Here is a 121,742-nt window from a genome sequence, read left to right on the forward strand (position 1 = left end):
CCAGACCCCCAAAACTTCTCTCTTTTCCTTTCTCTTCTGTCCTCCAGCCTCCCTTGATACATCTTCCTGCTCCCAAAAGTCTCTTTGCTGTGAGAAAAAATAAGAGGGAAATTCTGTTTCTGCTACTGGATGAAGTGAGGACAACAGCTCTTGTGATCCCAGGCCCATTCCAGCTCCAAGCAGCTGGAACACACTTGGGCTGGACAGCTTTCAGAGGATAGAGTTGAAAAGCCTTCAGCATTTGCAAATTTATACTAGTTCAAATGTTGCAACTCACAAATGTGGGCGATTTTTCAAAGGGAAAGAAAAAGGTATGCTTCCAAACACAGGGTGAGTTCTCTGCTCTTGAAAAAGTCCAAGTTCCTGCTCCAAAGCAGGAAGATGCCTGCTGACACTGCTGAAAGAAATTGCTTGTAAAACTGTTTGAACTTAGCAGAGCAATCTGTTCTCTTCTAATTTTAGTCCTGAAAATGGCCAGATGACTTTTACTGAAAATTCCTCCCCCCCGGGGTCTCCACCCCCCTCCACCACCAAAAAAATACCAAGCCTAAACACGTAATCAGCCTACAAACATTCAGCAAGTACACTTAAGTTATATGTAAACAGCAGCAGGGTAACAACGTAGCATCCATGCCAGTCATAAAGCTGCAACAGGCCCTGGATTTTGCACTATCCATTACCCTTTTCCTAGAATTACTCTTCCATTAGATTTCTATATGAATCTCCTTTTATTTTGGTACTGAACATCTCAATATTAGTCAGTGGAGTTAAGGTGCTGTATTTAATGTATATTTTCCAATGACATTTGGAACTTAGTTAAAAAACCAGCTTGTATTTCTTTAAATGCAAGCCCTAGTTTACTTGATATATCTGTGCACATGTTCTGCATTCTAGTATACTGGCTATAAAGTCCAATTTGAACTAACTGTCACTCATGATTACGCAGTCCCCTTTGCCCCTTGCTTTTCACAAGCATTAATATCTCTAGAACTGGACAGAGAAAGGAAGCCCTGAAATACCTTTGTTGGTTTCCCGTACATCTCAAAAAAATCTTGCAAAAACAGTTATGAATATTTATTACAATCATATATTTAAATGGCTCTCATAACTTTTTTATCCATAAATGAATACTGCATAGCAGTACAATACAGAATGAATAAGAAATTGCTGAGTATACTGGAAATTCTGTATGACTTCCTTTGCTGTTCTAAAGCTCCCCTTTTGCTTTGCTGTGGAAGCGAGTTATTGAGATCTGCAAGCAGATGGTTCACTTCACACCACAGAGGAATACATCAGTCCTGACTAGCAAAGCAGAAGATGGACTGTACTGTAAAAGGAAGGCTGGAATTGAGCTAAGCCATGTTAAATTAATGGGTAAAGCTTTCAGAAATACCATTTTATACATGAAGCTCTGCTACTTTCACAAGTTGCCCAAAGCAAAACTCCTTAGTTGAATTATTCACTGAGGGCAGAGCGTATTCTTTTCTCCCCTGAGAACTGATTTTCCAGCTCCATCAAGGATGTATATTCTTTGGTCACGGCACTCTCCTCCATGCTGGAGGAGGCTGGATTGATGCTCTGCAGCTGCTGCGTTCCCTGGTAAACTTGCCAGGACAATCCTGACAGTGTGAGGCCAACTGATTTTCCAGCTGCTATTCTCTTGGCTGATCTGCATTTGCTAGGAGACACCAGATTTGCACAACTTGTCATCAGCTTTTCCCAGACCGCTGCCAGATACAGCATCATTCATGCTTGTTAATCTTAGTGAACCAAACAAATTCAGACAGGAGGGAGGTGCCAACCTCTCCCCAGAGCATCAGTTAGTGCTGAAAGCAAGTAAGGCGGACACCCAGTGACACAGGCTGAGAAAGATTCAAGGCACCTAGCACGTGCTGGATGTAAGCTGTAACCTCAATGAACAATATCCATGGCCACACTTTTCCTTTTTAATGTTTAACATAATGACACCTCTAGTTTTCAGGAAGCCTCTAGGAACTCTGCTGGTTAAGCCGACTTCTTGCAAGTGTCATGGAGCAAAACTAGCTAAAAAGTCTCTGCTTCTCACAGCAGCAGGATATCACCAGTATCACTTTCCCCCTGTCAGGGCTCAGTTCCTCAAGCGCACCTTGCACAGAGCTCTGTAGGGCACAGAACCTCCCTGCGTGGGGCCAAGACTGCCAGCAGGATTTGGCAGTGGAAGGTGCCCACCTTCTTCCCCAGGAGCGGCAGGGTTTCCCAGCTGCAGGATTTGGCACTCCTGACTCCCTGCTCTCGCAGAGTCCCTGCTTGGGGTCACCAGAACCCCTTTCTCATAACACAGGACTTTGCACCTCCAGGAAGGTGCTGCTCAGCAGCAGTTTTGCCAGCAGGCAGTAGTTCCAGCACTTAAACAGATCTCCAGTGCTCCAGAGCCCTGGTCCTACTCTGCTCAACCACTGAAGCTGAGTTTGCATTGCCCAATTATAAAACATAAGTAGAACCCCTAAAACCAATAAAAGGTGAAAGGGGAAAAGGGACATCCTGGAAAAGCTGGATACTCCCATTTGAATTCCAACTCTGTCACCCCAGTCATTAATTTGTCACCTGTAGTCTTGGCAATGCATTACCACTGAGCCAGAGATTGTGAATATAATCAGGTATCAGCACTGTGAATCTTTTTTCATACTACAGGCTTTATAAAGCTCCGTAGCAATCCTGAAAATGATATGAAAAGCGAGAAGGCTCTTTAAGCTAGAAAAGATCTGCTTGGTAATGACTGCAACATCAGTGCATGTGCAGAGGAGCTGCCAGGACTGAGACGTGTCCCATTTAAAGCCTTCGTAGCTTGAACATCAGAACCCAGTTCCAAGGGAAGGGAAGGGAAGATGGGTCCCTCTTCTCAGGAGGGAAGATCCATAAATGGTCACAGGCAGGTGGGGTAGAAGAGCTTGGTGAAGCTAAAGCTGTGCTGAAGAATTGAAGAAAAGGTGGGAAGGGCATCCTGCAGACTGACAAGACAGGTAGGGAGAAGACTAGATGTTGGACAAAAAGAGAAAATACAGTCACAAAGAATATTCCTTAGTGTGGGGGGACTAGACTGTCAAGCCCTTATGTTACCTGAGATGTGGGAGCAGCTCTAATTGCTAAACGTCACAGAGAAATGCGCTTCATAGATTTATTTTTCTCTTTCTTTTATGTATTTCTATTCCAATTTCTGTAATCAAATGACATGATAGTTTTCTTTTCTACAATAAACTTGCTGTTTTGTTCTTAAGTTATCTGTTATCAGGACTAAGTCCCTCCTGACAGATATTAGACAGTGACCAACCAGTAAGCCACAGCTTCAGGAACCCCACATGACATGAAGGGAGTTATAAGAATAAAAGTAAACCTTCATTCTGTTTCTTCGGGGAAGAGGCAGACATAGAAAGATTGCATGTGTATCTACAAATGAGTGCAGCTCTCAGAAACCTTGGTGTCTTCTAATTATCATTGCTACTATTTTTAGTGGGACTTCTAGACAAATATCACGTGGATAGCCCTTTATTTCTACATAACCTTTCTAGAAAACCCTTTACTTATGTCATTTTTCATGTCATCCCTATTTTGTCTCCAGCTATGCTGGCAAGATGCAAGTTTGCCTGATTTTCAGAAAGTTGATGAAGAAATATTTCCATCCTGATTGTGACATCGAACAGATTTAATAATCAAACAATAATTTCAAAGAAAGTAAGTAGCTTCAGTCAACTAGACAGGTTCATCACTGTAACAGACAGGTTTTTTACCTCAGTTTGTAATTTTAGTGTATAGAATTTTCTATTAGATATTTTAAAACAACTGGACCTTATGCCTTCAATAGTTTCACGGAGTAACTCAGGAAGATGCCGTGCAGAAGGTGTCCATTGAGAAATAATAATTATTTCCTGAGGTCTCTCTGTTAACCTCTAGGCTTCATCCAGGGATTTGGAAGCACATGGAAAAGCCCTGAGCAACAATTGTTCAGACTTGGCAAGCTTTCCTCAACAGCAGCCTGTGAAAGAACCTATTAGGGAATTTAATGATGGACTACAAGAGTTCATCAGCCACAAATTGTATCAGTCCAAAAGCTGGCAGAGGCTCCAGTTAATGTATTAAAATACTTTTGCCCTCATGAATGGATCGTGGGGCCAGGGCATAGAAGAATAATGAGCAATATAATATCTACTCTTACTGAGCAACCTTTGCACAGCTATTGAGTTTCAAGTGTCAGCTGTCAATGGTGTTTGTATTTTTCCTAAATTGACTGACTTGACCTCAAAAACTCCTACTAATTGGGCTAAATAAGGGAAGGAAGGCTGATGTGGGAAAGGTGTTTTGGAAGCAGGTTACAGCTTCTTGTCAGGCTGAAAGGAAAATGCTGTTTCCGCAACCTCTCAGCAACGCTAATGTGATGATCGCCCTTCCCCAGCGTTGGGCTGTTCAGTCCCCTGCCCCACTGCAGCATGCTGCGCTCTCGGTTGTGCCAAACGAGAAGTTCAGCTGTAGGCAAAATAGAACCCTTCTTCTCATTCTTGACCTGGGTGGTTTCAGTGACCCAGCCACAGCTCAGCCCCCACAACGACCATGGTTGGCAGAGCCGAGAGGAACCAACGCAGGGACGGCAAGGGCTGGGGTGGGCAGGCAGGAAGCTGAGGGGGTGGCACTCTTCAACGAGGTTTTGTATTAGCAGGTAACGTGGGTCAATAGGAGCAGGTCTCTAGAATGAAACAGCTGGTGCTGAGGACTTGATGCCTATGCTATACCCATCCTACATGGGATGTATACCCAGCTCTAGTCGATCCTTGTAAACCGAATGCCCATCTATGCCTGTGGTGCATTCATTGCGCTCCTGAAGCACCTCCACCCCTTCAGTTTTCCCAACGAGATCCAGTCCCTGCAACCCAAGAGCGCTCTGTGATCTCTGAACCGATGTGCAGAGGGAGTGTCTGGGCCTGGGCGTTTGCTTCAAAAGCTCACCCTGAGCAGAACTAATGCAGGAATGCGGGTGCACCCTGCGGTGCTGCCATAGCCCCATTCAGCCTCAGCCACTGCCAGGAGGGTGGACAGAATCACAGACGGAGGGTCTCGGCACAGTCGCAACACTGCTGTATCCATGCTAGGGGCCTCCTGGGCTTGGGTCCAGGGCCACCAGCAGCCTCTGAAGCCTCTCAGGTGCACTAGCTGCAGAACCAGGCAGGTGTTGATCAATTTAAACTTTTCACTGCTGTTTTCCTCCTCTTGATTTTATCACGGGCTCCTCAAACCTTGCTTACCTTCCTTGGTCAAAAGTAGTCCTTCTTGATCTCCACAGCTCACAAACCAGGTCTCCAAGTGACACGGTGCAGCCATGGCAGCATCTGGCAGCAGGGGGGCTCAGGAAGGGTTCACAAACAAAGCAATCCAATGCACTTTTTTGTCTTGCCCAACCATCCTACAATGGGATCCCCACCTCTCCCATCCAGGTGCTGGGCAGGGTCCACAAACACTGCGGGTGGAAGAAAGGAGGATGCATCAGTGTTGGGTATGTCCTCCATCTTAAGGGCATGTCCTCCATCTTAAGGGCTTAACAGCAGGTGGGGGAAATATATTCTTGCACTGTAGTCTTTGTTTGTCCTATTACTTTTAGGTAATTTAGGCATCCGCATAACCTATTCAGTTCGCTCACTTCCAAGACTGGAGAAAGAGAAAGGCCCTGGTACAGATTCGGGGACAGGATTCCACAGCTGCTGGTTCCATAAAGAGCCTGAGGACAGGTGTATGGCATAATTAATTAGCCTTCCTTTTTTTTGCATAGGACTCATAAATGACAAACAGATAAACTAAAATGCCTTTTGTTTTTGTAAAAATGCACTGAAGAGCAGAGTGATTCTGCTTTCAGTGTCACATTTTGGACACTGCGCAATTCCTATGCTACAGCTATGCGGGAGCTTCTATAGCATTACCAAGCTAATTTACTGAGATTACCATTTTTACAATGGATAACCGGAGAATTAATGAAGATGATGCATTTAATTTATGTGCTTGACAGGAATATACTATTTAAGTCTTTTTAAAATCAGAAAAGGAGCCTGAGACTTCCTTTACCTCAGTTTTAGTTCATGGCTTATTGTAAGAAATAAATTCTACTGTTCAATTATTTACAATGCTAATGGTGTTGCTTTCCTTTAATTGCTGAATATAGATAATATTTTATTTATAGATAAACATATATTAAGTTTATTCAGGAGTTAGGGGAGAGTAGTAATTAAATACACACAAAATATCTGAATAACTGCAAATTAAAGAAATGAATAATAACTGAAGAGATAAAGTTATGTTTATATTAGTAGAAAAATTATTTCCTATTTGTGACTAAATTCTGCCAATAATATATTACTGCTGTCCTCATATTCTGCACTACGAAATTAACTTGTCACTTCTGCAGTAATTCTTTATGAAAGATGTATTAAGGTCATGTCAGAATTTCTAAGTAATCAAAAGTATTTCACAAAGGCAATGATTAAGTGTTAGAAACTAAAAAAGAATCCGACTACAAGATTACTTTATAAGTGATGCTTTTGGCCACTGAATCTGAGCCCGTTAAATATTAACAGACAAGCGCTAGGAAAGGATTAGCTTGGACTGTGAGCAGGTACAGCGAGAGGCAAGCCCTTCATGCTGGATCTGAGTAGAACTGACAGTGCAATATTTTTCGATGCCTCTGAGGTGAAAGCAGGAAAGTAGATGCCTATTTGATATTCTAAATGGACAGATTTTTTTGTCAGAACATAAAGGATGTAGAAATAAGAGGAATTTTTCCAGTTCTTAGCACTGTTCCCACATTTGGCAGTTATAAAACATTGTAGATAAACATTACTGAACACATTTTTTTTTTAAATAAACTTTTTTTATTTTACTTGGCAAAAAAATCTGAAAACGAGTTTATGATGGCTATTTACTGAGGAAATCTAACTAGTGGGAACCAGAAGTAGGCTCTAGCATGTGGGAGGATGACGATGGCCTCGTGACTTTTCAGTTAATCTTTGTCTGCTGTTTTGATCTTTCCAGGAGTGTCATTTCAGACAGTTACTGAGATGCTGCAGCAGTGTCTTGTTAGTATCATCCATGCTGTTAGAGGTGCAAAATAATCCTGACCAGCTTCTACAAACTAAACTGTAACCAGGGCTGGATCTGGTAGAAGCTCAGTGAGTATACTCAGACGGGTTATTTTGCCACAGGAATCCCCCTTAGGAGCTGTGGTTGGTGCCTGAGTACAAGAGGCTGATGGTTCTCCAGGCTGCTATGTCCTGGTGGCACTCAGATTTAAGTATTTATCTCCATTTTTGGACTGCTAAAAGCTTCGTAGGTGACTAAATATGGGTCACACAATTTTTCATAAATCATAGAATCACAGAATGGTTTAGGTTGGAGGGGACATCTGAAGATCATCTAGTCCAACCCCGCTGCCATGGGCAGGGACCTCCTCAACTAGATCAGGTTGCTCAAAGCCCCGACCAACCTGCCCTTGAACACTTCCAATGATGGGGCATCCACAACTTCTCTGGACAGCCTGTTCCAGTGTCTCACCACCCTCATCATAAAATGACTCTTCCTAATATCAATACGTAAGTTTGAACTCATAGCCAGTGAGAAGGGTTATCGAGATTCAGAGAGAAGCAGAAACTTAAACTTAAGCAGAAACATCTGAGAGGCTTAACCTGTTAGATAGACCACCTGGGACCGAGACCTGCATTGACCGCTCTGGGTGACTAGCCAAAGGAGGACTGAGGATGTCACAGCATGAGATGAGCTCCGAGCCTGGCCTGGGGACAATCACTTTGCTGAAGGCAAGTCTGTCTTTGGAAAGACTTTTCAGCCACCCTGTTGGAGATATATCCATGTACCTGTGTCAGCTGAGAGAACAGACTGCTGCTCACAGAAAACTATGAGTTGATTGGGAAGGGCTTGGCAATCACTATAACACAGAAAAATCAATACATAAAAAGGAATATCAAGCTAGGGCTGGAAAGTGGTCTTGCCTCCGTATGCAGCAATTGTAAGACTGCTGCTGGAATAGTGTGCCGCCAGGGAGGATGTCAGAGAGGGGGAATTCAAAGGAAGGACACAGAAAATGATCCAGAATGGAGAGGAGCTTCTTAGGATGCAGAAGGATTGAGTTATTCACCTTGTTCAAGAAAGGGTGAGAGGTCCTACAATCATTTTAGATGAGTATTTACACATGAAAAAAAGCTGGCTTGGGGGTTACTTTTACAGGCATGAACTCGTGGGAAAGAGGGAGAAGGAGGACCTTAGGAGGGTTGCAATCTACTATCAGCACTGGCTGGGGCTGTGCATTTGCTTTGTTAGTGATACAGAAGCAACACCCACACATTCCCCCTTCCTCCCCCAGAAAGCTGCACAGCTCCTCTAGCCCTGGCTCTTCCATCCTGCAGACAGCAGCTTACCAGGATTCAGCAGCTAGAAGCTGAACTCTGCCAGATAAACTCAGCCTTGAAATAGGACACAATTTCCTTGAAGTAAGGAAATTAACAGCTGGAATGATTTACCAGGGGAATTGCACAGGCTCTTAAAATGAAATTAAGGGTCTTTCTAAACTGGCTGTCATCCAGTTGCAGAGAACAGCTCTATGTCCTGTTTATATAGAAGACCAGACGGCATGAACACAGGGGTTCCTTCCACCTCTACAATCTATGAAAGATACACCTGACATTTATAGATACTTTGATTCCTGATCGTGCTGACTTTGCAGCAGTGTATGTTCCTGACCTGACCCGAGGCAGATGCAGTGCTGCTCTATTTGCTACTTGTCAAATTTGGCAGATACAGGGAGGAGGGAAATGAATCACTTGCAAAAAGAAAAAATGCATTTTCCTCACTTTTTTTTTTCCTAATGTCAATCAGTGTAGCAGCTGATTAAAAAAAAAAAATGGGGGCAGAGAGAAAAGAACCAACATCTGGTACAAAACTTCAAGCCTGTTTGGTCAAATTTTCAAAATAAATGTGTGGATGTAGAAAAATTCTACCTTTGCAGGCAGAAGTACCCATAAAGAAACAGGTCACTCACATCCCAATAACCAGCTCTGGCAGTTTGCATTTTGTTTGCTCCATCCCTTTCAGCGTGGCTCATCTGAGTGAAGCCCGCAGCGCTGATGGCTGTGCCTCGGCTGACACAGATGAGGATGCGCCTAGGAGGAATGGGAACACCATCATGCCCTCGGCTTTCTTCTCTGATCCTGATGCCTGCTGGCTATGAAATGGTTGTGTATCACTTCTGCTTTACACACGCGCTGGCCAAGCCTTAATGTGCATTCAGAGCAAGCTGTCTTTCTTGGGCATGCCAGCTGCAATGCAGAGTGAAAGGAAAGGCAAACAGGCACTTAAATGGGCTTTGAAGCCCTCATTGCAATGCAGTGAGAATAAAAGCCTCTTTACTGCCAAAAAAAAAAATCAATTGGCAGCGGTACAGAGTCTCTCTTTTCACTGTATCCCCTGCTTACACTCACACCTTTACTCTGTTATGTTCTTCCACAAATCGACACCAGTTAAGACACGGCAGCACACGTCGTCTGGAGCTATTACAGGGCTGGCCTGGGAGAGCTCCCCGCCTCTCTCTTCTCATAACTCGACTTGATCTCTTGCCTTCCAGCACGCAGGCAGATATGGCACAGGGATGGCAACACCTCCCGCATCCCTCTGCTCGGCCGGGGTGCAAGGCTGGGTGGCAACCGGGCCAGCAGCACCACAGGGACCCGGCTGTGGGTTCCCCTTCCCGCAGGCGGGTTTTGGTCCCAGCACTACTGTGGGCTGGCTTGGCAGGTTTGGCCAGGTATTTCCCATCACTGAGCCTTTGCTTTCCTCCCCTCCCTCATTTTGGAAGCTCCTCAGGTCTGGGGCTCTTTTGCTGGGCGATGCGCAGTATTACATCAGATAACAAATAAATAACCTGTAACAGTCCACGTTGCTCCATTTCTCCCCCGGCTGCATACGTAGCACCTCTGTTACTCGATGCTCACCCATCCTAGTCAATCCAAGCAGGTTCCTGAGCACAGCACTGTCTACCCTAGAGCACTGTCTACCCTAAACTGCTCCCTGACCCCCATTTTGGCTGAGCTAGTGCTCCCGCAGAACAGCTTCCAGGCACGCTCTGGCAGTGAAGGCAGCAGGGTGGCCATCGCTAGCAGGCAGTGTGCCTACAGCTGCCTCCATCTCCAAGCCAGATGGTGAACTGGCACGGCATGGGCTGTCCCACAGCGGTCGGTCCTAGTGCCCACGGAAACTTCTGGGCATGCTTCATTTATGAGTACAGACGTGGACATGGTCAGCACGCCCATGAGTCCATATAGCGCTGGCACAGCCAGTGTCTGTACGCAGACGGGGCATAGCTGTACCCAGAGAGCGGGTCCAACAGATGCAAACACTGTTTTTTAAAACCAAGCTGGACTGAACTTGTAGCCCAAAAGGAGTGGGAGGTAAAGTGGCTTCATATCCATTTTATTGCTTTCATTCCTCAGCTGTTCCGGAGACCAGAGTTGTCTCTGACATAATTAGGGTTCTATTGCTCTGCCTATAATGTGCCCTGTACCAGAGCTCGTGGAAGAAACCTTGATGGCAGTTATCCTCTATTCCTAAAAGATTTCTGCAATCATACCCTTGGCTCTTCCTTCATTTACTGAAGAGTCTGGAATCAGAAAGTGGATCTTTATGTTGCACAAAACATACCAGAGCATTGGTAACAGGATGTCAAAAGCCATAGATTGTATCTTAACTTCATGGGTAATTCTTGAATAATCAACTGGACAAAAACCTACATTTAAATCTATAAACTTTGTACTCCAGGCAGATTTTGCATTTTGGTATTCTTATTACTCAGCTTTGTACCTGAGGATGAGAAGCGAGGAAATGTGGAAAATATGAGGTAGTCCTAACAGCTATTTATATCACCCTAAATTATGGAAAACATAAGCTTTCCCTTGAATAATGCTTGCACCACCTTTTTCCAAGCAGCTGCACAAAATCATTACACTTTGCAAAATTAATATGTTTGCTTGACTTTGGAAAAATAAATTGCACATATCAGCATTTTGTTTTGATAACTTAAAAATGATTATTATCTCCAAATGCCAATTTCTAGGTTATGATTAATAGCAGACAATTTTACTTTGAAACTGCCCAGTTTTTATTGTAAAAGCCCGTAGGTCTTAGTGGATGACTTGGGTTTATAATGAAATCTGAAAATGCTGGTTTAGTTATTTTGCATGCCCAAGCTGGAGGGATAATTGAACTAGTTTCTCAGAAAAGCAAGTTCAGGCTTGTGAGATGAAACGTCCGACCACAAGATGGCATCTCGTTCTCACAGTAACATCCAGTAATGGGCAGGAATATTTCTGAAAAGAAAATGAAGCGGTGATGGGCATTTCAGTAAACCAAAACCGTTTCAGACAGGGCACTCGCTCATAGTGCTGCCCAGCGTGGCACAGGACTGGAGTAGCAAAACATGGAGCAACGAACAACTCTTCCTCTCACCCCACCCGAACTGCGGTTTTCTCCGTTCATGGGTCCTAGTGAAATTTTGACCTAATGTTTTTAATTGCTGTAATTAAAAAATATTCTGAATCCACCATGAATATAATGCAGGCACTTTGAGGCTTTGAAAGGAAAGGTTGATCATTCACACAGATTTGAGAACCTTTTGACTGTGAATTACTCCAAAAGACAATCTGTGGCTGATTTTCTTGACAGCAAAATACTTTGTCATTCTCAAGGATGAGACAACCGTTTTCTATCATTCTTAATTTCCAGTACATGCCTAATATCTACGGTATGTTTCCAGTTATCAAAGAGTGATGAGACACAAAAGAAGGCTATGGACTCAGCTGAGAATTCCTTTAGTAATATTACCACGGGGAAAATGTGACTGGCTCTGGAACTGATATAGTACGAAAGCTAAATTTAAAAACACACGAATTTTAGCTGACACTGCTGTTTAAAAAAGAAGGCTTTCGAAATTAAATGTCTTTTATTTCTTATGTGCCCTACTAAGTAATACCTTTCCAGTCTCCAAGCACTGTATTAATTAAGGGCACAATACATGAGCGTGGATCCTCTCCAGCCTCAGACGTTTCCTTTCCCAAGTAACGCTATGTCCCTCTGCACCAGTGGCAGTGCCCCAGGGACCCCGGTGCCGTGGGGGACGTGCCCCCAGAGCGGAGGGAGAGAAGAGGCAGTAGGGCTCGACTGCCCTCTGCTTCGTGGCATCATCATCATCAGCGCGTTCACCACCCTCTGGTTTCAGCTAGGGTTTAAACAGGAGCTGTGCGATGAGGGACGCGGTAGGGAAGAACCGGTTGCCTGCTGGCTAGAAGCTGCCTGAAGTCTCCCTCTTGGCCTGAGTCATGCCTCTCCGCGCTGGAGGCAGCTGGGGTTACAGGCAGCCCTGAGAGCAGGGGAGAGGGGGCAAGCAGGCAGAAAGCAGATGTGCTGCCAGGCGGGTAGAGTGGCCTGTGAAATCCCCTGAAACATCAGCCTATTTGGACAAGAGTGTGTCTTGTAAATCACAGTCCTTCCAAAGGCTGTTCCTCTAAGGGCACGTGCGTACATCAGTCCTTGTTCAGGCGCGCTGCCCTGCTCGCTGCCGCTGTTCTGCTTGCTCTGAAGTGAAATATCTTGTAAATGTTCTGTAAATCACAACCTAAGACAGCAAAAATGCTGTATCCGGCTGAAACTGCAGGGAGAGTTTCAGGAGTCAGGCTACTATCATCTGTATTGGATTGACAGCACCTCTTCACAAAATCTGAGGTGGGATCTGTAATGCCCATGAGAGGTCATGAACCCACCACAATGGCTCATCAGGAAGACAGCACTATGTTCCCCAGTAAAATACTGAGGCTTCAGCTCATCTGCTGAACCGTAAATACCGACTGCTGCAGCACCTTTGTCTTACTGAAGGCTTTCACTAATGCATTGGACAAGTATCCTGCTGCAATTAGCATCTGAAATCTAAGAAACAAAAGCAAAGCTCTCTTCAGCTGTGGCTTGGAGAAATGCCGTATCAAAGTTTTCCCAAGCTCTGCCCCTTTTGTAGCTGCATAAGAGATTCCTTGTTCCAAAACATTAAGTGAATGATTGTGTGCTACTCCCATGTTTATTAGAGGGAGGCAACACTTTCCAAAGCCTTGTCTGTTCTTGAACCGAAAGAACTGTGCAATAAAAAAAAAATATGAGAAGTATTCAGAAAATATCAAGGAAAATATAATTGAAATTGTCCTTTTCTTTCACACATTGAATTCTGTGTCATTTTTATCCAGCCTGTTTAAAAATGGCTCTGTTCTGTTTGCAGTGGGAAAACAATAGCGTAGACAATTTATTCAGAACAATCACTTATTTGAGATCTGTTATAGTCAGAGAGCTTCAGCAAAGCCTGTGTCATCATGGAAGCTCATGAATGCTATTACCTATCTGCACACACCTAATGTGATATTCCTGACACTCCGTTGTCATCTGAATAGCTGCAAAAAAATATACTTCAGGACACGCTTCAGAGCTGAGAGCATCTTGCAAAAGCTTCGACAATTTAAAACACAGAATCGAGGGAGGGGGGGTGATAAAATGTATTAAGAAATTTGTACTCAGAATTATTAATATTTTGTTTCTACTGCTGTGGCTTAATTTCAGCTTTTCTCCTCTGCACTGTTTTCACCCAGGAGAGCTATTGCTCCATCCTGTGCTGCACCAAACCCCTGACACTTGGAGAAAAGCCCACCTTGAATGCCACTGTGCTGGCAGAGCTCCCCAGAACTGAATACTACTCAGGCAGACATGACTGCTTTGCCTACATACCATGAGTCTGAGCTTCCCAAGTCAGAGAGGGAACAAGACTGACCCAGATTTGAGATCTTTCCACATAGTCTTGGGACCAGCTCCTTCATTTACTAACACCTGAGAGCTGGGACTTCACAGTAAAACTGTTTAGCCCTGAAGACTAGCTTCTACTCAGCTTCAGCCCAGCTTCTACCTCTGTGACCAAATCTGGGAGCACACTTGAGTTCTGGTACCTGAACTAGAGCAAGAACCAACTATGAAGTGGCCTCTCTCTTTCACTTTGGTTCCCACAGGCAGAATGATCAGATGAGAGCTGCAATGTATCTGCAGGTAAGTACAGGTGCAGCTTCAGCTTAAATAGCTTAAACTGCAGGTTTTTCCAGAGTTTCAATAATATGAGTCCATGTCCTAAAAGACCTGTGACATACGTAGCATTGAATACATGCAGGCTTCTCAGATTCCAAAATGAGTGGATCTTCACTAAGGTTATGCAAACAGTACAGAGATAGATTAAATAATAAATGCAACGTGTACTTCCCTCACTTAGTATTCCTTCAAGTTGGAACGGGATCATCTAAGATATTCACACCAGTCCCATAGCTCCCTTTCTGACCGATACGCTTCTTTTGCCATTGAAGGTCAGCGTACCTGACGTGGCAAGTCCTGTGGTTAAAAGATGTTCCCATTCATCACACCTCCTACCACAAGAGTCCTCCTGACTCTCTTTCTCCCTTTATCCCAAAACTCCTCACATGGCTCCATACGGTACAGTCTGCTCTAGAGCTGTGGCCAGCACACAGTGAATACTATGCTCAGTGAGACCTCCCAGGGTCCAATGTAGTCATTACATCCAAGCCTTACCATGAATCAGAGTTAATTCAGATTTGCCGGTCATCATAGGGAAAGGAAGGGAAAGGAAGCCATACAATGCACAGTAAGTATAACCTTGGTAATGCTGCCTTTATAGCTCCAGGCTTTATAGTGGTATCACAGAACTACTGTCACAGATTACAGTGAAAATCTTGGAAGCCACAGGTCAGAAGACCGTCTTTCCTACCTACCTACGGCTGCAACCTCCAACAGCCTGCCAACAAATACTTACTTATTTAATGGAGCTTCTTTTTTTCATCTAACAAGCCATCCTCCAGACACATTTTCCTTTGCAGATGTTTCATCTAGACACTTATTTCTACAGAGAGCTGGTATTTTTCCTTCCTTATGCATCTATTCATTTGTGGTATAAGGCTTGCAAAGGTTTTAATATTTGTTCTGTTTTTACATGGTCCATAAGCACGTTATTGTGACACAAAATAAATGTTTCAGTTCAGAATGTATATAGCCTAGGGACAGATCACAGACACAGATGCGCCTCAGAAATACGCCAGAGACTAGTAACATTCTCTGTTCGGTTAGCAAGAAAATTTTCTGCTTGCAGTAGATCCTTTCCACCTTGGCTGCAAAATTTATTTGAAGAATGGGATTTAGGAGAGGGTATAAATGCTACAGTTCAGGAACAAAGAACAAATTTAACTCTTGAACATTCCTCTGGTTCCATGACGAGTGGATCTAATCAATTAGTAAAATCAGTAACATATCTTCAAAACAATGTTAAGGCATTCTTATCAAATGAGTATTGGTGGCATCATGGTACACAGAATACACACGGTACATCTGCAAGATCAACTGGCCTATAATCTTCTCTTTTCCCTATGAAACAGGGAGAGGTAGCATCACAGTGCCAATAAAAGAAATAATACTCCAATGTTGCCATTTCTATGTCATGTCCACCCCATACCATTACGGAGATACAATGATGTCAAAACACCACTTGAGGTGGAAACGAAGAGAACCTCCCTCTGTTTCACTTCCAGCTGCCCCTATTACAACTTGACTTCTGTGTTCAGACTGCAGTTTTCAGCCCACGGTGCAGGCACTGCTCCAAAGTGGTGGTGAAGATGTCCTGTGTGATGCTCAAGGGATGGGAGCGGTGACAGCAAACTCTATGCGAACTTCTACACTCACCCACGCAAAACCTGCCTGGGTCCAGCTGGACACCACTGAATACAGATGGAGGGATCGGACCATGAAGCCCAGTGCTCGCATGTCTGAAAGCAAGGTATGAAGACATTTAAATGAACCCCTGATTTAGCCTGTAAGCATCCAGACTGTATTCGCACAGTGCCCAGCACACTGGGTTTTGGAAGCTCTAGGGATCAGAAAATAATAATATTTGTTTTCTAGATAGGATTTAAATAAGCACTATAGAACTATTTTAGCAAATAAATAAATATGCATTAATGTGCCAGGGTAGCTTCCTCGACTCTAAATTAAAATAACCTAATAAAAATACCCAAATATTTCAGTCAACTCACATTTTTATCTATGTGACTTAGAAGAGGATTATCATGTGGCCATATTATTTACGTATTTTTCAGGCATGATTAAGAAAACATAGTGATTGGAAAAGTATCCCAATTGGGACAGATAACATTTATGTGATACGTGGGCTGATTGGAGATTTTAAAGTGCTGTTTGTTATGCTACAGCCAGTTATGAAACAAATGATCTGGCTCCAACATAAACTGTTAAACTGAAAACATGCCAGAGGGAGACAGCTGTCAGTACATTAAAAAGTCATTTTCTCAGAAAACAAAGACTTAAACCAATCATTTTATAAACATATTTCTTTGCCCAACCAGATTTACGTAACTCTAATGGTTCGTCTGCTGCATGGAGAAATAAAGTAAGTTTTTGCTCATGATTTTTCAGGAATTTCTACTTGGGAAGAACAGATGGTGCTAAAAAACTGAACAAGGATAACAGCATTATCAGGCTTTGAACTACAAAATCCATTCTTACTACACACATTTAAAATGGAAGCAAGGCATACCACAAACCTTTGACCGTGGCCAATCCACAGTTTGCATTTAAATGACACTGTTCCTAGTGTCCAGGATCACATTTTGGAATTATTTTATCCACATTTGTGACAAAGGCTTGGGATTATAAATTAAAGACATGACAAACTTGCCAGTGGTGTAAACTTGTATCTCTCTGTTAAATCAGTGAATGTAGGGATTTATAAAGCACAAGGATCCAAAGTCACGCTTTCCAAACAATCTATGCCATGTTTCATGCTGACCCAGGTGCCTGCCTGGACAGGTCTTAGGGAGGCTGGCCCTCCAGACAAAGCTCAGAGCACTGCGTTTTCCCCAAAATCATTTTGTACTTTTGTACATCATCCAAGCAATTATTCCTGAACCCCTCACTGCCTTAACTCCTCTTCTGAAAGACCACCTCTGTGACACTCAGCCACCTACAGAAACCAGAGATCCCGAATTACTCTGTCCTTCTGCACCTGCATATTCAATAGCCCCGAAAGTAAAGGCAGCACTCAAGTGTAAAAGCCTGAAATCCCAGCCCTCTCACTTCAGAAAATAAATTAAAATTCAGCACCAAGGTAATCCATTACCTGGACTGCTGTGGGTTAGAGTCCCAAGAATCACGAGTACTGAGGGGACAAGAAATGTCAAGTTCACTAATTCAAGCCGGGGAATTTATGAGAAGGGAATGGGGTGGCTTTACAACCCTGTTAATGTCTGTGCTGGCATGGATAATTTTGAGCTGACAAGCTACTGCTGGATGAAATATATTCATTTACTTTGCCTTCCACTCTTGTTCAGTGAGCCAAGTCTTGACAGAGCTATTGTTTCTGGTTTTATTTGAAACTTATTTTACCCGTTACTTTTCTTAAAGGCACAGTTCCTGCTGTTGTTTTGTAGAAATTCTTTCTTTTCTTCTTCTTCTTGCTTGCTATACTTCCCTTTTTCCTTTTCCTTCTCCCCCTTCTTCTTCCCCTCCTTCCCTTCCTTTCTTCTGTCCTTCCCTCCCCTCTTCCCCCCTTCCTGCACCTAAAACCTTAGCCCACTGTAGAGAGAAAAATGAAAAATGACCTGTATGGATGTTAAAGACCCAGAAGCCAAACAGCAAGGAAAAGGAACCCTCCAATGTATTTATTTCTAAATTGTATAATTTGGGGCCAGGTTTCTGTGGGCTTTGAAAACATGGAACTGATAATAAGGTCACCTACTAGGATTTAAAACCAGAGCTGTCTCTACAGCGCAGTATTGAGAGTGGCGGGTGGCAGCCGTGCACAGACACAATCTGTTAAAGCAATAATAATGATTACTACGCTCCTCTCCAGAAGCAGCACCACTAATGAAAATGCGTAACCTAAATATGTCATTACCAGCAACTTCTAAGACAAGTCTAACGGCACCGGTTGCATACGCAGCCGGCAAGGCCCACAGCTTCTGCTCCCTGAGAGACGGTGAGGCACTGGCTCCACTCTGCAGCACAGGGGGAAAAGAGCAACCACATAAATCTGCCTGCCTGGTGTCTGGTGAATCTGCCTTTTTCTCAGAGACAGACCCTGCATGTCTGGCCCTGTCTGGCTCCAGAGGCGTCTGCCCTGCACGGGTGGGAGGGCAGCTGTGCCTGCGCCCAGGAACCAGGAGCGCCCCGGGCCCCAAAGCTCGCCCCGAGCCCCAGCCAGGCACGGCCCCTTGGCACGGCGACATCCTTCCCTGGCGTCCTTTCCCTGGCCAGGTGCTGCTCACCCCAGCTGAGCAGGATGATTCAGCGCTTGGTGGAAGGTAAGCGTAGGTGCTGCCAAAGTCTCCTCCAGTGTGGTGATGTCTAAACTGGAGAGTTACTCAAGGCTGTCAGCCAGTTTTTAGCCTGCACCCATCCATCATCCACTCCTCAGTCTGGTGATTTCAGTCTGGCGCTGCTTTAAGGCCCAAAACTGACTTAGTGCCCGTCTGTTTCTAGGACTGGGTGGATCTGCAGCGAGAGGGCAGGCAAGCCCGAGTGCCGGTGGCCCTGCATCCCTGTCCCCTAGCCCTGTGACCCCTGGCCGTGCCAGGGCTCCCGTGGGTGGCCCAAGGGCAGGTCCCGGCACACAGAGAGCCACCAGCTCCATGCTCCGCTACACACAAGTGGGTACAGAAACAATGAGGCAACGGGAGCACCACTCACGCTGTGGAGTGGAAATGCTCCCACGTTGGGCTAATGTGTAAGGTCAGAGCTGCTCACCTCTGAGGGAGGACCTCAGCGAAACGTATAGCGGGCATGTACCCTGTAAGCATTGGATGTAAACATGCACATCCTGGTCTTAAATAAAACTTGCTGTGCAACACGTCAAGTTACACAGAAAGAATCTTTTAAAAGCACACCACTCCTAATTAAGGAGATACCCTCATAAAAGTTGTTTTGAGCTTTTACTACATCTAAATGAAAGATAGGAAAGGAAAAACAATTATTTTTCTCAGCTTCTTAATATTCTTAATGTAGTCAATTAAATCAGCATAAACTACACCCACCTCCAGTTCAGACTCAGACTGGTTTTTATGATGTTGCATCGCCACTGTACACAGAACTTTCCCAGCAAGGAACAACTGAGTGTATCAGTACCTCTTTCAATTTGCAAGTGTACAGTCAGTAATCCTTTCTCAGACACAAACACGCACACACACACGGACACATACACACTTTGGGCTCTTGCTGAATGGAGGTTTCTGCCACCAGGCAGGCTGTGAGGCCAAGTCAGACAGTGAAACAATGGAGGTGGTACCCTCTTCTCTGGGCCACCTACAGCGACATTCTCCTCAACAAGTCACTACCCTGTTCCTTGCCACTTGCTCGAACAGGAGCAGGAAAGTCAGCGTCACAGTAAATATTTACAAAGCAAGCATTCCTGTTTCCATTTTTAAATCACTGTTTGCTCATTATATTGCCCACCCCTTTTATGGTGATATTATAGATGTTTTCTTCTATCTCCACTTTGGTATCACAAATAGTTCCATCCAGCCGCCTATGAAGACATAATCTTTCTTCTTGAATTTGTCAGTGAATTAGGTATCCAAGAGAGAGGAGCCCAGATGAACTAAACTGTTTCAGTGGGAGGTATACAAAAACTGTATATCCTGTGTCACAACTCTAGATGCAATATTCTTAGGTGTGAGGCCTTCTTTTTCGGAAATGCAGCTGAGACCCCTCATTTGTATTTATTTTCTTTAGACAGTATTTTTTAACCAATATGCATCCATTTGACTAGCCACCTTCATCTGTCAGTCATCGCCTCACCTTAGCCAGCTTGTGTGTTGCAGGAAAATAAAAGGGTAATGTGGGAAAAAAGCAGACTAGTTTAGTTTGTCTGCTAAATATGCTCTCTTAAAGTGAGCAGTGAGATAAATTATGCCTATCTAGTAGCTAAGGTAGTGCCTGCATCTGTAGCCTCTACAAGCTTTAATAACGAGGGTACACTCTGTACTCAGGAGACGAAGAAATCTGAAAATGATCTTTTGTGCACAGAACTATCACTCAAAGCAGGCATCCATGATGGAGAAACCACTGATCTCTAGTTTTGGACAACCATGGTGCTTCCTTGATTTTGCAGTTGCATCTATTTCCTTTTTTAGCTACTTAGCTGTGTGATGAATTGTAATGGGAGTTGTTCTGGGTAATGCAAGTAAGAGTGGGCTAAAGAAGGCAAGCTGCTACATAAATTGTGCTGTTTGTTACAGCTTTTAAGTTGTTTAAACAGCCATACTGATGAAATGTTGGTAACCATCTGCTACCAACATTTGTAAATAAATATAAACCAACCTAAATATTCCCTGGCTTGTTGTTCTGTTTCAGGCATGGGTCTCTTGTTTTTGTTGTTTGGGTTGGTTTTTTTTTTAACTCTATATGTAGTTTATGCACAGAATTTCTTCAGACTGTTTAGCTGCCTGGGGGTGACTTCACTATGCTATTCTTTGGTACCCCTCGATGCAAATTACTCATGACTAAACTGAGAGGAAGGACACCTAATTCTGATTATTCAGTGGCAACACAAGCTGTAAAACTGTAATCTGTTCATGGCAGACTGGGAAGAGAGATTAATTATAAGCTTTCTTTACATGAGTTCCTTTTGCAAATCTGAGCAAGTGGGACAAACCTGTTCTACTTACAGAAGGAAGAGATTTCATAGCATTTAGGAGCCCTACCCAAAACTCAGCTGTGTTTGGCTCTATAGAAATAAGAGCCGGAATTTTGAAAGTTTGAATCTTTAGTTTTGGCCTTACATCAGGGTCGAGTGTATTATACACAGCAGCTCTGGAACACTACTCACTTCAGTGCATCCTCTCCCATGCATGCTTCCTCTCTAACTTGTGATCATACAATCTCTCTTTTGTTTCCACAACAGTTGCTTACTGGGAAAAATAATATTATGAAAATTGTACCAGAAATCAGCTATTGGGTACTTCTTCAAGCATCTACCACAATACATGTTACTTGTTGACTCTTGCTATCATTTTGCACCATAGTGCCCCAGGGAAATAAAAGCTGCTTACTCTCAGATCTGGTTTCCTTTCTGACAGTTTTGTCTCTGCAACAAACAGTGCCTCTAAGTTAGGAGTGCTCAGAGGGAAACTCACATTTTGGAGAAAGTGTTTTAAAAGATTATGATGAAATGAAAGGACTTCTTAAGAGCCAGATTTTCCTATTACAGTGCTACTTTCTGACAACTGGTAGTTAAGTTTTACAACACATCAAGTGCTGTGCACATTTTAGATGCCTTTTTTCTTTTGTTGATGCTCTGCATTGAGTTATTATCTCTTATTGAACATGACTTCTGAATAGTTTGGTGAGATGTAATATAGTAGAAACGTCTCTTGACTAATTTTTTTTAAAAAGTTTAAGTATTCCTTTCCCACTAGAGAGCTAGATCAAATATGAACAGAGCTGTATTATTTTGCACAAACCAATAATCTCTTTTGCTTCCAGATGACTGCAATGCTTATGAAAGCTGCCAGGATGCGTTAAAATCATTCATGAATTTGTAATAAGGGTCTTAGGTTCCACATGGCAAGTCTTTTGCATTGCCAAAGGATTCATCCTTGTTAATAGCACACTCTGCAGTTTTGAAACACTGGCCTTTCAGACTTGAGCAAATAATTGAATCTCCTTTTGGCTTTGTTCCACTAATGACCCATTGGAATAGGGCAGACCCCTAAAGTCAGAGAGTAAATGGGGTCTTCTTACTGGGACAGGCTTCTAACTGTTTGATATGCTGCTGTACAGCTGGAAATAAAAAGTGAGGCCTGCACTTGAGGAACAAAGTGTTCAGGGAAAAAGGAGCTACTCAGTTCTCTTGCAGCTATTTGTAACAAATATTAAGATGGGTATTAATGGAGTGTGAGTAGAAGTGTGTGTGTGTGTGAAAGTACCAGAAGAAGCGGTAGAACATGTATTAAAAAGAAAGGCATGTGAATGAAAAGAAGGAACAAACCGACCTAAAGGTAAGGTGCCAAACAAGATGAAGAACAAGTCTGGAGCCATAAAATACCCAAAGGCAACAATACATTCATGAATTTGTGAAGGGTGAAACAAAATAGTGAGTCAAAGTATCCCAAACACCATCCCCTCCTAGAAAGTACAAAAAGCAAGTAAAAAATCAGTTCATTTGCCAATCAAGAAACACAGAGGCACAATGACGACTTAACACACAGAGCATAAGGATGCTGTCTGATCACACACGTGATCTTGGCCAGACCATTTGAACACACAAATTTTGGTGCTTCTGAGTATGTGGGTGTGAAAGTGTAAAGGGAGACAGACAGCTGTTCAGATTTTGTTTATAAAATCACATTCCCCTTCCATAAGATCTCATGGTGAGCTTTATCACATTCATTTCTTATGCTCTTTAGTTCTTCAAAATCCTTCAAAACCCAGAGATCCCCGGTACACACTCTTTCAACTGATGCACACATCCCCCTGGCAAAGATGTTTGCTGCAACTGCTGTGTAGCAGCTTTAAGGTAGGACAAGGGTGGCACTGCAAAGATAGGCTTTACAAAGTAATGGCCCAGAGGGGGCCAGACAGCTTGAATGAGACACCACATGGATAAAATTTTCTCACATGCGCACACAGCCAGCACAAAAATCTATGCATCATTTAAATTCATCTTGAGACTTTAAAATTAGGGAGTAAGTGGTTTACAGGCCTTTGGCTGCCCCAGTTTCACCCTCTTTAAACACTTCAGCCAAAAAGAAAATGGCAATAAGTGAAGGCCTTACAGACTGTGTTGTCCCTTTATGGTAGTGGCAAGAAATAGGCAGATCACGTAATATATTTTCTTTAAAAGGACTGAGGAAGTTGTATTGAGTTTTCCAGCAGGATTTGAAATGAAAGCTTAGTATAATACTGTAGAATCAGTGTGGAAGCTTGGGAGATTTAGGAGTCTGATTATAACATGGAACATTTTAGTTTTAGGTCACCATTTCACATTCAGACCAGTTTCCAAGTTTCCATGAAAAGTTTCTATCTGCTGAAAATTAGGACACGTGCTATGCAAGTCTGTATCTTCTGTCCTGGTTACACAAAGCAATGTGCCGATCTGGGAAAGTCAGAAGTTGGAAACTGGATTATCTCCTTGGTGCAAAAGGCAGTACCTTCTGAGCTCTGTTAGATCAGGCTTCATAGACAGTCAGATCAAGAGGCCTTACAGGATCATCAGTTGGGCATGTCTCGTAGCAAGGACAGAAGAGGACACATATGAGAACTCCAGTGGATTTAGGGTGATCAAACTGTGTTCCAGAAAACCTACGCACTGTCTTACTCTGACTGTGTCTGACCTCACAGGCATCCTACCCAGAGTTGTGCTCTGGTATATTAAAAAAAATTCCTTATCCTGGGCAAAACTGAGCATCTCCGCACAAGCTTATCCAAGTACTTCTTCATCTGAGGGGATGGATCCAGTAAGTGCATCCTGCTTAACCTGCAGCATCAGCCACTTCACAAACCAGTGGCAGCTACTGCTTTCTTAGGAGTGCCAGAGGATGAGCAAGATATACGCGAGATGCTTTATTCAACAACTCCTTAAAGTAAAGTACTGATGCAGTCTCAGAAATCCCAGCCTCCTCTCTTTCCTTTCCACTCTCCCCCTCTCTCCCTTCCTCCCAGCAACTACCCTGGGAGGCTGAAAAGCCGGGTTTCCTAACACACTTGCTTCAGAAACCATTCAATTCTTTGCTGTGCTGTGGCACAGTTGTAGCAGTGGAGCCGGAAGGAGCATTGAGAGTTGTGACAATTTCTTCATAAATGTCTGCAGAGCAGTTCATTTTTTCAGTTCTGGGGCCTCTAAGCACTACTCCAACATAAACATTGAAAAACAAAAGATAAGAACATCACCTAAGTAAAAAAAGAGAGAAATCTGCTGCTCACCAGCCCAACATACACAACACTACCAGCTAGCTTGTGTGTGTCTTATTCAAACAGCTGCTGTGCCTTGCACAGGCTCAGGCTAACAAACATGGTAAGTAAGAGCAAGCCACCGCTGACTGGCAACTACCAGATTCCCTTACCTCATTTCTGCATATTCAGATACTTTCAAAAGCAGGTTTTTATTTTCCAAAGCTAATGACATGTGTAAGCCATAGCTTAGGTTACGTAATTTTCATAACCAGGATGGAAGACCACACTTCAGCTTCAAACTATTCCTTCCGCTCTGAAAATTCAACTTCAAGGACGAACACTCACGATGCTCACTTTGTAGCTGTGCCTATCACACATGTGGCCTGACATCCATGTTCCTGAGGGAGAGCCATACATGACTGTTAGAAACCAATTGTATTTAAAAGAATTTCAATGTCCAGAAGTCTCTCTCAGGCAAACCTGTAACACTTACACAGAAGAGACAGGCAGGTAAGGATTCCAGGCATGATCTGATGATTTACTAGCATCTAGCAATCAGGCTACTAGATTGCACTAAATAGTATTTAATCAAGAGAGAGAGCTCCACATAAAGAAAGGAGCATAGCAATGAAAACTCTCATTTACGGTCTCATGTATACTTACTTTGGCTCCACTGAGATTAAGTGTTCTGCATGAATCATAGCGGTACACTGATAGTTTGGCCAACGCTCAGACAGTACATCAGGGAAGAGAATTGCATATAATAATGCAACATCCTGTTTGGAGGCTTAAGAGGCAAAAATCTAGCAGTAATCACTTCCAAGGCTAGTAACTCAGTTCTTATTGCCTTCATAATGACTCCACAGTTATTCAGTCAATGAAAATGGAGTCTGATATTGAGCATGAAGAAGATAAATTAACAATAAAATGGGTCTCACTCATACATCCACCGCTTACTTTAGTGGAGACCTGCAAATTTACGGTACGCACTTTTAAAGTATGTTGCCCTCCTCTTTAAGGCGCTGAGACGGTTGAAGGGAGGCTGGAGCAAAGCCTTTCTTTACTAAATACTGGGTTGCTTTCCTGAAGGAAAAAAAAAGCGCTGTTTAAATTTAATAAACAAATTTTCCATGGGAATTAATAAATAGTTCATGTTACAAAGGCCTTTTGGTTTACCCATCATTTTGGCTAACAATGAAAACAAAACAAAATTCTTTTAGGGGCTTCAGATTTGACACTAACACCATGCATGAAGTGCCAAATGCCAGGATGTCAGCCTTATTAATTTTGGTATAAAACCCAATATTCCAGACAAACCTACTATATACTAATTAATTAAAAAACCTAAACCAACCAACCAAATAACCCCAAGCAACCAACCAACCAACCTCAAGAATTGACATAAACCACACCAGGCAAACCCAAGCAAATTTAATCTTATTTGATGTAAGCTTCCTTCCTCCCATCCTGCCTCTCTCCCCAGCTCCAAGCAGTTCTCTTCTGTGTCTCAAGTCATGCTGGAAATAACCTAGAGAGCAAACTCTTGGCTGGAGACCCCAAATGTCTTATAGTCAATGGATATATCCCCTGAAGACTTGCCTTACATCTAAAATGGAATACCAAGGATTTTACAACTATAGCAGTTGAAAAATCCATCCATAATAAACCAGGGGGTTATAATTCACGGCTTAGAAGCCACAATACTGAGCTCATTCTTTAAAATCCATCTTGTTAAAGCTGGTTATAAGACAATAAACAAAGCCTAATGAACAGAAGACTCACTGTGTCATGTCTAAAATTAGACCACATGACATTTGCATTGTCATGGGTTTGTGGAATACTCAAAGGCTATTGTATTATTGTTTTAAGCATCATATGTATCTTTATCAATTCGATAATTACAGCTAGTTCAGTATATTGCTAGTTCAATGGGTATGCGACAGGATAATTTCTTACAGGAATAAACGATGGAGTCAGTATAAAGAAGTGTAATTAGTACAAATTGCAACACTGAAAAAAAATGCAAACAGCAAGTCTTCTGATGTTCCTGAAAGAAACAGCACAAACAGAAAGGACTGCATTACCTGTTTGTCACTGCCCTCCTCACAGAGGTACTGAATCCTGAAACCAATGCACTCAGTTGGTTATTGTATCCCCACTTGTACAGCCAAAAGTAGCCCCGTGGGCAATGCCCTGTGTGAGACGCAGCAAAGTGCCAACACAGGAAAAGTGATGGGAACACGGAGCTGGGAATGGGAAGAGGGGTGTGTGAAGTCAGGATTTAGATCATCTGAAACTGCCATGGAATCACACCTTAAACTGCTTAAAATAAGCAGGGTCATTTTGAGAGAAATGAGTTAAGGAATGATCATATGACTGGCAATCCAGGCAGGCTTGAGAAAATTGCATCCTCCAGCCAGAACAGCGGTGAGGAGGCAGGACAGGCTAAGGAAGACAGAAAGCTTCAGCTAAGCTACACCTGGCCTGAGCTAGACACAGTTCCCACCATGCCTGACATACCACTGTCTTACATGCCTTACCGTACCACCTGAAACCGCATATAGCAGATTGATTCTGACCAGAAGATTTAAGAAACTCCAGGTTAAAGTCTGAAGAAATCCAACCAAGTAACAGAGGGGAGGGAGAAAAACAGTAGAACAATTGCTCTTGTATCACTGGATGAAACCATAAACTGAAACCAAGCAGGAAATCTGACAAAAAAATAAAACAAAGATACAGGATCAAAAAAAAGAATTGGTGGAGCTTTGAGACTTTGTCTTTATGCCACCAAAATACACACATTTCTTGAACCATCGGGGTAGTTCATCTGATTTCAATCAACTAAGGGTTTGTAGAATGTATGGTTTGATCCACATGCAGAAATATTTCACTGAGCTGGGAAGTGAAAAATCACAACATAGGTCTGGTGCGACTCCTTCAGAAATTCATTTCTGAGCTCCCATTACCGTAACGATGCTAATATACTGGAAAAAGCTCAGATGAAGAGAAATAAAAGTTGGTTGCTGGCTTGAATAATGATTTAGAGAAGCACCTGAAGTGTGCATGCACTCGTAATGGATAACTCATGGGATATATGCTGCTAAATTCAAGAACAGTGAAGCGCAGATTAGGAAAGAGATCATTTATGAAAGCTGTCTGAACAGCAGGCTATGTTAGACCATGGAACAGCCCCACAAGAAACAAGCGGAGCTGCAATGTGTGGAGCTGCAACTACTGAGGACAAAATAATACACTGGTATAAGGGAAGACTCTATGAGATAACAGATCCATACACATCTGTTTCTGCACTTGATGAAACCGCAAATGAGAACAGGACGGCTGCTAAACAAACATTAACGATGACAGGAACAAGCCCCTACAACAGCAGTTCTCACTTCCTACGTGACCTCTAATATTGTGATTGCCTTATCCGTTCAGTTTGGTTTCATGCACACCTCCTTGTCCTCATGTCACTTTTCTCTTACAATTATAACCTCTATTATAAAATGGGAAATATATTTGCAGTTTTCCTCAAGTGCAATTGATTATAGCATTCCTTGAAATGCCAGAAAATTGGCTTTCCTTTCAGACCATCCACATTTTTACACAAAAGCATTTCCAGCACTGGTTTCTGCTGCCACAGCTGTTTTGTAGCCAGAAGAATAGGCTTTTTTTTTAAGTGTCAATAATAAAAAGTAATAAAAGCGTGACACATCCCAAAGCACTTGGAGCTACTCCTAACAGAGAGCTACGGAGGGGAGCACAATCTTTTCCCCTAGTCCTGTCAATCACTGTGTTACACCATTAAAGGATCAGCTGGTTAAAGTAATCTTTTCTCATTATTGCCACCTTTAACGCTGGTGGGGGGATGAGCACCAATGACGTAGAGGGCTTTAGGTCCTTAAAATATTTTTTTTATAAGGTGCTCCAACTTTGGCCTGAAGAGACACGTCTCTAAACTTCTTTCAACTAAGATTTCACCATGTATTTTCAGCCTACCTCCATTAGAACTAAAAAAACCCAACCAACCCACAAAAAACCACCACCGACCAATCAAACAAAACCCCAAATCAAGCTGTTTTGACACGGAAAACCTCTTTAGCTGCACACGAATTAAAAAAAATGCGTTTGCGAAACACGACACAGCTAAACACATGACGGCGGCTCATCTGCGAATCTAATCACCGCTCGCAATCAAGGTGACTTTGGGGAAAAACTTTCCAGGGAAGCGCGGTGCCGCCCGCCCCAGCCCGGCCCCCCGCACGGCGCGGCCAACACCGAGCGCCCCCCGGCTCCGGGCGGGGCCGCTTCTCCTCACGGGGAGAGACTCCTCAGGGAGAGAGCCTCCCGCCCAACGGCTCCCCGCCCCGGCGCCACGCGGGACCCGCCACGCGGGACCCGCCCCGCGCGCACCTCTGCCACTGCCTCCCACCCCCCCCCCCCACGCGGGGCGCGCACGTGCTAAAAGGAAACACGGCGCGGCGCACGCGCGGTCCGGCCGCCCCCCCCGCTTACCCCCTTCCCCGCGCCTCGGGGATGGGGAGGTCGAAGGAGGAGTCTCAGCCTCCTGGAGCCTGATTGACTGATGTCATTTCCCCAACTCCGTGCCTCGCCGACCCATTGGCTGTTTGCGGACCGCTATCTGCATTGCGCTTCCTGGTTGGCTGTTGCCGCGCCGGGTGTCGCCCTATCCTAATTCGGGCCACGCGGATTAGATTCTTTAACCCCGCCTCCCGCACAGCCCCACCCACCTCCGCCGCCAGCTCCTCCCCCGCCGCCTTTTCCTCCCTGTCATTGGTCAATACCGTGCCTCGCTCCTCCCGCCCGCCGCGGCGCTGAGCTCCCCGATTGGGCGGCGACGAGCTCCCTCAGGCCCCCCCCTTCCTCGCTGCGCTGCGCATGCGCTCATCTCGCGCCCCCACCGCCACCCCCCCCGCCGTGAGCCGGCGAGCTAATAAAGTTTTGTTCGGAGAGGAAGGGGGGGGGAAACGGCGGCGCCTCCGGGCCCCGCCCCCTTTCTCCCCGCCCCCCGCCCGGGAGCGGCGTCCGCGAGCCCGGCCCCGCCCCGACCTGCCCGAGCCGGGGGGGGGGGGGGTGGCTGTTGAAGGCGCGCGCGCGCTGGCGCCGGGCTCGAGCCGGCGGCATCTCCCCTCCCCTCAGTCCCGCTCGGCAGCCGCCGCGGCAGCAGCAGCAGCAGCAGTAGCTGGGGTAGCGGTGCCGTGTCCTCCTCCTCCTCCTCCCTCCCCGGGGCACGGTGAGCACAGCCGCGTGGAGTCGGGCTCGCCTGCCTCACCGCGCCGGGACGTGGAGCCTGCGCTGGGGTGCGGCGGGACGCGGGGGTGTTCTCCCTGCCCCGGATTGCGGGACTCCCTGCTCTCCAGGCCGCCCCGGGGAGCGGCCGTTAGCGGCCGTTAGCGGCCGAGGGAGGGGACGGCCGGCGGCTCTCTCTTGTTCCCCCCCCCCCCCCCAACATACAGACACGCTGTGGCGAGCGGGGCGCAGCCCCGGCGGGCAGCGCTTCCCCCCGCTCCGCACCCCGGGCTGGGACGGGCGGTGGTTGCCCCTCGCCCGGCGGAGGGGAGCGGGCGCTGCCTTCTTCACGGGTCGGGGCGGGTCCGCACCTCTGCGGCCGCCCCTCTTCCGCGCGGCCGGCAGCGCGTCTCGGGTCGCCCGCGACCGCTCTGGCGTGGGGAGGAGCCGCGGCGGCCGCTCGGGGACGGCGGGGAGCCGGGAGGGTCGCCTGAAGGCAGCGGGAGCGCAAGGGGGTGTTGTGGCGGCGGTGCCGGCCGGAGGGGAGGGCGGGTGCGGTCTCGGAGGGCTGCCCCCACGGAGGGAGCGCCCCGGCACCGCCGGGCTTCGGAGCCGCTGCTGCCGCCGCCGCCTCTTGTCTGTGCTGGCGCTGGTCGGACTTGTCACCCGGGACTAGGCTGGGCTTTCTTATCGCATTTCACGTCTGTTATATTGCCTGGGAAACTTCCTCAGCCCAATACAACTTTGAGCAAAAAGGAAAAAAAGAAAAGCCAGTTCCTTTAATGTTACAGCTGCTGGAAAACACAGCCGACAAGTTCCTCTTAAAATATAATTGCAACATCACTCCTTTAGAGGAAGCGAGACCTGGAACATGGGACCGCAGGGAAAGCGCTTAATCTCTACTCCTTTTGTGTAATGTGAGAAAAGACTAGGCTTTTCTATGCCGTAGGACTCTCCATTGGGAGATTTAATGCCTTTTAAAGTATTCTGAGGCTTTTCAGAAAGATCTTAAGTGCAAATTGCTCCTGCTGTAAGGCTCTAATCCAGTGAATTGAAAAGGAGTTTGGGTATTTGAGGAGGCGGCTGTGCTGTTTTTTTTATGTCGTTTTCGGTAGTAAATGCAACCATACCAGAAAAACATGGTTTCTCTGAAATTTGGGTGTATTCACTCGCTACCTGGTGGTTCTGACACCCGATTCTGAGACTTGTGTATCCTTTCTACTATCTTTGCTTTGACTGACCTTGTTCAGCGGAATCCTTTGTATTATTGGTACTTACACATCTTGTGTAACATCTGCCACTGCTATAGAAATACATAATGTAGTTAGGGTTTTGGATGGCTGTCTTGCTTCCTGTTTGGTTTTCCTCACAGAAATCTTTTTAGAACTAAGATACTGAGATTAATCCTTTTTTCCCCCTCCTTCTAATTCAACAGATGCAGTTTATGTTGCTTTTCAGTCGCCAGGGGAAACTGAGACTCCAGAAGTGGTATGTCCCATTATCTGACAAAGAAAAGAAGAAAATCACAAGGGAACTTGTTCAAACAGTATTAGCCCGCAAACCGAAAATGTGCAGCTTCCTGGAATGGAGAGACCTGAAGATTGTCTACAAAAGGTTGTTCTGTCTCACTAACCTCGTAATTGCCATAGATCACAAACAGCATAATAAGTATCAAGAAAATAATGAAGGTTGAATTTTTTCTTTTTTTGTTGTTGTTTTTTTTCCTTCCCTCTGCTGGTTATGGAAAAGACTGACTTTTCCCTTGAATCTAATTTGATAACCAAGTAGGAATCATTCATGTGTGGAAAATCACTCATGCGTTTAGAAGTGTGCTGAAGAAAAGAAATGAGGTTTTCTTCCACTTTCATAAGGAGTGGTGGTTCTTAGTTCTCTGTTTAGATTCACATAGTACATCAATGCATACAAATATGACGCATGTAAGATCTAATAGGTGATAAAGAAAAACTAAATTTTATAAACATTTATCTTGGGCAGTGACTTCATAAATCACCTGAAAATGTAACCTGTTTTTAAAGGCTCATAGAAATAAGGGAATCATTCTTTCACAGTACCTAGTTTGGTTTTTTGTTGGTTTTTTTAAATTATTTTTTACTATGAATACAAAAAGGCGATTTCTCCTAATTGAAGAAATCATGGCTAGCTTTCTTTTGGTGGAAAGTACTGTATAATTTTCTTTGCAGTAGTTTTATTTCTCAGTTGTTCCCTAACTTTTCTAGGAGTATTTGGCAAGCATTTTTTAGCTTCATGCTGATCTTTAGAATGTATTACAACATAGAGGTGTGAAAATAATTTTCTCCACAAATAATGGTAATCCTCATCCTGATTTGGTAGGCTGCGTCTCTTCCAGCTAAAGCTGGTGCTACGAAACCTTGAGTTATCTCCCTTCTCTAGTTAGGTTTAAACTTATAAACTTAAGAAGGTTTATGCATTCTTACTTTATTTTTGAGATGGTAAATAATTTTTATTATTTACCCGTGCCCTGTGATAAATATTGTTGTATCCTCTCTGTAGGGAGGACAGAGAGAACTGGAGCTGAAATGAAGAGTTTGTAACTCTTTTCCAGTGTACCAAACGGGTAGAATAAAAAAAGTTTAGATGTTTTAAGTCCTGGTTTCATATATACATTGGTGCATGTACCATCAGGCACATGAATGTTACCAGTCTACCTAATGCATGTAGTCCTTTAACATAAGGGGGAGGAAAGAAGAACAATGTGTAAGGCTGTCCTTAAAGGAAGCATACACATTTTTTTCTTCTGCCTCTCTATTTCCTCACAAAAATTCTTGTACATACCTGTAGGCAAGCTTGCTCAAATGCTTTGTGCGCTCTCTTAAGCAATAATGCCTGCAAGTGCTCTTTCAGCTGGGCTTTTATGGAACCAGATCAGAAAAATTAGGCATGAGTAGGCCAGTCTGTTCCCTTCCTTGCCCAGTCTTGAACAGCAGTAGCTATTCTGGTGGTTAGTTGATTCCACACAGCTGCTTTCCCTTCCTGTTTATTGCTGGTAACAACTACTTGTTGTGTCCTTTTGTGTGTCTAGGGAACTGGTGGAAATGTGGGTATGACTGTTTGAGTTGCTGAAAGTTGTGTTCATGCATCTCAGTAGTGTGCTGTGGGTCCTGTGGTCAAGGAGAATGAAGAAATTTGCTGGGAGATGTATCTAGACCATTTTGGGCTGGATGTAGGCTGCAGTCCATCTGCTAGACTGCTGGTGTGCACAGCTGACTGCAGTAGTTTATTTCACTGTCTGCAAACCAATCTGGCACAGTTGGCCTATGAAATCTTGCTTAAGATTAGCTTGTATCAAGCTAATAAACATCTCAAATCTTGCTTTACTTTTGCTTTTTTTGGCAAGTTTCATTATGCTAAAACATCACTAGAAGGACTGGGTATAAGAGGTGATAGTTTAAATTCCTGTATCTGATAACATTAACAGCTTTTAGGCTTGTGGGACAGTCTTCTTCCAATCATCACACTGTAATTAAAGTTGATGAGTACCAACTAGTATGACTTATTTGGAAAGGGAGATCTGTTATAGCTCGGAAGTAGATAATGCCAATAAGACAACCGTAATAGTCAAAGTCTAATACTTTCTGAAAGGTGGGTGGCTAAAAGAGAAACACACGTGCAGGAACTTTGTGTGGTTTGAGAAATTGCAAAAGGTCCTTCCAATTGCTCACAGACAAAAGGCTCTTGAGCATCTTTAAGATCTGTTCTTCTCTGATCTCTTACTGGGAAGGATCTGAACCTCCTGGTGCAAATGTTTTTCAGTGTAAGCTATAAAAGTATGTGCATAGTACTATTGTACATGTTGCATGTGCATATTGCTATTATGAGTCTTAAATTGCTGAAATTGATGTGCTGTTCTTGTTTTTAGATTGTATTTACTGTCAACATGTAGGAGAGAATTGACCTAGATATTGTGACTGAAAGAATGGTTGGCAGTATTAGAAGTATACTCAAGGGTCTCACTGATGTACCTTTTTGCAAGAACAGAATGAACTCAAATGCAAAATTGTCAAGCCAGTAGTTTTTGCTGCCTTCTGATTCTTAAATATTTATCAAGAAAGCTGGACTTTTTTGATTAGCCTCCTTAGATCTGTAGCATTTCATCCTTATAGGATGCTTTCCAAATGGAACTTCAAGAAAACAGAACTACGTATTTTAAAATCCATCTGAATGTGTGTGACTAACTTATCTTCCTTGGTTTCATACATGTAACGTTTATAATGGTTGTGAAATAGGGTTGGTTGTTGCCTTCTTAACTTTTTTCTTTAGCACTACAAAACACAGACGGAAAGGTGCCCTGCTTTTGACATGGTTCGTGAAATGGGATGTATGTGTTCTGTAGCTGGTTTGGAAGAGAGTTTTTCAGGCTGGTAGACACCAGAGAATTGAAAAAGGGTGTGAGCTTCTAACTTCAAGAGACAAATAGAAATTTGAAGTGACTTGCTGGGGGGAAAAATCAAATACGGGAAGCCAACAACAATTGCACTTTATGAAAATAGAGAGGGAGATCTGCAGACGGCTGATTAGAAACTTAGCAAACACAATGATCACTCTTCACGTTTTGTCATTTTAAAAACTAGCTGTAGTGGTATTGGAGCTTATAGGGTTGAAGTTCATGCAGCTTTCCCCTTGTGACAAAGAAATGTGTTAAATGCTAAAATTTCTAATTTTACTAAAAAAAGGAACTTAGAATGTGATTTTTTTTTTTCTTTGAAGATATCAGCTGTTCACTATTTCAGCTTCTGGCAGTATGAGTTATTTTCATCATGTAGTATATTGCAGTATATTGCAGAAATTGCAGAATAACTGACTTTATGTAAATTTTACTTTGTTAGCATTTGGTTAACTGAGATTATGGGACTTGGCTGTTGTTGATTGGTAATTTGATTAAGGATTGTGGCTTTGCTTTTATGTGTCAGTTTGGAACTGTATTTGCAGTATAAAGTTATAAAACTGTCATAGCTTGTGCTGCCCTTAATGTTGTGGCAGTTGTCTTTTAAGGTAAAATAACCATAATCATAGGTTACATTACAACTTATTTTTCTGTAAATCTTTAAAACTTTCTTTTTACTTTCCCCCCACTGAAAGAAACAACAAAAGAGCCCATTCTGCAAGGAGCGTGCCTCTTGGCTCAAAGTATTGTGAACCTAAGGTTCAGTCATGTGGCTAGTGGTATGTGTCCAGCAGTTGACAGGATGCCTATCTTTCTTTACGTACATCTCAGCTGCCAGTTATATCTGTTAAAAACGTTACTATGGTGTTGATTAGGTGGCTCTGTAAAACTGACTGAAAGCAGTGATTATAGTGAATTAGGTACTTGGGTTTGATTATTTTAACTTGATCATGTCCTTTTTGTACAGGATTCTAGTTCATGTGGCACTAGGAACACCTCAGCATCAAGAAGCAGCAGCTTTTTCTTAGCGGATTACCAGTACCAAGCTTTTGCTCATTTCTAAAACTACTGGGGGGTATAGCCTTGCTGAAATGAGAAACTGTAAAAGAAATGCTTAACTTTAGTAGTGTTATTGTTGATTTCTGTTGACTGAATAGTGACTGATCTGCCTGTCCTAGAGTCTCAGAACTTCTTGTTTTATTAAAGAAATGTGTACCTTTTTTTTGGAGGAGAAAAAAATCTTTTGCCAAGCACAACTTTTTAGTGGTCCCAGTTTTCACTGGGTCAACTATCACCAAACCACAGATTCTTGGGCTCCCCTAAGCACCTTTCTGCCTCTTAAAGGCAGCTTGGTTGTAATTTGTAGTTCAGCTCTGCTCCTGCCAAACTCTGTAAGCTTTAAATTTCTGCAATTAGGATCTATATGCAAAGCGACTTAGATGCTGACAGACTTATGGCTTGCTTGCAGCTTTACCTGGTGACAAACTTCCAGGGATGACTTAAAGCAGGTCGTCTCATCTAGTAGGAGAGCACCACTGAACTGGTAGGATTTGCAAGTTATGCTCTGCCCACAGTGACCTGATCTCCCAGCAGAGTTACTGTGTGAGCAGAGTAGTAGCGGAGAACTCTGTTGAAGCATTGCCTTCCAATTGTGAGGCTTCCTACTACTGAACTATAGCAACTATTGAGGGGGAGGTTCATGAATTTTTCTTATCACAAAAAACCCCCTGAGGTAATCTATCTGAAGGCAGGAATTTGTGTAAGTATTTATACCTCCTGTGTTTCCTTTTCATTCTTTTATTCCATATTAAATTTTAAAGTGATTTTTTCCAAACTGTTTTTGGTCCCCTTTCTGACAAGTGGAGGATGTTTATCATAAAATATTTCCCTAAATGAGTGTAAGCAAGTGACCTGGGTCTGAAGATTCTGTTAATAATACCGACAGAGAAAAAAACCTGCCACAATGGCAATAGGAATAAAAAGGGCAGAATTTTTTTAACAGACTGCACTACATTTGCTTTTGTGTGATGTGGCATACTTTACTATCAGGATTTGCCTTTTCATTGAGTGCATGTGAAAGACAGGTTTCTGTCAGGCTCATTAGGAAGAAACAGCGCTTTTTCAGAGCAGAAGTCTTTTTCAGCCCAAGTACAGTGATCTACTTGTCTTTGTATGGACACTCTCCATGTCATCTTCTACACTTAGCAAAACCTCTAGTTTATCTGCTGTAGACTATATGGGGACACTTTTTTTAAGCCCTGGCCTGCAGAGAAAAAAAATTACAATAAACTATTGCCTTTGAGAATTTGGGTCTGAAGAAAGGTATACCTTTGTAGTATGCTCATGCCCTTTGCAATGATGGCCGACTTGTTTATACTCTTCCACTATTTGACATTGTAGGCTTATTGAATCTGCATGTTTTCTTTTGTTGAGGACTTGATCCATTAGTCACAGTTGCTACTTAAAAAATAATTTGAAAAATATTCTCTGCATATAATGATAGATACCCAGGCCTCCATTTTGTGTTGCCCAGTGAGTAGTTTTTGTTTCTCGGTATTCTTTCTCCAAAACTGCAGTTGGCAGAGCTTGAATGTGTAGTCTGCTCACTAGCTGCCAAATAAAGTCTTTCAGAAGTATGTTACGTTTTCTTTTAAATGAGAGCACTGAGAGCAGACCACTTTTCTGGGAAAGTATTTTATGTTAGGTAGTCTCTCTCTTCCCCCCCCACCCCCCCGCCCTTTTTTGCGGTTATTTGCATAAAATAATTCTGTGCATCAAAAGAGACTCTTAAGTAATAGGGAAGCCCAAAAGGACTGTCCCATGTGGATAAATTTCAAATATATGAGTCAGATTTGATTTGATAAGGTCTGCTGATATGTGATTCAACTTTTGTTTAAGCACTGTAAGGGAACAGTTTAACTACATCATAATCAGTGCTGGTCATCTGAATATGAAGAAAGCTTTGTTTAGATGGATTTGGCCTGAGTGCTGGTAATTAGTGTAAATGTCAACTAGTGTGCCAAAGCTCTTTTTTTTTTTCTACAATGAAATATGATAACATTGAGTTTGATTTACAGATTCCTCAGTAGGTTTGAAAACATGTTTTTTCTTTATAGGATCACTTTCCCGTACTTTTAAAAATAGCTTTGTCTAAAAGATGCCTTACATAGATTGATTGAAAATCAAAAGAACTGTGCTCAGATATGACTTCTGATGAGCTGACAAGTCACCATGGTGAAGAGATGAAAGAGCAAGGGAATTAAAGTGTTAAGTGCTTCAATGGAGGTGTCTTCCTCTCTTCCCCCCAATTGTGTTTTGTGGTAGGATGGAAAGAAGTTGTAGGTGGTACTTTTTTTATAATAGTTTACAGCTTTTGAATAAATTATTCTGATTAGTTGTTCATGATAAAGCCATAGCAATTTGACTCAGAGCAGAGTAGGGAGACTTTTAGGTCATAAATGATGCTAGGTGAGTGGCTGGGAGACAAATTTGAACATACTACAAAATGCAATATTTTTTTGCTGGACTTCTAGCCAAAACCCCTGACAGTTTCTTTGGGGGCTTACAACGTCCTAGCTGATAAAATATGCGTAACGTTTAAAAGGTGTATGTGCTTCTTTGTATGGGAAACAAAATGCATATTAAACTTGGCATTCGCATCTGAATGACTCCTTTTTCAATAGGGCTGGCTACTCAGAGTGCTTAATGTGGCCAGTTGTCGTCTCTAAACAGGCAAACAAAAGCTGTTTCTGGTTCATGTAAATTATCAGTTACAACAGGTGTTACTTGAAATCTCATTTGTGCCGTGTGTGTCTGTACGGCATATGGTTTTGGCACTTAAGAAAAGGCTAAATGGGTTTTTCAGCTTTCATTCCTGTTTTGTTTTTGCAGCAGCTTTTTTAAACATGACTTGAACAAGCGTATGGTAGAGCACAGTAGAATTGGATGGTCTTTTTGTTAAAGTGGAATTAAAGATTATATCTCAAGTAAAGAATTCCCTGTCTTCCATGGTGGAAGTGGATTGCTAGAAAGTAGCTGATCGCCTCTCGTTAGTCTGGTACCAGGACAGTTAGTAGTGATTGAGTTGTTGACTTACTAGCAAGTGGGTTATATAACATTAGTCTTAGTTTTGGAGTTTTTTTGGCATTTCTTAAATTCTCTATGAAGACCAAATCCTAATTGCTAGTTCAATTTATCTTTCCCAAGGCATTTTCTATAGTTTTTAATATCTCTGTGTGTAGCTTGTGTGATAAAAATTTAAGATTGAATCTATTGATTAGTATACCAGTGTTTGGATGTTACAGATAGTAGAGAAAATATCTTGCCTCAGAAGTCTGCCAGGAGGCCAAAACAAATACATTTCCTATTCCAGCCACCTCTTAGGCTAATTTAATTCCGTCAGCTAAAGGATGGTAAAGACTGAAGTCTTGCTTGACTCAAGGAGGCAGATGCCTTTCGTACATGCATTGTGTGCTGGTCTTTCAGCCATTCTTTGGTAGAACTTGCATGGCTGTTGGTTTAGAGTAACAGTATGCTAAACTTGAATATGAAGGACTACTGAGAACATAATACATCTCAAGTGCATTCATTTTGCCTGTGTTCTTATGCTAACATCAGGTTTATTTTGTTGTTACAGATACGCAAGCCTCTATTTCTGCTGTGCTATTGAAGATCAGGACAATGAACTAATAACTCTGGAAATAATTCATCGCTATGTAGAACTTCTTGACAAGTATTTTGGCAGTGTGAGTTAGTAATTTCTTTTTAATTTTTATGGATTCACAGTCTCTTTATGTTATGTCATTTTGTTTTATGCCCACAGCACTTCTAAAAAACGTAATCAACTAGCTGTTGAAAAGGTGCATCTGACACATTTAATGTTGCTTGCTTGGCCAAACTAAACTGATGGTTGCCTACAGAACTGTTAAAATACAAAATTAAATTAATAACAGTTCTTCTCCCAAATTAATAATCTGGAGTTAACTGCCTGTATTTATTTCATTTTGTAGTAGTCTCACTTGAGGTCAGATAAAATCTTATCCTTAGTGTTCTGTCTAGGCGCCCAGCTTTCCTTCTCCTTGGCACTGCTCTAGTGTGTGAGCGCTTCCTGCATCTGCTTCCAAAGGAGGCAGTTGATTGTGAACTAGCAGGAGCAGTAAGGAAAGAAAAGACAGACATCTGCTTACCCAGATAGCAAACACAAACAACTGTAGTAATGTACATTAGCACTTTTAGAAAAACTGCTGCTCATCCTTCTGCCTTCCTAGTCCTTCTGACTAGGAGATGGATGGGATGAATGAGAAATTGGAGATTGTGTTTTCACATTTTTCTGTAAGATTGCATGATCTGCCTTTGGATACTGCAGGAAAGAAGACAACTTTTATAGTGATGTTCTCTTGCCTCATGAAAAGCCATGTCATAATGATGGTTGTGAATTGAACCCTTTTTAACAATGAAAATGTCTTTCAAAGAGGTTGCTATAACTTTTTAACTCAAGCAAAAAAAGATTTTTTAAATTTTTTTTTCTCAAAGGACTGATTTTTTTGTTGTTGTTGCTCCATTTCTTGAAAGGTTATAGCCTGAGGCTAACATCTGGATTTGATGAAGTTTGGTGAAGCTGTGAACCAGTTAAGTTTTGTTGGAGAATATACCTAAATAGATGGTTGTTTTTTGGGTTTTTTTGTGGGGTTTTTTTGTTTGTTTGTTTTTTTGCAATAATGCTTGATGTTCTTTTTAGGTATGTGAACTTGATATCATCTTCAATTTTGAAAAAGCGTATTTCATTCTGGATGAGTTCCTTTTAGGAGGGGAAGTTCAGGAGACTTCCAAGAAAAATGTTCTCAAAGCCATTGAACAGGCAGATCTTTTACAGGAGGTAAGCAAATTCAACTTCTCTGGCCAAAGTATCAGCATAGTAGGCTGTGACTCAAAAAAGCTCCTGTTTCTCTAAGCTTGTAGGAGGTGCTTTTTAGCATGCTTAGCATGTAGTTTCTAGTTAGTTGTCCTAATTGTGCAATATGATGATATCTGTTCTCTTCATTTTGGTTGGCGTGTGTGTTGTAATGTGATTTTGCGTTTTGCTAGAAATGCAAGTGGCTGTTTTATGTGTATGCCTAGATAATTATAGTTCATGCTGCTTTAACTTAGTTTTGTTCATGTGTCTTTCATTTCTTCTTTTTATTAATCAACCATTAGTTTTTTGTCATACCTGATGCATGTTCACTTCTTTACTGTTTCATTGCTGAAATCCAGAAGCTAGACTCTCTTCTTTGAGACTCATTCAGGTATAGTTCTTATTATAAAGACCTGCCTTTCTGCTATAGGTTGCTTGCTCTGGAACATTTCTGTCTTTTAAGTTGACAAAGCAGTAATAGTAGTGCTGTAAAAACACACAGAATGAAGTATAAGAAGATTTGTTTTTTCACTTTGAATGCTTTTGTTGTTCATTACTAACTTTGAAGACAGACAGTTTGCATCTCTACCATTTTTCTTTGGAAAACATTTGATGGGAAGGGGTTCAATGGTATAGAAAAACTTAGTATAATGTCCCCATGTTTCTCCATCCTGTGCTGGGTTTTTTTGTGGGTTTTGTTTTGTTTTTTACACTGAATTGCTGTAGTCTTGAGGTCAGTGTTAAGGTTCTTGAATGTCTAAATGGAAGTCACAAAATTCTGGTATGCTGGGGAATCATCAGTTTAATGGGGATGATGAACCTTCATTTTTTAAAAGTATGGAGGTTCACTGCTAAGATTCTATAGAAATGTAAGAGCCTCTATTTTTTCCCCTCGTGAACCTTCAATTTGTTATTTTGTCCTGTGAGTTAATTGCTTAATTCTCGTATAAGCATTCTGTGTCCCACTTGGTAGTCTTTTTTGTTGAAGGTGGTATTAATAGGATGGGGAAACACATAATGTTTTTACTCTTGTGGTTGTGTTTGTAATCCTTTCAGAATACAGGCAAATCCACAGCACATTAAAGTTCTTGTCTGTCAACAGCTAGTTGGTGTCATGAAGAAGGTCAGCCATTACATGCAGATTTGCTACCCTGTTTTTCTAGGAAGGAAATATATGCACTTACTGCTTGTGTTCTGATGCAGTTTTTGTTGAGCCCTTCTTTACTCTTAGAAGAAATTATCTTAACCAGAAGTCCTATTGCAGTTTACAAAGAGGGGGGAAAAGTAAGCTGTTTATTCTCTTAAAATTTTTTGCTTTTCTTTATATGAAAACAGACATAACAGATTATCTATTCTAGTCTGTCTCCTGCTAATTATACATAAAATAGAATTACTGTATTTTTTTCTCACTGTAACTGGTTTTGAATTTTATTTTCACCATTTTCTTAGGGCTCTTCTAAAGTGTTTTACCTCGAGGAATGAATTACTGATTTTTCTATCCAAACAATTAGCATTCTCTTTTTACACTTAATACAATTTCAAGTTAAAAATTTTACACAAAAGGATGTATCACTTTTTCAGTGGGAGACTTTTCCATTGCCCTCTATTCCATTCCAGATAGCTTTACTCTGATTACCCTTCCTTTCCCCATCTTTGAGATTTTCTGTTCTGTCAAGGTTTATTAAATCTTTGCTGATTAAATTGGAATGTAACAGTATCACAGCACCACTATAGTCTTATGTTTGATTTTTGTTTTTCATTCTTAGTTATATTATATTGACTGTTGATCAAGTATAAAACTACTCCTTATATCTGATTTCTAGTTTATAAAACCCGTAAAAGTCTGAGTTTGTATTTAAATTGAGCTTCCAATAAAGTTGGACTCTTTCTGCAGAGGTTTGTTTTTGTATCAGCTGCTGCTGTGTGCATGACGAGTTTGATGAAGAGGGTTGTTAAAATAATAGTTTGTCACAACTGGAGACTTTTTGGTACTCTCAGTTAATTTCTGCTTCCCAGAATACTTCAAAGCTACTGGAATGAAATGTGGTTTGATTCCGAATGCAAACAATTTCTAGCAGGGTTGTTGTGTGTTTGGTTTTGACCATGTCAGATTCTAATTATGTGCAACAAAAGGACTTTTATTTGGCCCTGAATACTGATATTGCCTAATTTAAAAATTATTAATCAGTGTTGAATACACAACATTATTAATTAGTAACACTACATATATTAATGTATGAAGCACCTTAAAGATTAAAAGCTGTACAGAATACTTACACAAAGGAAAATTATTACAAATACATTAAGTGGCTATTTGCATCATGTTAAAAGAAAATATGCAGAGGCATAAATTGCTGAGTAGTGAATTAGTTATTAATAGCCTTGCCTACTCGTATTTGCTGTGGCAGTTTTCCAGGATGTACTTCTGTTTCTGAGCACCTTCTTCAGTTTGCCATTAAGTTCTTGGTGCTTTGCAGTACCCTTACTAACTGCTAAGAGTTTATGTGACTGAAACATACTAACTTTGTAAGCCTTTTTAACCTTCACTTTCTTGTTAGCTCTTCAATAATGTGCTCAGTGCAAATATTTGTTCCTTACCCACCCTACACCACCACCACCACCCCCCACCCACCCCCCGCTCTTATTACCATCCGGTAACTTGCCAATAGTCAGTCATCAGTACTGGCTGTGTTATCCATATGAATGGTAGTAAAAACTAATTATTCCAGTGCTTCCATGCTTCCTTGTAAATCAATTGCTAGAAATACTTCTGTTCAAAAGAATGCTGTCAAGTGTCTTGTTTGATAGTTTTATATCTTGTTTGCTATAGAAATTTTAAATACTTAACTAGTGATTACAAAGGCATGCATTTCTGAAAAGGTGTTTTTTTGCTTGTTTGAACAACTCAGTTATACTGAGAGAAGAAAATTGGCAGATGCAGTATGTTGTTGCATGAGTTAGATGTGTGCAGTGTGGAACAGCTAAAAGATAATCCTGTGCATGATTTCATGATACTTAAATTTTTTTAATGCATGAAACTAGCAACAAAATATGTTCTATGCAAAAGAGAGGATCTGATTTTTGTCACCTAAAAATCTAATTGCTGTGGTTTTTATTTGATGGTCCAAGTAATTCAGTATGGTGCTTGGAAGCTCATGGTCATTTACTGTGCTAAAGCACTAAAACCACCAAGGATTTAATAACTCTAATATCTAAAACAGGCAGTTATTTATATATTTAAAAGCAAATCCATACAGACTCGCTCATCTTCATTTGAAGTAGAAGAAAGTTCCTAAACATTGGCTTTGAGTGAAAATTCTTTTTGTTATTCATCGTACATAATTTTTCAAAAAGTATTTTGGAAATTATCCCCATTTTGTCCACCACTACTCTTTTGTAGGGTCTGTATGTATTCTTTTAGCAGTTGATTGCAGAACATCTAAAATACTTAAAAAAAAAAAATTATATATTTTTTAAGAGGTATCTCAATAAAAAGGCCAGTGGATCTATCGACAAATAACACTTGTTTGTTTCCATCACTATTTTAGTAATGATCAAAAAATCTAAAAGCTATGTGAATGTTTTTTCTTAGGCTCTTGCAGGTTGGCCTCAGGTAATATTGACTAGTCCTTCCACATGAAGAATAATAGATACACTATCAATTAACCTTATTTCCTTTGCTATTTCAAGCCCTCACCTCATCCTATATCCAGAAGGGTACTTAAATTGTTAATGTCAGCTGACTTGCACTAGATGCATAGGGTTGCTATGTAGATTTAAGCTTTTAGTTTTAGAATGAGCATCTTTGGAAATGAAAACTTGGTGCATTTCCTGCATATGCCATGAAAATTTTCTTCTTGTAGTGTGCTAATTGGAAACTGTAGGTCTGAAGGTATGCATAATAGTGGAAAGATGGTATTAGGTTGTCCTTGAAATATGACAAAATAAAGGAATGTTAGCATTAGCAATGACAAAAGAAAATCCCTGATACTTAAGCCTGGAGTGAGTGGGAGTATAAGGGTTTTTATCTGGTTTAGGAAACAGCCTGTGTAAGCACCTGTTTCTTACTAGTCTCCTGAGAAACTTACCATAATTAATGCAATTAATTCAGTCTTCACTTAATGTTAGATCTTAAATATAGACTACTGAAATAGACTGCCTTCCTAAGTTGGCAGTGACATTATTTGCCTCGGCTATACCTGTATTCCTCTCAGTGTGAAACAGGAATGAATAATGAAATCTTTATTATAATGGAGATCTGACTGCCTTGGTTGCTGTCTGTTCTTCATGTATAACTTCTGGCTCGGTTTCAGGTAGCCAGCCTGGTTGGTCAGTTTAAGACTGCCATTCATAAGACATCTATGTGCTTGATTTTAGGCACAGATAATGATGAGGTGCTGGAGTGTGTCCAAAGAAGGGCAATGAAGTTGGTGAAGGGTCTAGAGAGCAAGTCTTGTGAGGAGCGGCTGAGGGAACTGGGGTGGTTTAGCCTGGAGAAAAGGAGGCTGAGGGGAGACCTTATCGCTCTCTACAACTCCCTAAAAGGAGGCTGTAGCGAGGTGGGTGTTGGTCTCTTCTCCCAAGTAACAAGTGATAGGATGAGAGGAAACAGCCTCAAGTCGTGCCAGGAGAGGTTTGGGTTGGATATTAGAAAAAATTTCTTCACTGAAAGGGTTGTCAAGCATTGGAACAAGCTGCCCAGTCACCATCCCTGGAGGTATTTAAAAGATGTGTAGATGTGGTGCTTAAGGACTTGGTTTAGTGGTGGACTTGGCGGTGTTGGGTTAGTGGTTGGACTTGATCTTAAAGGTCTTTTCCAACCTAAACGATTCTATGATTCTGTGATCTGTAATTACATTTTAGAAGATAAGTATGGGGAGCTATGAGAGTTACCATGAATGAGAAAGGGATATGTTGTTAGTTCATTATTTAAGGATTAGGAAATGGCTATGATCTTTGTGGATTTGGAATCCCTCCCAACTTGTAGAAGATACAGTAAGTTGTGGTAGTGTTTTGGTAGCTGACAATTTTTGTAAAATGCTTTTCAGACTTCAGTCCCTGATGGATGTTGGATATGTAGCAGGAAAGAGGTTATAATGCAGTTAGATTGTTTGATCTCTTGGCTTAAGTATGAAGTGTCCCTGTCCATTTATATTGAAGGTATTGACTCTGATACATTGGTCAAAAATAAAGTGAGGTTGTTTATGGTGTTGGTTCTAGACATTATTTAAGAACCTGGAATGAAACTATTTCTGGTTTTATGTGATAGGTCAGGTCTATACATAAGCAGAATAAGTCCAATTTGGGAATGTGCATTCAACGTAATTACTTTCTTTTTGAGGTATTGCATGTTTTCTGAATTGTGCTGTTCAAACTGTAGGTCCTTTTTAAGTAGTAGGTGAGGAAATGCATGCGTGTGGAAATGGCTTTTTGTTAGATACTTCGAGAGAGAGGTAGGTTTTTTTCCCCCCAGTCTTGGGAACAAAAAGTTGAATTGCTTGTTCTTAAAGACTGACATAGTTTGTCACAAAACATATTACTCAAAACCAAGATAAAGCACATTGGGCCTAAGTGAAGAGGTCAATTGCTTTTGTGTTCATTTTCCCACATCAATTGAACAGATAGTTACTGTTTTTTGAATGAACTAGGCCTTGTATACATGCTTGACTACAGTGGTGCTCTGTAACATTGTACATATAATATGCTTCACTTTGGAATAATTGATTTGCATCTTTTCTTAGGAAAAATTTGTTTATTTGTTGTTCAGTTATGATATGGGTTATTCTTGTCATAAAAACAACACTGCTTCTTAAATTCAGTGTTCGCAGGATGGAGAGCAAGAAGATACTAAAGTTATGAAGTGTTTGATTGTGTGGAACTGTGCAAGTGTGGTATTTTCAAATGTGTCAGTTTAAGGTCCAAGCCTTGTCATGCTATCATCTATTCTTTGTGTACATTTTGTGTTAATTACTTCGCTCTTTGTAGCATTCTGTTCAAGTAAAAAGTGACTTAAAATCTTTACAGAACTGCATTTCTGACTATATATATATTTTTTTTTGCTATCTTGCTTGTCACTGACTGTATTATAGACTATTGAGTTTATAAAATCACTGATAAAACCTGCCAACAGTTTTTTAATAAGTCATCATAGCTTCATAAATACCTAATACAATTTTTATAATATATTATAAATTCCACATTTGTTATAAAGAAATAATATTATATTATAAATATAATTTATATTATATTTATAAATATATTATAAATTCCACATATATTATAAATTCCACAGCTGGAATTTAGATGGAATGAACTGTAAGAATACATGTACTCAGGGATCATAGGAGCATTGCTTCTCTTTGGAACAAACCTCTAAAGACAACTAGTTGTAAATTTAATAGTATCAGGACAGGTCTGTAAACCTTGATAGCAAAGGTGTTTCCATGTTTTTAACAGATATTTTTGAGCTGTCCTCCTTGTACTGTGGAGTAGGCTTCCCTGCAAATATTTACCAAATCATACTCTTTAAGGCAATAGGAATTGGTCCAGAAAACTAATAGCAGAACCTGCATCTCTGTTTTTCTCCCAAGTAGGAATGGGGGGAGGGGAAGTTAACCTTTTGAGATTTAAATGTCTTCCTGAAAATGTGTCATTGAGTATCCAGGAAGTTAATGTATCATACTTCACCCCCTTCCCATTCTCAGACTGCCTTTTTTTTTTTTCTGGTAACTTAAATATTTTACTAGTCTGTACGTGAGTCTTTTGATTCTTTTTGAAAAAATGCAGTTCAGTATCTTAATGTTCTTTGTGAATTTTCTTGCTTTTCTGCATGTGTCATGATGCTTAGAACTTGCCATAGATTTGCAGGCTGTGATTTCTAAATGCTTTAGAAATCCGGTTGTCTCTCAAGAAACATGTTTTCAAATCTTAATGTATCTTTGGCTTTATGAATTGAAAATGATAGAAAGAAGTCTGCTTTTCACCTGAGCAGCTTTTGTTCAGACCTTTAAAATATCATTTTAGTAAATCTGTCTCCATAATATTCTCCTTTTTTCCTGACTGTTTTTTTTTAGTGTGTATGAGTAATCTTATTCTATTAAAGAAATCAAAATGCTGATTAGAAGTTCTTAAGACTCAACAAGTTGTGAGGAAGGAGTCTTCCATATAAGTATTGAGTATGCATTCAGTCAGCTTTGCAAATTGAAACATTAGGGAGTTCCAATTGTAAGTAAGACAAATTAGTATAAGTGAAGTCCTTGCTGTTTGATAACTATTCAGTACTCTCCCTGATGTGAATTCCAATACTGGTCAACAACATCCACTTTGCAAAACTACCTATGAAGTTGATCATTCATTGGTACAAGCAATTCTTGTAGAACTGTTGAGGGTATATTAACAGTACACCAAACTCCTCATAGATTATAATTCTTTTAAGGATATATTTATTATCTGTACACTGAACTGATAAATTTTTCTCCAGAGATATTCTTCTGTTGCTGTCTTCTGGATGCGTCAGGATGATATGATGAACATTTTAGCACTGCTGCATATGCCATAGCTGTTTTCAGGGGCTTAGTCGCGTGCTTTTGGTCAATAAGCATAGTGAATTCAATGAACAATTGCAGAAGACTGCTTGACAGTAAGGAGTATCTTATCTTCAAAATTAGATGCTCTTTCTGAATAAGCACATTAATCTGCATTTTAATAGAACATGTTCCCTGAATCTGGCAGAATGCTGAAAAGAGCAATGTTAACGTTTGAACCTTGAGATTGTGAGGAGAAAATTCCATTTTTACTCTGGTGTCTGAGATGATGTGTCATGTTGCAGTGCTACTACCCTTTCCTAAAATTCTCGTTACCTGTGAAGATGGTTTTAGAGCGCCACAGAACAGTAGGTGAAAAGAATATGAATGCCCCCAGGAGGCATCCTGTTGTGTTCGGTTTTTAGATTCTCATTTCTTTGTGGTCTTATCTGTGTGGTGTACAGATGTCAGGCACATTGCTGGTATGTGTTTTGGAGCTTTTATTTGTTATTTTTAAGGGAGAAGCTATGTTTTTTGTTGCCAGGCTGTAACAGTAGCAACAGTAGTAGTTCTGGTGATGGATATCAAGATGCATTAAAAGTGTATAAATTTTAAATCTTGCGCTGAAAAATTGATTTTAAAATGGCAAAAAAAGTCTGAGAAGACCTATTGTTCACAGTTCTTTGAGAAATCTAAATATGTTTGATTAACAGATGGATTAAAGTGAAAATGTTCAAATTTTTTCACCAAGCATTACTACATGAAAATGACTGGCTTATCACATACAGCTAAGTAACGATGACTTAATAGTAAATATGATTACATAGCTCTTGGATTAAATTGTTTAAATTATTTCAGGGATGGTAGATAGATAAGTGGAATGAAACTTATTTCCCTTCATGGAAAAAATCTTACTTTGATATCAATGTTAGTAATAATACTGTGTGAAACTTAGTCACTGAATTGAATATATGTAAATTTGGTAGCATCCTATTCTATTACACTCTCAATCTGTTATAATAATGAACAACTGATCTTAAGTTCTCTTAAAAAAAAAAAATCTTTGAATTAATATTTCATCAAGCACAGGTGAAGCTTTCTAAACAACTCTCTAGAACTTATTCTTTTAAGGTACTAATATCCTTTATCTTGTTAAGAAATGAAAAATAGACTTAAGAGGTTTTTTAATGCATCTACTTGCAGTCTTTGAACAGATGTTTTTTACTGATGCATTTCTGTTGTTTGCTTTCTTAACAGTGGACTTTTAGTAGGACCTAACGAAATCGTATTAACTTAAAGAATAACAATATCTGAAACGCATTTGAGTGAAATAACTGAATTTACTTTTATATATAGTTTAGAATATTTTCTAATTTTTGTTTTAAATGGAAATAAGCTGTAAATAATTGGGTGGGTGTTGGTTTTTTTGGTTTGTGTGTGTTGTTGTTTTTGTTGTTTTTTTTTTTAATTAAGTAGTTGGTATTACATTTTCACTGCTCCTTGATTTTGTGTTTGTAGAGCCAGAATGAAGACTGGGGAGGTTTGTCTGAGGATATCTTATGATTAAGAGCAATCTAAGGCATTAGCCCTTTTGACCCCCATCTAAATGATTGGTAACTACCAAGTTTACCATTTTGGTGGCATGGATTAAATGGGTGCTATGCAAAGACTGCTGCACGTGTAATTAAGTCCTTGCAAGGGTAAACAGAAAATGGGTGACGGGCTTAACTTTCTGCAACACTTGCATGATGGTCTTTGAAGAGTGCTTTGAGTGTTCCCTTTTATTTTCCTTTTTTGTACTAACCGCATCAACTTGAAGTGTCTGACTTCTACTAGCTTTCTTTGGTGTTGATAATTAAGTGGGATAATGCAAGTTAGAGAAATGGATACCAAAACTAATAACTAAACAGATGTTTGGCTTTGTTTACTTACAATCAACCCATGTAAATGTGTATTTACTGGAAAATGAGCTGTTTACATCTGCTGTGCAAAGAAAATGGGCCCTAAAAAGACTGGGTGCTGCTGAAATTGACTGTCTATCAAGTGCCGGATGCTGCATGACAGAACAAAGCTTATTTGCATATATAGTGCATTGCAACATATTTTTATCCAAAGCGTAAGTGGAATACATTGTGGCAGTCCTACTAATAAAGGTAAGGTTTTATTTTACGTAAGGCAAGTTGGAAACACACATGAAAATGATTTGCTGGAGAAAACTTAATTAGTCCGCTGCTTATTTGATATCATGATAAACAAGTAGTTCAGTATACAAATTGGCTTTCGTAATGTGGAACTGCAGTAATAGATCTAATTTCATATGCAGCTTTATAAATATCATGATTTGGTTTCCAGAAAAAAGAAAATATTATAATAGACAAAAATATTTTGTAACGTTCAAAATCAAATTCACTGGTGGTGTATGGGTATTTTTACCATTTAAAAGTTACCTGGTTTATGATACAGCTGTTGATCTGTGTTAGGGAGTAGCTAATAACCTGCTTGCATATTAGACCTGTAGAATTAGGGCAGTCAAGTAATTTGTTCAAAATGGATTATATCCAAATTCATATAAGAAATTCTAAAACAACGATAAGAAAACCTAAATGCTCGGGCTTGATTTTTTCCACGTTTTTTTCCCCATGCTTATTGCTTTTTCTCTCCTCTTTGTGATAACAAGTTCATGTATGAAGAGTGTGATTCTCATGGTGAGGTTAGTATTAATACTGCAACTGTAAACGTTTCCTTGTGATTAAAACTTATAAAAACTTATGAAAACTTATAAACTTAAAACTTATTAAAACAATATAAAAAGTATTTATATTGTTTGGGACCTATGCTAAGCATAGAGCTTTTACTTAGGAGTCTTAATCTTTTTTTGTTGTCTTAGATGGCTACAAAGACCAATTCTGGAACATGCAAGCTCAGGCTTAGAGAATTCTGTGTGACTCCAGTTTACTTGTCCACAGTATGTCCCTGACAAATTCTATGTATGGACACAGTTTTAGTTGAAGAAATGTGCTTTGTCCCCATTAATTTAAACACAGTGGCATTATCAGATGCCCATGGGATGCTTCTTCCTGGCCTGTACTGTTCCCTGGAAGGAGTGAAGGAATAGTCGCTGTGTACAGAGCTTAATTTACATGGTTGTCATGACTCCACAGAATATGGAGAAATGGGGATGGCATCTGCTGGGATGAGTGGAGAGGGACAGATAGATGGTTGCACATAATAACAGATGGGGATAGTTTGCCTGCAGGAAGGAACTGCAGCTTGTATGTAGGAATGAAGATCATCTGTGGTAAAGAAAGATCTCCTGAGGTAAAGAAGGTTGTCTTTGGGCAAGGGGAGGAGTTTGACTCGTACAGCTTGTGTGTGTGGATTAACCTGATATTTAACTAATAGATTATACAGCTTCAAATCACTTAATCTGTGTTACTCTTTCAAGCATAAACAAGCACTAAATGAGTAGAATTTGGGTTTTTGAGGGCTGTTTCAGAGAGATTTGTTTGTAAACTAGGGTGACGAGTTCTACATGTGCTATATGGCAAGTGTAATAAGCCACATACTCAGAAGTAGTCTATTCCCTACAGAATTTGGTTAAATTTAAGGTAAGCCTTGTATAATGTGGAAGAACCTAAGTGGTATACAACTAGACAGGGTGAAATCTTTTTATTTTACATTCAAGTTCTACTGAATAGAACTTATGCTTTCTATCGAGCAATTTACAGGTGGTAAAGTCATGGTCTTGAGTCAGGGTGCAGTTTCCTCATCACCTAAACCCATGCTGACAGTGACTCTCTTGCTGAGAAGGCCAGATCTATCCCTGCTGCCACCTTTGTGGTGGTACTTGTGTTGATCCACTTGCCCTGTGATTATGTGGTTCCTAGCTTGTTAGCTAAAATCTGAGAATATGCAGGGGAGCATGAAGGAAGTGCCAGGAGGAGGAAAGCAGTGGCATTGAAAAGGGGAGGAAAAGGCAGCTGCTTTTGGTGGCAGCCAGGACTTTTGCTAAAGCTAATAGTGTAACTTAAATTATGTCTTATTTTTAACAATTCCTAGTGTATCTAAGTGTTTTAAAAAGCCAGTGTTCCCCATGTATCTTGTCTTGACTCATGTCTGTGGTGAATCCCCAAGTCAGCTAACATAGTTAGGTAAGTTCTAATTTACGTGTCTCAGGCCAACAGCTGAGGTGCAGCATAAGTCATAGGAGTGTGGCAAGGAGCTTCAGCAGCAGTACTGACTTACAGAGTTTTCAGTTGTCCTTTCCCTCCCTCTTTCCTCTGTGCCAGAGAAACTATATGACTGTTCTAGACCTGTATTTCAGATCCATTTAAACTGATCCAATTTAAATTGCTTATTTCTAAAAACATACAGTCAGCAGCTTTTCTGTGTTTACAACTTGGCCCTGCAAACATTTATCCAAACAACTATAAGAAGGCAAAGTGCTGCAGGAACAGGAAGGAAGGGGAATACTTAAATGCCATTGCCATGGAAGCTGAATGATACTGGACGTGACATGGCTTGTTACAGCAGTATATTCTGGTCATCTCTTCAAAGATAACAGCCCTATGGTTTAAGAAATGGTTCCTTAAGCAAAGGGGAATAAGTGATGCAAGCCTGTAGCTGCAGTGCTGGGAGAGAATGGAAGAAAACATTAATGAATCCTTATGTGCGTAGTTTGGCAAACTGCCAAACATACAGACACTGTAGGATTATCTGATAGAGAACTCGGTTATTTGTAATAACTTTGGCTCTAGCTTCACAATACAAAGCATTCAGCAGTAGTATTTGCTTAAAGCATTTGTGTTTTTGTGGTGGGGAAGTGGAGCCTCCAGTGGATGCTTAGAACCATCCTTACCCTTAAAGATTAGACTGTCAATTCATAGCTCACTGTGTAGCAACTGATTGGCAGGTATAAAGCACTGCCTCCTGGAGCGATTATCACCTCTGATCTAGCAGATCAGAATAGCAACTAAGAAGCAGGAAGCACTCGCTATTATCCCGTTACAGTACATGAAGTTTCTACTGGTATTTTTACTTCTGCTTTTGAGAGGGAGGCAGGCAGGCCACTGCTGATCTTATGTCATATCCTTCTGCTTTGGTCTGTTGAGGTGATGTTTTAGAGCTGAAGTGTGTGCATATGCTAGGATGTTTTGCTGAATAACACTTGCATGATGACTGTTGCTGTTTCAGACTCTAGTTGAGTATTGTGTTGACTAATTTTCACCAATCTTGAAGATTTCTTTTGTTGTCCTCTCTGTATAGGAAGCTGCAGAACTTGACTTGGAGTTGGCATGGATGTAGGATTGTTCTTTGTTTTTGAAGGACATCATAGTTAATATTTGTCCTTGAATATGTTCAAGAACTCATGGGTGTTCTAGGTTCTCTGAGAAAACACTTTGCTCTCCTTTGAAAGTAAAGTAGAATTTTCCCAATAACCATCTAATTGGAGTTTCTGAATAGTTAGCTAACCAAAGATTGGGAAACAGATACTCTTCTATTTTGAAATCCCTGAAAAGGCAAGTGAACAGCAATTTCCTAAAGCAGCCTTTAATTAGAAATATTTCCTAATAAAGATTCAGAAGTAGAGTGTAAAAGTAATTGCTTCTGAAGCATTGCTAAAGTGCTTGTTAAATGTTAATATCTTCCTACTGTAAGAACTTCATGTTTCTAAACAGAAACCCTCACCCCTCCTCTCTGTTTTCCCTATAGCCTGCTTCTGTGGAATTGTTCCCAAACTGCTGTGCACTCCATGGTCCCGCATCTTGTGTGTTGTTCTAGCTTGGGGTTTCTTTAGATGCTGGGAGCAAAAAAGCCAAGCCTTTATCAAAAGGTAGCAGTTGTAATTTTTGCCTGCAGTTAACATGGCTTGCCTTCATAGGCTTTGTGCTGGTTTTGATGGGAAAGAAGTTAAAAGAAAAACTGAAGCAAACTTTCCCTGAAAAAGAAGGTGTGCCAAGTGTTCATGAAGTCTACATCACTGCTGTGTGATGTTGTCAGTAAAATGGCAGTGCTGCAAAACAACTGAACTTGAGTCAGTTTGGTATAGGCATAAATAATTTCTTGTCTCTCTCTTGCCTGAGGAAATAGACTGTTTTCTTGTCCACTACAGACATAAAATAGCTTAAATTGCAGGAAGAAAATAATTTCAAAGTAGATGTTAGGCAAATTTTCCAGTGGTGATAATGAAGCATTTAAGTAGATTGCCTGGAGGGCATTAAAAAGTTTCCATCACTGGATGCCTTTAACAGATTAAATATCTCTCAGGAATACTACAGGTATGCTGTTTGGGGGACTGGATTAAATGAAGTCCCTTCTAATTTTTGTGTGATTATGATTTTTAATTAGGTTGGGTCATGACAAAATTGGCTGAGAAAAATGTCAGTTGGGTTGGGCTAGCTAAATAGTTTTGTTGACTCAAATCAACTCTACTATTTTTCTAATTTAAGAATCTCTAATGATTCAGGCCAAAAATTTCAGAGAGTATTATTAGCTTTTTAAAATGAGTTGTAAACACAGATGTCAGTTTGAAAAAGATGGATTCTAGTAACTTTAAAACAGTGTGGAATTGCAATGTGCAGCTTGTATTGTAGAGCTACTACTGCTTTGGCAAAACTAGGATCTAAGACCCATGTGTTAAAGTCAGATAAACGATTTGCATCCAAGTTTTTAAATAAGCAATGATTTTTCAGAGGTAGTATTTCATATTAGTTTGCTATTGTATTGTGCTGTAAAGATACCATTGCCTCTTCCCTACCTGCTAGATCAACTCTATAAACTCATTAGATCCAGATATCTAGCTATCTTAAGGACATGCTTCACAGGCTCAGGTGTTGTCTGAGGTCTGCAGAGTCCCACAGAAGGAAGACAAGGTAGTCTAGATACTGATTGTAGAAGTTGACATCTGTCCTTTCCCCCAGTTTGTCTTTTCTGGTATTCAGACCAGCAGGCTAACTGCTCTGGAGACAATGTAGCAGGGAACACAGAAAAAATTAAGAAATCATAGTTGGAGCTTGTGAGATACTGTAGTTCTGTGATGGCAAATAATTTGTCAAAACTTTATTTTCCTTTCTGTTGTTCGTCAGGCTGCCCACAGTGCCAGACCCTCTGTGTGATGGTCTCGGATGTCCTCAGTGGGGTACAGAGGTCTCACTGAGACTGCAGTGTTTTCCATCTCACAATATTGCTGTGTTATCGCTTCATATCTCAGTTACTGTTGTCTTCCATTTAATCTTTTAGGTTCACCTCTACAGTGTCAGTTTATTGCTAGTCTAGCTGCAGGTGGTGTTTACATGTTCTGTAGGCTAAAAAGCTGCCAGGAGCGAAATAACCACTTTCTTCCGATTGTTATCTGACAATCTATCTTCCTTTATCAGTAGATAATAAGATTCTGTCAAGATGAGACACTAATCCCATAACAGTAATTTGAGTCAATCATCCAATTTTGTGTACCAGGATTTTCGCATCAAAGACAGTTAATTCGTCAAGTTATAAACCATTGAAAATATGAACAGGGCGGGGAATACCCCAGGGGTGTGTGGTAGAGTAGAAGTTTGGAAAGTACTGAAAGGTGACAAGTGGATAAATGTGAAATGAACACTTCCGTGTCCTTATTTGTTGATACCAGTTGTGTAAAAGGTAACATGGTCAGCGCTTCCAGGCCAGAGTGTGCTGAAGAATGTGTGCAGCTTGGGATAATCTTTGAATACAACAACAATGAATGGTAATCAACCTCATAAGAGTGCTAGAAAATGGGCTGCTCTCATTCTTCTTTCTGTCTAGAGAGCTATTGTAAAATTAAGGAGAAATCTGTTATGAGATTTGACAGGCATTTCAGTGAAGACACCAACTTTGATGGGTCCAGGTTTCCAAGGGTGGAACACTGGAAGACATGAGGTGTTTTTTTTTTTTTCAAGGACGAGGAGAATCACAGTCACATGTGTGCATATGTGTTCCAGGTAAAAACTGAAAATATGAAACCAGAAAAATTGGGCATTTGAGTTTGTTACAATATGCCTGTTTTTCAGTTGTCTTCGTGAGCCTATATCATGCCAGCAGTGTTAAGTAAAGTGATAGTTTTCAGTAAGTACCTCTCTGGGAATTTTTTATCTGTGGAGGCTCCAGCAGTTCTAGAGTTAATATTTTCTTTTTAGTCAAAGCTTCTACTCCTTGGGGCTAGTACTGTATACCATCATCATGCAGTTCCTCTTCCAGTTAGGAATATGCCTCAGCATTTTGTTTTCAGTGTAGGCTGATGCTTGACTTAAGCAGTAAGAGAGGTTTTAAGAGTTAAAAATTCACATTTGTAATGCTCTATTATATACCAAATTCTTTTGAGCTCTACCAAAAATCACAGCAGACTTCATACAACTTAGTTGCAACTGTCACCGAGGTACAAGTGCTACTGTTTTGAGAACTACTGCATTTGTACTTGGCTTGTTCAGAATAGTTTTAACTGCTATGGAATAATGTTCAGATTACTGATACTGAAAAGCAATATAAATCCTGTAAAGTTTCTAGGATATTTTTGTTGTGCTTTTTTTGTAATTGGAGATTAGAACTTAAAAATATACAGGCTTGAACATGTGAATAAACTGAGACGGCACAGAGGAAATTGTTAGGTTTAGAAGTCATGGGAACTTTCTCAGTTCTGTTGTAAGACTTCTATAATTTTGTAAGACTTCTATAATTTTAGTATAATTTATACTAAAATAGATTGAAGATTTTAATTGGTACATCATGAAAGATGGTAACTGATAGGCAGAGTTGTGTTTTGTGCTTCCCCCCATCCCGAAGGTGTGTAATGGGCATATGTGGGGCAGATACTCCTAAATCACTATTACTCCATTAAAAATGTCCTCATCTGTCTTCAGGGCATTGCTTTTAATACAAGAAATTGAGTATTGCTTGCTAAGTCATCTTTCAACAAATTGTACACTGATGTTCATGCTAGTAATATGAGAGTATTAAGTTCAGTGGCATAATTGAAAAGCAAAAAAACCTTTGCCTTCTGTGAGAGGTGTCTCAGATACCTATCATTTTTTAAACAGGCATTCTTTGATAGAAAGATCATTTTTGTCACGAGTAATGCCACTGCTGTACTACCCTGGCAAGGTGCTGCTCACAGCTGTGTTCGAGGCCTGTTACCAGTGTGTGTTTATCAGAGCAGATATGGTAGGTGATGTCAAAAGTTCACTTAGCCCAGTGCCCTGTCTCTGACAGTAGCCAATAGTCGATGTCTACCAAAGAGGCTAGAATGGAGCAAATATATAGGGTGGTCTATCTCTGGAAGTGTGTCTCAGCTTCAAACAATTTTGGCTGAGAAGAAACTCTGAGTTTACATAATACAGTAATTATGATGTGAAGTTGTCCTGTATGTTGTTGGACCCAGCATGCAATGGGGGGTGGGGTGGGTAAAACAATGGTTCTCCCTGCCCTCTCCCTCCTGGGAGGTCTAGAGTAGTCAAAAATACAATATTGTATTTCTGTATCAAATGTCCTTTTCATGTCAGAGATACAATAGTGAGATAATCTTTTTGTTTTCTTGCATATCTGTCCACCTTTCTATATGTATAAGAATATGTACATTTCTTTTGTAGCCACGTCATGAATACTTTAATGTCCCAGTGTACTAAATGGCTTCATTCATCATGCATGCAGAATTTCAGAGGAGATAGACCTGTGACTTACTCATGACAGAACATTACCATCAGCTTGGTGAATCCAGTCATCTTGAATCTAATAGAATACCACAACCATTCTCTGCTGTTGTACTTTCCTCTTCCCCCTCTGTTTTACAGTGTTGTCGCTTCACATGTCTCATTTCAACAAAACTTGTGCTTGTTGGCATATGGTTTAACTTTTTTATTGTGTGTAAGCTTGAAGTCTTATGCTTAAAAATTCTGTAGAATTTTCTGAGCTAAACATCTATATACTGCAACACCTATACTGTAACATTACTTGACCTGTGTTTATCTTCCAAATAAGTTGTGGTGGTATTTAAACATACACTTAAAACCTGTAGATGAAGTTAGTATTTACAGAGAAACTAGTGAAGGAGTAGTATTATGTGAAATGTGTATACACACAAGTGTTAAATGATGATACACACAATTCTGTACAGACCTTGCATCTTAATTAAAGATGCACATACCAGTATCCTTTTCTGAGACTGGCACAATAATGTGACTTACCTTATAAAGAGGAGGAAGGCAGAATTGATTAGGGCAAAGAAAATGTCTTATGTAAATCTGAAGTTACAGCACTTGTATTTAAATGTTCAAAACACTCTTGTGAGTAGTTGAACAATTGCTGCTACTGAAGGAGAGAACAAGTTCATTGTTTTACAGATGGTTAGGGTTGGAAAGAGGTTTTTTTAAAGTCTATTAACAGCATACTTGAAATACTTCTCCTTCAACTGGCATTTCCAGTGTTAAGTGCAGACTACGTTGTATACCAGAGAACTGCCACGAGGATGAATATGATAAGTACCTTTCAATTAAAAAGAGTGGGCAGAGTGAGAGGCCATGTATTGCATCCTCTGTTTGCCTAGTAGAAGAGGATAATTTGTAACCTAAAACCAATGCTCTTTTTGAAAATTGTTTAAATGTAATTAGCAAGGAGGTGGTTACTGAGCTTAACACAAACAGCTAGTTCCACGTGTTATATGTGGTAATGCACTACCTTTCAAATGTTAAACTGACCTAAAAATGGGAGATTTGGGGGATTAGACAAAAGATTTGGATTGGACTTGCAGCATTCTGAAATCTTAGAAAACAAGATCATAGGAGTGGTTTTCCATTTCCAAGTTTGCCTTTTTTCTGTAAGACATTAACAATGTGTTTGAATGTCTGGTTAACACTGCTTTAGCCTGCATTATTTCATGCCTGTTGGCTTAAAATGCTGTGCATTGAGCTGTAATGAGATGCTGTTTTTCTTGTTATCTGTATACAGCTGCTTGCTTCTAAATTACTAGGTAATGAATTAGCTTACCTGGCATGTCTGAAATAAAGTATTGCATGCACTTTTGTCTCATGTGAATGACTTTTTTTCCTCATCTGTGTTCTGATATATTTCAAATTTGCATTGTTTGCCTTGGGTGATTCTGAGCTGCAGGTAGTGTATAATACTGCAGAATGTTTTCCATAACAATTGGATAAAATGTTTGACACTTGCTAAAACAAATAATGTGAACAAAACATAATATAATTCATTCTGTTTGTTTCTTAAAAGTCATAATTGATTAAATTATTCCTCTAGCAAAACACATTAGCCTTTAGGTATTCCTTTTGAGGTTATATTGTTGATGTGCACACAAGAAGGCATGTCTGCCTCAAGGTTACTGCTGTAGTATTAAAAAATTAAAATCTTACTGAGTTTTACTGGTAAGGTATCTGAGGACAAGTAGCCAATGTCCTTGAAATGCATTGCTTTAAATTCATTATTAGCCAATGACCTTGATTTACTTCCAGAATTTTAATCTTTATTTAAGTATATGCCTGTTGAAAATTACCTACAACTTTGAATTGGCAGTGGAGACAATAATACTGAACTGCTCTAAGGATAGTAGCAGCAGTGTGCTGTATTTCTTCATAGCTATTGAATAACTTTTTTTTCAGGTAATTTAGTAAATAACCTGTTTCACCACTGAGTAACTGTAAGTGTCCGCTGCTGTCTAATCAATTTAAAACTGTGAAAAGTAGTTTTATTACAAATATTTTCAAGACCCTGAAATGCTTGAGAAGTTATGTTGTGTTAGAATACTCTGTTTGAGTTCTCTTGCTATAGTTAAGAATGTAGGATTTTTTTGAGTAAAATGCTTTAAGTTGGTGGATAGGGGAGACACATGTCCTCTAAAATGAATGCAACAAAGTAATCTGGGAATATAATACGACAGGCTGTATTAAAAATGCTACATAGCCTTTTCTTCAATCAGTGTCTCCTTTTGGGGGGATTTGTGTTAAAATACACATGTAAATCTTTAATCCTGCCATCCTGTCTGGCTTTATCAAGGTCACTGCAGTTCTAAGAATATTTAAATATTGCATCAGTGAGAAAAAAACCACTATATCTTTAATACACCAAGTATCTTGTTTCCAGTTTTAACTTGCCTTTTTCTTACCATCTCGGAGTGCTCAGAGGGGGTCTGTTCCAAGCACTGACTGACTCTTGAATGAAGTTGCCTTTAAAATACCATAGCTTGTTCCTTCAATACTAAATCACCTTATACATGAACTGAATGAGGATTGTAAACTTGATCATTTTGTGCTACATAGTCAAGGCTGATAGGCACAATGTTCTGGTGTTATTTGCAAGATTTAAGGTGTTTAATTATGTATTTTACTGACAATTTTTTAATAAATATTTAGAAAGCAGTTAAAATAATTTTTTTGCTGCCTTAACTATTATCTGCCTTTTTTTCTGCTTCATGCTGTGTCTTGTTTTAGGATGCTAAAGTAAGTTTACTCATACTCTGGATACTAAAACTGTTTGTATTTCCATAAGGATGCAGTATCCCTTTTAATTTACTATGATATTGTTAATAATTATGGAAAAGGACAGGCTAATGTTTCTAATTAAATTACTGTTTCTTTTCAGATGCTATAGGAATAATGAATACAGAACTGATGATAACCCTTTGGAATTTTGTATTAAACGACTTGCTCTGAATCTAAGCAAAGCTTTTTAAGATTAGAATTAACCTAAAACTTGATGCCTGGTGTGGAATAATTCAATTCCAATCCTGGCAATTCCTCCACTTCTGTAGGGGTCAATTTATTGACACCAGGTATACCAAGGTGCCTTGACCTGCTTTTATGAACTAAGCATGGGACCGGTGTAAAAAATCTAGACTCTTTATAAAAAGAGCGTAAGGGATACTGTATCTTAGTTGCATCAGTCATTTCAGTCATCCATTTATTCATTCTTCCCTAACAGATTTTTGAGACCCATGAAACAATTCACCACAAAAATCACTGACTCCATTGCAAGATGCTTCCCCATCCCTCCCCAATTCATCTCTCTGTTACTGGGTTGTGATTTTGTTCCCTGCTGGTACATCTGAATTGCTTTATTTTTATTATGCTTAAGGGCAATAAAATCTACCAGCTATTCCTGTGAACCATGACAATCTAATTAAGAGCTCTTTGAAAAGTGCAGCTAATACCATGTTTGCAAACTGCAGTACTTTTATATTTTCATGTCTTTCAGCTTTTCTTTTTTAATTAAGCATCTTTCATACTAACTCCTGTATGGTGCTGTTCAATAGAAGCACAGGGTCCATTTACCACTGTCTCAAATTTTCCCTCCATAGGAAGCAGAGACCCCACGTAGTGTACTTGAAGAAATTGGATTGACATAAACCTTCACTTCAGCTGATAACATCTCAGTGTTTCATACTGTAAATGTTCACTGCCTTCATTGTAATGTTTAGCTAATGGTGTAAGATGCTGTTTGTCAGTATTACTGTTTTGCTAAGCTGCTTCATTCAGGCCTACAAGAAAAACACTCCTTTGAAAAGGGAACAAGAAACTAAAGTCCAAAAATCATAAATGAAAAGGAATTAGATTTAACTTGACTCAGTGTCTCCCTTCACTGTGTTTATAGGAAAATTGCATTTGACTTCAATAAGTACTGTTTTTTATAAGCGAACTTGACTTCAGGAAATAAATGCATCATTATGATGTAGCATATCTAAATGAAAAGAAACTACACGGACAACTCCAAATATGAAATGTTATGGTGTAGAAATTGTGTTTATGCAACCAAAGACTTTTGTTCATCTACGTTTCAGTCACCACTTGTGATAATTCTGCTTATTTCAGTTGATGCATAAAGATTGGAAATACCTGTTTACTACTGAATTTGTCATTATACCAAAGAATCCTGTTAGTATCTGCATATCAAACTGGTAAAAACTGTTCAGGTGATACTGCTTTTTGCAAGAAAACTGCAGACTGATCAACTCACTAGAAATGAAGGTGTATTTAAGTTCTAGCTACCTTGAGCAAAACTCTGCAAGTTACTGTACTTAAAAGGGAATGCATGTAGTAAAAAAAAAAAATAATCCAAATAAGGAAACAATTTTTAGATTTGATATTAGCTTGCTCTGAACATAAACCCAAGAAAGGAAATAGGCATTCTGACTGTATAGAGAGGTGCATAATGAAAATTGGATACTTTTGAAGATGGGAAAGAAGGAGCTTTACAAAAGGGAGTTTTTATTATTTTCTTTCAAACTTGACAAATTAATTTGTATTTATTGGTGTTTTATAGTTATGCTTTAACAGGTGTAGAGTAGGTACCTTTAAAAAAAAAAAAGGCCACACTAAGTGTCAATGTCATTTTAACTGCCTATGTCAACCTTTAATGTGTGACACATCCCTTATGAAACTCCTGTGTGATATACAGTTGAACCAACTAATTTGCAGTGAGAGCTTTTAAATATTAGATTTGTATAGTAGATTCACTGCAAATCATGTAAAGTGATACTAGGTAATATTTTGACACTTCTAGCAGACTTTCAGTAATTATAAACTAAACCTGTTTCACTTGAGGAAATTCGATTCATGTATGCTTTTGAGGTTTGGGGAGGTAGTGCCACACTTTGGAGTAGCCAAGTTCTGCTGTGTGTCGGCTTGGTCCCTGAGCAGGTGGGGCTGTTCCCCTCCCCTCCCAGTAACTTCAGGCTAGGAGTCGATGCTTTGGCTTGTTCACTTGAGTAAGTAGTGCCACATTTTCACAAAAGTTAGCTTTGGCATGGGTGCTGGAAGCAGTCACACGCTGCTAGCGTAAGCACTTACGCAGCCATCTGGAGAGCTAAGCTGTGGGCTTGATGCGATCCAGGTTAAATTTAACCCACCAGGAAAGGCTCAGTGTTGCCACTTGCAGGTCCCCTGATCGAGACCCCAGTATAAGTGCTTGTGGCAGCAGAAGGGCCAGCTGGGGCAGGGGTGGGCCCGCATGCTTCTGTAGCAGCACCAGGGTGGAGCTTGTGAACTCAGTGTTAGAATTTGTCTACTTACGCCCTTTCTGGGATTTAAGCATACCGGATTACTAGAGACCATTTTTAGCCTAGGGCACGCAAAAGCAGTGGTGCGCATTTCCCCAGTGTACAACGTGCAGGGATAGATGAGGTTAAAGTGGTAGTAGAATGACCCAGTGTGTGAGATTGACGTGGTAAAAGTACCTTAATTTAAGTCAAACCCGAGGCAATTTTCTATGTATTAGACATGTTTTTAAAGTTTACACTGTCACTTGTATGTGCTTGGCTGGATTAAGCTTTGTTGTGATTGTGACAAATAAACTGTTTGACCTCTGTCTGTCACATTGGTTTAGTTGTAATAAATGTCCATTTTTACACCATTGCTTTGTGTTTATATGTAATTAGTTCTGGTTTTTGCAGAGGAAAGAAGAGGCTACTCAGTGCTAGCTTAAAAAAAAGGGAAATTTTATTACAGTGCTTAAGCTGTTCTTGAGCACTTTATTAAAAAACGTGAGTATACTGTGTCCAAGATCAGTTATTTACATCCATTTAAATTGTACAGAAAGCAATAAATTAGCAAGTTTTTGGAAGGCTTACCACATTAAACATGAAATTTATTAAAGTGGATGTTAAACTGATGCGGTAGTGCCACTTCATTTGAAAATTAAAACAAACCACATGTTGATCAAGAGAGGGTTCTGGATAATACAAACTCAATATTCAGCTCCTTGAATGCAATTATGAGCAAGTCAATGCAACATTCACAATCCTCATCTCAACCAAAAATTTCTCAGATTAATCTGTTCTTCAGCTTTCTAAAAGAACTGAACTGGTTGATGTTATCAGCAAAAGCACAGGAAAACTTACCATCTTAGGGCATTTCTTAATCTTAACATGAAATAAAATTTTGTTTCTTGAATTTCCTGTCTTATGGGGAAGGGTGGGGGGGAGCTAAAGAATCAGTTAGAATTTCTGGATTGTTTAGGCAAGTGATTGTTGGCTTGAGTGTCTTCACTTCATTGCTGAATCTTAGTCTTGAACTGGAAGAGGCCTTCCTAAACATCTCCTGTTCCTTTTGCATTAACGCCATGATGATGGTCATTGCCCTGTGGCTGCCTGTGTTAAGTTACCATGTGCCATGGGTTACACTTGTATGGCTTGCTTTGTAATCAGTCTCATAGTCCACTGAAGTGTAACTTGTCAATGTTATATCTTTTTTTTTTAATCAGAGATAGATACTGAATTCAGCTGATACATCAGCACTGAATAGAAGGGTGTGTGGAAGAATCGGGGTTTATTTTAATTACAACGAACTTACAGTGAAAGCAAAATCAGCTGCACTCTTTAGATGATGTAAGAAAGTAAATTAAGCTTTTAAGTTATTAACTAGCATAGACTTTCATGTTTTGTAAGAAGTGCTGATCCAGGACAGGAAGCAATAGCATCTTTAAGCAGGCTCTTGCATTTCTTTTGAGAAAATGTTATTTAGCACACAGGAATGTAACTGTAAACTTCAGGGCAGTTTCTGATACACTGAATGTGTTAATGCAAAACTGAATCTGAGAAAGACATGCTATCATCAAAGGACATAAAGCTGGAAGCTACTTGGGATGCATTGCAGACCATCTGCCCTATGAGCAAGGAACAGGCCAGAGAGGAAAGGCCTTTTCACGTGCGCTCGTTCCCCCTCCGTAACAAAGGAAAGCCTTGCATTCAGCGTGTGGACGTGCGCTACGCCTTCTCACCACCCCATGATGGTGGTTCGCTACTCCGCACAGGCAGAAAGGACGAGCGCATGGAAGCAGCCGCCAGCCAGAACTGGAGGGCATGCTGCTGCCGGGGGGCAAGCCCGGTTCCCAGCTGCCTAAGCGCTGCCAGGCGGTAATACTTGCTGCCGGTGCTTCCCACCGTGCTGTCATGACTCGCCTTCTGCCGCTGGAAAAAAGCGACCTTACTGCCCAGCTCGGCTGTGTTCCTGCTCCCTCTGGAGCAGGAGCAGGGCCTGCTGCCCACCCTGACTGCAAAAGGAGCTGTCTGGCAGGCCCTGCAGGAGGGGCCCCGCTGCTGCCCTAACCAACTTCTTGCAGCAGTGTGTGAATGCCTGCTTTCATAATCACTCTGAAGCACCTCAGTGATCTTGCAGAATTCACCGTTGCAAAAAAGAATTTTGAAATCCACTGCCTTTAAGCAGTCATTAAAGACAAAACAAAACTTGGCCGATATTAATTCACTTTATAAGGTCCTTTTCTGTGGAATACGCAGAATAACACGCAGTGAGAAGAAGCTATTCCTTGCAAATTTAAATCCTTTCTGTGTTCTGGGGCTTCTCCCCTTTGGAAAAAAAAGAATTAAGCTTAACGTTTAAGAAATTCTAGTCTCTTTGTCTCTTCAGAATAAATAGCTCACTCAGCTAATAAGGAAACACAAAACCATGCATATAACACTACTTAAGATTATGAAGTAGGGAAACAATACTGAAATACATGAACTCTGAAGTCAGAAAACTGGTTGAATTCCAGGTTTCATGCTAACAAATGCAAACTAAATGTCAGATCTACAGCACTCGGTTTCTGTGTAATAAACAGACTGCATGTGAAAGTGAATGATAATTACAGGTACCAGTCCTACACTGCATAGGTACAGCCAGTAAGGTTGGGTCCAGACCTCAAGAAAGCAAGCTGAAGCTTCAGCCATTATAGTAGCAGAAATAAAGTATATTTAAATTTTTACATGCATCTCTGAGCAAGTCTTTTTTTTCTTAATTATAAGAACTTTTTTTTAAAAAAATACAGCAGCTCAGCTTCCCAGATCCCATTACAAAACTGTGGGGACAAGGAGCCCAATTACCTGTGGAATTCTCACGTGGGTCTTAGTTGGCACTTGGTTTCTAATCCTACAGAGGCCTACTTTGCTTATGTCACCCGGCTGGTCGCAGGTTCCCACCACCCCTTCCACCACTTCGTTTGTGCTCAGTACCTGATTTCGCTCAGATAACGCTCAGCGATAGCCTGCTGCACGGCACAGGGTGTACAACGTACTACAGATGGCGTAAGTCAACTCTTCCACCCGAGAGCCTTAACCAGCAGGCTAGCTGACCAGCACGAGTTGCAGGACACACGGCAGCACCAGTGGAAGGAAGATGTCATTGGCCTGTTGGTAGCACGTCTCAGCAAGTAGGAAATGCCAGTTCAGTTCTGCTCCAGGGAACTGAACCAGAGTTTGCCACATTCTGCACAAGTGACCCAACTAGACAAGTGAGCATCTATGAAAAAATAGAAACCTAGGGGAAAATCTGTCTGGAAGGTCTAGTCAGAAAAAGATACATTATGAGAAACAGGTGGTCACAAATTTCTCAAATAGAATTTAAAACTTAGTGCTGTCTACTCTTGGAAATACGCCTTTCAAACAAAGTTATTACTTCAAAAGTTATGCTATTAAATTACAATTCCTATATCTGTTAATAACTAAAACATTTAATGAAATTAACTAAGCTACAATTCTGCCTACAGTTATGACAATATATAGTGAAAGTTGGGTTTGAACTGAACATCAATATATAGCACTTTTGTTGTATTACTCCATATTGGACAACAGTTACACATGAAAGAAGGAAAATGTATAATCAGCATGCTAGGTGCAGTATGCATTTAGAAAAGCAAAAATATATATATTATATCCAGAAGCAATGTTCACTCACTCTTAACTATCCTGGGGGAAAAACGTTCTTGCTGTGAGGAATGCTATCGTAAAGTTTGGATATCCAGATTTTCTACAGGACTTTATGTTGTATTGTTGGAGTCACAATGAATATCTATTTGGGAGCACTTCATGTCTACTTTAGGCTTCTAACTTAGGTGGTCTGAACAGTACTCTGAAGGCAGGAGCCCAAGTTCTTTGGAGAGGCTAAAGAGAGGGAGGTATCTCTGCAGACCGTTCAGGGCACCTGCACCTTCAGTGCCACAAACCGCTCCCTCCAAGCGTCTAAGGACACCTAGGTGCCTCGGTGAAATAACTGAAGTTAAGCAGCGTGAAGTACAGTCCATCTAACAGCATTTAAAAGTGAATACATATTGGTAAGGATTTATCTAATTGCAGGTACTTTGCTAATACAGCTATCATTTCAAAAAGGTTTTGTGCTGATAACTTCATTTTTATGTACCGTACTCTTCACCTTGACCGTAGGGAAGCTAGGCAGTAGGGTGCCTTAAACTGTTTGTAAAATAAGCCTAAAAAGGCTTTAAGCCAAGTCCCCCTCTCCAAAAAAAACTAAAGTATTGTTTCAGGTATAAAACCTTCAGTTTCTTTAGCCACTCTGCAACCATCTTGAGCCTTCACAACTACATATATGCACCTTCAGTTACCAGATGTACACTTTTCTACCACTCCATCACAGGTTAGGCAGGTTGTTTCCAACTACCAGTGGTACACAATCAAGAGGTATGCAAAGTATTTTCTATCCTCACTCGAGGATTACAAGTGCATGGTCCCCGCTCTTACTTGAGGATTAAGGTACTGAATAAATTGATTGTTTTTCTGTGTACTTCCTAGTTAGCTTTAGTCTACTGGAATCCCTACAGGCAATTAGCTCAGCAGCTTAGGGGAGAGAGAAAAATCCAACACTTATGACCACAAAGCTCCTACTGGGCAAGTATTGTACAATCAAACAATGATGTCTTTTAGATCCCTTTTCTCCAACTCATAACATGATTATATTTACTTTGTCTAGAAAGAGATTTCCCATAAACAGACGGAAAATATAAATGTCAGTCTTCTACACAGACTTCAATTTGCAGTATGCTGTGGTGTGAATTTACAGCACACTGGCTGTTCTGTACTAACTCCTTACAGGGACAGTAAACACTTAACACACACGTAACACAGAAATAAGCATATACCAAATAAGCTTTACTTCTCTTTCTATTTGTACTCAGTATGCATCCAGATGTTGCAGCAGTTCAGAGGGACAGAGTAGCTAGAGTACTTGACATTCACACCTTATATAGGACTTAAACTTTTAATTTTCTGAAGCTTAGCACACAATAAACTAGGTTCCTTTATTAGGAAGAAACATTTTAATGTGCAAGAACACTTTATTTGAGTTTCAAATATATCTGGTGCCCTATTGGAAAGATTTCTTTGTCAGCTCTACGTTTGATCAACTAGCAACTTCTAAAAGTAATTCTCACTTTGTTTTGGGAGTTTCACTATTTTTTCCTCTGCTGCTCGATCTCTTTTTACCCCTGCTCCTGGATCGAGAGGAACTCCGACTTCTGCTCCTACTGCGTGTTCGACTATGACTTCTGCTGCGACTGCGGCCTCTCCTCTTTCTCCCCCTGCTGCGAGACCTCCTCCTTTCTCGACTTCTTGACCTGCCAGACCGGCGCCTTCTCTTGTTTTTGCGGCGATTCTTTTTTCTCTCAGATTCTCCATTTCTCCGGTAAGAATGATCTGGGCTTGGGCTGCCTCTCCTCCTTGACCGGCTGTAATAGTCATCACGATGGCTCGTTCTGTTTCTCCTTTCAGAGTTTTTAGACAACTGATTAGTCCGTTCAGGAGAAATACGTATGTCTCTATTGGCCTCCCAAAACTCATTGTTTGGATTTTTGAATACATGAAGAAAGTTGCAGTGTTTCCCTCTTGGACACTTCTGCCTTTCAAATAAGCCTGCAACAGATTAGGGTTTGCTTTTTTATGAACCAGACCTATTAAATCTCTTTCTTCATTATGTTCCTACTGGAAAGAAACTTATTAAACTGAATTTTGCTTCTTCAAACAGAAAAACATGCATCTGACCACCTATCAATTTAATTCACGCAACATTATTTTTCAATATGTACTTTTCTTGGAATTAACTTTTTAACAGCTATGAAGGTTTTAGCTTAAAAGGATTTTCATAAATAATGTTACTACCTTAATCTAAGAATGTAAATATAGATAAGTCAAATGTGATAGTTACTGCTAAGAACTGTTGATGGTTCAGAAACTGCTGTTGCTTTTTAAAGAGATAAATTACTACTTCCTGTAGTTCCACCTTAAGATTATTATTTCCAAAGCTAGGATCCAAACTTTCTTTTCCAGTCCAAGGTAAATCCACTAGAACAATTCAGACACTTATGTGACATGGTGTGAATATTCCTTTTCCTTCCTAGATCTACACAAGCAAGTTAGCATATTTGTCTTCCAAACAGAAATGAACTGCAACATTAGGCAGATCTGAAAGCCACAGGCTAATTCCCTTTTTTTCACTTCCATAAGTACTCTTTCAATAAAACACATTCTCTTTTCCAAGTGTTTATGTGACTCACCACATATAGCAGTTTTCCACCTTGTCACAGGACAAAATTCACAATGAAGCTGTCGGCCTGCATACCATCGTCCACTGAATAGCGCAAGAGCTGCCTGACAGTCCTTCTCCCTTTAAAAAGTAAAAATCACACATAGCATTATCATCATACAATCATTTAAGATGTTACTTACCAATTTTAGGCTCCCATTACAGTATGAGAATGAATCACTTGGATTATACAAACAGTGTTCACTGTTCTAAAACTTAGTAAGGTTGTGAGTACTTACGACTGGTACTGGACATACACATTTCCTCGCAGGTGAGGCTCATAGTTGCAACTGACCTAAGGGGATGGAAACCTTAAGTTAGTGCAACGGAAGTTTTATGCTATACAGCAGCTCACACATGTTGAGATGGCAGCCATTCCCATTTATGACAGCTCATCAATAGGAACTTACACATTATTTTCTTCTGAACACTTAGTTTTAGCCAAATAAAGGATTTTGAACAAAAAAAAAAAAAAAAAGGAAAAAAGTGCCCTTCTGGCTTATGTTTGACTGTTTCCAGCATTATGCTTTGATTAAAACTGGGATCTCTGCTTCACTTAGTCCACAAGACAGCTTGTACTCAATTGTCTCACACTTGTCTGGGCCAACCCTACTGTGCAACAGCCAAATCCTGCTCTGAAAACAATTAGTAGTATCCTCATGTGGAAATGTGGTATTCATTATCGTAAGAGAATCTTCAGAGCAATTTTGCTTCACAGCATCCCTGTGAGATGAGTTAGAAAAACTGAAGTCACTAGCTTTAACTGTACAGTTCCGAAACACCTTTTTTTCATAATAATTTAGCAAAGTATATCTAAAGCTCTCAAAAATACACAATTTAACTTCCAAAAGCTTGTTGCTAGTTACAAAGGATTCTGAAACAGGCAGGCCCAAGCAGGCTAGAACCCAGTTCTCCAGGGCAGAACTGTGAGCCCAGCCTCTTCTGCCCCCAGGCCTCTTCTGATATCCGCACCAAAGGAGGCAAGTGGCTCTTTTCATCGCTGAACCCCGACTGACCCTCAGAGAGTACCTCTCTGTGCACTGGGTTAGGCAGGGGCTTCAGACACAACAACAAGCAGTTGTGTAATTAAATTATTTAAATTATTTGTAATTTAATTAATTAAATTAAAAAGTAATTAAATTAAATTAATTAAATTATTTGAGATAAACAACATCAACACAAGAACAAGCAAGAATGACTTTGCCACGGACACTTTTGGGTGGGAAAAGAAGTGTGTTTTGTAAGGAACTGCCAGATTCTGCGGTAGCTTCCCAGAAAGAAGAATAAAACCTTGGGCTACATTGGAACGGGAAGTCAGCTGGAAGAGGGGGTGTGTATAATCTGATTCTAAATGGTAGCAGAGACTCAACTAAATCACAGCTAAGATCCTTGCAGCCAACACGTAATTTCTAAGCATCTCTAATATAATGAAAATGCCCAGGAGAATCATATTACAGTTGCACAATTACTTCAGAAGCTAAGAATGCCACACTAAAAGCTCTTACCCCATTATTAGTCGTAGGGACCCAAGTATGTGCAACTTAGCACAGCTGCATATAACAACGATACGAAGTCGAGGATGAGTTTGATGGTACGACAGCACTTCAACCCACGCTCCACTGGGAATCTACATCCCGCCTTCTAGGATGGAGCACAGCTTGCTAATATCCCATGAGTCAAAATACAGAGGGGACAGCCCTCCAAACAAGTGAAGGTTTCTTACCTATAAAGCTCATTAGACAACTATTGAAAATTCACTTTTTCTACTTTCCTCTTGCTTGAAATGCTAATACAATCTCAGTTCTGAGGCAGCTGTCCGTAGATAGAAACAAAAGGAGAAAATGCACTGCGTGCCTCCTGGTGACTGCAGAAAAGCAGGAATGGCAAGCAGAAAGGGATGCTGCAGTAGGTTCTGCTACAAGGAGATTTCACCATCTATGCTGCATATTTTGGGGCAACATGGGACTGTTAACACACATCATTCATCTCCGAGGTCTTCATTTACAGGTCCCTCTTCTCCCCCCCCGATAAGAAATCATAAAATAAATGGGAAGAATTCAGGAAAGAACATTGAGCAAACCAAATGCAGAAACTAAGGGTGGATGGCAAATCTCAACACCATTTATGTAACTTACCTTTTTATAATTCTTCCTACTGAAATATCTACTACCTTTTCAGTTCAGTGTCATTTGATTTTATTTTATCCAACCAGTCCTAAAATGACATTGTTTGGGTGTATACTCCAAATACATTTTATACTCCCACTATTTCATTCCTTAGGCCCAAATACAATGGCCCAGATACATTTGTACTGTCTAACAGTCTTAGTGGACCCTCTGGGGCTTATCACAGGCTAAGTAAAGAAAGGACTGTGAGGTAAGTGGACTGTTGAGCAGTATGAATAACTTGCAACATAAAAGCACAAGCTTTTATAACAGTTCAGGGGCACTGGAGAGAAGATTCACCCAGAGTAAGACAATGCTCTGTAACAGCAGTGACAAGTTTACAGGTGACATGAGAGATACACAGTTTGCTGTAAGGACACTCTATAGTTCTCTAATGTACATGGGATTTAGCTAGGGCATGCTGGACAGAATTCCTGTTAAGGCTAGTAAAACACAACTTACATGGTATATGTTACGAATTTAACAAGCGTATTTAACAAGCGTAACAAAGGTATTTAACACTCAGATGTATACCTTGAATTGAACAACCTTCCCCACATTCTGAAACTCAGGGAGCACGTCCTCATAGAACTCCAGGAACTGCTGGTAGGTCTCCTCATCACTGTACTCGAGACTCGCGTCCGTGTCATAGTCATCTCTCCGGCACTGCTCCATGCCAAAAGTAATGAACATCCCTCGGACGAGTAGTGTCTTACTAGATGTTGGATAGTTATGCTTGCGAGAACACCTGGACATTTGTAGTGAAGAAAGAAAAGTGACAAGATCAGCACTTTCAGCAGAAGATGCACTTGTTGAAACTTCAAATGCTTGCCATTTTGAGTAACAGCTATTACAAAAGAAAATCCGTTAGAGGAAGATCAACATATTTAAATTATTAAAACAAATCTTTTGGAAGTGAGTTTGCGTATAATCTTAATGCTTTCTGCCATGCATAAATACATTCTTGCTGAAGAAAAGCACATCTGCAAAAGCTATAGATACCAGTAACACAACAAGAGCTAAAGTAATTTCTTTTAGGCTACTAGGGTTAAATGTGTTCTCCATTTCTGAAGGGCTTTAAAGAAAGGCTACTGACAATCTTTTAAGACATTTTAAAGCAAGTCCCTGCTCTTCTTTTTGCAAACTGAACAACTTTTACTGAAGTTGTTCTCATCATATGGGGGAGCAGGGAGGGAGGGAAAGCACATTTAGACCTGAAGCTGGATGAGTACGAGACTGATATTTTTCCACTTTTAAAAAAATGCTTCTTATAAGTAAGTCTTATCTTAATCTGCATCTTCTCAGCAGCCATAAAGTATTAGATCTCCCTCACCATCCACCATATTCAGGCCGCCTCCCTCACATGCTGAAATACAGTTCTTCCCCACAAACCTTTAGATTCAGTAAGAACATAGATGTTAGCCACCATGTTTATTTCACAGTGCTTTATGATCTCCGTTTCAAACACTTCCCCGAGCAACTGGGTCATGCACTCTCCAACGCATTTCTCCTTTTTATGACATGATCAGAAAAATAGTCAGACTAGTCTACTCTCTTTATCTAGCACTGGCAAAGCACAGACAAATTGGAGGGAGGTCAGGTCTCAAAATAGGCAATTACAACCAAGACTTCAGATAGGAAGTTTCTTTCTGCATCCAGTCAGTCAGAAATTGACTCTCACTTTCTGGTTGGCACCTTAGACTTCAAAAAACAAACAACAAAAAACAAAACTCCAAAACTAAAACTAAACCTGGAGACAATTAATTTGATTTTATTTTTTTTTACATTTTAGAAGCAGCTTCATTTCACTGTTCTATTTGAATGATAGAACTCAAAATATTATACCCAACCAATATTGTCTGTATACAAAATGATTATAGCACGTTATAGAACAAAAGGAACCCCAAGGAAAATGAATGACCCAAACCCCAGTATTACTACAAAATATTAGGGTTTGAATTACTGGGCAAGTTAATAATGGTGAACTCAGACAGTTTTAGCTTCTTCAAGACATAGTGAGCTTTGACAAGATTCAACAATTACTTTACTGATAACATTGGCTCTCAATTTTTCACCATCATGGTCCATTTCAGCTTCCAATCCATTCTTCCAGTCCTCATTCTAGCTGTACCTCAGTCCTTCAACTTATGGTCAACACCAGAGGTTAAAATGACCAGAATATGAAGGAAGCAGGTATGTGAGGAGGAGGAAGGAAGACGAAGGAGAGGTAGCAGAGATCAACAACTACAGGTGAGAGTAGGGCAGAATATGATATTTCTCAGTATTTATCTACCAAGCCCATTCATAGTTCAAAGCAAAACTGATTTTTATCCAATCCATAATTAATCCAAGGAGGTCACCTCCATTAAATACCACTGAAACAAAAATACTGCAAAGATTACAAAGAACTCAACATTTGAAAAGCAAAAATGCTGCCTGCAGTGAAATAGCTGCCCAAAGTTTTATTTAGGAATTCAACACATATTTCAGAATAGAAAAAAGATGTGGACTTGAAGCTTCCACAGGGTTGAATTATCACATAATTATCCACAATATACACCACACTAAAACAAATTACTACTAGGATAAAGAAAACTACAATAGATAGACCACATATGGTTCAGTTATACAAATTAGTAAAATAGCCTTACTAGTTTATGCTGAAGATTCATGTAATAAGTATCAGAGTCTTTCCCTGCTAAGCTATTTTTCCTCTTTAACACACGCAAAAATTCAGGGATTATCTAGCCAGATATTGCATTTGGGTAATCATCTTTAATAGTCACCAATGAACCTGTACTCCATGAACCCATTTATACTTTATGCTTCCTCTATGTCCTCTGGCAACAAGTTTCACCATTTGTTTAATATGAGAAAGTACTTTTTTTTTTTAAAGCTGGTAAACACTCAGGGACACCTAATTAAACTATTTCATAACAAAAGCAAATAATCCTTCCCATCCTGCTCAGGAGTTCAACGTTCATCTGCCACAGTCCTCTTCCATAATCTCTTTCAAAGTAGAGTCTAGACTAGTTAGCCACTCCTCCTAGAGAAGCTGTTCTCTGATCATCTTGTTATCCTTCTCTCTTCTTGCCTTTTACTACACTCTCTTTCTGAGATAGGGAGCACACCCTTAACAGTATTAAAAAAAAAATAATCAAGAATGAATGTATCACACATTTAAACAGTATACAAACAGGAGAATTCTGGAAGCTACACAGCAGCTTTCTCAACTGTGCAGATGTACCTTAACTTGCTTTAGTCCATTTGAGATTTTATTTTATTTTTTAAAAGATGCAGCATATGCAAATTAGACAAGATAAAAGACATCATCTGACATATCAAGCCTGTACTAATAGCAGAAATCAAATATATTCTGTCTGACTGTATCTGCATCTCTCAGAGCTAAGGAAAAGTCAGTTTGACCAATGTAACCAGAATGCACCATCAATAATATGCCGTAACAATAAATAGTTCAATTCCAGCCAGGCAACGCTTTTTCTCTCAGTCACAGAACAGAATCACAGAATCATTTAGGTTTGAAAAGACCTTTAAGATCATCAAGTCCAACCGTAAACCTAACACCGCCAAGTCCACCACTAAACCAAGTCCCTAAGCACCAAATCTACACATCTTTTAAGTACTTCCAGGGATGGTGACTCAACCACTTCCCTGGGCAGCCTGTTCCAGTGCTGGACAACCCTTTCAGTGAAGAAATTTTTCCTAATATCCAACCTAAACCTCTCCTGACGCAACTTGAGGCTGTTTCCTCTTGTCCTATCGCTTGTTACTTGGGAGAAGAGACCGACACCCACCTTGCTATACAGCCTCATTTCAGGTAGCTGTAGAGAGCGATAAGGTCTCCCCTCAGCCTCCTTTTCTCCAGGCTAAACAACCCCAGTTCCCTCAGCTGCTCCTCATAGGACTTGCTCTCTAGACCCTTCACCAGCTTTGTTGCCCTTCTCTGGACACGCTCCAGCACCTCCATGTCTCTCTTGTAGTGAGGGGCCCAAAACTGAACACAGTATTCAAGGTGTGGCCTCACCAGTGCTGAGTACAGGGGCACGATCACTTCCCTAGTCCTGCTGGCCACACGATTTCTGATACAAGCCAGGATGCCATTGGCCTTCTTGGCCACCTGGGCACACTGCCGGCTCATATTCAGGCAGCTGTCCACCAACATCCCCAGGTCCTTTTCCACCAGGCAGCCTTCCAGCCACTCTTCCCCAAGCCTGTAGCGTTGCATGGGGTTGTTGTGGCCCAAGTGCAGGACGCGACACTTGGCCTTGTTGAACCTCATACAATTGGCCTCAGCCCATTGATCCAGCCTGGCCAGGTCCCTCTGTAGAGCCTTCCTACCCTCAAACAGATCAACACTCCTGCCCAACTTGGTGTCTTTTGCAAACTTCCTGAGGGTGCACTTGATCCCCTCATCCAGATCATTAATAAAGATATTAAACAGAACTGGCCCCAGCACAGAGCCCTGGGGGACACCACTTGTGACTGGCTGCCAGCTGGATTTAACTCCATTCACCACCACTCTTTGGATCCAGCCAGTTTCTTTACCCAGCAAAGCGTATGCCCATCCAAGCCATGAATAGCCAGTTTCTCCAGGAGAATGCTGTGGGAAACAGTGTCAAAGGCTTTACTAAAGCCTTGGTAGATGACATCCACAGCCTTTCCCATATCCACTAAGTGGGTCAGCTTGTCACAGAAGGAGATCAGGTTAGTTAAGCAGGACCTGCCTTTCATAAACCCATGCTGACTGGGCCTGATCACCTGCTTGTCCTGTACATGCCACATGATGGCACTCATGATGATCTGCTCCATAACCTTCTCCATCACAGAGGTCAGGCTGACAGGCCTGTAGTTCCCTGGATCCTCCTTGCGGCCCTTCTTGTAGATGGGCATCACATTTCCTAACTTCCAGTCGACTGGGACCTCCCCGGTTAGCCAGGACTGCTGGCTAACAATGTCTAGTTCCATCATGAATAACAGAACCACATCCAAATACATGAAAGTATTTTGTATAGCAATTTTTCTTCAGTTTGTGGATGACCTCATGAAGTTGCTTCCCTTTCATCTCTCCAAAACACTTCTATGCTGGTAAATATTCAATTGATTACCTGTCTCCAAATCGGCAGGAACCTGTTTTAATATAAAATGGGCAATTCGCTCTATCCTTCTCTGTTCCTATATTCTCTGGGGGCTCTGGGTTATGCCAGGTCACACCATTCTCCAGCTGTGGAAAAACATCAAAATACACAGAAGTTAGAAAAGAATAAAGAGATGTAATGTAAAACTACCAATTATATCCACATGCAATTACGAACACTGTGCTACTACAAGGCAAGCTGAACCTATTTTAAGCATTGTTTTATAAAGCTGCCCAGTGCCTTAGGTCTCCAGTGATGGAAACTTATTTTCTTGATAATTGTTCAGTTTTAAGAACAAGTCTATATTCATAATTTTTTTTGTTGTTGTTAAAAAGAAATCACCAAACTGGATGTTTTCTTTTGCTAAAGGAAAAGCTTCTTAAGATTTTATAACCAAAAGAGTTGCAATAGTATTTGTTCCTCAAACGACGATTTCATTTGTCATCTACAAGAATTACAAATATTGGCACAGATTCTTTCCATTCAGGTAAGCCCGTGACCTACTTCACTCCAGGACCCACTGAGCAGCACTTTATACACCTGGCAGATAGAAAGCTAGGACTATTTACTTATTTGCCTTTGCAACAGCTCAAAGCTCAGTAAGGTTATCACTATCACTTTTTATGCAGCTAGAAAAGGCTAAAATAAAAGTAACCTGCCAAAGGCCAGAAATAAAAAAAAATTAAATTCATAGTTAGCACTGGAATTAAAAGCCTCCATACTGCTCATCTCAGGCCATTAAGATTTCTGTAACTGAAAATGGAATTATCAAGTTGCAAGCGTTGACTGACTACAAACAAAACACACATTTTAAAAAAGGAATTTTTATTTTGTTAGCCAAAAGATCTGTGAAGCTGACTAGCCTAAGTTCTCATTTTAAATCAACTGAAAACTGTTTCTTCACAAGCAGTATTTGACCCTGTTACTAGTTCTGTTCTTGACTCTCAGACATAATTTTCTTGCAACAAAACAGCACTGTCACTTCAACAGTGTCAACAGTAAGTAACTGAACCCTGAACTGATACTATAATCAAGTCTCTAATACACCACATTTCTGCCTATTCCCTTGCAAAAACGGCTGCATTTTGAGCTTGAGCTCTGGGCAGGTAATAGTTCAGAGCATTTTTCTACCCATATTATGAAATAAAGGAGTTAAGAGTCCCTACCTAAAAAACTGTTTAAACATAATTTGGAACTGAATGCAACTCCAGTGTAGCTATGGCAATCAATATACAATGGGTTAATTAAGTTAAAACTTAATTTTCAGATTCATGCAGTGGTTTAAGCAGAGCAAGAATCTTCACAAGTTTAACCGTATGACAGGGATAAAAAGCCAAATTATTCTCCAAGGCAAAAGGAAAGATTGAATTCATCCTCTCTAAGATTCAAATGAAGACTGCAGTTTTCTTTACTACACACTGCCAGCTTGAGATCCATGCTCTTCCAGGCACCAGAGCAGTCAGCCGCTCTCTCCCCCACCTTTTTTTTTTCCCTTAAGGATCTGTGCCCTCCTCTACTGCTAAACCCTTTTATTTAGAGCCTGCCATCTGCTTAAAAAAACAAGTTTGTCTTGCCACCCAGAAGGACTGACAGATTTATTTAGAATTCTAATTCACAAATAAACCATCATGCAGTGTTTTTTAACAGCACACGGCAGTATTTCCAGATTCATTTTGACTCAGATCTCCTGAACAGGAATAAGCATGCACAACTGCACTGCCACCAACCAGCCAGAAATATGCTTAATTATGTTCCACCCAGTAAATAGTTGTTTACAGCTCCTGCAAGCCACTACATATTAAATTTATTCAGGCCATTAGGTTCTTGAGAGCAGATGGACAACACGCTAGAAGGCAAACACCGGATGGCAATTAAATTACTTTTCAGTTCTTCTTCAAAACGCCTCTGAGCATACCTGGCTTTCAGCTTGATCCAGCATCCTCTGCACAGCTGCCTATAAATGGTGCAAACACAGGACTAGTGAAAACCCTGAGGACACGCAAAACATCTGGTTTCTTTAGTTAAGAACCTAATTTACAATACTCAATGATTATGCGTAATAAAGGTTTGATGGGGTTTGCTTTAAAAACTGAAGTTTTACTTTTGCTCTGTAGCAATTCATGTACTAGAAAGCCATTAAAGGATACATCAGATAAGACCCTCGTGTAGATGATTTTCTAATCTAAGTGCTAGACAACTTTAAAAGTTTCATTTTCTTCTTTTTTAAAACTATAATTGAACTACTGAATACTTAAATATATCTCCTGCTCTAGTACTCAGTCTGGTTACAGTTAAACTCATAATCATTTAGGGGCACTAAACTTTTTAACTTAGAACATTCTATGTAACACACAGAAAAACACATTGCTTAGTGAGCCTCTGTTAAAGCAAAACATATGATATTAAAAGTTTCTTAACAGTTATAAGTTCACTGTATCTAGCCTTCCAAATACAGAAAAACAATGAGGATATTCTTTCCCTTCCTTCTTCTAAGTGGGCTGAGCAAAACAATAAAGTCACTCTCCAAAACTGGCTGGAAATTAGTTCTAACAAATTATTCTAAGAAGTTCCAAGAAAAAAGACATTTCAACATAACCAATACAAGAAAATGTGCTAGCATTGTTCTAATTTGGAAGAGAATTAATTAAATTAAAAAAGAGGAAGAGCAAATAAAAAATAAAGAAGTGCAATCCAAGATGAGGACCCAGACAGCATCTGGTACTAATGATCAAGTATGTCAGATATTATCCACCCTATTAAATAAATAAATAACCAAAAAAAAACAAAGCAGAAAAATCTATTTTCTCATCTTAGGGAAGAAAAAAAAATATTTTTTTTAATCAGTAAGTCAGAATTTGACTAAACTGCTGTTTCAAGAGACAGGCCAAATCAATTGAACAACTTTCCGCTGCTGAAATGGGTGGCTCCACTCCCAGCTGGGTACTCAGTTTCCCCCTGGGTGCCTGTCAATGCCCTCTATGAGCCAATTTAGCTCACTAAACCAGTAAAATAGTAACCCAGAAAAAAACAACACAAACAAACCAACAACCAACAAAAAAGAAAGCGGCTTTCACCTAGTTCAGGGAACCAAATTAGCCCACTGAGGGCTTGAACAAACTCAGACTCAAGGAGAGGGAAGGAACAAAATCCTGTTACCATGGTTCAACTCTCTTGGAACTATATCTCAACCTTAAATAAAGGACACAATCATCATTTTCTCTCCCTACTCTGCAAAGAGAGAAATGGGCACTTAACACAAGAGGAAGTAAGACAGGAAATACAACAACTGCTGTTCTTCATTCCTCGTGCAAGCATTGCTCAATCAGTGACACAACCAACTATTAAATGCAGGAGACAATACTGTTTGCTCCTGTCTCTTCTCCTGCTGTGGCTACCAGACACAGTAGCAAGACACCTCCCAGTGAAACAACTGGAATCTTTTGCGATTGTGGAGAAGCTAAAATGTCCGGATCCTAGAAAGCTGCAATCCCCCTTTACTGGCAATAGGCCAGGCCTCACGTTGGATTTCTGTACAGGACATCTTACATCCAGGTCACTCAACTTCTAAAACTTAAGAAGAATGTATCGTTAACAGAAATGTTATCAATTACTAGTATCTTCAGTATCATTTTTTTCTCCACCCAAGGAGCTCTGAAAAAAAGATACGTCCTGTTGGATGAGTCATGTAAAGAAGAGCTGTAATATATCTTTTGATTAAGAACTGTGTTAAGGAACAGCAGCAATGTAATTCCATATTCCATATCCTCACTGGGCATTTTCTTCAACACTGTGTTCAGCTGGGACATTAAGCAAGGATTATCTTTAATGTATGATGCAAAAAGTGCACATATCAGAACCTGCATTCACAGCTACTATGAATTCACTGCATTACATGCTATGAACAACCAGATGCGCTAAAGCTAGTTATCCTTCTAGGTATATGGATTCACTAGACCCTCTTTAACAATAAATAATAGTTTCAGGAATTTAGACAGAATGGAGAGAAGAAGTAACTAACACATTTATATGTTTGCTGATTAGAATAAAATCCCTCTTCAACATGCATGGACTGTTGCATCTGATAATGTAAGAGGATATGTAACATGTTTATCCGCCCACTGCCAGGAATCACCTCTCTCTCTCTCTTCTCCTGTTGTTTCTGCTGTGCCACTTCTCTCTCTTTTCTTTGCTGCTCTTCCCATTCTTCTTTGATCTTCCTCTTTATGATAAAAAAATATTTTAAAAAATTATTTAAGGAAACAAATGCTTTATAATCAGTCAAATTCAAAACTATCATGTTGCATTACAACTCCTTGACCATTAAGTTTTCATCCAGTCATAAGCAACTAAATCTCTTGACAAAAACCCTTTAAAAAAGTCTTTTTTGTTTTTTCAATTTTGCTCTTCTAGAATGGAAGAAAGAAGAGCTTATGCTTTCAAACATACCAACGTTAAGAAAACTGGGTCCACTACAGAACAGTAAACGCTATTACACTAAGTCTACCTTATTGCCAGACACAACTGTAACAATCAGTTTATACATCACCTCTTCTTCTTCTTGACGTTTTCTTGCAGCCTCTTCTTTTTCTTTCTTAAGCTTGAACTCTTCTTGGGCCTTTTCTTCTCTCAGCAACCACTGCTCATGTAGTTTTTGTCTACCAAGGAAACCAGATACCACTTAGACAAAATCTAATGACTACCCACAACTGATGCAATTGTCATGCATACAATCCAAATTTATTAGTTGAGCAATAACTACAGCTTATCTAATCTTTAAAAGACAAAATTCCACAGGAATCATTCAGGCTTTAGAGAAAAACTGTGTCCTGAAATATACAAAAAGGATTCCATTTTACAGAATATATTGAAACTTTCCAAAGTATCAAAATGGAATTGACTACAAACATATCTACTGCATATATGCCATTTTTTTGATTTTTCACCTTTCTGCCTCAAGTTTTTTTTCTTCTTCTTCTTCTTCCTCCTCTTCTTCCAGTTCCTCCTCTTCCTCCTCAGAAACTGATTCATCTTTTTCTGTAGCTTCTGAGAAAAAACACAAAACAATGCTTCTAAATAACTGGATGTTATAGTCAGCAAAGATACACAAAATTATATCCTTTTAAAAAACAAGAAGATTAAAAAAAAATCACTACTAGTTCCACTGACAATACAAACACTTCACAGTTACCTGAGTCTCTTAGTTTGGCAAGAGCCTGCCGCTTTTTTTTTCGCTTTTCTTTCTTCAGAATAGCTCTGTATTTTTGATGGCTGAAGATAAGAGAATATTATTTACGTCAAAACACCCAAACAAAAGATTTTTACTGTCATACATGCACTCAATTTACATCAGCAGTACAAAACCTCGCAAACTGCAAAATTAACAGCCATTCATAGGAAACAGTAACTCTACAGGGACATCCGACATGACAATGAAATCTGCAGCTATGCTGTTAGAGCTGCATGTGGACAGCGGCAACAATCACATATGGACACAGCACAGAGGGTCTCATCCTTCTTGAGCTCTGCAGTATTTGACGTTACCACCAACTCCATGAAATCTCTCTTAGCTCCTGAAACTTGGTCACTAGATAAGATTAGGGAGAAAAATTTGGGGATCTCTTACCCTGTAATTTTGGCACACCTTTCAGCACATTCTAGGCTTCCTCTCTTTTACACGGTATGAAATTTTAAGTCCCGTCCCTTTCCTTCTCCCTTGATATTCTCTACAGGCAGCAGTCTTAATGTATAGATAACAAAAGCACACTTAATAGCCACCACAGATAATGCTCAGGTCTACCCTTCTGCTACTGAAGCTTGGCCACTCATCCTTGCTTGTCTGACAGCTCTGCAAGGCTGCCCAGAAACAGCACCATGTTTTCATTATGGTTAAAAACCCTCTTAAGTATCTGAAAGACTTTTCGTATCAACCCCTTTTCTGTCATTTTTCATTCTAGCTCTCTTCTTTCTAGCCAGTTGGTAATGGAAAAACAGGGGGGGAGGGATGATCTTCAACTCTTGTTATTCTGCCATACCAAATATTGACGGGAGATCAAAATCTTCCCATTTTGCAGTATGTAACTTTAAAAGATTCCATAGGTGTAACTCGGACAGCCAAAACCTCACCCGCCTCTCTAACCCTTCCCTTCAGGGTTACTCACAAACTCACCATCTGCACACCTGCGTGTGCCATCGATAACATCGTGGTGGTTATCCTGGCAGCACAGCACTTGCCCTCAAAGACCAATGCCTGACTGCACGCTCTGCCCACATCTGAGCCTTCTACCTTTGATCAAGCAAGCCTAGCGACTCCTCCTGTAAAGTCACCTGCCTGAAAGGAATCTCATCCGCTCAGCAGGTGCCTAGAGCTGACAAGCGAGGATACCTCCTTCCCAGTTCCCAGGCTTTCTTAGGTGCTCTTGAAGCCCAAGGAAAGAAGAAAGAGAGCAACTCTCCTCACTCCCGGGCCACAGCAGCAGATGAGGAGACAGGCAAACAGCTGAAGCGTACGGAGCAGCTGCATCCCAGCCGCTTCAGGGCTGGGGCTCGCCTCTCCCTCCAGCCACACGGCACTGGCGAGCAAGGCCACTCCAGCAAGCGGGGAGCGTAGGCGCTTGCAAAGACCTGGAGGCCTGGACCGCGGATCCCATCATCTGCGGAGGGGACCGGCCGGGGCACAGCCCAGGCATGCACATGCCGGCTGCCTCCCCGCGCCGCGGCCTCACGCCGCCCCACGGCCGCCGCCGCTTCCCCCGGGCGTGGGGAGTTGACCCCCGCCGTGCCGGCAGCGCGAGCAGGCGGGCCGCAGCAGAGGCCCAGCAGCGGCCGCCCGAGCGCGCTCGGCCGGGGCGCAGCAGCGCCGGCTCCCCCCGCGGCCGGGCCGGGCCGGGCGGGAGCCCCGGCAGCGCCGAGCGCCCCGCGCCGCTGCACCCCCCCACCCCCCGCGGCCCCGCCCGCTTCCGGCCCCGCCCCCCGGGCGCCCCCCGCGGCCCCGCTCGCCGCCCCCAGTGCCAGGCCGCGCTCCCAGCCCCTGCCCCCACGGGCGCCGGTTATCCCCCCGCCCCCGCGCGCGGCGGCGGCCAGTCGGCCATGGCTGCTGCCGCACGTCGCTGCGCCACTCCCAGGCCCGGCCGCGAGGCGGCCTCAGCTTCGGCCGCCGCGCGGCCGGGCGGCCTCGGCCGGGGCTGGGCCGTGACCCTCCTCGGGGATCCCCGGGCCCTTCCCCTTCCCCCTGGAGGCGGCGGGGAGGCCCGGCACCGGCCTCGGCCTCGGCCTCACCTCAACTTCCCCAGAGGGGACTCGGGCAGCAACATGGGCGCCGCCATCTTGCGTTACCAAGGGGATGTCACGTGACCCCACGGCGGAAGGGCGCAAAATCCCTTCCGGCAGCCGAGCGGGGAGCGGCGGCGGCGGCGCCAGTGCCAGTGCCAGGGAGCGCGCGTGCGCGGACTCACGCGCAGTAGGCGGCCGTTGGGGAGCCGGGCTCTCGAGCCGCTTGGGGGAGGGCGGCGGCGGCCGAGGCCGAGGCCTGGCCTGGCCTCGCCTGGCCTCGCCTGGCCTCGCCTCGCCTCGCCTGGCCTCGCCTCGCCTCGCCTCGCCTCGCCTCGCCTCGGCTCCCGGAGACGGGGAGCGGTGCGGGAGCGGGGGTGGGCAGCGCAGTGACCGGAATGGGACGGCTACGGAGCTGGGTCGTTAGTCGGGGTGGGCAGCGGCGCTTGCTGTTTCTAGGCAGCCTCGTCACTGAGGAGAGTGCCCGGAGGCACAGGGGCCGGCGGCTGGGGGTCATGGTTTTCCAGCCGCTCTTCAGCCGGTTGTAGTAACCATCTGAAGCTACAGCTCTAACCGGCTGGGTGGTGAACGCGAGGGAAAAGAAAACCAGCTTTGGGTGATTACACAGAACCGACTAGTACAGCTGCTTTCAACATGCTTGCACGCTGTTAGAGCTACCTTTGCAAAATCCAGAAAAGCAGACCAGAGCCATTCATTTGTTAAAAGTTGAGGTGGAGTTTGTGTTACTCCTCCTGTCAAAAACACTTAGGATTCAGTGAATGCACTGAAAAGTGACGCTTTAAATTTCAATTTACTAAACTCTCTTTAAGAAAGACCAGAAAAGAGTCAGTCTATTGAACCTTTCATGGTGATACCTGTAATTTTCCCAGCCCTTTTGAGTAAAGCAGTGCATGTGGTGCACGGCGTCACAGCTAGCCTGGGGTTCTTCTGCATGCTGCAGTGTCTGCTATGTGGATGCTCCCCAGCTGTAGTAACTAGCTGCTGGCAGCTTGTGCTCTGTAAGTTGCGTCGGTTACTTTGTGAAATACATGTGGAAACATGAGGTGTGCTATGCCTGCTATGAGGCGAGTTTCCAGCGTGTCTCTCGGCTGCTGTGAGCACAGGTGATGGATGGCTGCCCGGGCCTACAGCCTCTCTACAGCTGAGGGAAGTCCCGGCTCCAGTGTAGCAGGGGCACACCAGACAGGTATATTGGTGAATTAAACTGACACTGCTGATATACTATCATCATCATCTCTGAGGCATACTACCTGTCTTGATTATAAACATATTTCCTGGCAGGAAATGCGTTACAATGCACAGACCGTCATGGATATGATGGGTCGAAATATGCAAGTCGTCAGTAACCAGTTCCTCAGTGGCATGCATTATAGATTGCAGCCTTCAGAGGCAGTGAATTTGTAGGTTTTATTTGGGCATGTTTTGCATAGCCATTAATAATGTACATTGTTGGTTAAGATCTAAATTATTGTCATAAACCACAATGTAGGAGCTTACTTCATATATCCTAGAGGTAGTATATTGTATAAATAGTCTGAGCTGCTGGCAGTGAAGCATACCAGAGCAGGCTTTGTCAAAATCAGAGTAATTGACTGTGCTGTTCATTAACAGCATAATGAGTAGCCTCTTATTTATTCTGAAGCTCAGTGACGTTATTCAAAGCAAGCACGTGACTGCTATAGTCAGCAGTTACGTTTGCTATTTGACCAATGAATATTCAGACCATGACCCCTCTGCTGTTATTTAACCGTGTTTCAGATTCTAGATTGTCTTTTAAAATGAAAAGGGTTGACATCACTATTACTGTTTGCTTATGCAGAACATACATGTAAAATAACACATAATTTGCTGCTTCTTGGATGCTGAAGATGGCAGCATTGTGCATTTTACACCTGATGAACCATTGACACCCATGAAAGTTCTGAAAAAACACAACCAAATGTGTTTCATAAATCTTATTTCATTAAGGAATTACAACTGTAACTTTTCATCCTCCTTTTAACAGAGTAAGTGCCATAACAACAACCTTCATTTAAACTACTTCTAAGTCAAAATTGAGAAATTAAATCATTTCTTTCATTGGTATGCTACATTTCACTGTGGCATTTTCCCAGTATACTTGGTAAAGAACCATCTTAAGCTCATATATTTGAGTAGTGAAAAGGAGGATCTCTTTATAAGAAAACACAAAACAGATCAGCTATTACAGATACTCATCATGATTCTGGAAAAAGCTACCATGCCTCTTTGAAACAGGAATACAATAACTGCGTTTTCCTCCATTTTGTTCATTCCCATTAATTTATACACGTAACAGCAGCTTGATATTCAACTACAGGTGCAGAATTACATACAATTTAATTGGTGCAGTGTCAGAAAGAAACAAATATGGCATTCCACGCAAGAGGCAAGGGCCATTCACATCTCCAGAGTAACATAGCATTCTAGGCAGTAGTTGTTAGCCTTTACGCTGAGGGCTAACACTGTACAGACCACAGGCCTTTTCAAGCATAGTTTATTTTTGTGGAAACTTTCAAGTTTGTGGAACTCACTCTTCCATGTTTCCTAAAGAAAAATACAGCTGCACAGTATGGTACTACGTGAACCCCATCATGCAAAGGTCGATACCAGGTGCACTGATTATGCTTCACAGAATAGCACAGAACAGAGAAACTTTTGTCATCCAACTTCCAGTTACATACCATATTCCATTATAAATCTCTGCATGTCTTGTAAGGTCTATCCACAGAACTATGCATGTGCAGTAGACCAGCTCTGAGCAAGAGTACAGGTACTCCATTTAGCACACATTTGCACTTCGTTTCCATGTGGTTCTTATGGTTTCCATTCCTCTCCTATTTCCTACCAGTGTGGACTGACATAAGCAGGTAAGAAGTGTTCACTCTCTTTGTTGTATGCCCGAGCCCCGTGAGGAAAAAAGAAAGATACATTTTAGAGGCATACAGATTATTTAACAGTTGTCCTCATCATAATTTTTGCCATATGCTCCAGTAGAAGAGCAGTGCATTTCCTTATGGAATTGTACAGCTTTTATTTTCCTGGCTGAAGAAAATGGACGTAGGAGAATGCGTGGGAAATGTCAGTAAATCAGTAGCGTGGATTTGGTTGACTCAGCACACGTCAATTAGGAGACATTCAGGAAGTGTGGGTTTGGTATGGGAAGTGGTCAGTTTTAATTGACACTTCAGGGCTGTAGATCATACTATAAAGTTCATAATGAAGTGGTGGCAGCAGCACCATCCTTCACCATCCCCTCTACGTTTCTGTTTGTTCATCCCCAGTGCCAGCCCCGTTGTGGGCAGTCCTCGGTGCTTTCCACTGCAAAGTGCATGGTTCCAGGCAATATACATGAACTCTAGAGAGTGCATCCTTCCCCCACCTATTGCCTAATGGCTACACTACTGTCTCAAGGGGTAAACAATTTCTCACATACTGCCCACTTCTGTGAGCACTGATAAAAACTCCGTGACAACGTAAGTCACTTTTGCATTATTACAGTGGTGACAGTGGTGGCGGTCCTCATCCAACACCCCGTTCCCCCAAAAGTTACTGGAAAAACTCCCATTTAATGAGACTCAGGCTGGACATATATCAGCCAGCCTGGTCTATTCGATGATGCTGACATCACTTAGATCCTAATCTCACTGACTTCTGAAGTCTGCAAAAGACGTGCAGCATTTGTCGTTGCCATTGCACCCAGGGAACTGCAAAGCACTGTGTACAATTAGATCTGCAGTTCTCCAGGTACATTTCCATGAGTGACTAATGCTGACAGCACATTGACTCCTTCCTCATAAGAGTTGAACACAACTATTTAAGACTAAAGATTAACTTCCTTGGAGTTTAAAACTGTTAATTTGTCAAATTTGAAAACTGAGGTTAAGTTTGGCCATAGCTGTTAATTAACTTATATGATAGCTATCAATATTTTACTTTCCTGGGATTTTCCATTTCAAAGACATTGAAAGAAGCAGAAAAGTACACTGCTAATCACATTGAGAAGATGGAAGGGTTTTGTTTGTTTTACCAAGTCATATGCTTTCTTGAAATTTCAGTCCTCTCTTGATTTGTTTGGAAGTCCAAATTATGGTATACTGTTAAGTATATAGATACAGATAATAGATGAACTTCTGGAGGTCACAAGCACTGAAAAAAATTACAGAGGTACTGTTATTTTCAACCAGCAGGCAAATTCATGTAGTACAAGAAGAGAAATAGTTCTTTGCACTAGTTCAATAATATTTCTAGGATGCAGATTGTGTATGAGATTCTGCATGGCTATGACCTGTAGCTCAACAGTAGTTAGGAAAAACACAGTTACTATAAAAGAGGAATTATTTAAAAATCTAACCTCACAAAGTACTGAATTAAAAATATACCTTGCATATATGCATGTAGATTGTTATTTGTTCAAGCAAACTGATGCCTGACTGATTAATCAGTGACAAACAAATGCAGACATGCTTAAACAGTGCTACATAACTTGCCAAAATGGGAGAAAAGAGGCTGGGCAGAAAGTTATCCGTGCATGTAGATTTATTACAGAGATACGAAGTGTCAAAATGTCTGTCTTTTTAGATTATGCTGATATACTCCATTTGTAACCTGAAAAGTTACAGTGCTTTTTAAGATATTATTTAAAAATGTCATTGATTTGAAGAAAAGTTAGCTTTCTACTAACACCTGGTCTAGGCTTGCTTGTCCACCTGGCTTGTTTAAAAAACATGCTGGCTTTGGAAAAAGATTTATAGATGTGCAGCAATTGGTTGCTTATGTGCAGTGCTCTGTGCACGTACAACCGGATAAGCGCATGGGCAGTCAGCTGGATGCATTTGGCATGCATTCAAGTTGCTGTGCATGTATATATCAACTGCACGATGCTCTCCCTGTGAGCTCTGAGCTGGGGTGTTTATCACACTGCTTCTTCTCCTGGCCTCTTCCCCTCTCCGCTGGAAAAAATCATTTGTCTTGCTTGCTTGCCAGCAAGACAAATTGGGGAAAATCAGCCATCCTGGTTGGAAGTCAGCAGCCCTGCTCAGGGAATCCAGTCATGTCCTCTTGAGGTTGTTCCTGCTGGGCATCGTGTGCCTTTGACGTACTTTGACACTGGCTCCATGTGATTCTGAGGGAAAGAACTGATTTACAGTGGTTTACAGCGGGGAGGAGTGGTGATGCCGCGTATCGACGCTCAGTTCCATTTGCCTTCTGGCAGCAGGGAAACAACGCTTGGCTTTTCCGCTCTGTTCCTATGTTCTCCGGTATTTTCCCCAAACGTACAACAAAGTTCAAATGCTCGTTATTGAAGCAATGCACATGGATTTAGCATGAAACTGATAACGTTCGCGTTCTTTTAAGATTTTTTTAAATGACAATTTTTACAGAAAACTTACAGTCTTTCATACATCTGTACATATTTTAGTGCTCTCCTTTTGATGCGTATACATAAAGCATGTTAATTTAAGCTGTCATTAGAAATGAATACATCACTTTTTTGTTTTCATAGGCATAGATTGAATGTCTAAGCAGATAATGTATCCAATAGTTTTGTACTCAGAGCTGGTTGCCTAGCAAGAGTAAACAGATGCCCAGGAATCACCTGGATTTAATGACTTTTAAAGATGGGATATCAAGTCCTTTGACAGTGGCTTCTAAAAATAAGATTAAATTAGTGAAACAGTAAGTTCTCCGTTCCCTGAAAGTCCAAGTATTCTTACATAGTAAATACTGGTTATTGTTTTCCATAAATTCAGTCCCACAGTTAAGTAAAATTTTCTCACTGGTAGTCATTCTTCTGAAGGTCTTTGCGTTTGCAGTCTCAAGACACACTTCTCAGTGCTAAAGGACCAACTGAAAGTAATTTTGAAGCGATCTTCAATTTAGGAACTAACCATTAATCAGAGTGGCTACAGGGGGAGTACAGCAGCAGAGTGGAATAAAATAACCCTGTCTTGCTGCCCAGATTGCAAAGACTGTTCAAGTACTTGTGATACATTTCAGTTTCTGAATTATTTCTCCTCTGCGTTTATTTCTTTGTCTTGGTAAACATTTGACTAATAGTGTAGAGTGCATCATTAAAATATTAACATACATGTGTGCGTGTATGTATACACAGCGTGTCGTGTCTACAAAACAAAAGAGTTTGTCCTTATTCAGCATGCTTCCTATGGAGTCTTTTTATTGCACCTCTTCTTACTCCAGTTGCTACCGTAACGATCCTCCAACAGCAAGAAAGTAGTTCTCCACCTTTATAACTGTTCTTTTTGTGCAAAGCAATGCCTCAGATGTGGGGTTTTTGTGTGGAACAAGGTGCTTACTCTGCCGGGCTCAGGCAAGCTCCTGAGCCAGGACATGGGAGTGGGACTGGGGCGGGGATGGGGGAGACACGCACTGGGACGACCAGGCTGGCCCTTCAAAAGTGCTGCGAGTTCGAAGGCAAATCAGGGGCAAATCCAGAGCCCAGGTTTGTGGGTCCGGGGCTTCTGCGTTCGCCACGTGTTTCTTTTGGAGGGATGAAAAGGGTGCCCAGTCTTCCTTTATCCTCAAGGGCCCTCTGTGTGGCCAGCCAGTTTCCCAAGGAAGCTGGGGGGCAGCTTCTTTTGGGATCTGGTGGCAGCCGCGCTTCAAATTCACCTGCTGTGGGTAACAGCACGGCATCCTGCCACCGCAGTTGCTGGCTGCTCTGGTATGATGTCCCTCAGACATCTTGTGTGCCTGTCTGACATTGCATCTTGGGGGGGAAAAAAGGTTGGCCTGGAGCACTGTGTGAAGTTTTGTATTATTCTAAAATGAAGAAGGAAAATTAAAAACTTGTTACAGCCTTTTTTTTACTACAGAGAAAGTAGTAGATAACTAACAGAAGACAGTTGTTTCTAGTGCCTGTTTTAGCTAAAATAACGGGGGTTAATTATTAAACCTTTTACTTGGTTGCTCACTTGTGCTGCTGATGCTTTAATCCTGGGTCACAGAAAGTTTAAGAGTGCTTTACAGGGGAGACTCACTTCTTTTTGCCTCAACCTTTCCACGCTGACGGGATGTTACGGGTTTTGCTGCTTACTCTCTCTGTAGTTGCCATTGCTTATGCTGAGCTCTGCAAGCCAGGTAAGTTTTGGAGCTGATTCCCATCCTTCCCCAGGTAGATGTAGCTATGAGTTTATGCCTGCAAAGCTGTCAGCTTCTCAGTTATTTTAACTGGTTGTCTCTAGTTTGAAGATTGAAACGCTAAGCATTCACTTCTTTTATGAGTTTGCAAATTAAGTGCGGAAGTTGATCTCACTTATTTTAAAGAGGTCATGGTAAACCTCACTGAGACTATGTAGGGCTGCAGCATTTTTCATGCTAGTAACTTCTGTTCTTCTAACCAGGTGATCTGTTCAGACACATTTAGAAGTTGTGAATGGTGAAATAATTAGAGAAGTAAATGATTTAAAATCCTATTTTGGCTGACTATGAATATATGTTTGCTTTTTTCTCTTTTGTGTCAGATGCACAGAATGCTTTCAAAGTACGGCTTAGTATCAAAACAGCTTTGGGAGATAATGCAGTAAGTAAAGTATCTTCACATATTCTTCCTAACTGAGTATCTGCCAAAACAGAAGGAATATATACTGTAAAATTTCTGAAGGCAGCATAAGCAATTTGTTCTGAAGTGTTAATTGTAATAGCTTGCTCAAGTCATGATCCAGGCATCCATTTCTTGACATTTGACTAGTCCACTCCTTGAAATGGCATCCTTTAAGAGAAGTATAAAGCTTGCCTTTTCATAAAGATAATTTTCTGTCAAAGATTTTTTTTTTCCCTGGAAAAACAGTAGAGATGTTACACTTTATGCATGAGAGGTGCTGCATAAATCTAAGTCTGTATTTTGGGAAAAGCACTTCAGCTTGAGAGTGCTAATTGTAAAGTCAAGCATGTCTGGGAAGAGAAGCAGGGAAAGATTGTTAGGTCTTTATGAAATTGACTTTATGTCAGGCTCTCAGACAAACATGATCTGTAGAGATCATTCAAGCATATCTCATCAATTCCCTACTAATGTAGGGCTTTGGATAGTGGCCTTTCTTCTCTGCCTGTGGTGCACAGGCTAGTCTCATGAGGACTGAAATGCTTTGGCTTAATTCAAGTCCTTGGGCTTAATGTAGAAGTACTGGTGTGAGCAATAAGGGTCTGTGATACATAAGAGATGGTGACATTAGATGACCGAATGGTCCTTCCTGATCTAAAGTGCTATGAAATATGGCAGAGCCCAGTACTTCGTTTGCAGTTTTGAATGCTTAGAGCAAATCTGCAGCGTGTTACAGGGCTCAGCATAAAATTAGATATGAAATGTCTTGGACAGCCATCTCCTCTGGAAGTCTGGTGTCTGATTATGTTAGGAGCCCTGGGAAAGAAAAAGCAGTAGGTTACATGTTATAAGAGACTGGAGGTATGAGAATCTCCTATGACCGTAGAAGCTGTTCTAAAATTACCCTGAAATATCAGGTAATTTAAACTAACATTAGCAGGGACCTAATTCCACTGGTAGCTTCATAAACCAGACAAATTGGGAAGAAATATTCAAGATACATGCTAAAGTATTTGTCTGTGGAAATTCGTATTGAAGTCAATTCTCTTGGGTGAGAGACTTTAATTAAACAGTAGTGCGAGCCTGATTTGTTTAAAAATTTATTAGAAATAGTGTAATCCTATGGCTGAAGATATGTCAAAGTCATTATTGAAGCTCCTCTTGATCATAACTGCTAATATTTTGATTTAATCTTGGTTCAAAATAGTAGCAAAAATGAAAATTGTAGTTCCCGGTAATGCTCCTTCTTAGTGCTTTTTACTTCTCCAACTATAGTAAAATAAGGAGGTTTTGTTTGATCATTTGTGATTTTTTTATTTTTCATCCAAAAAGGGTATGATACAAATCATTAATCTTAAAGGCACTTTATATTACAAGAAAAAAGCAGTAACTGAGAAGTCTATTGTTTTTTGTAGCTAGATAGTTTATTTCATATAACAAAGTGTGTGAAAGCCCTAAGAATGGGACAATCTAGAACAGCATTTTAGAACAACAACATGCTGAAAGTGGTATGGTGCCATACAAAATTACCCACAAATATTGAACAATTTATTAAGTGCACAGGTAGTAGTTCCTTTTCACAGCCATTGCAATCTTCTTTGCAAATGACTGAAATTGCAAACTGAAACTACTATCAAACTGAAATTCATTTTGGTTGAAGAATTTGGGACACTTTTTAATGTTATTTATTTATTTTAGCAAAGAAAAGCATAATATTGTCATTGTATCACAGTAGGACACAGCCAGCTTAGAATATCTTGGTATGATGCTCTGCTACTGAATTCCGTTTCATTCATTTCCAACTCACTTCAAGCTAGTTGATAACAGAAAACCCTGATACTGTGGGCATTTTGCTCTAGGACTGGCAGGATAACATTCAGGGGCATAGGAAATTGCTTAGTGTAGTTTTCCACATGGTTTAGTGCATGCTATCCACTTTGTGTGAGATTGATAAAGACAGGACACCATTTTTTAATTTTTTCACAAGGTAGGCTGTACTTTGAGGCGGGGAGTGCCATTTACTGTATTTATATAGTTCTTATCACAATGGAGCTGGAAAGAGCAGTTAGGATACAGTAAGTATTTAGCTGTTATCATTTTAATTGCAAATAATGGGTGTACTTGACAGGGACATTGTTTGCTAACCGGTGGGAGGAAACATGGTGTCTGTAAGCCTAAATGGAAGGAAGGTGATTTATGAGTCTCTCTGAGGATGGTGTTCACTTTATGAGTGGCTTCTGGAATAGCTGCTAGTCACTAGTTTCTTCCTACTCATGGATTTAGCAGACTGATAGACAGTTAATTCAAAAGGGCCAAAGACAACTAGGGAGTGAGCGGAAGCGATGTGCACTGAGAAGTCTCTGTAACTCTGCATCACCACTCAGTTTAACCATAACAGTCAAAGAGCTGCTGCCTCAGGGGCTGCAGCCAGGTGAAGTAGAAGGTGCACTTCCCTTCTGGCTCATGTATTCAGGCTGTTTCCAGGGTAGAGGGTGAAGGGGAGAAAGGCTGACGTGCACCTGGTGTCTTGCCACAAAATGGGACCCAGAATTGTGTTTGTGTGTCTGTAGCCACACTGCAGTCTGAATGGTTGTCTAGGTAAAACACAGAACCATTCAGGAGGGAAGGGACCTTGGAAGGTCCCCAGTCGCCTGCTGCTCAAAAGCCAGGTCAACACTGAAATCAGATCAGGTTGCTTAGCGCTATCTTGTAATATTATAATCTCGTTCTACTAGCTTAAATTTTGTCTTCCTTAGAGCACTACTGTAGCATTTCACCCCATCAAGAACCTACGCTCATCATCTTTTACCCATTATCTCATCAACCTCCTCTTTCACTAACAGGCACTTAAGCCTGGCTTTCATAGTCAGCTGTGTCTAAGTCTGCTCCTCCTTAACATACAAAGGATGGCAAGTGCAACTGAGCCAAGGTTTTGTGTTTTTTCCTTTGTAGAGCAAAGAAGATGGTAAACATTAATAGTTCTGATACCATAATGTAAGGTTTCATTGGTAACAGTTATCTTATGTTTATAGTGTGTGCTTGCAAATGGTATTTAATACATTTCCTCTGTAGCAGCACAAAATGTGCATCAATAGCTGCACTTCATAGGAACATAAGAACAGAAGCAACATCCTCAGTCATCAGCTGCAGTCCAGGCCTTTACAATTGGGGGATAAAGATGAAACCGATAAAGCCCCATAGTAGAAAGATTCAGGTTTCTTTGCACCTATCCCTCTGACTGGAGAAAGCTGATGATTAGAAATTGGCTTCTGGCAATTCGTGCCCACTTGTCCCGAGTTCATACAGTTTCTTAGCTTAAAGGTATTCTTGCCATACTTTTCCTCCTCGCTATGTTGCCTTCCCTCTGCATATTCCTGCATGCAGTCATGTATGGAGGTTCTTGTTCATATGGAGCCCACAGCCATCTCCATCTCCTCTACCTCCCACCTGATCACTGTTTTCTTGGGGCTTCTTGCCCGTCTGCCCAGAAGGTTGTCTGCAGCATCTTCTCCTCACTCAAGCAGGCCCCTGATTTCTGCTGAGCTTTCTCTGCCGGTCTCCTCCCTCATTTCTTGCAGCTTTCTGTTTATTCTGTCTTTTTTTAAAGTGCTTACTCTTTCAGCTGGGGCTGGAGCTCCTCACTACAAATTATTTTCCCTGTTTTGAGATACCCTTTTTGTCACTCTGACTTAAAGAAGCTCTAGGCTACTGCATTATTTATAAAAACTGAATACTTGATAGTGATGAATTGTGCATATATACATGTACTGCACTAAACAAACATATCAAGTACATATACTTGGTAGTGCTGCATTGCATTTGTGTCCATGTAAGCATGAAATGGAGCGTGCTTCATCATTATCCATTTTCAGGACAACTGATTAAATTATGTCTACAGCTGGTTTAATCCACTGGATAACAAATGATTTTTTTCTGTCCTTTTGGACCTGTTCTCAAAGACTGCAGATGGCATGTAGGGATTCAGTCAATAGTACTACACACAGAAAAAGGAAGATCTTCCCTTTTAGTGCTGCAAATTGTGCTCCGTGGTTTAAATACAGATGTCTTTAAAATGAGAATAAATAGTTTTATGTCTCTCATCTATATTAATTCCTCTACTACATTATCTCTTTTTCTTTTAGTACTAGTTGCTGTCATTACTGTCACGTTTTCATCAGTGCAGTGGGATCAAAATACAGGCTTTTATTATTTCTTTCCAAAGACTGTCTTTTTTTTTTTTTTTCCCAGTTTAAGTTCCCAGACTGGCACGCATTATCACAGTATGCTTACACCTCCCTTCATTCACAAGGCAAGAGTGGTGAGTCAGAACCCAGATTCTCAGAACTGCATCTGGATTTTAATGCTACTCAAGTTTTCTGTTGCTCAGCTTTGTTGTCCCTGTCCTACTGCATCTCAGAGAGCCCATTTCACAAGTCATCATTTGTCTAGGGATGATAAATATGATCAGTATGACTTTCTGCCCTTTAAATGACTGCCTCCTTCCCTGTTTAGGTTCCCCGTCCACAGGATGTCAGAGCAAAATGAGGGCTGATGGCTGGAAGTTGGATTCCTTCTTTCTGCAGAGAGGTTGCAGCTCCATGCATCCAAAATCAGAATTTAAAAACCAGAATTAAGATTTGGCATTTTCAATGGTGTTTACTCTACTGCTTTTTGATGTACATTGCTGGTTTTTGAATGTGTTATAAAGGCCCATGAAAAAGTATGTCCAAGTTGTCAACAGGGTTAAGTATCCACACCGTTGGGTTTCTGGTTTGGATGATTACAGGGCAGATTTTTTTAATGCTGAAAGTTAAAGATTAGATTTGTGTTCTGATTGACTGAAGAAAGCTGCCTCTAACCTCCATTAATATCATTCCAAGAAACTATTAATCTTTGTAATCTGCTGAAAGGGGAAATTCAATCAGTATGCCTCAGTCATGGCTCTTGTTATAAAAATGTAATAGGTACAGTTCTTATAGGTCATTAGAATTGCATATGTGAATGAAAGCCCAGGGGAACCTAGTGAAGCGACCTCAGAAAACTGAAGTTATGGAAGCATGATTTTTCATCAAGATAACAGAGAACAGTTTTTGGAGCCTGTATTTTACTTCTTATTGAAGTAGTAAGGGTGCTAGTTTCTTTCTTTAGTCTCACATGCGATGTAGTAATTTGTACTACAGTTGAGTCTATCTTCTTGTTGCAAGGATGGCGTGCAGCAATAAGGCCATAATCTCATTTTATTTGCTGGTGTCCTGATGTCCAACTCCCAGAGACTACCTTCAACATTAGCTTTTTTTTTATTTTTGGGAGAGCCAAATGGTCTTTGAGAGTGGATTTAAACCTTCTACTTTAACAGGGTTTATCCAGCAAAAGAGGCAAGGCCATGGGTGCAGCTGTGTGGGGAGAATTCTAGTAATATGCCTAGTCTTTGGTACAAGAAACTTTACATCTCCAGTTTGGTCAGCTTTCCGAAACATTCAATTCATTCAGTTTTTGGAAACATTCTTTCCACTGTATATTGCATTTTATAACAGCCGTTAGAAAAAGTCCTCTGTGCACACTAAATAACAGGCAGGAATTAATTTTTGTAGCAGAGAATTTATTAATTTTCGTGATCAATATAGCATTTCAAGTTCAGTGCCTTTTTCCCCTCTCTGTACTGCCAGCACTGGTGCTGAAACCGACTGTTTTCCATCTTCCTTTACAGTATGCCTGGGATGCTAATGAAGAGTACCTCTTCAAAGCAATGGTGGCTTTTGCAATGAGAAGATATTCTGGCAAGAGCACAACTCAGTAAGCATCTACTCTGATTTGCCTTATACATATTAACAATGCTGCATGTAGTGGCCCATTTTCTGCTGTACTGAACTGTAGAGATCATTACATACAGCTTCTAAAAACAGACCGTTCCAGTATATTTCTTTGACACCCAGTTGTATGTTAAACATCACAGTCTCTCTGTCTTAAGCAATGTTCAATCTTTGGACCAGTATCCCTGTTGATGTGTTCTGGTTTCAGCTGGGATAGAGTTAATTTTCTTCCTAGTAGCTGGTGTAGTAGCTAGCTTCTTCCTAGTGCTGTATTTTGGATTTAGGATGAGAATAATGTTGATAGCATGCTCATGTTTTAGTTGTTGCTGAGCAGTGCTTACACAGAGTCGAGGACTTTTCAGCTTCTCATACTGTCCTGCCAGCGAGGAGGCTGGAGGTGCACAAGAAGCTGGGAGGGGACACAGCCAGGACACCTGACCCAAACTGGCCAAAGGGATGTTCCATACCATATGACATCATGCTGAACAAAAAAACCTGGGGGGACTTGGCTGGAGGGGCGCAGCCGCTGCTCGGGAACTGGCTGGGCATGGGTCATCGGGTGATGAGCAATTGCATTGTGCATCACTTGTTTTGTGTATTCTTTTATCACTATTATTATTTTCCCTCCCTTTTCTGTCCTATTAAATTGTCTTTATCTCAACCCACGAGTTTTACCTTTTTTCTGATTCGCTCCCCCATCCCACTGCGGGGGAGTGAGCGAGCGGCTGTGTGGTGTTTAGCTGCCTGCTGGGTTAAACCACAACATGATGTGAAGTAACACAGCTGTGGATCTCAGTGGGGTTGTGCCAATTCACTGTAGCAGAATCTGTCAGTAAGACATGATACCTCTGGAGACTACAGTGGGAGGAGGCGAAGGGACACATTGGCAAGGTCAAGAAATGCAGTACAGATCCTTGAATAAGCAGCTTTGGTGCACATTTTCTTAAGAGCACAGCTTCAGCAGTATGCTAAAGATGAGCTGACTCGGAGAACTGGAAGGTGGATAGCTATGCTAGTGCTGTGTTCTGCTGGGGGTGTCTATCCCTAATATTGCAGCAGTTGAGTTACCTAGCATCAAGAAGTTTCAGATGTTGCAGTTCAGACATAAATCAGCCTTTAATTGGTTTTGGGATTAAATCTACCCTGAGGTATTGAATATTCTTCTCAGGCTTCTGATCCTTGCTACTTATGAAATTAGATACCAGACTAGACAGACCATTTAGCAAGCTGTATTTTCAGTATGTTCTTATCTTTCTTAAATGAGAAACCTTGTAAGTGTATTTCTATAGGCCTATTATTTTTTCATTGTTTTTCAGTCTTAAAGGAAAGATTTATGGTTCTGGTAGGCTAATGAGGATCAGGTTCTCAATTTACTTTAAAAAAACCCTGCTTCAGGCTGTCATTGCATCAGATGAAGCATATTCCACATTTGCAAAGATATTAGTTAACTTTAGTCACATGATGATTATTGTGGCTGCTACACTTTCTCTTAAATAGAAGGTGATTTCCCCCTCTATGTAACAGGAGTGTTTGGTTCCTTGCTGTTTCATTTTTATTCCTCAGAAGTTGTCTCCTTTGAGCAAGAGAGCCATTACACCAAGTTTAACAAAAACAGCCAACTATGCTACTGCACCCAATTTAAATTACACTTAAAAAATGAGTTCAAGATACAAACTAATTAAAGGTGATTATGCAGGGCTTTTTCTCAGGTTTTCAAAGTAGCAGACTTTTCATCCAGTATCTGATCCATAAAGGTTTGCTTTTGTATACTTAGTTTAGTCCTAGGTCCTTTTTTTAAATTATTCTCTTCCTTCAAAGTCATGGTGCTTTCACACAGCAAAAAACCTGTGTCAGAAGCCAGTGATCTTTTTCCTCTTCAAGCACCATGGCTCTCTGCAGACTCAACTAATATTAGAAAGCTTGGTGCAGGAATGGGAAAAAATCAAGCCAGTATGCAAGGAGTTAAAGTTTTAATGGAAGTTATCTCTATCCACTCTGGGAAATCACAGAATTTATGCTCATTTAATTCAGTTTCCTATCAAGACAATTTTTCGTATGGACAAATACAATAATGTCAGTGTTACTCCAGTTTGGAGGTGGGGTTGCACACATCAATAATTTCCTGCTACTATGTTTGTCACAGGAGAAGTCAGTATAATATTTGGAAGCAGCTAGGTGTGGGCATCTTTACCTTTTTTTAAGACGGTATAGGACTTCCTCATGGGGTGTAACTTGTTGGGGTGTACCTTGGAGGTATAACTGATAACTCTTCTAAGGACTTCTAGGTACCTTTGGGGTCATGTGTAGCCAGCATGTCAACCGAAGAACAGCAGCTCTGAGATCTAGTACAACTTACTAGGCAACAGGCTGAGGAGTTTCCTATCCATAGATCTCTCACAAATCCCAAGGGACCTCCGAATCCCCGTTCAGTGATGGAGAGCTAGATGAACCTCCCAATACACCCCAAATAACCTGCCTGTTACATGGGAGCAGGAAAGCTATGAAAGCCTCCATCCTGTTAGAAGTCCTGGAAATAAAGCACTCCTTTCTCCACCCTTGTGGATGGCAGCTGGAGGGAACTGGGCATAGAGGAAGAAGTGCAGTCCATCTCGATCCCCTCCGCAGTAGGTATGGAGGTGTGGGAGCACTCAGCATTCCAGAGGGTACAGCAGCATGCTGTGCACACAGGAACAGCACTCTCGCATAGCTGGTAAGGATAGGGGCAGGGTCTTGCAGTGTGTTGAAGAGGGAGGCAGAAGCAGGAACTTGTGGCAAAGAAATTACATTACACTACAAGAGCTTTTACAGATAAATGCCAACAGATTTTCTTCAGGAGATGTAAAAGATCAATGATCAATTATTCTGTCATAAAGGAACAAATTGCTTGTGACTGCATTCTGGTAGCATCTAAATTTACCCAAATTTTGCATCTGGCTAATTAAAGATTTTTCTCAAAATAAAGACTTATGAAAAATTCACCAGTATTTTACATAACCAAATACTCGTTCTGCCAGGGTATAAATTCTGCACAGGGTCGTAACCAGGATGTGACAAATCTCCCCTTTAACATCCCATTAAATTCTAACACACCCACAGCCCTGCAGTAACTCACAGCCACAACTAACTCCCACATGAGACCAAATGCCATTAACTTCAGCAAGGTGGATCAGGCCCCAAAATAATTTGTCTGGTGGGTCAGCATAACCATTGTTGCAGTCTGTCCCATCATTTTTGAGATTCAAAGTCACCTTTTGTTAGGCTTCTGAAGCTGGATAACAGCCAGACTGTAATGACAAGCATTTGAATGTGCTGCTGGAAACAGCAGTTGATGCTGTTGTTGCCCTTGTGTAACCACTGAGTGACCGAACACAGAATGGACAGGATTGCACATTACATCTCAAGTTCTCTAAAGTTAATTTCTAAACTAAAATTTAATAAATCATGGAGCTGTGTTTAATGTTTGAAAGGCTTGTCAAATTTTCAAGTTTGTGTGAAACAGAAGAAAGACACAATCCATCAAATTACTCAGTAATTATTAATACAGATAAAATAAATACTTCTTTTTCAGTGGAGAAATAAAACCCCTTTATTTCCTGCTCTATATACAGCCTTTCAATTCATTCTCAATACATACATTCATGAACTACGTAAGCCAACCTTTGATCTCTCAGTGTTAAAAAATGATTGTCTGTAGTCTGTGTTAGTAACCCTGGTTTCTCTAATCTGTGACTCATTTGAAATAATATACATCTCTTTTGGGCCTGAGACTAGTTAATCTTTAGAGCAGAAAGAATGTTATCACATTTACTTTTATTCAAGTAACAGAATCTATTTTTGGTACATCTTCTCCCCATTTGTAGATTAAAAAAGCTGCAGTTTTCCTCATTAAGTGACCAAAAAAAATTCATCAACATTATCCATCTTCCTAAGACAGGCTATTTCGATACTAAAAATCTTGTGACCATTTAGAACAACAATTCTAGAGTTAAAGCTGTTACATCAAGGTGATCCCATGGCTGCTGTTCACAAAAAGGAAGAAAAAAACATTCCTTTGCAGGAGCAGCTGCACAGCACTGGGTTGGAAGAGGCCTGATGCTTTCAGGAGAGCCGGAGATAGGCGCTTGGGACTTGGGGACTGTATTTCTCCCACAAGCTAATGGCCACTGTAGGCACCCAGCTCCCTTTGAGTCTCTGGCAGGTCTTTCTTACCCTTACACAATCCTTTACATCTCCATAGGGAACAATGATGGTGTTTCAGGCCAAGGAATCATCAGGGTTTCCTGCATGCTACTCACTGGTGCTCACTTGTGTATATTAAAGGAAATGCAATTTTGGACTTTTGCCGTCGTGCCATAAGGCAGAACCAGGATCTTGTCATTTTGGTGATTATAGTCTCCTATAATTCCCATGACAAAAGTCTGTCACCTGCTAAGGAAATAAAAAGATGTCCACATATATGTTTACAAATACACTTAATTAGTATAGTGCATGAAGTCAGTTTTCTCAAGTCTAAACAGTGCAAGGCATAGTTTTCTAGTGCTTCTGCATGCTGTGAATCAAACCTGCACGCGCATAGCGCAGGGAAAAAAAAGGGACATACCTGCTGCAAAGAAATTGCCACATTGGTGCTGGTTGAACTGGTCTGTTTCGGTGTTTACTCAATCCCCTTTGAACTTCTCATGAGCAGTATTATTCTCTTTGGAGCCTGGAAGGATTTACAGCATTCGGATTCTGCTGATGAAGTGGCGGCAGTGAAGCCAGGTTTTGGATGCTTATAATCGAGCAAGGATTTTAGACACAACAGGGAGCAGAAAGGAGGCAAAATTTACGTGTCCTAGTGTAAACCTTGCTGCCCAATTGATTCAATTCTGTTTGTTTGAGAGAGAGAGAGAGAGATGCTTCCCCTAATGATGACTGACTGCCCTACCTCATGCTGAAAGCCTTGGCACTGTAGGGAAGACCCCAGGCTGAAGAGTCTCTTTGAGTCTCTGAATGAGAAAGTCAGGGTGTTCTGCCAGTCTTTACCAAATTTATCTTTCTCTTTGGGGATCAGACTTTCCTCACTCACCCCATTTCAAGAACATCTGTAGGGCAACACGAACCCAGATATTCTACCTGGACCAGTTTTTGATTGTGCCACAGAAATTCCAGCTTTAAGATCTGCAATAACATGAAGCTTTAGGTCCTACTGTTATAAATTCTCCTGACGGAAAACTTCCTCTGCAGATACAATTTTAGATATTCTGTGAAGTCAGCAAGAGTTTGTCAGCCACCAGCCAAAAGTAGACTCTTCCCCCCTCGCCCCGTAAATTTTGTGCCTTGCTTTTGTTTTGGGAAGAATAAATCAGCTTTCGTCTTCTGGCTGTTGCCAGCAAACTGATGTGAACATCTTTTCAAATTCCAGAGGATGGCTTTCCTCTTTTACCCATAACAATTCTCTGTATTTGCAAAATTGACATTGTTCCAGAGAGGTAAAAGTGGCCATTTCAGCTCTGCGAAATCACTTCCTTCCATTTTATTTATACCTCTATGGAACATATACCTTCTCTGTAAAACAAAAGGTTGCACTACCCAAGGCACCCAAACCACCACCCAAAAAAGCTTTCAGCAGTAAGTAAAATATCTCCGGCAAATATCCATCATCAGCTACTGCGATCGAGCCGCTTGCCTGCCCTGCCTCAGAAGCCACCTCGTTCTTTTCTGGATGGCGGCTCCGCCCTGATGGGCGATTTCGGCTGCCTTCTATTCCTCCCCACCTCAGGCTTCCCGCTCCTCAGGCCCGGGCAGCCGTCATGTGATGGCGTCTGTAAGTAGCCAGCAGATGGCGCTGCCGAACAGGGCGCTGGGCGGGGGCGCTGTCCGGCGGGCGGGGGGTCCTCAGGCGGAGGCAGAGCGCGGGCCGGAAAGCAAGCGTTAGGGCCGGCGTTTTGATGATGGACAGGGCAAACCTTAAAATCGGTTATAGCAGGTAGTCATGGGCATTACAGACATCACTGGAGTTAATTGAAAGAGAGGCTGCATGCTTCTTTGCTGGCTCACTGCAGGGTTTCCTTCTCTGGAACAGCAGGTAGTACCTGAAGGCCGAGCGGCCCAAGCGGGGTCTGTCAGGACAGGGCGGCGGTGCTGTGCTTGTGGACAGGTAGACCTTGTGCAAAGGTGAACCGAGTCCAGGCTGCTCCCTGGAAGTAAAAATGATCCTAACTCTTGGTTCTGGACTTTCAGAATATCTGCTTCCTGCTTGGGCGTGGCCAGTAAATCTGAATCCTGAGCCAAGTCCTTTGGGTTATCTGTTAATGATAAAGAACAAAATAATTTTTTCATTTTCATCTCTCTAGCTATCTGTCAATGAATTTATAAAGGCTTTGGCTGTCCTTTTATGATACATGCTATATTCCTTGCCATGCTGTAATAAAAGCCACCTTATACAATATCTGCATATTACACAAGTTTGGCTGGTTTGTTTCTTAGTTGTGTGGATAGAAGGAACAGATAGAAGAACACAGGGGCACCATCTATCCTCAGTCACTGTTACGATACTAATGTATTAGCCTTCACTTCTTTAGTTTAAATACTCATGATGATGCCATTCCGTGAGGTTTTTCTAATGATAGTTCCACCATTTACTAGTATTAGTGGTAGAAAAAAAATTTGTAAGAATCTGAAGAAAGGCATTTAAAAGACATTTCACACACTTTTTACATAGTATGCTGTGAGAAGCTGCGTGCCTGTACCCTTCCACTATTAATTTCACATAAAGCTGAGCAATCTCCTATTAAAACAGATAAGAGAAGTATTTGTCATAGCATAAGATAAAGGGCATAGGCCAGTGCCAGTATAATGTTGAAAATTAGCCTGTTGACACCACTCTGTGCCTGACTCTGTGCAGAAAGATGTCAAAAAGAACAACATTGATTTCATTACTCTTCCTTCCAACAAATGTATTGTGTAGAAGGACTGCACTCACTTGAAAATCCTGTGGGGATTCCCCCATGCCTGGCTCCTGTGGTATTAACTGTCAAACCCTAAATTTTTAGTTCTTCAAGGCATTTGCTCCATTATATGGTCTTTGTCATAGTCCTGAAGATGCAAATATGGATTTTTCCATTTGATTACGCTAAATTTATGTTCAAGACCAGGCAAGTTTGTAATAGATTCAGAAATTTGTTTGAAGACTCAAGTTTGGTCTCAATAAGCTTAAATTTTTAAAAGTCATACTGGGAAATGGGAAATGCTGAGTGATTTTTCTTCCGTGAGCATTAACTGTTACCTTTTTGAAATGCAAGAATTCCCCAACCCCCACCCCCAGATGAAAGCAATATTTTAAAGAAAATCTGAAATATTTCAATAATTCCTTTCATGCTTCTTTAATGATGATTTTTGTTTTAACCATCCACAGAACTTCCAATGTGCTGCTCTGCAATGTGACCGATCGGGTGTCATTTTGGTTTGTGGTCACAGATTCTTCCAAAAATGTGACAGCTGTTCCTGGAAGTGAGGTAGAGGCAGCCATCAGGTACAATTACTGCTTCTGCAGCCTTTTCTTCCTTGCTGATTGGGGAAGCTTTCTCTCTCTGGGCCATGTATGAATGAGCACTCTGCCTCTTTAAGGATAAACTAATCCAAGTAGTTAAAACAACAAGGGGTCAATACTCTTTCATGCATATGAGATTAGAAGGATTTTTAACAGTCCCACAGAATGCAAAGCATATGAGCTTTGGGATTATAACTTCGGAAGGAGTCTCTCTTAATGCTGGAGCCACAGATGAAATCTAGTCCCTTTCCAGAGCCCTACCTGTAATTTGCTGTCCAGTGCATGGCACATACACTGCTCTCATCCTGCTGCTACATTTCCCAGCAAGACAGCCTTCTTCCTCAGATTATGGAATTGCACACTTGCTGGGTAGGATTTATATCATTTAACTTTCATTGCATGCCACATGCACATCTACACCTGGACTAATGACCAAAGGCTCCCTTTCAGTGCTTCTCAAGTACAGTTCATCTGACTTCTAAAGTAAGTCAGCTTTCACATGAGAAGAGCTCGTGTGAACTCTTCATGAGCAGAGCTGGCTGTGTCCCAGCTTGGCTTAACCAATTTTATGCTCACATTCCTTTCATACCAGCTCTTTATAGAATGCCAGTCACTATCGTAGCTGAGCATTGCTTTTACAAAGTACCATGCGGTACAAATCAGTTTGCTCTCTACTAAATATTGCATTCTGTCGCCAATAAAAGCAAGAGTGTGGAGCTGAAGAGTGAAAAAGAAAAAATAGGTAATCTGACTTCAGTGGTCCACCAAACGTACATAAGGGGTTTATAGGGATGACTCCCACAAGCAGCATAACTCACATACATTTCTCAAGCACAGAGTGGAAAACAGACCTCTTTGTTTTCAGACATTCTGTACTTTGTCTTGAAAATTCATGTTATCTCTACTGAGGTGTAATGCCTAATTCCTGATGAATGAGTATGCGTTCTTTTGGAAAGATTAACTTTTAAGCTTATGAGCAGATTAAACTATTTCCTACAGAGACACCAAACAATAGCTTCATAGCATTAGTGGAGGAAGCAGATTATTCACTGAAGCTCTCTGTAAGAGTGCTGGAATGCAGGGTTTTTGCATTTCTGTTATTCTTTGATACGTTCAGTAGCATAAGCTGATTTATTTAAGTCTTTCATGTGCCCTGTTTGCCACAGAAATTGGATGCTATTATAGTATGTTTGTTTTTTAACTGTTATCTGTCACCCAATAAAGAAGAATATGCTATTTGTGAAAAGTTTTAATTCCTACCTAACTTAGAAACAAGAAATAAAATGGTCTATAAAACTACAATACTTTTTATTCAATTGCTTCTGATTGCAGGCTTCCATACTAAATCATTATTCTAATTCTTCATACTACAGTAGCACATAAGAACGCTACCCATGGACCAGGATTTTATTGTATGAGGTTCTCTACAAACTAAGAATAAAGAGGAAGGCAAACCTTCTCAGAGCTCTGTATGAGTCCCAAGATCTTGCATGAATATACACAGGATATATTTATGCATATACAAATACAAAATGTACCTGTAGTTACCTGCATGTGTTTCAGCACGTAATTCTTTAACTCCAGCTGTTAGAATGAGGGCGAACAATGCTTATTTCAGCTATTCACAATGATCCTTTTGTATCAATAAGGATGAAAATATTTTCTAAATCAAAGACGGCTTACCGTATTATGAGTCTTATAATATGCCATGGCTTTCAGTCCTCTCCAGGAATGCTAGCTTTCCATTAAGGCTAAGAACTTCCTGTTTAAGGGACAGTCAAACATTATGCTTTCCAAGAAAAGAAATTTGCAAAATCTTACCTGTATTTCCCATCTATCTGTTCTTAGGAAATACTTGCTTTATGGTAATTGAATTGTATACAAGAAAAAGCTGCTGTAAATCATACAACTGCAATCAAAAAGAATCTCTCAAGACCAATATATGTAATACATTTTCTCAAAAATTTCTAACATTTTGAAAAAGCTAATGAAAGATACTGCTAAAGCCTTTTAAGGCTGCTTAGATTCAGATCCAGAAATACCTGCAAATGCTTAGAAGTAATGATTTTGTGGGTGAAGATATCCATTAAAGGGTAGCAGTTGTGCTACTCATATGAAAAAGTGTATTTCTCAGACTTAGTTTCTCATAATGGAAAAAATGTGCAAAGTACAGAAATCCCTTTAGCTGCAGCGTGCAGGGAAGAAGGGCATGTTGGCAATAGGGATTCTTCTGGACCAAATCATATCCTGTGCCTCATGGACCTAAGAAAATCTGCAGCAACAAGAGCAGATGTACCTGCCCATAACACGCAGGATGGTTCAGTTTGAGGAACCAAGGGGCACTCAGAAGTAAATCCTCTGACTGTTGCAGGGTACATCTGCCACTCCCACGCTCATCTTGAATGCTGCATAAGCAAGACAACAGAGACACCCTTACAGATTACAGCCTGCTATGTCTTCAGCACATGGTCCAAAACAGAAACAAGTAATAATACTGTACTTCATGTCTCATCTGTGTTTCCTGATTTTTCAGATAAATACATACGAAAGTCTGGTGTTCAAAACCTTGTAAGTGTGTGGGTGTCTATGGATTACTGACAGGGTCTATGCTAAAGTGAAGGTCTGTGTAATCCTACCAACATGATGCTGGATCAAATTCAGCCCTGCCAGACTTGCAGCACATACAGGAGAATTCCTTTTTTCCTTCTATCCTTTTAACTTACAAAATACCTTTATAAAGTGTTGTGGTGTTCTTTGTGTTTTTATGAAGGATGAACCGGAACAGAATCAACAGTGCCTTCCTACTGAGTGACAAAACACTGCAGTTCCTGAAGATAACCTCAACCTTATCACCTCCTGTTGAACCCTCCACCCCTGTCTGGCTTATCGTATTTGGTGTTGTTCTTTGTCTCATTGTGGCTGGAATTGTTTTCCTTGTTGTTGCAGGGATTCAGCAACGCAAGAAGTAAGTTTAGCTTTTCTTCTGTTTTAACGGAATCCTGGCAAGTTAAGTCAGCTGGGCTGGTTTTGCTTTTCACATCAGCCTCAGGGAAATTATAGCTGTGCCTCGCCTCCCTCCATAGGTAAAGATAACCCATGTGTCCTTTTCCGAGGAAAGGGGTTAAAATTTTTAACTGTGAAATATAGATGCCTTAGTAATGCTGGGGTGTAATGAGGAAATAGGGAGTGTAAGAATATGATCCTGGAGACCACCTAACTAGAGATAATAGCTTTACAAAGACATTTACTGTCATTATTCTCAAGGTTTAGTGTGCCATAGGTGAGCCTCCTCTCACAGACTACTCAAATAGCTACCAAGAGGGAGAAGGCTGGCAGTGACTGTGTCCCTTCCAGGGCAGTAGTGTCGAAAGCTGGCAGGGCTGAAAAATAATTTGCTGCTGCGGTTTGAGAAGCCTCAGTAGAGGACACAATAATGATTAATGTATAGCTGAAGAGAGCCTGCTCAATGGAACAGTGCATGGTCTCACCTACCATTCATGACCTGATGAGTCCAAACTACCCAGTCCTTCACAGGTTCATGACCAGATCTCCCCATGAGCCTAGGTGTTTGCTGTTTGGCAGTAGAGTAGGAGAGAGATACTCTCCTTTCCTCTCAGTTTCTGCCCTGTGGTGGCACTGGTGAAAAAGACAAGACTATTCATGCTTTCCTAGTGTGAGCATGCTGGAGCAGGCCAGAGAGTAGGTCCTGCCATCTCTGTTGGCTCAGAGTTGGGTATAAAGAATAGAAATTTCTCAGCTGAGCTGAGATTCTGCCATAGAAGTTCAGCTTCTGCCACGATTCAGGCTGCCACAGACATTAGGTTAACACAAAATTATGTCTTCAGCAACAGAGTCATACAGGAACAGCAGAAGAACTGAAAAAAGGTAAATTTCTGCTGACAACTAGGTGAAGTTAAAATTATTAAATGTATGGTGGACTGCATCCCCAGATATATCAGAACAAGGGATTCTTATATGAAAAGTGGTGTGTTGCAGAGACTTTTCCTTTCTGGCTCCTTATCACCTTGAAGAACAATGTTAAAAGACCTCAGAAAAACAACACTTATTGTGAAGGATAAATGGTTCTCAGAGAGAACGTTTAGTAGTGTTAGCAGAATCCCTTCAGTTATATTGTGCATTCAGAAGAGTTGCATGAATTTGTGAAACCCCTTTCTGTTTTCAAAAAACAAAATTCAACGAACAATAGATGAGAAATGCTGTTGGGGAAAGACTCTGGGCAGGTACTGGAGATCTGTGGATAGTTTAAGCCCTGTCACAACCTTCCATGTGGTATGGGCTGAGTTATTTTATCCCCTGAACCTAGGCAACCTCTTTGCTAAAACTGGAGAATAAAGTTGCTACCTAAAGCCCATACCTGCCCTCTGTGTAGTGTCATGGCTCTGTGTGTCTGTATAGCGCCTAACTCAAAGGCAGTCTTTGAACATTTCAAATAAGTGTAATATAAATAAATTATCCTAAATAGCTATGATTTTTCTAGCTAAAATAATAATTTGTGCTTTATATCAGGCTGAAAGACAGTATTTTCCCCCCTCTGTTTTCAAAATAACTGAGCTTGAGCAATTCCCCTCAATATGGTGTAAACTACATGCTCTTATCATCATAGGACCAGTGATATGGCTTGTTGCTGCCTGCCTGTGGTCACTTGGCATCCTTTCTGTCTCATGCTCTTGTTGTCCTTTTAGTTGTTATGCTCCTTTTCACTTCTCTCTGTTTCCCTACTCTGCCTTTACATAGAACTTTTCCTCAGAGCAGATTCATCTGTCATTGAACTCTAACCCTCCTTTCACATCAATGACATCTACAGGCAGGGGCAGGGGAGTAAGAGAGAGGGTAACCAAGTATATATTTCTTCCGTCTACTGTTGCAAAGACTGGAGAGGTAAAAGGGATGGTCTGGGCTATTTGGCTTCTCAAAAAAAGAGACAGACATCAGAGAAGAGAATTTCGAAAGTACTCATCTCTTTTTTAGGCACCAAAGTATGTAACCAGGTTGTCAAAGACTTCAGCATGTCCAGTAATGAGTTTTCTTGGAAACCTGGACAGAGCTGACGTAATGGCAGCCCTGTTGCGTAGTAAGCTGTGTTGGAAATCTGGCCCCAAGGACAGTGTTGACTTCTCATAAATCTGGCATTTTGTCTTTATTGGCCTTTAAAGTACTAGTTAAATACCTTGGTTCAGTTAAGCCCAAAAGCACGTGCTTCAGGCTGTTCATGCTCAGGGTGGCAGGGAAGCGCATGATTGGCCTATAATGGAGTTTCAGTAATGAGTTAGACTCATGCGTCATTTCTTGAACTGGAAGATTTTCTTAATTAGGTCTTCACTGACTCTACGGTGAGCTGGATCAGACACACTGTCTCCCAGTCTTATGTTTGTTCTCCTGTCATCACAGCAATAGGACACCTCCATCTCTGATAATAGAGTTGGCACATACCCAGGGCAGGACCATCCTCTGCTGTCTATGCTGGGCTTCACTGAAGTCCACCCCTACCCCCAAAATCCCATCTGCAACAGAGGCCATAAACATTTGCCTTGAGAAGAGTGAAAACAGAGTAAGGGCACACAATGCTTCCCTCTATCACTCTCCCAGCATCTAATTTGCAGCTGGGGGAGTGCAAATTAGAGCCCTTCATGAGCTGGATTTATTCTTCATGTATTGGGTAACCCACAATGTTTTCTCTTCCCTTAACTTGTTGAATCTCCCCTTGGACTTATAGAAAGTTTTAGCTTCTCTGAATTCCTATGGCAACGAGTTCCACACATCTCCTACTCCTCTTGTTTCTTTTAAATCTGCTCCTTAGTATCTTCTTTTATGTTCTGCCCCCGCAGTTTTTGTATTAAAGAACACTCCTTTTATCACTGTAAGAGCAGATACAGCGGCCAGAGATCAGAGTTTTCCACGACTACCCCCCACATTTATTTTTAGCAAGTCTGTAATGCCAAGAATCTCCCAAAGGCCAATAAAATTTTATTATTGTTAATATCGCTGTTATTAGCAGTTACACCAAGGCAGGTTGTTATGATTGTCCTGAGTCAGATTGTTACAGTACATGTTGTGGGATAGGAAGAAGCAGTGGAGCTGACCTTTGAGTTTCTTATCCTCTGAAACCGCTGATGCTGCAGGCTGTAAAGTACAGCAGGTTTTTCAACTATGAACTAGTAGATCTCAAGGTCAGAATAAATCTGGAATTAAAGGAACATTGTGACATATTTCTGTATTACATCTTCTTGTGGTTGTATTTTTAGATAATTTTATTCAGCAACTGTTTTAATATGCTTTTGGTGAGAACTGGAGCCCGGAAAAGTGAAAGCCATGCAATTATTTGATCTAGAAAACAAAAGTATAAAATACTGGGTAGGAAGGTGGCTGTTAATGGAGTTTGAGCTAAAAATGCAGATTTGCAGCATTAAAAGTACCTAACTTCTGGAGAAGATCATCAAGGATTGTGAGGGCACTCAAGTCTCCATCATTGGAGGCTGTAGTCTAAAGCTGATCTGTTTCTAAAAAGTATGTTTTAATTTGTCCACATCATGGGGTGAAATCTATGACATACATAACAGGGTCAGACTAGATGCTTAGGTCAGTCCTTCCTGATGTAAAGCAAAAACAGATTTAGAGATTTTTTTCCGTTTTGTTTTGCACCAACTTTTCCTTCTGCACCCTCCAGTTATTTTACAGAACAAGGAGCTGAAGTAATATTTATAACATATTTACAACATGTTTACTCTAGGTTTTCTGATTGCCAATCCTGACCTCAAGCCACTAAACCAGGGCTTCCAGTCTGTGGGCCTCCCACCTTCCATGATATATTTGCAACAGCAAAGAGGTGCACCAGATTATGCCTTTCAGACATAACCTATGATAAACTGACTAAATGTGCTGTTTTCTGTGTGTGGAATCGTGGTGGAGTGCCGCAGGTCAACAGAATAAGATTATTTTCTCTTCCTTGTTTTTAGAAAGAATAAAGAGTCAACAGAGAGAGAAAATTTAGAAGAGAAAGGCGAAGCGACAGCAACAGTAGAAAATGGGATTCCTTGCGAAACGCTGGATTTAAAAGCAGGCCACATTAATGGAGTCTTTGCAGCAGATGATGAACGGTTCACGTCCTTATGAAATGCTGCCATTGCTATCTGGCGGTTTTTTGAAAGACTCCTATGCCTACCTTATCTCATCACTACTCCTGAATGTCAAACGTGAAGACAAGAAAAATGTCCTTTCACTTAATTTCCCTTGAGACAACCTTTTGCTGATAACACATACACTCGAACCTCCATTACAAAGCTTTTGTTCATGAGCAAAGCAAATGAGAAGACCTCAAATGACATCCATTAAAGATTTCCAGAAGATGTGTGGCAAAACAGGGTTGAAACCTGCCTTGTGTCAGGTGTTTAATTTTGAATGATTATTTAAATATGTCTATTGCTTGTTTTTCCCTGATGTAAGTGTGAAACTGCATTATTCCTGTATGTCACTGGGGAGATAATCTATCATTGTCAATTCTTGCTGGGCTTTCTTTCAAGCCATATGCAAAAGTTTCTCTGTAAAAATGTCTTCCATTTGCTGATATGCAGTATGCCTTTGGATGGAGTAGCGATCAGTGCATGAAAGTTTTAATTTACCCAGGAGAAAAGGCAAGCTTTTACAGCCTCCGTAAGAGCAGGTTAAAAGCTGCTGGGTCATCTATAGCTTTAGGACTACCAGGGATCTGGTACTAAAAATGTTTTTCACTTAACAGTCAAAGTCACAGATTACATGACCTGGAAATTAAAAGTTGCAAAAGTTTGAAATTTGTTGAAATTAAAAGTTGCAACAAAGGGCAGATTTTCCAAAGGTACAGTCTGTGGTTAGTGGCCCAGCTCTCATTAAATCTATGAGGGCATTTTGCAGCTCTTTGAAAAAATCTTCCTTACATTTCTTAATAATAAAACTGGAGCAGATTTCCAAGACAGCAAACCCAGGGTCAGCTGAAGTCTTCATGTGACACCTGGATAGCTTTTGAAAAGATTCAGTGCTTGAAACACCAGTTGCTGGGCTTGATGCACCCAACCTGAATGAGAGCATGTAGATGCTGGTAAGTTGGCAGAGACCATTCAGACCTGTGTTTCCTATTTGTGTGGCTGGGAGTTGAGGGCATCAAATGGTGCCAGACCCTGAACTGCATTGTCGGATTACTTTGAAGTCAGCCATACATACAGACTGTGCTATCTGTGCCCTAAACCCGTTCCCACTTAAATCAGTGATAAAAGTCGTACAGATTTCAGAAGAACTGGGCCCCAGTAAAGGGGAGTTGTATGTGTGATTAACTGCCCATAGAGAATGGAAGTGTGTTGAAACAGTATATGGTATCAGCAGTCACCAAACAGCTGCTCGCATCACTGGAGGCAGGATTTGACGATTAGCCATACTGTTTTCAGTGTCATGTTTGGAGGCAATATTAGAAAACCCATTTACTTATTAGGGTTACTCCATCTGACTCCTCACCAACAGGAATAGGGTAAAACAGGGTAAAAGCTGGTTGTAAAGGACCCTGCAGTGTCCTGAATGGTACAAAGGTTTCTTGTCTCCCAGGGTACAAATCCTTCAGGATTTTGGCTGTGTCAAGCACCTTTGGCTTTCCATTTGTCTCAATGCTGGCTCTTGGGTACGGGGTGAGCAGGAGGGGAGGAGCGGGGAGGGGAAGGGGAAGCAGCAGGGCAAAGGGAGGAAGCTGAGTGGGGAAAGCCCGAGGCTAGGGGAGGGGGGGAGAGGAGGGCTAAATGCAAAATAAAACTATGGAACCCACTGATCCTTTGCCTCACGTGGTCTCATCTGTCACAGTTGTCTTTGATGTCCTGCTGGTGGGTCCCTCTGGACAAGGACTGCATCTTCTCTGTGTCCCAGAGGGTGTGCTGCTCCATTCTGGAAAAGGATTAATGAAGTCATTTATTAGTGATAATATCTCAGTGCTTCAAAATTACCATCCATAACATGGAGATGTATTTCTCACAGGGATGTCAAAGATTAAGCTTACCACTGTTTAAGACCATTTGGAGGGAAGATATAGAGTACAGTGCTATTATTGCTTCCTCAGTCATTGCTCCAAGGTCTTTCACTCAGGCAGAGTTTTATTGCGGTAATTCAGATCCCATCATTTCTAAAGCTTCACACTTTTCACATTCTTTGTATGACAGCTACACTGCAGTATGACCATAATGGATTGCTGTAACTGCAGCACCTCTGCAAGAACCCATGAAAGATTTCGGTGAGAATAGCTTGGCGGTGCAAGAGCAACCTCGAGCTACCGATTAAGAATTACTGTTATCCTGTATCGTACTATATGATACCGAAATAAAATTCACTTGATATGAAAAAGGGCCTAGCATATCTGAGCTTACTTCTCAAGGCCTGAGTGAAGGTTCAGTTCAGCCCATGGCACTGGCCAGCAATTTGAAAATAGATTGAAAGCCTCTGAACAAAACATTATGTGATGTGGGCTGGCTCTGGTGGTAAGTATTTAATCACTGACTTCCTCCCAGCTCACCTTTTAGCTGCATAATTACTTTACAGCAGTTTGGTGTAATTTTCTGCTAATAATGATATGGGAGCATACATCTTGCTTGCCTCTCTGCTGACAGAAAATGGCTTGAGAGAAGCAATTGATACATGAACAGGCAGGTATCACGCTTAGCAATGCTTTGGAGTAAGTGTTGGTATTAGCTCTTTCACTGAAATAGGTACCGCAAACCAGGTTAATCAAGGGCACAGTGCTAGAGAAGAAATAAATCTCTTTTCTAGTCTCTTTGTGCAGCAGGATCGTATTAAAAAACAAAGAGCACTTTGATTTGGTAAAGCCTGTCCTCCAGAGCCCGCAAATGGTACAACGGCAATTTATATCTCTTGAGGATCTGGCCCAGATGTTTTATGTAACTTTGTAATTTTTGCTTTTTTTTCTCTAAACCACCTGCCATTGAACGACCTGATAATAAACAGGAAAGTGAGTAACAAGCAATACAAACTATACAGTAAACTACTTCCTAAAAACAATGAGTTGGTTCTGCTTTCAGTTACGTTTGTGCTGTGCCAATGAATTTCAGCAAAGGAACATGGTGTGCCTGAGACTGAACTGCTTCATTTTCAAGAGCTGCATTTGAGAAAAGAGAGGAGAAAAGAAAATTCAATTAAATGAAGCAATAAAGCCAGAGAAGTTCTGTTTGAAGAAAATCTGCAATGTTTATCGCTAGCTCCACATCCCCAGCGAGTCGACATTTCAGGAAGGACGCTGCAGTTCTGTTCATCTTACTTGAGAGAGAGTATTGATGTCTAGGCTAGAATGAGCACAAATCATGCATGAGTAAGTTGTTTACGCTGTCAGTCATTAGCTACACATTTGGAGTGCTGGAGAACGTCGGGAACTCTGCAGTGCCCTCCTTAAATTAGGGACCGAGTCGGTTGTGACACAACCATTTGCTGTGTGCAACCTTCAGGATTGTATCGACCACAGACTGGTTTTGTAAATGAGATTAGTAATCCTTGTTTATCAATATTTATTTAGGGAAGATTGCAAACAAAAAAGGGCAGATGCTGAAGTCCTTACTCGAGCCATTCTGCCATTTGCTTTAAGGAAAGCTAACCACCTTGTCCTGCAAGCTGATGCTTACTCTGTGTTGGAGAAAACTAGACGGAAGCTTGTTCTGTCACATCAGCATTTGCCTCTTCTCTTCCAGGGCAGCGTACAAAGTCTCGAGAGAGTCTGTCTGTGGTACTCTCCTCCAAACATCTCCCTATTAGCCCACCTTGAAGTCTGGTACTCACAACTGGACCCAGTGTTCCCTTAGGGCTCTGCCGGTACTGAAGAGCCTGGTGGGGTGACCTCATGGGCCTCTTGCAGATTATATGCTCCTATTTGTTTGTCTAGGTATGACATTTGCTTCTGTCGTGCTGACCTTCATGGAGAACGCTTTCCTGGCTATGCCTTCGTAAAGGGACGTCTTTGTTCTGCATTTTGAGGTGCGCTGGTTTTGTCTGGGATAGAGTTAATGTTCTTCATAGTAGCTAGTATGGGGCTATGTTTTGGGTTTGTGCTGAAAACAGTGTTGATAACACAGGGATGTTTTAGCTGTTGCTGAGCAGCGCTTACACAGAGCCAAGGCCTTTCCTGCTTCTCCCCCCACCCCACCAGCAAGCAGGCTGGGGCGGCACAAGGAGTTGGGAGGGGACATGGCTGGCACAGCTGACCCCAGCTGACCAAAGGGATATCCCATACCATACGGCGTCATGCTCAGCACATACAGCTGGGGGAAGAAGAAGGAAGGGGGGGACATTCGGGATGATGGCATTTGTCTTCCCAAGTAACCATTACGCGTGATAGAGCCCTGCTTTCCTGGGGATGGCTGAACACCTGCCTGCCCATGGGAAGAAGTGAAGGAATTCCTTGCTTTGGTTTGCTTGTGTGCGTGGCTTTTGCTTTCCCTATTAAACCGTCTTCATCTCAACCCATGAATTTTCTCACTTTTACCCTTCCGATTCTCTCCCCCATCCTATTGTGGAGGGAGTGAGCCAGCGGCTGTGTGGGGCTTAGCTGCCTGCCAGGTTAAATTGCAACATGAAGGAAGACATAGCTGAAGACAGTTCACTGTTTCTGTCATTGTTCACAAAAGAGAACGGTGAAGTGGGCGCAAGGAGCCTCAGGGCAGGATTCAAGTCTTGTTCCTTCATCACTGTGAGAATGAAATAATTCCAAAATTAATACAAATCATGGCATTAGCACAAGATCTTCTAGTCTGCTAATTTGGTTCCAAGAACTGGGCGTCAATTTTGACCAAGCAAGGAGCGTTATCACTTGACAGAAAGAGTTTTTCATGTGTAACCTCCCACATGTGAGAAAACAAAAGAAATTACTTTAAAGCTTAGGGCAGAAGTGCATCAAAGACTTAAAATAACTCCCAGTGAAAAGTGGGAGTCTGTGTTTCTAGATACTCTTAAAAACATGGCTCAGATGCCCTCAGAAATTTGGTCAGTTCAACAGTGCGGTAACCTGTGACTCATGAAATGAGCTGTTTTAAATGCGCCAAGTTTTTACAGAAAATACATTGACCAACTGTCCACAGTCCATTAGCAATGAGCAATCTGTGCTTGGTTTTCTATGAGCAGTTCCTTTTGGCCTCTCGTGGTTTTTGTTTCCTTTTAATGTGGCGCGCAAGAAGGGATGTGTGCAACGGAGTGACACCGCAGCTTCCTACACTACCGGACAATTGCTAATGAAAAATTTGCACTGTTAGATATGCCTAATTTGACGGACTGAACTTGCTAGTTTTCAAATCACATAAAGCTAAAGTGCATTGACAGTGATGAGTGATACACACTTGCCAGCACAAATGTGTCAGTATATTCAGTTTTGTGAATACATTAAGCACCGTGGATGCACTTAGCATAATGCATTTGTATTTCAACTGGATATTCTGTGGCTGGATTGATGTTTGCATTTCTGCCCAAGGTAAAACGGTGCAGAGGAATTCCACCTATATAGCATGGGTTCACCTTTGTTCTCAGTAAAGTCAGCAGCTTCAATAGGAAATGAATTTGACTTAAGATCAACAAGAAAAGTTTGATTTTGCTAGTCTGTCCTTTTCCTTCCTACTGTGTTTCCCTTTCCCTTAGAGGTGGCAATCTGAAGCTGTCAAAGCATCTTATTAGTTACAGCAATGGCTAAATAGAAAACATTTAATTTTGGAGAAATCATGAGAGTATTCTGGCATTATCTCTCTATCAGCTTCTGCCGCTCTCCTATCATTTAGATTCTAATTGCTACAGATTACAGTGTTTAGCTTTTATCAGTTGTAGACCAACAGGAATTTTAGACTTTGGACTAATGTTCTCTATGATATTGTATCTAAATGACACTGTAGATGCTGATGTGTAGACACATGGTCACTGTAAAATGAACTGGGACCACTCACTCCTGCCTCAGTAAAACTGAAATGAGAAGCACAGGTTGCCAAGATGAAAAGCTGTGTTTCACAGGATCAATACCCTTCCCTTCACTGGTGAGGTGAGGTGACTTTTTGTAATGGACAAGATGTAAGGAATACAGAATATTGTACCCCTGAATGGTTCCCTCTCCTCTGTCTCCTTAACGTATGGTCTTGATTTTGACTGTGGCCTTCAGTAATGCAAACTATGACACTTTACGATATCCTAATTTAACCTGCCAATTTGTACACTCATCTGCCTTCCTGAAAATCATTCAGCTTCAATGCTTTCTCCTAAACCTTGCAAAACCACTTTGGTTTCCTGATGCTTTGGGCAACTGACAGCATCTTTACACAGCTCCTGATGTTGTCTTCGGACCTGGGACTTGCCCCTGCCCATGGGGCACTTGCCTCCTTGGCGATCCTGAGCACGCTTTGACCTGGGGAACAGCCACCAGCCTGCGCCTCCCTTGGAGTGCAAAGGAGGGGGCAGAGGTGACAGCTTCTCTTTAGGTCTGAAACCCAGGGAACAAAGCGGGAGGTTACGGAGGGATACGGATTAGTTGTCCACGGCACTGGACATTTCTGCAGAGGAAGAGCCAGCTAAGCCCAAACTGCTGATGCTCGAGCTGAGGCTGGCTGCTGGTACGTGCCTTTTGCACTGGATCTGGTCCCGGGTGGCTCAGAGGTTGGACAGGATGGGCTGTGCCTACTTGCAGAGGAGCAGAGATGTCTGTCCTCCTCGCTACCATGCGGCTCTGCTCCCCACCTAGAGAGCAGAAGTGAGGATCTCACGAAAGCCCCTTCTCGTAGGAGGGCTCCCAGCGTGGGGAAAGCCCCCGTTGCATGGGCTGAGGGCAGCTGGTGAGCCAGGGAGGGCTGTCGTCCGAGAAAAGGCAGATGTCACGCATGCAGAAGAGTTAGTCATGTGGGAAAAAGGCAGCTCGGGGGATTAAAAGGACTATTTGCCCAGCCCCCAGTTTGAAGCGCGAGAAAGAGGGAGAGGATCTGGGGTTGCCCCCCGTCGATGCCCAGGTGCAGCTGCGGCAGCGCAGCCCATCTCCAAGTGCGTCTGCTGTATCAGGGCGATGTGCAGAGGGGCTGAAGCCACCCCTGGGGCGTCCGCTGCCTCCACAAAGCCACTTTGCGGGGAGTCCTCAGAGCAAGGATTTGTCAGGTATTTAACCGATGTGAGCCGCTCTTTGGCAAACGGCAGAGGAGTGGCAGAGAGTGGGGCAGCCGCAGCCCTGCGCAGGCAGTGGGGTGGCTGTCCTGTGGCAGCTTGTCCTCCCTGGCGATGCTCCAGGCCAGGCAGCCTCGGTGCCGTGCAGCCACAGCCCTTCAGAGCCCCTCTCTGCAAATCGATCACTGAGTAATGCTTATGTCTGTCTTTTATGCACTAGGCAGAATGACAAAGTACAGCAGAGAGCTTAAGCAGTGCTCCTGCCTGGAAAAATGGCCTGATAATGGTATTTTAAGCGATTTTAAGGGTGTGTGATGCCCAATATGCAACACAGTGGTTTCTTATTGAGGCATGCCCTAAATGCAATTCTCTGTTATTGCAATCCTAGTTTCATAGCACAGCTCAGCCAACAACATGAGTGATGAGGCAGAAAACTGCTCTGACGGAGCCAGGGTACAGATGAACATTGGTGGGCAGCTATTTAAGCAGATGTCAGACAACTCGGACCCTGGGGACTACCGAACTGGGAGTATCAGGTAGGAGCTGGGAGCCACAGCTCACGCTGCAGACCCAAGGGGTGGGGGGGAGGACTGGCACACTGGAGGAGAACGAGCCTGTGTTATCATGTCAGGTTACCCACAGCCTTTGTACTGTAACGGTGGCAAACTGACATAGTCGTCTTTGCTCCCAGCCAGGCAGGCTGGCCACCATCGCATACAACAGCGTATTTGATTGAGACCGGATTTTAACTCCCAGTTGCTTTTCTCCTATCACTCAAACCCATCGGGAGCTGCCTTGCAGCCCTTGCTGGAGGTTTGGATTTCCTGAAAAGGCTCGAGGTAATTCCCTTTCTTAGGTGTTTGCTGTTTCATTTTTGCTGTGGCACAAACTGTCTCCATGCTCTCGCCAGCTATCTAGACCAGCCTGAAGGTCCACCCCAAGAAATGCTCCCAGCTCATCTGAGAATGGATGGCATCCTCTCCCCATAGACCTACCGTCACCATCTCAGGCTACACAAATCATTCCCAGCTCGGAGAATGCCCGGCCATCCTGTAGAAAGCCTGCCATGGTAGTAAGGCTGACACAAACAAGTCTGTATTCAGTAGTCTCCCATGTGTCTGCTCAATGAGAGCAAATCCATCCATGAAAGCATGATGTGCGTGGAGCCCAGTGGCTCCCCACTGTTGTAACACTGTTTTTCAAAACATACGTTTGTGCTAATTCATCTCACAGCTTAAAGTCTTTTCTCTTGTGTTAAGGCAGTGGCAAGAAAGATGCAGTGTAATTCTTGTATCATTCCTCAGATATGATGTCAAGTATTGCATTTAGGTATGCAATAGAAAAGAACCTAGAAATATGCTGAAAATTTGCAGCATAATTCAGTGTGACTCTCCCTGCTACATTTTCAGCTCACCACAGTGCTTACACACACACTTAAATGCAGGTGCAGATGCACTCCCTCTAGGAAATGAGGTGAGACCCTTCTCTCCCCTCCAGGTATCCGCCAAGTATCCCACTGCTCGGGGGCCCCTGGGCCATGCAGGCACCCCTCGGGGTGTCAGGGCTGAGCAGGGGCAGGTGGCAGCTGCAGGCTGGAGCGAGGAGCACGGGTGACTCCTGCGCCACGGCAGGGAGATGACAGCTATCAGGGCTGCCCCTGAGGAAGGCACCAGAGCACTGGAAAGGGGGAAAAATAACACCTGCATGTAAAAAGGGAATTTTGGATCAGCCAGCCCTGTTTTAGTACCCTAAAAAGTACTGGGACCAGTGATTGTGCAGTTAACTTACCAGCATAGAAGAGGAAATAAAAGAGTTAAAGCGAGTAGTCAGCATAGTCCCTGTTCTCTACTGGAGGAGAAGAAATCATATCAAAGTAATAATAGACATAATTCTCTGCTCTGACAGACAACAGATGAAACAACAACACAAAAACCTTTCAACATTTCACCACGTGACAGTCTCACTGGCAAGTTAAGGAACTATGAGCTAGACAAGAATCACAAAAGGCACATAATTACTTAAAAAACAGGCTCCGTGGTTCTCAGTCAAGAAGAGGGGCCATTTTAAGTTATAGGTCTCCTGGGCCTTGCTATATCCCATATGATCTGGATGTGGGAAGAGAAAACCTATCTATTAACAAGTTTGCGGGCATTGCCAACCTGGGAGTCCTTTGAAGGATTACAATTCCAAATGGTCATAAAAAATTGTTAAAATGGTCTGAAATCAGTGCAATGGACTTCAGCCCAGACAAATTCAAAATGCACTAATTAGTGCCACCCTAGAACCAGATGTACAGAGACAAAAAGGGGAACGGCTGAGCAGGTAGCAGTGCTACCAGAAATAACACAACGGGAATATCAGTCAATGTTGGCTAATGTCGCCAGAAAGAAGGTGTGTATCAGCAAGGTACAGCATGTAAGATGCAGATGGTGATTGCAGTGATTGCGGTCATTGATAAGGTTTCAGTTATGATCAGATGTGGACACCATCGCTGAGGAACCACAAAATGTGGTGAGTCTGGATGGCACCAAGAAGAGTAACATGCCATTTAGGCAACGTGTCCTCTGGGGAAGGGTTGAGTGAACGTTGTTGGCTTTCCCTTGAAAAAAAAGATTGTTAGAGGATTGCACATGGATGACAGAGATCACGTGTCCCTAGTCCACAGGGCATGGGTATCAGAAGATATTGAAGCAAGGTGCTTCCTCGAAGTCCCTGGTTTCTGGCTCTGCTTGCTGGGGATGCCTGTTGCTGGTGGCCCTGCTGAGGCCGTGTTCAGCCCGTCGCAGATGGGAGGGCTGGAGCTCCTTCCTTGGGGTTTGGCAATGAAGGAGCTGATTGCTGCTGCTGCCATGTAGACAGATTTACAGTGGTTTTGGAGAAGCTCTGCCAGGAACTGGAAAGCAGCCCCATGGATGTGGCTTCAGAGTTGTGTCTCAAAAAGCACCTCCCCCCCAAGAAACAAACAAACCAACCCCAAACAAAACCAACCAAGTGATCCTGAGCAGAAATAGGCTAATTTAAAAAGTACTACGGTATTGTCTGATTGATAAGACTCAACCCAAGCTGCATTTCCAGAACTAATTCATGCATTGATTTTCCCATTGATTTGCAGTAAGTGCTACGTTCCTAGCTCGATTAGCAAAGGTATTTAGATATTAAACTGGAGTCATCTTAGTAGTCTTAGTCACTTTAGTACTTAAGTCCAGTTGATTTATAGTTCAGATTAGGTCTCTGCGCAAGATGATGTGATACCACGAAGTCTCTTGCTACTTTTTGATAGTTCAGTGAACACATTTAAGAATCTGGTTTTATATGTCCCAGTTGCTTTAAAAATGAGGTATATTCTCCAAATCACTCAGGCTTTGCAAAGCCTTTTAAAACATGGGCCTAAACACCCAACCAGGTACCCTGTGTCAGGCTAACTGGGGTTTCTTCCTGCCTGGGAGTTAAGGTTCATGGCTTGGTGTTTCAGTGAAGTTTCTAAATATTTTTACAGCTTATCACCAACCTGTTAAAGGATTCACAGATTCTGAGCTACCAAAGACACGGGCAGGCTATAGATAAAGTGACCAGCTGTATCATTGACAGCACATTTGGGAAACA

General features: G+C 41.3%; 3 protein-coding genes and 1 long non-coding RNA gene across 16 annotated transcripts; 2 read left to right on the forward strand and 2 right to left on the reverse strand.

Moving 5' to 3' along the window:
- Positions 1–15,405: 15,405 nt before the first annotated feature.
- Positions 15,406–28,602, reverse strand: LOC140647768 (uncharacterized). Of its 4 annotated transcripts, none has more exons than XR_012040955.1 (5): positions 28,573–28,602; positions 26,598–26,768; positions 25,048–25,140; positions 24,228–24,455; positions 15,406–15,920 (listed from the first exon to the last, which is right to left on the reverse strand). It is a non-coding gene; the product is annotated as an uncharacterized lncRNA (long non-coding RNA). The 4 variants fall into 4 exon arrangements; XR_012040954.1 differs by lacking the exon at positions 28,573–28,602 and adding an exon at positions 26,858–27,019; XR_012040952.1 differs by lacking the exons at positions 26,598–26,768; positions 28,573–28,602 and adding an exon at positions 26,142–26,553.
- A 549-nt stretch (positions 28,603–29,151) lies between these two features.
- AP1S2 (adaptor related protein complex 1 subunit sigma 2) lies at positions 29,152–62,471 on the forward strand. 9 transcript variants are annotated; one of them, XM_072849358.1, is made up of 8 exons: positions 29,153–29,311; positions 30,743–30,921; positions 38,367–38,475; positions 39,468–39,605; positions 48,665–48,759; positions 49,824–49,856; positions 56,197–56,320; positions 56,746–58,169. In XM_072849358.1, exons 2-5 carry the CDS (start codon positions 30,743–30,745, stop codon positions 48,707–48,709), a joined length of 471 nt encoding a protein of 156 aa, XP_072705459.1. In that variant the 5' UTR covers positions 29,153–29,311; the 3' UTR covers positions 48,710–48,759; positions 49,824–49,856; positions 56,197–56,320; positions 56,746–58,169. The 9 variants fall into 9 exon arrangements, with proteins under 9 accessions (XP_072705474.1, XP_072705467.1, XP_072705459.1 ...); XM_072849361.1 differs by lacking the exons at positions 56,197–56,320; positions 56,746–58,169 and adding an exon at positions 60,459–62,471; XM_072849357.1 differs by lacking the exon at positions 56,197–56,320.
- Positions 62,472–62,581: 110 nt separating this feature from the next.
- ZRSR2 (zinc finger CCCH-type, RNA binding motif and serine/arginine rich 2) lies at positions 62,582–83,182 on the reverse strand. Of its 2 annotated transcripts, none has more exons than XM_072849347.1 (11): positions 83,060–83,182; positions 80,973–81,052; positions 80,728–80,827; positions 80,331–80,439; positions 79,917–80,003; positions 77,700–77,738; positions 75,755–75,870; positions 71,163–71,376; positions 68,703–68,758; positions 68,435–68,544; positions 62,582–67,793 (listed from the first exon to the last, which is right to left on the reverse strand). In XM_072849347.1, exons 1-11 carry the CDS (start codon positions 83,104–83,106, stop codon positions 67,312–67,314), a joined length of 1,440 nt encoding a protein of 479 aa, XP_072705448.1. In that variant the 5' UTR covers positions 83,107–83,182; the 3' UTR covers positions 62,582–67,311. The 2 variants fall into 2 exon arrangements, with proteins under 2 accessions (XP_072705448.1, XP_072705452.1); XM_072849351.1 differs by lacking the exon at positions 83,060–83,182 and adding an exon at positions 82,109–82,143.
- Positions 83,183–90,123: 6,941 nt separating this feature from the next.
- CLTRN (collectrin, amino acid transport regulator) lies at positions 90,124–111,315 on the forward strand. The gene is made up of 6 exons (XM_072854633.1): positions 90,124–90,190; positions 90,574–90,632; positions 96,358–96,443; positions 103,857–103,973; positions 106,762–106,956; positions 110,966–111,315. Exons 1-6 carry the CDS (start codon positions 90,124–90,126, stop codon positions 111,120–111,122), a joined length of 681 nt encoding a protein of 226 aa, XP_072710734.1. The 3' UTR covers positions 111,123–111,315.
- The last annotated feature ends 10,427 nt before the right edge of the window (positions 111,316–121,742 follow it).

This window comes from Ciconia boyciana, chromosome 1, assembly GCF_034638445.1.
Source record: "Ciconia boyciana chromosome 1, ASM3463844v1, whole genome shotgun sequence".
Classification (NCBI taxonomy): Eukaryota; Metazoa; Chordata; class Aves; order Ciconiiformes; family Ciconiidae; genus Ciconia; species Ciconia boyciana.

Excerpts from the sequence above, each read along its gene's own strand:
- AP1S2 (XM_072849354.1), top strand. The coding sequence starts at position 30,743 with ATGCAGTTTATGTTGCTTTTCAGTCGCCAGGGGAAACTGAGACTCCAG. Across the intron at positions 30,922-38,366 it reads CTGAAGATTGTCTACAAAAG|ATACGCAAGCCTCTATTTCT; the intron begins GTTGTTCTGTCT and ends TTGTTGTTACAG. Across the intron at positions 38,476-39,467 it reads TTGACAAGTATTTTGGCAGT|GTATGTGAACTTGATATCAT; the intron begins GTGAGTTAGTAA and ends TGTTCTTTTTAG.
- ZRSR2 (XM_072849347.1), bottom strand. The coding sequence starts at position 83,106 with ATGGCGGCGCCCATGTTGCTGCCCGAGTCCCCTCTGGGGAAGTTGAG. Across the intron at positions 80,440-80,727 it reads AAAAAACTTGAGGCAGAAAG|ACAAAAACTACATGAGCAGT; the intron begins GTGAAAAATCAA and ends TTTCCTTGGTAG. Across the intron at positions 68,759-71,162 it reads GGAAGGTTGTTCAATTCAAG|GTCAGTTGCAACTATGAGCC; the intron begins GTATACATCTGA and ends CCATCCCCTTAG.
- CLTRN (XM_072854633.1), top strand. The coding sequence starts at position 90,124 with ATGTTACGGGTTTTGCTGCTTACTCTCTCTGTAGTTGCCATTGCTTAT. Across the intron at positions 96,444-103,856 it reads TCTGGCAAGAGCACAACTCA|AACTTCCAATGTGCTGCTCT; the intron begins GTAAGCATCTAC and ends AACCATCCACAG. Across the intron at positions 106,957-110,965 it reads GGGATTCAGCAACGCAAGAA|AAAGAATAAAGAGTCAACAG; the intron begins GTAAGTTTAGCT and ends CCTTGTTTTTAG.